The sequence below is a fragment of the Parambassis ranga genome, chromosome 5 (genome assembly GCF_900634625.1).
Source record: "Parambassis ranga chromosome 5, fParRan2.1, whole genome shotgun sequence".
Classification (NCBI taxonomy): domain Eukaryota; kingdom Metazoa; phylum Chordata; class Actinopteri; family Ambassidae; genus Parambassis; species Parambassis ranga.
The window spans coordinates 29,571,822-29,699,295 of NC_041026.1; the positions used below are offsets into that span (position 1 = coordinate 29,571,822).

At 40.5% G+C, this 127,474-nt stretch overlaps 7 protein-coding genes across 9 annotated transcripts; all 7 read right to left on the reverse strand.

Moving 5' to 3' along the window:
* Nucleotides 1-296: 296 nt before the first annotated feature.
* stmn3 (stathmin-like 3) lies at nt 297-19,511 on the reverse strand. The gene is made up of 6 exons (XM_028406531.1): nt 19,401-19,511; nt 16,017-16,073; nt 5,467-5,562; nt 3,997-4,175; nt 3,447-3,638; nt 297-549 (listed from the first exon to the last, which is right to left on the reverse strand). Exons 2-6 carry the CDS (start codon nt 16,033-16,035, stop codon nt 490-492), a joined length of 546 nt encoding a protein of 181 aa, XP_028262332.1. The 5' UTR covers nt 16,036-16,073; nt 19,401-19,511; the 3' UTR covers nt 297-489.
* Nucleotides 16,017-25,038, reverse strand: arfrp1 (ADP-ribosylation factor related protein 1). Of its 2 annotated transcripts, XM_028406530.1 has the most exons (8): nt 24,696-25,038; nt 23,603-23,690; nt 23,374-23,456; nt 22,246-22,327; nt 22,044-22,114; nt 21,858-21,958; nt 19,401-19,524; nt 16,017-16,073 (listed from the first exon to the last, which is right to left on the reverse strand). In XM_028406530.1, exons 1-7 carry the CDS (start codon nt 24,786-24,788, stop codon nt 19,437-19,439), a joined length of 606 nt encoding a protein of 201 aa, XP_028262331.1. In that variant the 5' UTR covers nt 24,789-25,038; the 3' UTR covers nt 16,017-16,073; nt 19,401-19,436. The 2 variants fall into 2 exon arrangements, with proteins under 2 accessions (XP_028262331.1, XP_028262330.1); XM_028406529.1 differs by lacking the exon at nt 16,017-16,073 and having other exon boundaries at nt 17,904-19,524.
* A 1,248-nt stretch (nt 25,039-26,286) lies between these two features.
* LOC114435945 (acidic mammalian chitinase-like) lies at nt 26,287-31,168 on the reverse strand. The gene is made up of 11 exons (XM_028405934.1): nt 31,108-31,168; nt 30,995-31,021; nt 30,711-30,915; nt 29,660-29,713; nt 29,047-29,212; nt 27,822-27,946; nt 27,650-27,752; nt 27,384-27,566; nt 27,005-27,121; nt 26,683-26,815; nt 26,287-26,300 (listed from the first exon to the last, which is right to left on the reverse strand). The coding sequence occupies exons 1-11, from the start codon at nt 31,133-31,135 to the stop codon at nt 26,287-26,289; spliced, it is 1,155 nt and encodes a 384-aa protein (XP_028261735.1). The 5' UTR covers nt 31,136-31,168.
* Nucleotides 31,169-34,275: 3,107 nt separating this feature from the next.
* On the reverse strand, nt 34,276-37,107 carry LOC114435515 (acidic mammalian chitinase-like). The gene is made up of 12 exons (XM_028405217.1): nt 37,088-37,107; nt 36,960-37,010; nt 36,845-36,871; nt 36,537-36,741; nt 36,172-36,228; nt 35,888-36,053; nt 35,675-35,799; nt 35,467-35,590; nt 35,202-35,384; nt 34,999-35,115; nt 34,777-34,909; nt 34,276-34,671 (listed from the first exon to the last, which is right to left on the reverse strand). Exons 2-12 carry the CDS (start codon nt 36,982-36,984, stop codon nt 34,424-34,426), a joined length of 1,410 nt encoding a protein of 469 aa, XP_028261018.1. The 5' UTR covers nt 36,985-37,010; nt 37,088-37,107; the 3' UTR covers nt 34,276-34,423.
* An 8,162-nt stretch (nt 37,108-45,269) lies between these two features.
* Nucleotides 45,270-48,015, reverse strand: LOC114435929 (acidic mammalian chitinase-like). The gene is made up of 11 exons (XM_028405903.1): nt 47,959-48,015; nt 47,845-47,871; nt 47,313-47,517; nt 47,151-47,207; nt 46,906-47,071; nt 46,704-46,828; nt 46,474-46,597; nt 46,176-46,358; nt 45,977-46,093; nt 45,743-45,875; nt 45,270-45,603 (listed from the first exon to the last, which is right to left on the reverse strand). Exons 1-11 carry the CDS (start codon nt 47,981-47,983, stop codon nt 45,302-45,304), a joined length of 1,464 nt encoding a protein of 487 aa, XP_028261704.1. The 5' UTR covers nt 47,984-48,015; the 3' UTR covers nt 45,270-45,301.
* Nucleotides 48,016-60,672: 12,657 nt separating this feature from the next.
* On the reverse strand, nt 60,673-64,937 carry chia.1 (chitinase, acidic.1). Its single transcript, XM_028405927.1, has 12 exons — nt 64,876-64,937; nt 64,705-64,769; nt 64,596-64,625; nt 64,308-64,512; nt 63,255-63,311; nt 62,994-63,159; nt 62,735-62,859; nt 62,528-62,651; nt 62,083-62,265; nt 61,805-61,921; nt 61,570-61,696; nt 60,673-61,025 (listed from the first exon to the last, which is right to left on the reverse strand). The coding sequence occupies exons 2-12, from the start codon at nt 64,721-64,723 to the stop codon at nt 60,817-60,819; spliced, it is 1,362 nt and encodes a 453-aa protein (XP_028261728.1). The 5' UTR covers nt 64,724-64,769; nt 64,876-64,937; the 3' UTR covers nt 60,673-60,816.
* A 4,750-nt stretch (nt 64,938-69,687) lies between these two features.
* On the reverse strand, nt 69,688-119,833 carry cntn2 (contactin 2). 2 transcript variants are annotated; one of them, XM_028405926.1, is made up of 23 exons: nt 119,683-119,833; nt 92,262-92,357; nt 89,353-89,494; nt 88,905-89,077; nt 88,699-88,794; nt 87,936-88,148; nt 87,735-87,837; nt 87,471-87,652; nt 86,206-86,342; nt 85,036-85,165; nt 84,762-84,912; nt 81,361-81,488; nt 81,032-81,207; nt 77,737-77,857; nt 76,547-76,705; nt 76,320-76,469; nt 76,071-76,141; nt 74,210-74,444; nt 72,878-72,993; nt 72,362-72,548; nt 71,184-71,296; nt 70,253-70,421; nt 69,688-69,800 (listed from the first exon to the last, which is right to left on the reverse strand). In XM_028405926.1, exons 2-23 carry the CDS (start codon nt 92,320-92,322, stop codon nt 69,688-69,690), a joined length of 3,126 nt encoding a protein of 1,041 aa, XP_028261727.1. In that variant the 5' UTR covers nt 92,323-92,357; nt 119,683-119,833. The 2 variants fall into 2 exon arrangements, with proteins under 2 accessions (XP_028261727.1, XP_028261726.1); XM_028405925.1 differs by having other exon boundaries at nt 92,262-92,363.
* Between the last annotated feature and the right edge of the window lie 7,641 nt (nt 119,834-127,474).

Below are 127,474 nucleotides of genomic sequence, written 5' to 3' on the forward strand. Positions count from 1 at the left end.
CAGGAAAGAAGAATCATGGTGACACTGTTGGACACTCCCTCTGACTGTTAAACCATCTATATCATCAGTGTCATTGTACAAGCTGACATTATGCATGGGTAAAACTGGTGGACTGTCCCAAGACAGAATCATGGAGTCATGGAATCATAAAGTCTTCAAGGGCCTAACACTGAAACTGGTTATCACAAAGATAGGAGAACAAGCAGACACGCACTCACCTTGACTTTCAAGGTAACTTAATAAGTGTTTTTAATAAAACAGATGATAAACCCAACAAAGACTTTGTTTGGCTCAGAATCTGACTTTATTTCAGCTGCATGACTTTTATCACAATATGTATCTGTGTGAGCTTGACCTAAAATGAAACATTTGAGTACTTGGTGCTGATTATGTAGAGTCCATTTTGACAGGTGAAAGGTGTGATACTGGTGAATACTGAACGTCAGGAGAACACGCAGAAGATTTTCATATTTTGTTGCCGCACACACTTCAGCCAGAGAGGTCAGCCTGACGCTCCTTGTTCCTGCGTACTTCTGCAGCGTGAACTTCCTGTGAAGTAAAAATGAAACTTATTGGCTAAAAAGATAAAGGAGAAGGGGATTCTGCAGAATATGAAACTTAAGCACACATTTATTAAGAAGTCTCTGAAGCTGATGATTAATTTACAAATTACAGTGTAAGGACACTGACACTTGCGCCTTCATGCCCTGGTTAGCATCCAGCTATTGCACTGAATCTCTGAACCCTTATTTCAGACCATAGAACAGCTACTTGTGTCAGCAGGCACATCCGATGAACCAATTTCCTGCTTCCTGAGCCATGTGGCTAAATAAGTGCTATTACATAAAATACATTTCATGAGAAATGAAAGTGAACCTTCTGTTAGGGACAGAGGCAGTGATGGAGAGAAACAGGAGGTGGTCTTATTTAGATGTTCATTAGTGGTGAAGGTGCATAAAAGCAGTTCAGGAAATCTACCCTGCTGTATTGTATTATTAAAATAATTAGAAAATTGTGAGTGTGTATACAGTAATGTTTAGAAATTGCATAAAAACGTGATAAAAAGCCAAATACAACCTCAGACAAAAACAATATATACACCTTTACAATATACCATTATTTATTTAGCAAAATGAAGCAAAAAAAACATGTTTAATACTAGGTACTACCTATGATTCACTTCCTTGTAGAGGCACTTTTAGCAGCAACAACTTGAAGCAATAGTTTCCTGTATGATTTTATCAGTCTCTCACATCATTCTGATGTAGATTAGCTGCTGTGCTTTAGACATTTTTTATGCTGTCGGACCCAGTTTCCACTAAGCTTTAACTGTCAGACAGATGTCCTCTCTAGATGTTGTCTCTAGAACATTCTGGTATACAGAGGAGTTCATGGTCCACTCAATGACTGCAAGGTGTCCAGGTCCTGTGTCTGTAAAACAAGCCCAAATCATCAGTCCACCCCTGACTGTGCTTGACAGTATGTATGAGGTGTTTCTGCTGACATGCTGTGTTTGGTTTTCAGCAGACATGGTGGTGATCATTAAGACCAAACAACTCCACTTTGGTCTCATGTGTCCATAGGACATTGTTCCACAAGTGTTGTTCTTTGTTCAGATGCAGTTTAGTGAACCTCAGTCGTGCTTCCATGTGCTTTTTAGACACAAGAGTTTTTCTCCTGGTAACCCTTCAAACAAACTGTACTTGTTCAATCCTCTTCTAATTGTGCTGTCACATTAACACTGAGCATGCTCAGTGAGGTCTGTAGACTCTGACATGTAGCTCTTTGTGTACCATATATCTCTGATCTTTGGGTGAATTAGCTGGGATGTCCACTCCTGTGAAGATTGACAGCTGAATGAGTGAGCTGAATGTTCCAGAGCCGCAAACTGTCAGAACATCTGTTTTTATAGAGTCTGTACACCTGCTGATGATCAATTCATCAAGGACTGATGATCAGCAGCACCTGCTGCAGCTCAACTAATTAAGAGGGGACGCAGTATGAGTATGAACATGTTTTTATTCTTTTTTGGTTCATTTTGATAAATAAATATTGGCACAGTGAAAAATGTTAGATGTCTGAGGTTATATTTGTGTAATACAAAGATCCACTATGATCAAATATTTTTTTATTACGGTATGTTTTTCACGCAAGAAGACTGTTATTAAAACAGGGGGTGCTCACTTTGAACGTGACATGAATTATAGGTTTTGGGATAAATGAATACCACAGCACTACCTGCATACCCACACACAGAAGACTCATAGTTAATTTCGAGTGTGAACACATTAGTACAGGGAAGAGGAAGTATAGTAATTAAATGTCACTTTTTTCAGTCAAAACCTGTCAGCACATATACTGCCAAGCCAAACAGGAAAAAACTCTTACAGGAAACAGCATGCTTATTCAAATCATGAAAGAGCATCCATGCAATAAATGCAAACCTATGCAACAGGGCATACAGCAGTCTAGCACAAACATTAGAGGCCAACCAAAGGCCACTGAATTGATGTTGAGTAAAAAGCTAGAATTTAATTTAGATATAATAAAACCTCAATTTTACATACTAAAATTATAGGCTTTTAGTATTGCACTTCCTGCACATTTACCCTTCACATATTTAAGCTCTCCAGTCCAGCTCAAATGAATCAATCAGCACTCGCCCTGTATGTGGTCTAATTACTGGCAGGTGGAATGCATGTATAGTCTGACATAGTCCACCTACAACTCTAATACAAAGGTAGCTTGTGCTAAGTCAGCACAAATGCGATGCTCATCATTTTAAGACTTTTTTTTTCTGGTTGGCCATTTTAACCTTGAGGTCTACAGGGATTGACTCACATTTGGAGCCAGCCCCTAGAGGCCATGTGGTGAACTGCACTTTTGACACTTCTGCACAGGCTTTGTTTCTTAGCCGCAGAGGTTACAGCTCAGTTCTGCCATTTGTAGCTCAACCTTTCACCCCCACCACTGCTGCCAAGTCCACTGCTATGGTGGATTTGACACTGTGTGGAAGAGGCTTAAGGCAGCAGGTTGTTGCTCTGCTAAGTTTGGCTAAGTAGTGCTAGCCCTTGTCTTTTCTCTTTATAGTCAGATTTTGCTGCTGCATTTTGCATTGTGTTAAATGACTAGCATGTGGGAAATAAAGCTTTAAAACTAGGAAAACACAAGTTATTTATTTTTTTCTTTTAGGTTTTAACATGCTATAACCTATTTATTCTTTGATGGATAATATGAAAAAAGCTTAGAATACTGTATCAACTCTAATCTAAACCTCTAAACTTGTTTTGTTGGCCCAGGCATTAAAAAAGATTAAGGTGGATAGCATTTTTGAGATGGTGAAGTGGTGATTATGTCAAAAAATGAGCAGGAGAAGCACTACTATTATGTCATTTTTGTGCACATATTGATTGATCAACTGAGAAGTAGCAGGACAGAGGACTTGCCTTCTTACGCAGCCTCTGTTTGAGAGCGTTGAGGTGGGCCTCGCGGTTTTCTTTGCTGACCTCCATCTTTTGAAAGAGCTTTTCCTCTGTCTTCTTGGAGAAGTTGTTGTTCTCCTCGCGTGCCTTGTAGAGAACCTCCTGCACATGCTCCCTCTTCTCCGCCAGCTGCTTCAGCACCAGGGCCTCCTGGGACTACATGACGGTGATCACAAAAACTATGGCTTTACCATTAACGGATTAACCCAGATTTAAAATAAATCTTTAAATAAGACTTTTAACCGCCCTGCAAGGGTTGACTAAGATGACTTTAATATCCCATAATGCAACTTTATGACATATTATTGTGAAATGCAAGCTTTCCACTAACTGGAGTTTCAACAGATCTTGAGATAAAGTCACTTTATTTTGACTGTACGTAGTTAAAACACCTGCTTTTTTACAACAGTTTGGTGGTGGTTGAATATACTTATTAAATATTGTACAGTGGCTGTTGTATAACGGCCTTTTCACTTTATGATTACCATATTACCGCATTGCAGGGTCTGTTTACCTTCCTCCTCTCTTCGGCCGCCTCCAGCCTCTTCTGGAGTTCTTCCAAAGACATGTCCTTCTTTGGGGGTGAGGACAGAAGCTGTGGTTGGTTTCTGTCCCCGGACTGATCAAAATCCTTTAGGATCAATTCAAATGCCTGTCCAGAAGCTCGCTTGTTCAAGCCCTTCACCTCCAAATCTGAAAGATTTACAGAGAAAACACAAAAAAGTTAGCTTTCTCTTTTGTGTGGTTTAAAGAAACAGAATGTTTGGAGACATGAAAATGCTGAATTCCACCGTAACCATCTGTGAAGCATGGTGATGGTAGTATCATGGCTTGAACTTGTTTTAGTGGATCTGGACTAAGATGGCTTTTGATCATTGATAGGGCAATACATTGTGAAGGCTAAAGGAAAATGTCAGGACATCTGTTTGTGAAAGACGAACTCCAACATCTCAGACTTCCTCCAAGCTGTTGTGCACGACTCATCAGCAGTTACATTTAGATGCTGCACAAGGAGGTCACAGCAGATACTGAAAGCAAAGCTCCACATACGTTTACTTCTGACATGTATGTATTAGTGGATCATTTTCCTGAATAAACACAAGACAAAATGAAATACCATAAAGGACTCCACACAATCAAGTGATTACCAAGTGATACATATTTCACACAACAAATCATACATCTGTTGCTTCTGCAGATAGCAGAAACACAGGAAATGAAACTAGCTGTAGGCTTGCACATTCATTGCTTGTCATCACATGTCATCCTAGTGTAAAGTACAACAGAAGTTCAATGGGGCAGCAGCAGGTCATTAAGGCATGTGATATACAGCTATAGTAAATGTTATTACCACAGTGTCCTCAGTACACCCACAGCATTTTAGCAGGACAAACAGACTGCTGAAAATGCTCCTGACCTTATTTTAGCTTCAAAGTGCTGGACAGTGACACAGGCCATGTGACCTGGAAACAGGAAATGATTTCTTCTTCCTATTGTGTTGTAGTCTACAGGGGCTCAACAATTATGCAGTTGCTCACGTTATTTTCCTGCTGGGTCTTATCAGTCATTATGTTTCTCCCCCTGTTTTTCCACAGCTATATCTTGTGACAATTTCCTAGAACTGATTTAAAAATGTACAATTTAAAAAGGGTTGAAGAACATGTCCTCAAGTACATCCCCACAGGTTTGAAAGAGTTTAGCTTTAAGGATTTTTTCCATCTCATGCTTGATTATTTGATTGCATCTCCCTGGAGTGACAGCAGTTTCCTTTTGACATCACACACATATCCAGCAGCCCCATATAATACTAATATGAACATAACATAGCATTAGGAGGTAGGTGGTTGTATTGATTGCCAGTGTAAGTGCCTGTTTTAGATTTATAGTAATAAAATAGGAAGAAAGGTAGTCAGACAGACAGAGGCAGACAGATTGAACACATTTAGACATAGACAGATACAGGACTGTAGGCAGACACACTTACCTCCATGCTGATAGAGGCTGTTGGGATGTGGCTGTGTGTAAAAGCAGGAACAGAGCAGAGACAACATGGACATCTCTTTGATCTTGTCTGTGTAGGCTGAGACATAAGAGGAAAAAAAGACAGAAAGCTGAGTTCTGTGGGAAAGGTAAATGCAATAAATATAACCAACATGCATCAGCGACACAACCCTCATCGGCCAATCACACTTATACTGATATGAATATAGCAATTTGTATAACAGATATAACACATCTTTTAATATAAATAATAAAATAGTTAGAATGAGTATCAATTTGAACACATATTGCATTATCACATGGCTGCTGTGAATGCTTGATGCTGATTGATATAAACACTGGATGGATCACTGTTTAAGATAAACAGATGTTAATGCTAAACAGCAAGGCATCTCTTTTTTGTTCTTTCTATATCTTGATTTCTGGAAGAATCATAAATCTTTTTCCACAGGTAAATATGGCGTGCCACAGGGCTCTTTTCTGTCACTAATTTTATCCTCTTTGTTTTTGTATTTCTCCTGTAGGGCAAATAATATTAGGACACTTTCATTTTTACACAGACGTCACCCAGCTGTACCTTCCCATTCAGGCCACTGACCCTGCCTTTGTTTGACTGTGCCAATTGTGTCTTCTATCTTTAAATTATTTTTGGCTAAATAAAAAAATTCTTATTTTTTTTAACTCATTGTGTAACATTTGCAAGATGTTCTGAGCAGACTATTGTCAACTCGATGTCTGCGTCGCCATGGTGCATCGCACGGTGCCATTGGGCTTGGACATTGGTCACAGCAACGCAGAGGGCTCTGAAGGTGCACAAATCTGGTTCAGCACTTCGACACAATTCACTAAACATGCTTATACAGAACTTGTTTGGCTCCATTTGTGTGAGCAGACTGTCTGTTATAAACTGATGTTTTAGCAATGAGCAGCTCATTTTTGTCAAAGTTCTTTGTTGTTAAACTGCCAGCTGCACACAATGTATGAGACCCGGCACTTCTCTCCCAACTAATCTTCAGTACACATCTGTTTTAAGGCAACTCATTATGTCTTTATGTCTCACTCGCATGCACTGCAAATGTATTATCTGGTGGTGTAGTGGTTAGCACTCTCTCTGGGTACTCCGGCTTCCTCCCACATTCTGAAGACTTGCTAGGTTAATTGGTGACTCTAAATTGCCCGTGGGTGTGAGTATGAGTGTGAATGGTTGTTTATAACATGCATTAATTGGACCTGATTGGTGTATTGATAGTTTATTTGTACTAAGTTTGTTTAGGTTTAGCCACAAAACACTTAAAAAAAAGTCACTATGAAAGATTAATCTGAAGGCCTTTGTTGCCGTGGTTACAATAAAAGGAAGCATGTGGACTGTTCAGGGAGTAACTTATGTTACTTCACCTGCGTCCTATTCAGACTGAAGATATTTTTGAATGTGTAAATTATAAAATGTGATTCTTCCATTGTTCTGATGTGTTGTGACTACTGCCGCTGAATCATTTCCACATCAGCCTACAGATTCCTCAGCAGAGCTTGTTTATCAGGAATGCCCAGAACAATTGACACACTGTTGATGTAGGGAATGAAAGAAATGACAGCTCTGCATGTGTTTGTATTTTAGTGACTCAACTTCCTGCTAAGAGTCAGACCAAATTGCTTTTGCTCTTTTTTCAGTTTTCAAGAGTACTGTACAAAGTGAAGGAAGACTCCATGATGTCACACCTGAGGCAGACAGAAGTGAAGGAGAAATACCAAGATCCATAAAGTCTCATCCATCCAGACATTTACCCTGGGGTTAATATCCATCCATTATCTAGTAACCCACTTTGTCCTGCAGTGCAGGGTCATGGGGCCTATCCCAGCTAACTATAGGTGAGAGGCGGGGTACACCCTGGATAGGTCACCAGTCCATCGCAGGGCAAAACACAGACAAACAACCATTCACACTGACCAATTAACCTAACAAGCATGTCTTTAGAATGTGGAAGAAAGCCGGAGTAACCGTGCCGCCTAGGTTAATATCCATTAGGGACATTTCTTCTTTAATCAAGTGTTTTTATGACCCATCATGAACTTCATGACTTAACTTGTTTTCACTTGCCCTTAGGTTTAGATATGAAAACTACATGTTAGTTTACTTGGTTAGTGTAAGACAGTTAAATTAGTTATCCAAGAGGTCTAACAGAAAGACAAACGGCAGTCAGTCACACTCACCTCACCTCAATTAACCAAACGTGCATGTTGTTAATATGCGGGAGGAAGTCATTAGTCCTATAACATTTATTCAATTTGTTTTTTATGAACTCTGTTGTTATGCCTATAATTAAACTAATCAAAAACTAATGAAACTTAAACATGTTTTTAATTTATTCCATATTATGGAATATATCCATATCCATGTATGGGATTTTGATATATATGTGATATGCAGCCTAATGTTGCAGTGGTTCACTTATTAATAACGTTCTGTCTGACTTTCTTTTAAAACTTGAATTAAAAAAAATCTGTTTATTATGTAGTATATCATATCATATATATGTGTTAAAAGGTTTACCATACTCATTAAAAACTACTCAATTAGGTTTAGTCATTTACAACTGCTTGGTTACATTTAGAGCACACACATTTTATAAGGAAAAACTGTCCCTTGGAGTGAAGTTCAGATTCCACAAGCTGCCATCTTCTCCTGTGTTTGTCTGATTAGAAGCTGTGGTGTAGTGTTATTTTTAGAATACCTGCACTATCATCTGGTCTGCTTGTATGCAAAACAACACACCTGTTGTCAGGAGGTTGTCTCAGTCAATATCACAATCAACATAATGTGCCTACCGAACTGGCTACTCCCATCTATGCTCCTTTTTTTTATTGTAGCCACAAACTAATTAACCCTGCTGAGTAAGACTGGCTCATAGCTGAAACACAATAGAGGATAATCCAGGCGCAGCCTGTATTATGTTTTTTTTTTTTTTAGAATCACGGTGATGTTTCTAATTTAAAGGGACAAAGAAGTAAACAATCATGGAGCCCCACACCTGTTTCTCTGTCAGACAATCATTTATAATCTCCAGCGTGGAACCAGTGTGACAGGTTTGGGATTTCAACACAAGTACAAAAAAAACAGCAGGATCAAAATATAACCCAGCTATTACTACTACTGTTGTAAAAAGACACAGCCAGGCAACACCCTCCAACTATCATCCATTAGTGGCCACAAACACCATACACCTTCATGTTGAATATATTTACAAATTTTTTCTTGTCTATAGATTATACAATTGCTTATTGCTTATATGAGATTAAAAACCTTCTTGGCGGTTTTATCATTGCAGAGCATAATGTAAATGTGGGATGTTTTGAAGTAAGTCTTAGACACAGACAGCTTGTAAAGGGAAAAAAATGGTTGAACCTGTTTTTACCTTCATCATAAAAAGCTGAATTCCTGAGGTTATTTTGCATTGAAGTGATCAGGAAGTATTAACAGGGAAGAAATGAGAGAAAAACATTGTCTGTTCACTTGAATGTGTTGAACATGTGATCTGATTTGCATCTTTGCACTAAACATGCTCATGTTATGTAAATATAATAATAGGGTTACATTCACTGATACAAAATATGACCATGCACAAAGTCTGTTTGGTATCATTGCGTGACTTAAACTACAGCACACCACAGTGCAAGTCAGGAAAAGGTGTTATTTTTAGAAAACTTCTAAATTATTAAAAGTCACGCAGCCTTTGGGATATTTGTGCGACGCATGCTGCAGGCTCTACATCCGTGCCTGTGAGAGTGAGCGAGTTTGAGCTTTTTCTATTACCTAATCTCACAGAATGGATTTGAATGCAGCTCACACACAACCTCCAAAATCAATATTGAGACTAATGGTAGCAGCAGTGTTGCTAACCACAGAGACGGGGATGATTTGTATGTTGTATCCATGGTGAACTAGTAAACACATAATGTGGTGTCTGACCCCTTCCTGATTTTTTTGTATGTTTGTCACATGTAAATGCTTCAGATCATCAAACAAATGTAATTAGACAAATTAGACAAAGATAACAGACGTAAACACAAAATGCAGTTTTTAAATGAAGGTGTTTGTTATTAAAGGGAATAAAATCCAAACCTACATGGCCCTGTGTGGAAAAAGTGACTGCCCCCCTGTTAAATGAACTGTGGTGTATCACATGTTTGGAAAGCTGAGTTCAATTTCTCTAGCCACACCCGGGCTTGAGTGCTGCCACGCCTTCTCTCAATAAAGAAATCACTTAAACAGAAGCTGCCTGACAAAGTAGATCAGACTAAAAGTTCCTAAAAACCAGACATCATTCTGCCATCCAAAGAAAATCCAGGAACAAATGACAAACAAAGTCATTGAGTCTATCCATCAGTCTGGAAAAGGTTATAAAGTCAGCTTTGGGACTCCAGTGAACCACAGTGAGAGCCATTATCCACAAATGGTGAAAAGATAATGAACCTTCCCAGGAGTGGTCGGCCGACCTAATTTACCCCAGGAGCGTGGCGATGACTCATCCGAGAGGTCACAAAAGACCCCAGAACAACATCCAAAGACCTGCAGGCCTCACCTGCCTCAGTTAAGGTCAGGGTTCATGACTCCACCATCAGAAAGAGACTGGGCAAAAATGGCCTGCATGGCAGAGCCCCAAGATGAAAACCACTGCAATAGGGACATAAAGACTGGTCTCAGTTTTGCCAGAAAATAACTTGATCATCCCCAAAACTTTTGGGAAAATAATATGTGGACTGACGAGACAAAGGATGATGTTTTTGGAAGGTGTGTGTCCCATTACATTTGCCGTAAACACAGATGTAATGGGACACTAGTGGCCTAGTCGAAGTTCGACCTGAATCCGATTGAGATGAGTGGGCCACAGTTCTTCCACAGCGCTGTAAAACACTCATTGCTAGTTATCTCAAACGATTGATTGCAGTTGTTGTGGCCCAACCAGTTATTAGGTTTAGGGGGCCATCACTATATCACACAGGACCATGTAGGTTTGGATTTTTTTCCATTTTATAATAACCACCATTTCAAAGTGCATTTTGTGTTTACTTGTGTCATTTATGTCTAATATTTAGATTTGTTTGATCTGAAACGTTTAAGTGTGACAAACATACAAAAAAGGAAAGAAATCATGAAGGGAGCAGACACTTTTTCACACCACTGTATGATGACAGCATAGACTTCAACAGCATGAACTGAGAGGAAGGTTATTTATAAATGCTGCCATAAGGCAAGATGATTTACAGATTTCATGCCTGTAAAGGTATAGGTAACATATTCTGTAAGATTTTCTCAACATACTTTCCATCACTATTTACCTACATTACAATTGGTTGTTTACACATGGTTACATTTATCATTTTTGTCCTAAAACACACAAATCCATAGCATAAAACACAAGCGGTCCCCTTCCATGGTCGCCATTTATTCGCAACGAGTCTCCACCTCTACTAACACACAGACATGCATCCAAGGGCTGAAAGATCAACCTAATGTAAGGTTGTTCCTAGTGAGGATGGGCTGGATTAAAAACACAGCTAAACAATCCCTCAGTATCCACCAATCAGAGAAAGAATTGACTTGAAAAACTGATTTGCTGTGGCTGTAAGAACATTAAACAGATGTAACTTTGTTGTCTGAGTTTTTTTTGTGCTTTCAGCCTTAAATAATATTAGTGATGAATGTAAACAAGATCATGTTTAAGTTTCCTCTTCTTGCCATGATAGCACTGTTTCTATTAAGGACTCTAAAGTGCAGTGACAAATGAGCTCAAACTGACTAAATTGGTAATAAATGTGGGAAATGCTCAAAACACTGATTTGTTTCTAAGGATTAATGCTCTTAAAATTACATCTGAAAAGGCAGTCTAAACAACAATATTATTATTTTACATTTATATGGTTTAAAAGATATTTAAATTAACATGTGTGTGTTTTTTATATCTTATTATTTGTATCTGAAACAGATCAAAAGATCATTGTTAGTACCTACATCTTAGCATTAGGAACAGCCAGTTTACTGCTCAACCATCAACCATCTGTTGTGTGCTCACATTTACAGCATATCCTAGGAGACTGCTCATAGGGGAATTGTCTGGCTTTTCATTAGAGCATAAGACTGAGAAACAGTTGAACCAGAAAGTTTACTTTACACATACCTCAGCTCATTCCCTAAGTTGTTGGCAGCGACTAAAAGGAGAAAATACCTCATTTACAAATCTTAAAAACCATCACATTAAACGCATGCTATGAAGACTCCAACCACTAGGGGTGCTGTAGAGCATGGTTTTATGTCAATGTCAAGTATTTATTTTTCATTAAATGCCACTATATTGGTTTCAGATAGAAGGCATCTTTAGCCTATGTTTATTGGGATAATTTAGCGGTCCTCTAACATAAAATGTGACAACTACCATTAAATCAGATTAGCCACAGTTGAAATTACAGTTGATGCAGCAGTATTTGAATCATCAGCGTGTGTGCTATTAAAAGTGAAGATATCTTGAGCCTGTTTTACCCACTGAGCTTCAGGTATGTAACTAAAACACAGACATTGAGGATGCCAACCAATGTATGGCTGGCACAATAAAGTAATCTACACAAGAAAAGCTAGTCGATGTGGATGAACCAGTCAGGTGTAAAGCCTTTATAGGTTTTGTAGCTGGGTGTTAACACCTTGTCAAGCCTTATGGGGTGATTCTAACAACCAATGGTAACCTGTGTCGGGGCATGAGCTGGAACAAGTCCTGTTAGATGACTTCATCCACACAGAACCTAAAGGATTTATTGCTGAGGTCTTGCCAGATATAATGGATGATTGTCATAATGACTCATCAGTGCACTAGATCTTAGGTCTAAATAAAAATAGTACCTTTGCCCTGTTTGTAAGCATGGCTGTATCCAAATGACTGTGCAGCTAATTTGTCCTACACCATGGCAGCAAAATGCACCACTCCCACGAGGAGGGCTCCTCCTATGTTTGTGTGCTTGGAACATCTTGTGTTGACGAGCCAGAAATAAAAGCCAGTCATGTCCCCAGTGGGTGTTGCTACTGTGACATTATGACAGTTGCATAAGTGAATATGCTACCATTTCCACAAACAGCTCACCTTGTGTTAAATAAAATAACACAGATTAGTGTCTGTGTGTGTGTGTGTGTGGATTATATTAAAAGTTACAAGAACATTAAGATTCAGACACAGATTGATCCATGCACTAGGCATTTACATTACATTTGGTGCCAAAACACGCCCCCTGCTGTTCTAAAATGCAGATGCAATTGATCACTTCCTCACTGACAGCATACAGTAGATGATAGAGATTATGGCAGATGTGTTCCAAAGTTGTATGTAGCTAAATTCCTCATTTATACAATATCAAGTGCTGGTGGCTGAATTAGACATGAATTGTTGAGGTGCCTGATTTGTTTTTCCCTTTAGTGATGTTTTTGTGAAAACAACCTTGAGTCTTAGTTGGTAGACTAAATTTAGAAACCCTTCTCTAAAGAGGAGAGTCAGTGAAGGTCCTTCCTCCCCCAAAAAACAGGAAGTTAAGTTTTATGTCCCTTCACTGACATGTCAGGAAGAGTGGGATTTGTGCACTCAGCACAAGGTCATTTATTATTGAGATGGGCCCATCAGGATTGATGCATTTGTCCCACTCAGCATCACAATCACATGTTTCCTTCTGCAATATGCCCAGCCACACAGTTTCAAGTCAAATCTAATCATTTGGAACTCTGCCAGAGCCTGTCTTAATTGTTTCAGCCATAAATGTCCATTTGCTCCATTAAAAACCAATCAGTCACAGAGCCACTAACAACACTCTCCGTTTTTAAATCCAATAAACTCTTAGAAGCCCCACAGCTAAAGGTGGGATTTAAATGCTTTTAAAAAAATCATCAGATGTAGAACTTTCTGATGGTACTTGAATGTGCCAAGTGTGACAAGAGCTCAGTTGGAAAATACAACCAAATGAATGGTGGTTTTTCCTCACAACAATAGTAGATTTAACAACATCTACTCAGATGTCAAATATTTTTTAAAAATAATCTACCCAGAAGTGTCTGTCTGAAAAGTCTGCGTGTGTATATATATATATATAGTATATATTAGTTTCCTATAAACTTTTTGAGCCCTGAGAGCACATGACATGTATACTTGTTTATTGCCTTCTGTCATTAGGGGACACATCAAAAACACTTGCTGCAGAATATATAGCTATGTGTTGACGCTTCTTTAGCATCTTTCTGCACGGTGAGTCACACTGTGAGTGGGCAGCTCTGAGAAATGTGTGGATCTGTGAAGCCCTACACAGTTTTAAGGTTAGCTTGAATTAACTGGAAATACAGCATACCATACAGTCACCTCTTAGTCATTAAAATGGCTGACCTGTGCACCAGTGCACAACAGGGTAGTATTATGGAAGTGATAAAATCTCAGTTCAGAGCAGAGCTAGTTAGCACTCATGTTGACACACTAAGCTGTGAACATGCTGCGTCTCTGCTTTTTTTCTCCCTCCAAGCAACTAGCTTTCTGCTGTACTCCTACTGTGGATGCTGCAGGTAATGAGTCATGTGCGTGCATCACAGAGACACATCAAGTGTGCACATGAAGGGATACATGGGTGAGACAAGGGTGGAGACAGAGCCAGAGAGCGTGCATTCTGCTTTTTGATGTATTATTCAGCAGTTTGGTTCAAAAAACAAGGCACAAATATCATCTTACTTCTACTATTCAATATAAGTAAGGATTTCAAAGGATTATTTAGGGGACGTTGATGAGGATCCCAGCAGGGAAATAAAGAAATCAAAATAGATGAAATATACTTTGCAATTAAGTTGGGAGATGAATGGATGACAAAAGATGAGTCACTGGAAGATGGTTATAGAATTCTGACTACATATTGGCATCAGCTCACATCCCACTTCACAACCTGAAATCATACATAAACATATAGTGAAGATCAATGGAATGATGAGAAGTGGATTAAAGTAACATATGAATCTAGGAATACTGCGTTTTGTTCCTACATATTCCTACAATTTTAAACTAACTACAGTTCTTTTTGTTACATTACCTGTTTTCTTCAGTGGTTAAACATCCTAGATCAGAGAACTACACCTTATTTGTATAACTTTGTTTGGGTTGGAAACATATTTGGATTGATTCCTGAGAAATTGGAGACTGAACTTAAACCAAAAAAAGGTAAACCAAAAAAAAAAAAATACTAATAAAAAATAAAATCGACACTTGACACAACAAAGAAGCCATTTTAAGTCCATGTGGGCTCTTGTAAGTAATTATGCTTAATTATTATTAAGTGTAAGTGAGTTTGTTATATACAATTACACCTCCTAGAAGTGTCATGGCTGTAAACATGTTCATTACTGCTGCAGTGTTGCCCTTGTTACAACAGAGGTCTATTGAAACTAACTCGCCCCCTAAAGGCTGCCAGAGGAACTGCAGTTTTTGACACTGGCTTGCTTTCTCAATCCTGGAGGATGCTGCTAGATGAAAGCATTCCCATAAGCCTCAGCTATGTATTTTATGCAGTGCTAATTAGCAAATAGTAGCATGCTACCATGTGATACCTCAGACTCCAAGCATGCAATAAAGATGACTGTGCTCCTTACTGTCCTTTACATCCCTTTTAAAAAAGGATTACAAAATTGTATTTTTTTTAATAATGTTGTGTTGATCATTTCTAAAACATTATCACTTATTTCCTTTTTTAATTTTTCACATTCATGAACACATTTTATTTTGTCTTGCCTTAAGCTCATTATAATTATTAAAGTAGCACATGGTAATACTCTCACACAAATATCAGCACCGTCATTTTGAGCCTGCTGTGCATGTTAGCCATTGTTAGTGCTGATATAACTGAGTATATGGCTCCACGTGTATGAATAATGAAACTCTCCTGGTGCAGAGACTATTAAATATTTGTTATGGATTGTTTTATAAATGTAAAGAATTGATGTGCTTCTGATGATCATGCATGTGTGATGTCATTGCATTGCTTTAAGTATAAGGGAAAATAAATAATCCTGCTTTTAGTAGTGTTTTTATTAGTGTTACTGTATTTAATTGCATTTTCTGTGACGGTGAAAATATATTTCTAGTTTTGTTTATTGTTTATTTATTACTACTAAACTATACTTTACACTGACATTTGCCCCAGAATTCATTTTATTGACCTGTAGTTAAAAGTCTTTAGAATGATACAGATAAAAACCCAAAGGTGCAGCTGCACGAGCAGTAATACACACATAAGCACTGATCCCTTATTCTTGTTGTCTTTACATGTCTGAATATAGCTTTTATACATCTGTGCCTCAGCACAATAAGAAGAAACCCTCTGTTGCCATGACAATTACACAGATGCACGCATACCCTGTCCACCATGAGCATTCTAAAATAGTCTTAAATCAACCTCTCCATTCTCCACACCTCACATAGACACACTGTAAGTGTCACAGTATTTTAACTAACCAATGAGTTGATGTGGTCTTACCTGATACAGTGCTGGTCATTGTGGCTGACAGTGGAGAACAGAGCCGGAGGATGCTGCCTGATGGAGAGGAGAGAATGTGAATTCAGAGGGAGAGAGGATGAAGAAAAAGAAGAGAGGAGGGAGAGACACAGAGAGAGAGGGAGAGAGAGAGAGAGAGAGAGAAATGGGTTGGGCGTGTGTCTGTGCCCTGAATGGTGCAGTGCACAAGTGAACAATGGGCAGCACAGGCGGGGTGAAGATGCGGTAGGAGAACAGTCACATGTCAACAAATACAAACGCTTGTGTGAACAGATTATCATCACAAATAGTACACATACACATGCAATGCACCATAAACAGTCAGGCTACTTAATTACATGATTACAGTTCACTAACGAACCTTTTGTAGCATTAACTGCATTAAACAGAGCTACAGATTTAAATCTGACTAATAAATACTTTCTTTAATGGGTGACAGGCTGAAAACGAATAAGATGCCAAAAACCAGAAGCTAAGTGTTGAAGGGGCTTTTCTTAACTGTGATTCTGTTAGTCTATAGATTAAACCATTGATCCATCATCACTTGCCAGCCGCAAAGTCCTGTGTTAGGAAATGGGTTGGGGACATTTTTAATGACCTACAATCAACCATATGTGACATTTTCCTGGTGAGGACGAGCTAAAAAAAATACTCGCTTAGGTTTAGGAAATATCACAATATAATATTTTATGGGGCAAAACTGGCGTCGTTTTGTGGCTGCCATGGTAACACACGGCGTGCAGTGGACACAGACATCACAGCACAGTGGTTGTTTGCAGGGACTAGAATTATTGACCTCATTTTCCTGGTGATGATGGCCTGTGGAGATAAAAAGCAAGCTAAAAAGTAGTCAACTTGCTTCTTTTTTATTTCATAGTAATGTGTTTGCTTGCAAATGCACCAAATTCTCAGGTTAATATACTGCCCCCGCATGGACAAAACATGCATAAAAAAGCTTTAGTTAGATTACACTAAATATTTATGTCATAATGAAAATTTATAATTACATTACAGAGAAATTTTATAGCATGGATTAATGTCTAATGAGGAACATGGATTTCATATACAAACTATCATACTTGGTTTGAATAATAAAAGTAAAAATGCATGTTATTAGCAGCCCTTCCAGAAATAATTCTGATAATTAAAGATCATGTGACCAGATGGGAAAAGTGGAGAAGTGTGCGGGATGCCTCTCTTAAGTGATAGTGTTTGTAAAAATAGGTCTACAGGGAGGGAATCGGGGGTCAGAGGTCGTGAGCGGTGACTCAGGGTTAAGTAATTTCTTGTAAGTGAATCAATGCTATATAGACTGGAATAATGCAGAGTCACTGTGATCAAGTATATGCTAACGCTCCAACAATATGAGTGAAACACTTATATACTATAACATAATAGCTGACTAAACATTTGATTCATGCTTCTTATTAATCAGTTCATGCTGAGTGACCTGCAGTTTCCTGGTTGTGATAAGAAATAATGTTGATTAATCGTACATCACAGCAGCAGGCGCTGCATTGATTTAACAGCACTCTAAGTGAAAGTAGGACAGGTGCATGTGTGGCAGAGAAGCATTAGCATTTCAAATAGATCAGTGTTTTCTGCTGGTGGTAATAATAAAGCAGCCTTCTAAATACATCTCTGTGTAATATTCAGGGGCTTTAATGAATAAAGAGGTGCTGGATGAAAATGAACTGTGCAAGAGATCCAGAGATAATTATAAAGATCTAAAAAGTAGCAAACAGATTTGTTATTTCATTATGCTAATTGCTGTCATCTACTGGATGACACAATAATACAATAAATGAAAAGGTCTAATTTTTTTGATTTTGATTTCAAATTTTGTGTGCTTCAAATGACTTGAAACGATCAGGTCAAAATGTTTTAAATTTTATTCCCTTCACAGTACTGTAAGAAGTTGTGATCAGCGACAGTATTATATATGCAGCTTTAAGTCAAACATGACAATTGGCGTTTTATGAAATGAGAAATTTATTATAATAACAAACCATAACTTTGCATGTATGTTTATTCTCCTAAAGTTTTTGTTGTACTACTTCATACATCCCGAGACAAACTGCTGGTATTCAGTGAGGTCAGCATGGTCTCTGTGTGTTTTTATGGACTTTATATGCATTTACTATTGTGTCCGTAGTGTTTCTGCAAATAATGCACGTTTAATAATGCAATGTTTCCAAAGTCAATCCAAAAAATTATGAGTGATCAAACTATGCAAGCCTTATAGAGGCCAAAGGATACTAATGAAACCACTCATACCAGTCTGTATGGAGCCTCATTGAGCTGCTGTCTGACGCATCAACAACCACCTAGTTATGCACAACTGTCACCCCTCACAAAATAGGACAAAAGGGCTCAGATGTGGATGTGCTATAATGTGATTGCTGTTTATAGTATCAGTTCATAGTTTTAACAGAGCGCTATCAATTGCTCAGTAGGACGACTACAGCATTCCCTATGTTACATGTCATGGTGCAACATGAAGCCACAGGGTTATTTGTTGGCTATGCCAGTACACTCATGTGCCACAACCAAACTCCGAATGAGCTAATACTAGCTAGCTTAGCCTTTCCACGAACGAGGAACAAACAGCACTGTGTGCATGGCAGCTGCAGACTCCATGATCAATATGTGGTTGTTCCTGTTGTACTACCTAATTTTAGCCTGTCTACAGGATTGTATGGTATTTGCTGACACACTTTTGTCTTTATTTAAATCAAGTTTCCAGCAGATTAGCTTGTTTTTTTATACAGGCTAGAATGGACCTCATTACTGTTTGGAGTCAGGGGTCGCTTTATAATTATCTGGAACACACATACCCTTGTCCCTAACAACACCAAGCCAACTAAAATATGTGGCTATATCAATATTCACATATTCTATTACAAAAAGTGGCCCCAAAAATCTATAATCAGCCAGGATTGAGGTTAAACACAAACTAAAAAAAAAACTTTTTCGAAAAATGTCAAAATGGCTGCAGTGTCATCATCAAAAAGAGGAGCATTCAAAAATTATTTATTATTATGTTGCTTAGTGCATCTGGAAGTGAAGTGTCAGTGCAGACAGTGAAGCGCCATACAGATGCTGCAGCTCTAACCCCAGCCAGCAGCACAGTCTGGGCTGGCTTCTCACACACGAAGCAGAAGAAAACGTGACACACTTTCAAAAAAATGTAACAGGCGCAAACAGACACATCTGTTCAAAGCACATCTGAAGTTATGCTAGGTGGTAAAAATACTGTCACACTCTTAGAATCAGAAATCCAAACCGCTCACAGTCACAGGAGGAGACGAGGAGACAGTGTTCCTCTCTATTGTTTATATGGAATGTCCTTGAGAAGGAACTCACAGTCCGAACTAAGAGCCAAGAGATGACGCTGACATTTTATGTGATGTCCTTTTGTCGGGGTGGCCGGTGAATGTTTCTGACCACGCACTTTACCATCCACTCGATGCCTTCGTTCACTCCATCCCTGCAATGGAACAAATGTTTTGTTACTTTCTCTTTCTTCTGCATAAATTTGGAACAGTGGTTTTGTTGGGCAAATGTTTGAGCTGGTAGTGCTAAGGGACAATAGTACAAAATAAGAGTGGTTCCTAATCACAAATTACATGAAGACAGAAGGACCATTGTAACAGAACTGCAGTCTACAGCCAGGAAACACTATGAAAAAAAAAATAAACCAGCCATGTCTGTACCACTACAACACTTAACCCTCAGGCATCATTGGGGACTTTTTTGTCCATTTGGATAATTTTTGCCTCTTTACCTGGCCACCATTTTATCTGTGTTGGTGCATATGGCACAATTTTGTGTAACAAAGACTCTCTCTAGACACATTTTAGAATTCCAATTTAAATTTTTCAAATACATCACCAGAACATGGTGAAACAAATTTACTACCCTTTTGTGTCATTAGGGGACAAAAATGTCCACTTACAAAAAACTGCTATAAAAAATTAACAGATTAATATTTTTTCTTACTTTTTTCTGCATAAATATGTTAAACAACTTCAGCCCTGCTCAAAACTACCAAACATTAAATCATTTTGAGGAATTTAACCCTTTAAATGCCAGTTTGATTACTTGATGTCACAGTAATTTCTTATGAAGAAAACTCAAAAAATGAGTTATTTTCCACAAAACAAAAGTTAGGTGGCTAAGGCATTGTTTTTAAATCTGTCATGGATATGTCAAAGATTAGCCAAAATATTGAGTTTGATGCATTATTAGTTTTTGTGTAGCAGCAGTTTAAAAAAATACTACCCTTTTGTGTCATTAGGGGACAAAAACGTCCACTTCCAACAAAGTGCTATAAAACTTAACAGATTAATATTTTTTTCTGCTTTTTTCTGCATAAATATGTTAAACAACTTCAGCCCTGCGCAAAACTACCAAACATTATATCATTTTGAGGAATTTAACCCTTTGAATGCCAGTTACATTACTTTATGTCACAGTAATTATTTATGAAGAAAACACAAAAAATGAGTTATTTTCCACTAAACAAAAGTTAGGTGGCTGAGGCATTATTTTTATATCTGTCATGGATAGGTCAAAGATTAGCCAAAATATTGAGTTTGATGCATTATTAGTTTTTGTGTAGCAGCAGTTTAAAATGGTATTTTCCCATTAACTCCGATTATAATACTACATTTTTTAATATCATAACTATAACAACATATAACCATGCATTTCTTGATGTAAGGGTTTTCTTCATAAATAATTACTGTGACATCAAGTAATCAAACTGGCATTTAAAGGGTTAAATTCCTCAAAATGATTCAATGTTTGATAGTTTTGAACAGGGCTGAAGTTGTTTAACATATTTATGCAGAAAAAGGAAGAAAAAATATTATAATCATAATTATAATTATATAATCTGTTAATTTTTTATAGCAGTTTTTTGGAAGTGGACTTTTTTGTCCCCTAATGACACAAAAGGGTAGTAAATTAAAGTGACGCCTGAGGGTTAACCCTTCAAAAGTCAATCGTTTCTCAATCATACATAAAAAATTGTTTAATCATGAGTTCCTTTTTTAACACATCATGGATTAATTTTTCATTTAGCTAATTTAGTTACAATAATAATAGTATATTGTGTCATTGCCATACAATAAGGATGAAAATTAAGTGAAAAATACATAATATTAACCAGTGTGAAACTACACTACAGACTGTCTTCCATCGGTTCAAGTACAACAAAGCAAGTTTGACAGTTGCAGGGTTTCTACTTGACTATATTAAAATATTTCACATATATCATTCTCATTCTGATGAAGTGTTTTTGTGTTTATATGAATGAACATATGGGTTCTAAGGTGCAGTGAACCAGTTGGAGAGCAGCAACTCATCAACTGATTTGCATCACTCTGTCAAAAAACTGTTCTATAAAAGGAAAAGCGCTTGAAAACAAGATGCGAATAAACGGTTTTATGTACAAAATACTTAATAAATTATTAAAGTGGGATGAACAGCACACCAAAAATACTTATAGAAATATTACAACTGCATGATGGCTAGCTAGTAAATCCACTGTTAGCTTGTGAGCTGCAGCAATTCACCCTAGAGTTAAAATGGTAGCAGACTTTTTAGCCATATTTTACAAGGACAGCTGAATGTCACTTTGAGCGATTGTACTACATCTACAGCACAGCATGACTTGATGATAGCAGTATCATTATTATGGTCTTGGTTTGTTAGCATCATCCAAACTGGTGGTAACACAGTAAATTCTAGTAATAGAAACAGAAGTACTAGAGAGCAGCAGATAAAATTCATCATTTAATACAGCAGCTCTCTTACCCTGTGAGCGCAGTACAGGGCTGGACTAAGCAATCTCTTTTGCCGATCTTCGGGGCGCAATCACTGAATGCTGTTTTAATGTCCGGTACTGACAAACAGTTCTGAGAAAATGACACAAGACATGACATCAGCAGCATCAAAATGTGTTTGTTGCTTTATATGAATATACATGGATTGTGTTTTTACCAGTACGTCTTGCTTGTTAGCTAGCACAAGGAGTGGAACACCTTCCAAGGTCTCGCTGCTGATCATTTTCTCTGGAAGAGATGAGAGCTCAATTATTGAATCAACAATAACTTAATTGAATTAAAAAAAACTGTATTTGTCCCCAGGGAGCAATTAAAGAAGAAGAACAGAGTCCCAAACTGCTAAAAAAAAACGTATTTACCAAAGGCCTCCTTTGATTCAGATAGACGCTCTTCATCAGTTGAATCTATCACATAGATAACTCCGTGGGATTCAGCATAGTACTAAAAGTCAACAAGAAGACCACAAACAACACATCAGACCAGCCTCATGATTAATACAGGAGAATCAGCATCACCAGATGTTCATCCTCATAACTCAACTCCTAATATACACAAGTCAATGAACCTCTGATAATATTACATAACTTTTCTATTCTGACGATCTAAACAATGCTGGCTGCAGACAAAGGTATACATCAGAGCAGAGATGGGTTGTGTAAGTATTAAGGCTGTTCCATACTTCGCGAGACAGAGAACAGAGAACTCGCTCCACGGGTGGTAAAAGAAAAGTTCTTTTCGGCACGGAGGTACCATACTCCGCGAGACGTGTGTGTGCAGAACTCCTCGTACGGCCCTCCTACGCAGCGCACGTCACACTAGGGTGACAATGCAGTTGTATTGTAAATTGTGAGCACAGTCGTAGTTACCTGGCCTAACGAGCTGATAATGTTCAGGGAAGAGGGCACACAGCATGACAATAGATAGAATATCAGTGTAGCTGACTGTAGCAGACCTCTGGTCTGTGTGAGTTTAATTCTGTGAACGTGTGGATGACTGTCTGCAATAATACATCCCGTCTCCCGGTGTTTAATGTGCGTCCAGCCACTGTAACACTGTGATCAATACTGGGATTAGTTTTTATATCGCCACCTTTTGGACAGACGCTCTCCTCTGTGTGCCGTGTTTCTCCTTCCAGGAGCTGTTTGCCAGCTGCTCATCTAAACTGTCCATCGTCGTTGTACTTCCTCCTTCTGTCTGTGTGTTCTGCACCTGAAGCCCTTGCGCTTCTCCACATTCATTACGCCCACAATAAATTCCGACCAATCACAGCATGGTTGCCGCACAGCCTTGAAAGAAAAAGTTCTGCCCGAACCCTGTGCACAAGAGTGCGGAACAACGGGCGGTCCGAGACAAAAAATGACGTCATTTTGTGGGTGTAACGTCTGCAGGGGGGAGGGAGTTCTCTGTTCTCGCGGAGTATGGATCCAGCTTAATGCTAGTGCAGAATTTCTTTCTGAATATTGTTAGCACAGCAATTCTGAGCTCACTTTGTCCCACAGAGACTGGAGCTCCTCCTGACCTCCCAGATCCCAAAACATTAGACGAGCCTTGCCCACATCAATTGTGCCAACTGTGAAAGAAAATGAGAGATCCAATGAGATTATGTTATGGTATTTTCATTTTATAAGGCAAAAGTATATTGTAAAGTGATGCAGTTGCAACAAGTCAATCACAATACATCAAACACAACATCAGTCTCACTTGTACTTCACTTACTGTTCAGGCCAACTGTAGTTGTGATCTTTGATAAATTCATCCCCTTATAGTTCTTACTGAACTTTGTTTTAGTCTGCTCCAGAAAGGTCTGCAGGGAGACACAGAGAGAACATTTGGTAAGCTTATACAGATAAAACAGTAGATAGTTCCACAAAGAGGTTCTAACCAATAACTGGCACCGTCCATATTTTGTTATTTATTTGGTATCCCAGCTTGTTTCTTGCACTGCTGGTATAATGGACTGTCTCAAGGGCAACAGCTCACACATTGCAGTTGTGGTAAATTGCTAGGTGCATAGAGCCTTGTTGGTTTGTTGCTTGTAGAGCTTGTAAAGTCAGAAACTCTGTATTCTCCTTCAGTACAACCATGGATGTTGTGGAACAACCCTGGCAAGACTCAGGGTTCTGGAGTTTAGGTGGAGCCATTTATGCATTGTGAAAAGATCTCCTCTTGTGGCCTTCACCACAACAAACCATACCATGTTGATAGCTTGGATTTTATTTCTGCTACAGAAATTACTGCCTGATGAGCTTTCTTCTCTTTGCCACCTCATACATTGTGAGAATGGGATTAATGAGCCACTAGATAATTTACTCCTGATATCCATAAAAATAACTTATTAGTGGCAGCGGATGGTCAACTGTACTGTGCTACCCTATTCAGAGGTCATCTCAGTGAGTGGCCCACAGCATTCTTTGAGCTCATTCAAAGAGACGTGACGGCATTATTTCTAACAGATCACGTTTAGAACCCCACTGTTGTACCGCTGTCTTCTCAACGAACCTAAAGACAATAGCAGAAAACAATAATATTACGTCAGCAAAATCATGTGACTGTTTTTTTTATTTGTGCCTCAGTTCCCCCAAATTAATGGGTATCGTCCAGGTTGTTGTTGCAAGGATATACCCAGAATAGTAGCAAAAACAGTTTAACCTGCCGTCTGAATATCACATACAAAACTAGAATGCCAAACAGTTTTATGTATGCCATCCACTCGAATTTGGAAAAGAGACTGGCAGGCGACATAGCTAACGTACAGAGGAGTGGAGGAATAAGCTAGCACTATACATTTAAAACATATCACTGCATATACCGTTTTCCCGGCGTTGTCCAGTCCCAGAATCAAAACGCAGTATTCGTCCTTCTGGAACATGTATTTATACAATCCAGATAACAAAGTATACATCTTGGAAAAAATTGTAAACAACACACGTACTTGCTAACTACCCTCGACAACGTTCGCTTGGTAATTTACCTTAGCCTATTTATGAGGCCAAAACACACACCACTGTTGCCTCATTATAATGAAACAACAACAAAAATGTCTCTAACTATGAGAGGTTAAATATCGAAAATACATAAAATTAGTCAGGTAAAGCCGTGTTTAAGTGTCTCTGAGCAGCAGCGACGCCATTGACGCTACGTGTAACCTAACCAGGAAGTGCTTCTGGAAGAATTATGGGAAATTGAGTAATCCGGATGTCATTTGACACACATTTCAAAAGGGGTGGTTTGTTAAACTTAAACTTCATTTCCCAAAAAGCATTTCGATAACGTCAACGCGTATTAAAGGAACAGTCCTCTCATAAAGAGAATTGTCGTCTCTTCTGAAAATAGGCTAGAAACTAGGCTCAAATGATTCTGCTTACAGTTATTACATAGTTATTATTATTTGCTTACCACAATTTTAACTACAGAATTTACAATAAAAAAATTCTAATCATCAGAAGTTATAACCTTGGTCTTTATTTGTTTTCATACTAATAAAGCTAAGCAATAGTCACAAATAATCTCATCTGGAATACATTAAAACTAGCTGACAGGTATGTGAAACTCACACCATATCCTTATGTTTAAGATGGAGATCCCTATACCAGGAGAGACTCAACAGGCAGACCAGTTTTACTAATATGATTAATATATGTGTAGTATGTTAGGCTATACCTCATGATGTCAAAGTAGGTCATAACCTCCAGGGTATGTTCTGTCCATGTAAACATCTTAACCAGGTATCTGCTGCTGCAACATCACACACTTGCACACAGATGATCAGAAACCTGATGGTGAATGAACCTGGATTCTCCTGTTGCACTGGATGTAAATCAAACTAGAAAAAGACACACAACCTGGATACTGGTGTGCATGTAAATACAATCATTGTAATAAACCGTTATTAACAGCTTCACACAATCTGGTTAATACACAATCAGTATAAACTGCAACCTTTTTTGATTCACAGTTTTCTTCATGTGAAAATCACCTATTGCACCACTGGAACAATGTGGCTATGACAAGACCTAAATACACAAAAGTCTTGGATTGTGTCGTTGTGACTCCGCTGCTGTGCCCTTTTCCCAGGCTGTGACACCTCATGACATACGTCTCCTTCTGCACACATTTGTACAATGCATTCGGATCATCTGCTTTTTCATACACTCCATCAGTTCTGTGTTTGCAGAAGCTGCTGCTGGGATACACAACACTGATGCTCTGGTTACAGCCTCTGCCCGGACCGGCAGTGGTGCTGACAGCTGTGGGGACCAGCTGCTGTGTGAGTTGTGTGTTTTCAGAAGATGAGGAAGAGGAAGAAGAGGAGGAAGCAGGAGTCGTGCCCTCAGTGGTCCAATCTGGAAACAAATGTTTATCTTATAACTAAACCTAATAGGCTATTACAAAAGATACAATTATCCACAATATCCTACAAAATAAATCAATCTTTAATAATTAATAAAACAACTATGTTTGTATGCTTTAAATTCATTTTTTTATGATTGTATTTTTTCATGGTCATGCTTTGTTTCACTTTCTGCACTTGCTGGCTAATATTTAAAAAATATTGAACCTCAGGATTTTAGAAAGGGGTGTTTACCATTTTGTCTAAACAAAACCGGATCATTCAAAATCTTCTTATTGTTTATGATATTTCACATTTTATTATTAAGATTTGTATATATTTTTACAAGCAGTTACAATAATTAGGTAAAAATAGGTATAAGGCACATTTTGTGATAAGTGATATTATTAAAAGCTTTACAAATATTTAGAAGTAGTAATTTTCCAGGTGTGAAGACAACCCTTACCTTCACTGAGCTCACTTTTTAGGTGTGATATCAGTGGATATTTGCCCTGTCCACAGAACTGTCCAGAGAAATCATCCATATCCAGAGTCCAGACAGCAGCTCCTCCTATCCCATTTTTCTTTAGATAATCCACCTGTATGACCAGAAGAAGAAACTATGACACATTTTCTCCAAAGATGTCCCAGTGGGGTGACCTAATTTGATTCCAGAGTCTGCAGGACATACAAACAGGGGGCGCAATATTCGGCAAAGCTGATTTTATTATTTTATATTTTATAAAAATTATTTGTTTTGGTGCATGTACATGTTTTTACAAGTTTACCTTAGCATCAATGCTCCTCTGGTTGTCAAAGCCAACCCACTGATTGAGCTTGACAGCATAGGGAACTTTCTGACTGTCAATCCACTCAACTGTGCTGCCTTGTAGGAAGAAACAAATCTGATGGAAAAACAAAAACAAAAACAACAACAAAAAAATAAAAAACGGAAAGACACATTTGCATAATTGGATTGAAATGTTTTGTATTGAATTTGGATGGTATAACTAATAGATTCATGAACCTGGATGAGCAAGGATGGGAGACTGAGTGTTATTTTTCAATGCCAAACCAACTTTGAAGGAAAAAACATGATGATGCTAATATCTGTAGCATCAAAATTTGAACTGGTTGCATTGAATTTGTAAGTGCCATGATTGTTACCTCATAATAAGACCAGAGGCCAATCTGCTGGGTGTAAGGCCCCGGGATTGCAGGGCCACTGACTGGTGCACCAAGTCCAGTCGCTGAAGTGGAGAGCGTGAAGGAACGAGCATGGGTTGGAAAACCCAGCAACAACCACTCAGGTGGAGCTCCTTGGTCCTTCAGATACTTCATAATATAATCCTGACAGGAATAACAAGAGATGTTTGTATTGTTCAAAAGACAAAAACTCAAAGTGCGATTTTACAATGAAAGTATGAGATTACTATGTTAGCATTATCATCACTGTAGAGAGGACTGTGGTGGGCCGTCGCCCCATCTTGGTCACCATGCAGATCAAACATTTTTACACTGATAAAGTCCAAGTACCTAAAACACACACAGCAAATTACAACATGCCACATCATGTGACCAGTAGTCTTACTTTATAGGTCTTACTTTGACACCTCTGAGATTTCATATCCAGTTTCAATAACATGTGGATGTGCTGCCACGGCTGCAGAGAGCATCAGTTTCCTGTTACTGCCTCCTTTACTCTCAGCTTCATAGGCTGCTGAAAGTTCCTACAAATCAATAGAAATTCATTTACACCTCAGTCAGTGGTCCATAATGAACCTTAAAACAACAAATCAAATCATCGTTAATAACTTAGCAAACAAGTTTCCATTGACTGACTTTCCTGGCAGCTAGCATTCAGTTCAGTCCATGACCCCAAAGATAATTCATTTAGACACTTGTCATTAACTGAGATTCCTGGGGTATGACTTTTGTTAAGAAATAACAGTTTCTATACATATAACAAATTTATGAGAAAAAACAAGCAGATTTTGCAAGAATAAAACACCAATTAAGGAGAAAATTCAGATTTCTTTTTAAATTTTCTGAAATTTAAAAGAATTCTTACAAATTCATTAAAGAGCTCAAAAATGCAAAAAGTTATAATACAAATTTGTGAGGAAAAAAACTCAACAACAAAAAGTTACACAAAAACTGGTCCTGTCCTCCTTAAGTAATTATTTAACTTAATTTAAACTTTCAAACTTGTAAACTTAAACTTAAAACTTTCAAACTTGTAAACGTATTGCTATGTATATATACACAAATAAACTTACCACTGAAATTATAGACTGATCATTTCTTTGTTAGTGGGCAAATTTACTATATCAGCAGGAGCTCAAATCATGTTTTCCCTAACTGTAATGTTAAAATAAACATGAAATGAACATTAAACTGTGCAATTTGCAATTTACATGAGAGAAATTACTGTGAATACCAGCTTTTCTCTGTTATCACATACCATCTAGTGTGGATTCAACCCTCTGTACAAAAAGATTACTCTTTTTTTTAATGATTCTGTAGTACATAATGACTGATAAGGCCAAGGCCTCATAACCCTCAGTCCTAGGTATAACAAAAAATACTCAATTAAATATATACTCTATAAGAAAGAAAAAAAATCTATACATACCCCTTATTGCAAGATTAAAATAATAATAATATATAGCTGAGATGGAATCATTAAGCTCCAACTCAGTTTCTTTTTTGCACCACAATATGTGTACAGATCGATCAGTTAGTTTTTCCTTTATGTGCCAAAAGTAAAATCACTGCTCAACAAGACAAGATAAAGATAAAGACAAGATAAAGCTTCCTGCCTGTGTACCATGCAAAGCAGAGTGAACCTCAGCTTGTCCTCTGGGAGACTGCCACCTGATCCAAGATTCTCCCAGTCCAGATCCAGGCCATCAAATCCATGAGTCCTCAGCACTTTGATAGTAGACTGGATGAATGTCTGACGGTTGGCTGAAGTGGATACCATCACTGAGAACCTACACAGGTGATAGACACAATATAGTCAGGTTTATATTTGGCTTCACAACTGCATTAAAGTTGTAATGAAGCACTCAAGATTTAAGACTTTCTGGGTTAGGGTTAGTTTTTATTCAAGTGTTTTGACAAAAGTGTGGCATTAACCATTCAGGGAATTATAGCCATTTTCATACACATTTAACAGAACAATGTTTTGATGTAAGTTTTGGTATCAGCATAAGAGATTTTTGCCTTTTCTCAAATACAGCATAATTAAATGGCCAAGTCAAAGGAACAAATAACAATCATAATAAAGGTGCACAAAAGTTTGGCTGCCAAGTGTAGTTTGGTAGAAAATGGATCCTACAGAAAAACAACATGAAGTAGTGAAATAATATCAGTGTGCTGGAGGCATTCTAGCATTCTGTCAGCAGGTGGAGGAGTTTCATAAGAAGTGATCAACTCACTGAGCTCCTCCACTGTCTTCTCTGACCGACAATGAAGTCTTCAGTCTGGGGTTTCTATTCATGTACACACACAGAAACATCATGTTAAAATGTACATGGGATGTAATACTGCATAATATTTACTTTCATATTCAAAGGTTAGTACCCCATCTTTTAAGTGTGTTCTGTGTGTGTCTACAAAAACAATAAAAAATCTTTAGTGGGTCCTTGCATTAGGCAAACACAACCTCAGATGAACAACAACATATAAATATTTTTCACTGTGCCATGATTTCTTTGAGCAACCCCCCCCCCCCCCCAAAAAAAAATATCATTTGTTCATACTGTGTCCCCTCTTACTGCTTCCATAGGATTGAATTGTGTGAACTGCAGCATGTGTACAGACTCTATAAAAACAGATGTTTTGACAGTTTGCTGCTCTGGAACATTCAGGTGTGTGTTAACACAATGAGAGAAAGACATAAACAATGGTGTTAGAGAAGCAACTGTTGCAGCACGTCAATCTGGAAAGACTTGTAAAACCATTTCCAACTATTTGGAGTTCAATGTTCTACAGTGAGAAAGATTATTCACAAGTGGAAACATTCAAGACAGCTGTCAATCTTCATAGGAGTGGACGTCCCAGCTAATTCACCCCAAGATCAGAGAAATACACAAAACCCAAGAGCTACATGTCAGAGCCTACAGACCTCACTGAGCATGCTCAGTGTTAATGTGACAGCACAATTAGAAGAAGACTGAACTAGTACAGTTTGTTTGAAGGGTTACCAGGAGAAAGACTCTTCTGTCTAAAAAGCACATGGAAGCAGGACTGAGGTTCAGTAAACTGCATCTGAACAAAGAACAACACTTGTTCTACTGTGTCCTATGGACACATGAGACCAAAGTGGAGTTGTTTGGACTTAATATTCACCACCATGTCTGCTAAAAACTAGATTCATTTTAGTTAAATAAATAATGGGCACAGTTAAAAAAAAGTTAGATGTTTTTTGTCTGCGGTTGTATTTGTCTAATACAAAGACCCAGTATGATCAGATGCAGCAGTTCGTACCTGTTCTTTAGCTCAGTGAATGATTTATAGAGGGTTTTCTCATTCCACTCATAATCTGTGATCTCGTTGGCATGGTTGATGATAGCGAAGGCATAAACCAGGTGAGAACACAGGAAGGGGTCCACATGTTCTGGAAGGAATTTGCCCGCACCGGTTCTGTACCGTGACCAGTTGGTAAAATAACAGACCAGTTTGGTTGTGGTTGCTAGATCATGGGGACGAGAAACAACAATAAACTGTTTTTTTTTTTCACAGTAAAAAATCATTTTTAATGTGATGCTTACCAGTCGGAATGAAGAGCTGCAGTACCACTGCAAGGTGTACAAATCAAGTTTTCTTAGGAATTAGTACTGGATTGAAATTATAGAAATGTAGAATAATATGTGGCAACTCTCACCAATTATACTCGCAATGCCTGAATTCATCTCAGCTGTAGCTGGTGCTCTCTTCCCAGTCAGTCTCCTATTGTGTGATGGCTCTCAGGTAGGAAAACACCAAATGTATAGAGGAGCTCAGCCAGTCTCAGCTCTCATATTACTGCAAGTCACATGGTGTAATATTCAAGCTCAAAATACACAACATAGCCTGAAGTAGATCATGACATACTTTGTGATGGGCATGATGCAAGTTGAAACAGTCAGGAACGGGGTGTAATCATAGTAATGCTGTATAACCATAGAGGTGGATGTAGCTACAAGATATGTCAAATATATATATATGTGTTTTTTTTTTAAAAAAAAAACATTACTCTGTTGCATAAACCAGACGCTGTTTTTTTACTGAAAGGTATTAGTCGCTCCTAAGGACTTCACTGGCTACTTATATTACATAATGTGTCATGTCGACCAGTGGATCAATTAATAGACTATACCATTCTGGATCCATTATTGTTATCCACACTAATAAAAATGAGCAAGCCAGAAAGTAAGTTTCGCGTATCTTAAATTATAGCTAAACCTAATCAATTTGACATAACTTGTGGATACATTTGCTAATGGCGATCTAGCCAATTCAGTGTTTTAAAAGCAAAAGGAGCTCAGCCAGCTAGCTATACAGTAACCAGATACACACAGACTTCAAAAATTTGTCGATTTCCTAATATCTGTTCTCTCAGATTTTTCCTGTCCTTACGTTTAGAGCAGGGGTCTCAAAGTAGCGGCCCAAATGGCCCGCGAGCCGATATTTTGTGGCCCCCCACTTGACATCAAAGTTTAGTGTTAGTGCGGCCCGCACATTTTTCTCACACACACTTATTTGCTGAGGCTCGCCCTGTGCATTTGATTTTTATTATTAATTCCCCGTCAGTATGTCTCTGATATTTAGTTTGAATTTTTTTGAGGAGTGGCAGCCTCCGTTCTGCTCGGCGTGTCGTTTCTGTCTCTGCATGCTCGCGCATTTCTCCGCTGCAGAGGAGTTCCGCCCCCCGACACACACACACACACACACACACACACAGGCGTGTGCACACACATGTGGGCGTACTGCACCAGCGGAATGAGAGCGCGCATTGTAAACTTAGTCAAGCGACGCGCTGTCTGTTGGACAGGTCTCAGCAGCCTAGCCATGCTGGTATGTTGACGGTGTGTGTTTTCAGGTGCGGCGTGATCTCAGTGCGCATGTAGCAGTGCTCCGTCAGAATATAGTCCCAGAATGGATCAAACTAGGAGACTGCCGCGTGTTAATCAGCATTTCCATTTGTGCTCGCTGTGAATACGCAGCTCACATGAAGTACTTGGAGTTTCTTTCTTTCTTTTTAATCAGGATGCTAGTTGAACTGTAAACAAGCTGTGCACACGCCTGACTCCTGACATGTGTCTGTGTGAGGAGCCAGTGAACAACTTCTTTTCATGTTAAAGCAGCTGGACATATTTTATTTAATTTCTATTCACAATAGATTTTGTTATACTAGCCTACATAAATGTCATTGTCTGTACTGTATCCCCAATGGTACAGCAAATCACTCATTAAGGAATATGACATGCAGTTTATTCAGTAAACAATGTTTAGATTTTAGTCTTAGTGAAACTGAGGGAAATTCAGGCCCAGGAAAATCACCTCTTATCAATTCGATCGATAAAGTCATTCAACTAACGATTATTGAATTAATCAATAATTTGCATCCCTATTCTGACCTGTTATTAATAAAGATTGAGACGATTGGACCAGTTGTACTTTTTTGGAATATTTGAAACCCTTTTTTTAATGCGGCCTTAATGCGGCCCAGCCTCACCCAGACTATACCCCCAGCGCCCCCCCGGGTATGTTGACTTTGAGACCCATGGTTTAGAGCCTTTAAACTGCCTAAGAAGAAAATCCTACTGATTGTACGTGTTTAAAATACTGAAAGATTAATCTGATTAGGAGGTTTGCCACCATTTTTCCTCTGTATTTCTATTCCATCAGCGAGTTCTGGATCACATGACCACTTAGAGTGACCCACTTTTTCATTTCTACCTAAAGCAATTCTTACACAAAACCCATGTTTGAAAGAGAACACCAAACCTTCCCTGCATCTTTTCTTATTTATCACTGCAATGATGATATAACGTTGCTGACAGACTTTGACACACGCTGACTATAAGGACAAAAGACATGTCACTGAGGTGTTGTGCAGCTCAGGGCTAAAACTGCTGGACAAGCAGCAAAGACAGTGAAGACACTGCTCCACTTCATCTGCCACTAAGGTGTTCTGTCAGTAGAATCTGTCTCTGCATCCTGTATGACCATGGGTTTAAATCTAATATAATGACGTCATCATGACAGGTTTTCATTCAGTTTCTGGTAGCATCTCAGTCTGGGATTCAGATTTCACAGGGTTGTATGCTTCAGTAAATCCCCTTATGTTCTTAAGTGGGTTCTTTGCTTACACAGACAGAGACGTGTGAAGTTTGGATCAGCAATAATCCTGCCAGATACCAACGTTCAGACTATTAAGGGAAATGTGGTTTACCAAATAAATAGTAGATGGTCAGCAGCTAATGAAGTGGCCTAGTTTTGCAAAACGTTGGCTTAAGGTAGAACTCAGTGTCAGTTCACCTCTCAGTCAACTCTGGGTCCAAGTTGGCATCTTTTTTCAACATGGAAGTGCCTGTAAGCCAGATAATTTGGGCTTACTTTTGTGCGATGGATAGATTCAGAGTTATGTCATCCATCTTTATATACAGTGTAACGGTCATAAAATATCTCAGAAAGTTATGATACACTGAAAAAATGAACTCTAAAATTTACTAAATTACCTGTAACATTTTCTACTTAATAATATTAAAATCAAGTAAAAACATAAATATATACACATTTTTATCATGTAACAATCGAACTGTATGAAAAGAGTAACTTATTATGTATTTGTGCATAGTATTTAACTAATTTGTATTCACTGCACATATACTATAAATATTGAGTAATCGTTACTCCAGAAGTGTAAGTAGCAGTTTAAATCCGAGCATGCTCAGTTGAATGACATTGTAACGGACACTGTTACAATTATGGATGCTTAGATCTAATTGTTCAACACAAAAGATCAGGTTAGGTTCAGGTTAGTTTCTACTCAGACTGGTGAAGAATATTCCAGTTGTTGGGTCTCATTTATTCTTCTGTTTGAAAACCATGTTACATATTTTATTTTTACAAGGAGACATTATGACAATAGCAACAGACTCACTTATGCAATTTACAGTCTGTTTATTAGCATCAGCTGTAATACACACACTGGCTCAGGGCCACACACAGCACTTGCAGCTATCATCAAAGACAGAGCCATTTCCGCACTGCCTAATGTGGGTGATGCCACCTGCGCACATGTAGAAGCTGGATTTGTCATCAGGGTTGGCGTACAGGCCGTCAGGTTTGCCGTTGCAGAAGCCTGATCCTGGGGCGTGGGTAGTGGTGGTGGTGGTGGTGGCCGCTGCGGTGGTGGTGACACCAGGTTTGGGGGTGGTGGTTGGAGGCAGTGGTGGAAGCTCTGATTAGAAGAGAGAGAAGTGTATGTTGACGATTGTTACGATAGTTGACGATGACGATAGTTCAAAAATATCAATCAATCAATACGTTTTTCCCTTGAACATACCAATGTCAAGGAGTTTGCGGAGGTGGCCCATGAGAGGGTGGTTGCCCTGACCACAGAATTGTCCAGCAAAATCATCCAAATCAAGTGCCCACACAAAGGCGCCGCCAAACTTCTGCTCCTGCAGGTAGCGAACCTAATGGGCCAAAAATAAACATGGTTCATTGGTGCCACTACCTTCTATTCTATGATTGTATGAGATGATGTGAAGTCTTTCACACCTACCTTGGTCTCATAGCTCTCCTGAGTGTCAAATCCCACCCATTCATTGTTCTTGGTGGCATATGGGACTTTCTGGTCCTCAATCCATTGGATAGTGGTGCCTTTCAGGAAGGTACAGACCTGGACCACATGCAATATGGTAAAATGTTTGCACTTTTATTTTTTACTTTTTTTTTTACAAGTTATTCAATGCACTTCAAACGTACCTCATAGTAGGACCAGAATCCAGCTTCACGTGTGAATGGACCAGCTGCAGCGGGTCCACTAGCTGGGGCTCCAACTCCAGTGTTTGATGATGTCAGACGGAAAGTACGACCATAAGCAGCGAATCCCATCCTCAGCTTCGAAGCTGGGGTGCCGTTGTCTCTCCAGTACCTCATGGCGTAGTCCTATTATAGAAGGGTTGAACTAAGAGTTCATAAACCTTCATTACTTCTTAAAAATCAGATTTTTGCTTCCCTGTCTACTTACAGTGTTGAAGTAGACAAGGTCACCGGTGTCATGTGAGCCCTTGAACAGAGGGCTGTTGTGTCCAGTGAACTGCTCCCAGGTTCCATGGAAGTCATAAGTCATTACATTGATGAAGTCAAGTTCCCTGTAGAAGATTAAAAAAAACAATAAAAAGAGAATGAGTGGCTTGCAAAAAGTTACAGTTTTCTCTCTGGTAAGGACTACGCACTTGGCAATCTCAGCAATTTCATATCCACCATCGATGGTTCCCTTTCCAGCAGACACTGCAGCAGTCAGCATGAGCTGAGGATTGCCGGTGGCCTTGGCCTCAGCTGCATAGCCAGCAACAAGTTCCTACAAATGAGGTAAGTAAAAATGAGTATGTAAGTATGAATGGGGTCCATTGTAAAGGATAACTGAACCATGAGAGTTCTGTACCCACCCTGCAGAGCAGAGTGAACCTCTGCTTGTCCTCTGGGGGACTTCCACGGGATCCAGGGTATTCCCAGTCCAGATCCAGACCGTCAAATCCATGAGTCCTCAGGAACTTGATAGAAGACTGGATGAACTTCTGACGGTTGGCTGGATTAGACACCATGATGGAGAACCTTGAAGGAAAAATAGGCAAGTAGAGGCTAATATGAGTGCCACGAGATTTTTTTTCTTATTTTGTCACAAATAAGACTATATTGAAGTTGGCAACTTCAATGCTTAAATATTACTTACTGAGTTGAACCAAAGTTCCATCCTCCAACAGCCAGCAGAGTCTTCAGGTGAGGATTCCTGGAAACAGCAGAGTATTTGGGTCAAACTTGGCTAGCAGTAGGATATTATAACAAAGGACTACTTTGTACTATGAAGTACTAGACTACTACACTGCACATATTCCCAGGGAACCCCCTTGAGACCCCCATCTGCAGCTGATGATTGATCACATGGACAGGAAGTAAGGATGTCCACATACTTTTGTCCATATATTGTATTTGTGATAGGCTAATATTGGCAGATACATATATTGATACATTGGTTGGGCTCTGCCTATGACTACTATGCAATATGATGTCATGAGCACCTCAACACTTTTCACTCACTTGGCCTTCAAGGCATTGAAAGACTTGTAGAGGACGTCATCGTTCCACTCATAGGTTACCAGCTCATTGTTGCTGTTGATGATGGAGAAGGCATAGATCAGATGGGTGCAGAGGAAAGGGTCCACGTTCTGTGGCATGTACTTCCCCTCACCGGGCCTGTACTGAGACCAGTTGGTGAAGTAGCAGGCCATCTCCATGGAAGAAGCTGTGTAGGACAGCACAAAGAGATGTTAAATTAGCATTGGCTTCTGAGATTTAAAATAAATAAATAAATAATAAAATAAAAATTCAATGATATTGCAACACACCCAACTGGCAGGCCACCAGGCATAAGCCTAAGGAAAGTACCAAAAGTAAAAGAATTAATAATGTACATTTGTGATATCAAAAGCTGCATGATAATATTTTAAATTCTGACAATACCTGCAAGAATTGTGAACTTGCTCATGTTGATTTTACAACTTCACTGGATGACTGCAAGACAAAAAGCATAGCAAGGTCTATAACTGAAGCAATATGCCAGGAGATCACACAATTACATATAGACTCACCTTAGGACCAGATGAAAGACCCAAACAGCTGCAGCAAAGCTGGACCTTTTATACACAAGAAGGAGGTGTAGCAGCCTTTGATAAATTGGGGCCAATAAATGTAATGATTATTAGGACATCTTTTTGATAAGATACTGCACCGCCATATGTAGACAATAATTTACGTATAATTTACAACATTCATTGAACTTTTGTTGCAATTTAGGTCACTTGGCACTTATTCTTATTATCATATCATATTGATGGCCTGAGAGTGGTTATGATAATAGACCTGATATTGTTACTGCTGTTAATAAAATACATGTTGTCCACATAATTTCAAAAGTGGTCAAAGTCTGAATTTGTTTATGATATAAATAATGTTATTGTTTGTTGTCATGGTATTAATACAAACATTGTACCTTAATTTATTGCTTCTGTGTTTTCATCATGGCTGTAAGAGTCTGCTGTCTAAATAAAATGCAAATATAGACAAAAGTATGTAGACACACAAGATTTGTAAAGTCTGATGAGGGGTGATGAGATCAGGTCAGGTATCGGGTGGCATTGAGGTCAGTACAAGTCAGTTCTTCCACACTAAACTAGGATTATAGTAATTATATAATATTATAATAAGATTATTTCTATGAGCTTTTGTGTTGAAACAGGAAGCCATCAAACACAGGTATCATCTAAATTTAATAAAAGAAGAATAAAAGTTTGGAACTGCAAACAGCAACAATTTTAGGACTTTTTTTTCCTACTGGTTTATATAAAAATTAACTATTTTTGATTATTAATGGACAAATCAATCAATTAATAATGCAAAAAAGCTGCCAATGTGTCACTGAATTATATATATAAATTATTATTACTACAGTTGCATAGGAGGAAAATCCCAATAATAAAGTACAATAGTGTTTTGACTACACAATACTAATACTAAAAGGATTTTTGCATATCTTTTCACAGCTTGATACGCTCCAGTCCTTGATTAATAGCTTAATAGCTTTTGATTATTTTATCTCTCCCTTTATGAACACCGACCATGACCTATGACCATCAAGATATTCCACAGTAACCCTCAGCTGACTCACAGATAAGCCGGGTGCAGCTGGATGGTACATTCTGACACTCAGTTGTGGTGTGATACCTTGACAAAAAAAAGAAAAAAAGCAGATGTTTAGTTCAGGGTTTGTGTGGAAATCATGCATTACTAATAGAAGCATTCGGGGCAGCTCTTATCTGCAGGTTACTATCTGCAGTGAGCAAAGTTTTAGGGATGGGTCTAAGTATGAGCTGTACAAGCTGAACAAGGGAATGTAATTAAAGGTGCAGTGCAATGCCTTTGTCTCCCCTTTGTGGCAATGAGAATAGTTACACAATCAATAGTGATACCATGCATCTACATTTACTGCTTTTTGTTGTGAACCGAAACATGAAGTGTTATGTTGTGTTTCTCCTAAGCCCCTACGCCAAGGGCTGAGACATAAAACCAACTTAAGTGTCTGGCTCCAAAAGACCTTCATGTTAAAATGTCCAATGGCAATAAAGACCCCAGTCTTCAAAAATGTATGTGTAAGATGACAACAAGTTCACCTATATTTATTCAGTGCCTCTGTTATGCTTAAGCAATTGTTGGTTTTATTTTTGAATAGTAAACCACATCATGTTTTTTTTCTTTTTTTGTTATTTTTCACAGCATGATGCTTCTTACTCCATCATCTTTTTTTAATAACAGGACAGACACTTAGGGACATAATAAGTCAGCAAATTGTCTGCTTTGCTACAGGTTCCAGCTTGAACACTGTATTGCTTGGAAACACGTGCAGCAGGCTCTGATGTGCTTCTTTTATTTGTGTTTAAATGGTGTGTCCAGATGTGATACCAAATCAGCAGTCATTTGTATATAATGTATATAAAAAAGGCGGTACACTTGGAAAAGTATGTTAAGCTGTTGTTCATACTGTTGCTGCAAATTGCATGTTGTTTACCTGTTATATTTGTTTAATATTGAGGTAAGTAAAAATGAGTATGTAAGTATGGTGGCGGTCCCCTCCATGGGCCGCCACCCCTCCATGGACCGCCACCCCTCCATGGACCGCCACCTTACTGTGGTGGAGGGGTTTGAGTACCCAGATGATCCTAGGAGCTATGTTGTCGGGGGCTAAATGCCCCCAGCAGGGTCTCCCAAGGCAAACAGGTCCTGGGTGATGGGCCAGACTAAGAGCGGTCCAAAAACCCCTTATGAAGAAAAGAAAAACAAGGACCGTGACGTCGCCCGGTATGGCGCAGCCGGGGCCCCACCCTGGAGCCAGGCCCGGGGTTGGGGCTCGAATGCGAGTGCCTGGTGGCCGGGCCTTTCCCCACGGGGCCCAGCCGGGCTTAGCCCGAAGGAGCGACGTGGGGCCGACCTCCAATGGGCCCACCACCGGTGGGAGGAACCGTAAGGGGCCGGTGCAGAGTGGATTGGGTGGCAGTCGAAGGCGGGGGCCTCGGCGACCTGATCACTGGACACAGAAACTGGCTCTGGGGACATGGAATGTCACCTCGCTGGGGGGGAATGAGCCTGAGCTTGTGCGGGAGGCCGAGCGGTACCGACTAGATATAGTCGGGCTCGCCTCCACACACAGCTCGGGTTCTGGAACCCAACTCCTTGAGAGGGGTTGGACTCTCTTCTATTCTGGAGTTGCCCATGGTGAGAGGCGGCGGGCTGGTGTGGGCTTGCTTATAGCCCCACAGCTTAGCTGCCATGTGTTGGAGTTTTCCCCAGTATGTGAGAGGGTCGCCTCCCTGCGCCTTCGGGTTGGGGAGAGGTCTCTCACTGTGGTTTTGGCGTATGCGCCGAACAGCAGTGTAGAGTACTTGACCTTCTTACAGTCTCTGGGAGGGGTGCTGGATGGCACCCCAACCGGGGACTCTGTCATCTTGCTGGGAGACTTCAACGCCCACGTGGGCAGTGACAGTAACACCTGGAGAGGCGTGATTGGGAGGAACGGCCTCCCCGATCTGAACCCGAGTGGTGTTTTGTTATTGGACTTCTGTGCTGGGCATGGTTTGTCCATAACGAACACCATGTTCGAGCACAAGGTTGTCCATCGGTGCACCTGGCACCAGGACACCCTAGGCCGGAGGTCAATGATCGACTTTGTAATCGTGTCAGCTGACCTTCGACCTTGTGTTTTGGACACTCGGGTGAAGAGAGGGGCTGAGCTGTCAACTGATCACAACCTGGTGGTGAGTTGGATCCGTTGGCGGGGGAAGAGGCTGGACGGGCCCGGCAGGCCCAAACGTACTGTGCGGGTCTGTTGGGAGCGTTTGGCCGAACCCTCCGCTAGGGAGATCTTCAACTCCCACCTCCGGGAGAGCTTCACCCAGATTCCGAGGGAGGTTGGAGACATTGAGTCGGAGTGGACCATGTTTTCCACCTCCATTGTCGATGCAGCTGTCCAAAGCTGCGGCCGCAAGGCCTCTGGTGCCTGTCGTGGCGGCAGTACCCGGACCCGGTGGTGGACACCGGAGGTCAGGGATGCCGTCAAGCTGAAGAAGGAGTCCTATCGGGCCTGGTTGGCTTGTGGGACTCCTGAAGCAGCTGATAGGTATCGGCAGGCCAAGCGTGCTTCAGCGAGGGCAGTTGTAGAGGCAAAAACTCGGGCCTGGGAGGAGTTCGGGGAGGCCATGGAGGAGGACTATCGGTCGCCTCAAAGAGATTCTGGCAAACTGTCCGATGCCTCAGGAGGGGGAAGCAGTACTCTGCCAACACTGTATTCAGTGGAGGTGGGGAGCTGTTGACCTCGACTGAGGGGGTGGTTGGACGGTGGAAAGAGTACTTTGAGGGTCTCCTCAATCCCACCAACACGCCTTCCATTATGGAAGCGGAGGCTGATGACTCAGTGGTGGACTCGTTCATCACCTGTGCTGAAGTTGCCGAGGTAGTCAAAAAGCTCCCTGGCGGCAAGGCACCGGGGGTGGATGAGATTCGCCCTGGGTACCTTAAGTCTCTGGATGTTGTGGGGCTGTCTTGGTTGACACGCCTCTGCAACATCGCGTGGCAATCGGGGGCAGTGCCGCTGGACTGGCAGACCGGGGTGGTGGTCCCTCTTTTTAAAAAGGGGGACCGGAGGGTGTGCTCCAACTACAGGGGGATCACACTCCTCAGCCTCCCTGGGAAAGTCTACGCCAGGGTACTGGAGAGGAGAATTATGCCTATAGTCGAACCTCGGATTAAGGAGGAGCAATGTGGTTTTCGTCCTGGCCGCGGAACGCTGGACCAGCTCTATACCCTCCGCAGGGTGCTGGAGGGTTCATGGGAGTTCGCCCAACCAGTCCACATGTGTTTTGTGGACTTGGAGAAGGCGTTCGACCGTGTCCCTCGCGGCATCTTGTGGGAGGTGCTCTGGGAGTATGGGGTCCGTGGCCCTCTGCTGAGGGCTGTTAGGTCCCTGTATGGCCGGAGCAGGAGTTTGGTTCGCATTGCCGGCAGTAAGTCAGACCTGTTCCCAGTGCATGTTGGACTCCGGCAGGGCTGCCCTTTGTCACTGGTTCTGTTCATAATTTTTATGGACAGAATTTCTAGGCGCAGCGAGGGACCGGAGGGGATCTGGTTCGGGAACCATAGGATTTCATCTCTGCTTTTTGCAGATGATGTTGTCCTGGGCCGGTTTGCAGCCGAGTGTGAAGCGGCTGGGATTAGAATCAGCACCTCCAAGTCTGAGGCCATGGTTCTCGACCGGAAAAAGGTAGTTTGTCCTCTCTGGGTGGGAGGAGAGCTCCTGCCCCAAGTGGAGGAGTTTGTGTATCTCGGGGTCTCGTTCACGAGTGAGGGAAAAATGGAGCGGGAGATTGACAGACGGATCGGTGCAGCTTCCGCAGTAATGCGGTCGCTGTACCGGTCTGTTGTGGTGAAGAAGGAGCTGAGCCGGAAGGCGAAGCTCTCGATTTACCGGTCAATCTACGTTCCTACCCTCACCTATGGTCATGAGCTTTGGGTAGTGACCGAAAGAATGAGATCGCGAATACAGGCGGCCGAAATGAGTTTCCTTCGAAGGGTGGCTGGGCGCTCCCTTAGAGATAGGGTGAGAAGCTCAGTCACCCGAGAGGAGCTCGGAGTAGAGCCGCTGCTCCTCCACATCGAGAGGAGCCAGCTGAGGTGGCTCGGGCATCTGGTTCGGATGCCTCCTGGACGCCTCCCTGGGGAGGTGTTCCGGGCATGTCCCACTGGGAGGAGGCCCCGGGGAAGACCCAGGACGCGGTGGAGAGACTATGTCTCTCGGCTGGCCTGGGAACGCCTCGGGATTCCCCCAGAGGAGCTGGAGGAAGTGTCTGGTGAGAGGGAAGTCTGGGTGTCCCTGCTTAGACTGCTGCCCCCGCGACCTGGCCCCGGATAAGTGGTGGAAGATGGATGGATGATAGATCATTTTAATGCATTTTTTATTGTTTATCGTTTTTATGTATTTGTGTAACTGCTGACTGCAAAACAGCAAAGTCACGATAAAGAACACTATAAAGCAGAAATACCAGTTACTTAAGTTTGACAACATGCCAACTATGAAACCAGGTCATTTGTCTTTTTCAGTTGTTGGACAAAACTGTGCAGAGGTGAAATTACATACACACACTGTGTGCATTTTTATCATTTGATGCTCTCAGCCTGAAGACTAAAATACTGACAAATTATTTTGTGTACAATGTAAAAGGGCGTACTGTTACACACTCACTGTACTCACTGTGAATGTATTGGGCCCAGAGAGATCTCTGTGTAACCAGCTGCAATAATGGCGCAGATAAAAATCAATGCTTAATAAATTAGCATAAAAACAGTGAAGCCTTCATCATATATCATTTTATCTGAAGGTGTTTTTGTTTCTAATTCCTGCAAGGGCAGCTGTGATGTGGTGACAGGAGATGATGAATATGATGTAACAGAGTCTGACCGGGCCTCAACTGATATACTATCTGTATTGCTGTTGGCACAAACATCATAAACAGTGCCACAAAGGTGTTGGTGCTGAAACACCTCTGAATGCTTGAATATAAATGTCTTCAGGCACAATTAGAAGAAATAATGGAAAAAGTCCCACTGTGATCGATATTAAAATATCACACAAATCCATGTAAAACTGTTGAGAAATGTCGTAGCTAATGGCTAATTAGAGAACAGGCATCCACAGGGCAGCAGATGACCAAATCATTTAAGAGCATTTCATAAGCATGCCATATCAAAGGGCTTTAAATTAACTTATAGTATTGCACTAGTCCTTTTTAGGGCCCGAGCACCGAGTGGTGCTTGGGTGGAAAATGGCGACTTTGGCGATTTACACCATTGGTATGCGGACGAACTCCTCCTAGTATAGGGATTTTGCCCGAATGACTTGATATTCGGTGGATGTGACCTAAAGGACCTGCTAATCAAAAGTTATCAAAAGCTTTTCTCTAACTTAAAGGCCTCTGTGGCTCTCCAAAGTGTGGCGACGATTCATGATTTCGCCATGAAACTTCAAATGGCTCTTACACCCGCATACTTTACCCAAACGGCTTCAAACTTTCTGCACATGGTCAGAGCTCCGCCCTGAACGTCTCTATGTTATCATGATCTGTGCCGCTCATGGCGCTCCCTTGTGGTGGAGACAGGAAGTGCACCTATCTCACTGTTTAATCCTCACCTGTCATTACAGAGCCAAATGAGGATCACAGACTTGAAGTTCCACAGAGACACCTGTGTGGTTTCCTGTATCAGGCAGCCTGTGGCGGTGGCGACTGTCAAACCTTCACCATGAAACATCAACTGCTTATAACTTCGCCGTACATTGTCTTAACGTCCTCAAATTTTTTTCATGTCATAAGGATCTGTCCCCGGACACGTCTGCATGCTCATGAGTAATCTGCACAGTGCCGCCTACAGGAAACCGAAAATAACTGATTGTTGACAATTTTCATGTATGAATCAAATGTTTTTGGAGGTTTGATGCACAGACAGGTATCCACTATTCTCATGGTGTCTTAAAGTTTGTGGCCATTTTTGGCGATCTGTGACCCTCCTACAAAACTTTTCACGCCTCACATACTTCATCGAATTGAGCTGAAATTCACTGTGTCTACTCAGGACACCATAAGGAATAGACGCATTCCAAAACTCTTACAAAAGTCTTACGGTGTGGCCGGGGCGTGGCCTCAAAGTTTGCCGATTTCACAGGAAACAGGAAGTCGCTATAACTTCTGTGTTTACTGTCCGATCTGTACCAAATGTCACATGTATGATCAGACTCTGACCCTAAATACATCTATACAACAATATTGAGGCTTTGACAGAGCGCCACCTACTGCCTACACAAACTGTTGTATTTTCATAGGTTTTTCTGCCTGCCCCCCTGGCCAGTTTGTGGCCGGTGTGTGGCCTCAAAATTTGGCGATTTTATAGGAAACAGGAAGTCGCTATAACTTTGTCTTGTAAACATGTGTCTGCTGTAAATCTCTGGAAATGAGAGGAGAGGAGAGGAGAGGAGAGGAGAGGAGAGGAGAGGAGAGGAGAGGAGAGGAGAGCATAGGAGAGGGGACTGTGATGGCCCCTCGGATCACAAGGTGTGCAAGGGCCCGCAATGCTGCTTGCAGCTTTAATTTTATGGTTGTCATTTTCTTGTGTTTTGTTTTGTGTTGTATGTATGTACTCTGTGTCATGTGACTTTGTCATGTGATCTGAAGAAAAGAGCCACAGTAAATGGCAAGAAGTCTTACAACTCTTTTTTGATTTTATTTTACAAAGAGTTTAGATTGTTGGAGAACTGTAGCTTCCACGCTGCAGTGAAGCCAACATACAGTCACGCTTTTTTTTTGTCCGCACAATTCGTTCGTATCTATCATCCATTCTCTTAACCCACTTTTTCCTCTTGTCTCAGCTGTCAGTGGGTGGGAGGCGTGGTAGACCCTGGACATTAGAGGTTTAACTCCCATAAACAGACCACATAATATACATTTGCATGAATTAATGGAGAACAATTATTATTGGTGTACTGTGTATTATTTTAAAATGGCACCATTTTGGTTTTTATTAATTTGGTTTAGAATGTATTCATCATGGTCTACTGTGATATGAGAAGCACACTGAGAAGAACTGTTTACTGAACCAATAATCAGACACACTGTCTTGTATCTTTTAGTTTTATTTTAAAAGCTAGTTTTTAAAACATCACAAAACATCATTGTCACAGTTGGATATTCAATCAGTATGATGGTCATTCTTTATGGCCACACACAGCACTTGCAGCTCTCTTCAAAGACTGTGCCGGCTCCACACTTTCTGACATAGGTTCGGCCGCCTGCACACTCATAGAAGCTGGCTTTGTCATCAGGGTTGGCGTATATGCCATCTGCCTTGTCCTTGCAGAAGTCTTTTCCTGGGATGGGGATGGTAGTCTTGGTGGATGGAGCAACAGTGGTACCACTGGGTTTGGTTGTGATAGGTTTGGGGGTTGTGGTAGTTGCTGGTCCAGCAGTGGTAACGACAGGCTTGGTGGTTGTGGTTGCTGGAGGTGGAGATATTCCTGTGATCAGAAGACAACATAAATAAATCAATTTAAAAACATGTGGCTTGAACATGCTCCCCTTTGTTTACTGAGAACTTCATAATTCTCCTCTTAGCCTGGCAAGCAGAGAAAGGTAAATGTGAGAAGCAAGACATACCACCATTGATGAGTTTGCGCAGATGGGACAGAAGAGGATGAGCTCCTTCTCCACAGAACTCTCCATTGAAGTCATCCAGGTCCAGGGCCCACACAAATGCACCACCAAACTTCATGTCGTTCATGTACTGCACCTGGGATTAAACAATAAAAAAGTTAAACGTCCATCCATCCATCTCTCCTAAAGCTAAGTTTTATCATTCATTCCTTATTTCTATGTGGATGTCTTGCCTACCTTGATCTCATAGCTTTTCCTGGAGTCAAATCCCACCCACTCATTGTTCTTGCTGGCATAGGGAACTTTCTGGTCATCAATCCACTGAACAGTGGTGCCTTTCAGGAAGGTACAGATCTGAGGAACACATTAGAGAAATGCCATTTGTACCTTGGTCCATTCCCTGCTTCTAAATGGGCATGTAAGGTTGAGTGTTTACCTCATAGTAGGACCAGAATCCAGCTTCACGTGTGTATGGACCAGCTGATGCAGCACCACTAGCTGGGGCTCCAACACCAGTGTTTGATGATGACAGACGGAAGGTACGACCATAAGAAGCAAATCCCATCCTCAGTTTCTCCACTGGAGTGCCATTGTCTCTCCAGTACTTCATGGCGTAGTCCTAAGTTTGGAATACAAAGAGAACCAAGGTTATTTCCTTAACATTCTTTACTAAAGTATAACTGCTAATATCGTCTATCAATGTGTGCACCATCTTGCGTCATTAGATCCCTAACCGTATTGAAGTAGATGAGGTCACCAGTGTCATGTGAGCCACGGTACAGAGGGCTGTTGTGTCCAGTGAATCTCTCCCAAGTTCCATGGAAGTCGTAGGTCATCACATTGATGAAGTCCAGATGCCTGGAATTATGATGAAACATTGATTGAGACTTACTACAAAGCCACCCTACCCACAACCTGGATGTTGGAATGTGAATATGAGCATTTCAAAAAATGCTTGACCTACTTGGCAATCTCAGCAATCTCATATCCGGCATCGATGGTTCCCTTTCCAGCGGACACTGCAGCGGTCAGCATGAGCTGAGGCTTGCTGGTGGCCTTGGCTTCAGCTTCATAAGCCTCAACAAGTTCCTGCAAATAGTGACAATTGATGAGACACTTTCTACAAATACTTATATCAGTACAATATATCTAGTCACTCTGACTACCTTGCAAAGCAGGCTGAATCTCTTTTTGTCCTCTGGAGGACTTCCACGGGATCCAGGGTACTCCCAGTCCAGATCCAGACCATCAAATCCATGAGTCCTCAGGAATTTGATAGAAGACTGGATGAATGTCTGACGGTTGGCTGGAGTGGACACCATGATGGAGAACCTGAGGAATGTTTAAATAGGATATCATGGTCAGTATTTGAAGTGTTTCAGGGAAGCACACATTTAGGTTTGTAACTTACTGAGTTGAGCCAAAGTTCCATCCACCAACAGCCAGCAGAGTCTTCAGACCAGGGTTCCTTTAAAAAGAAGCATTGTTTGTTTTGCTTATATGGGATCTCATTTCATTTCTAATTTCAGTTGTAGAGATTTAAACAGATATAACTATTTCACATGGTTCTTACTTGCTCTTGAGTCCATTGAAGGTCTGGTATAGGGTCTCATCGTTCCACTCGTAGGTTACCAGTTCATTCTTGTTGTTGATGATGGAAAAGGCATAGATCAGATGGGTGCACAGGAAAGGGTCCACATTCTGAGGTGTGTATTTACCAGCCCCGGGTCTGTACTGAGACCAGTTGGTGAAGTAGCAGACCATCTGGGAGGCAGTTGCTAGGAATCAGCAAGAAATTTCTGTGGTCAACTCTAAATGTAGGCCTTATGTACATTTAACTGCTTTTACATGCACATCAGTATCCAGGTTTCCTCTCTTTTCTGGTTTTGATCAAACCTAATTTGGGGTATTTACATGAAACATGACAAACCTGGTCTATCTGTATCTTCTTTTCTGAATGTTCAGAAACAAAGATAAGGTACAATAGCATGGTTTCTAAGTACTCATGCTAACACATCTGGGTTTTTCATAACTAAGGCAATGTTTACATCCACATAACCTGATCATATCATTAGCCAACATGAGTAGAAGAAATGGTAACTTACCAATCTGACACAGGACCAGGCACAAGCCTGCATAACACAGATCAAACCTGAGATAAATACTTTGTAACATTTTGTATTATTTTGTGGAGGCGGCGCTGATGTGAAGAGTTTTACCTGCTAGAATTGTAAGCTTGGTCATCTTGATGTTAAGACTCACAGTTTCAGCTTTCTTTTTCTGTAGATGATGAAAAGAATATTGTCAAGAATAAAAACAAAAACAACACAAAAAATAATGAACAGAATATGAGCTCAATCAACTGATTTCAACATGACCATCCACTGAAAGCATCTGAGCTATAAACCAAGTAGAAGTTGGCATGTGTATTGTGCTAATAGAAACTAGAGGATTTGTCTGAACTGTTTTCTTACAGATACTATGCTATATATCAAATCTAGCTTTAAACTGCATTTCCTAGGAAAGGAAATGGAATTATACATGTAAACACCACATTTCTGTAACCTGAAGTGTAATAGTTCTTCAGATGAACAGATGAATTCCCAGTGTAAACTTACCTTGGGATCTCAGAAGGAACCAGTGTGTGTGAGTTTTTCAGCTTGATATATACATTACCCCAGTCTAAGGAGGAGGGTTTTGGTTTCTACATATCTCAAAGGGGCGGTGGGCATAAGTTATTAAGCATAGATAAGTATTGAGAAATGCTGATAAGCTGCACTGTATGGTATAGTCTATATTACAATGTCCTAATTCTGCAACAGACAGGTTGTTAAATGACTATTACTCAACACACACAAATCCCAAATCAAGCTATGCTTATGTCAATAAGTGTATCTATGGATAAAGTAAAACAATAACCAATAACAATAGAATCTTCACATCAACCAACTTACTGCACAGAGAGTGTGTGTGTGTGTGTGTGTGTGTGTGTGTGTGTGTGTGTGTGTGTGTGTTTTAACACAAGTATCGGGGAAGAAGGAAACGACAAATTAAAAAAAAAGTTGAAGCATCTATAATAAGGTAACTTTAACCTAGTGGGCCAATGAAGAGGTGAAATGATACATCTTTTTAGAATGTGTCCCCAGTATACATATGTTGAGAATCCCTAACATATTCCACAAAAGAGGTGTTGGTTAGAGACAAAAAGAACACAAGCTGCATAAAAAAGGAACTTGAGGTGTGTTATCATTGTGGTTGCAACAAAAACCTAGTGCAAAGAGATTGAGGAACTCTGGGAAAAATACTACACACTAATGAGCTGACGGGGGCAGGTGAGTAGACTGAGAGATTAGGTAACTACAGAGAGCTAAATGGAGTGAGCTAAGCCAGGACCACACCTAAACACATAAACACATTGAGGGACAAACCGGGGACAATTAGGAGCACAGGACATAGATGGATGGGTCACTAGGAAAATACAAGGAAACACTAGACAATCTCCTGAGGGTACAGTCATGACCGTAGCAGCACATTCTATGAATATACAGCAGTGGTCTCTACACAGATATTTTCATCCATGTACTGATTACCAGGTACATTACATTGTGTCAAGTAGAGCTCATTCAGAACATTCATGGAAAATAGAGTCCAAGGTCATGAAGATAATTCATGATCACTGGCTCTATTGTACATAAGTCTGCTTAAGCACAATGTTTTGAGCTATTATTGAGATTGATTTGTCTCTCTTTTGTTGCCAAAAGCTAAACATGGTCATTAAAAAGCTTTTTTAACAAATATTGCTAATTGTCTGATAAGGGGCTGGAACACTAATGAATGATTAATCTCTATTGATAACATAGTTGTGTAAGTCATACATACAGTTTTGCACTCTCACGATGACCAGCCACCAAAGACTTTGACATCAGTTTGTGTAGGATGTAAGTGTAAAGATGTAGCCTTATTGCTGATGACTGCAGAAGCTGCCTTATAAACATTGCTCTAGACCACAGATGTGCAGGGGTGGAGGAAGTACCGAAGCGTGGTACTGAAAAGTAAAAATACAATTAAGCAGCAAAATATATACTTAAGTAAAAGTACAATTACCCAGAAAAACAGTAAATAGTAACAATCCTATTTAAGTAAAAGTCTTAAGCACTTAGATGCAAAAGTCTTAAATCTTAGTATTTAAAGTAAAGTAAACTCCATGAGTAAAAGTACTCATGCAGTGATTAATATCTAGGTGGTGCCATTTTGATAACAAATGCAGATATAGAACTTAAAATTAAAACATAGACTGTCATTTAACAATAATCTCAGGCAATATGAAGGGGAAAGGGAATATAAGACTTCATAGATTTCTGCAAGGCTACGTAATGCTTATGTTTTCACATGACATTGGCCTGCCATGCTGTTATCTAGTATAAGAGGATAATGGAAAGGGAACTCCTAAATTCAAAATTTTCTTCAAATCTTCTGTCATATTACTCAGAGGCAAACTGTACATACCCCACTAGACCTCTAAAGGTGGGCTGTGGTGTTCCTCAAACCGTTCGTGAACCATTGTTGCTTTGTGGCAGGGAAGGTTATCCTTCCATAAGGGAATACCGTTTCCATGAAAGAGTGGGCATGGTCTATAACAACGCCTAGGTACAACCAACACACACACAGGTCCACCAGGTCACCTTCTTCCAATGCTCCTCAGTACAACCCTGTGTCCATTGCAGTAGGAAAGGAGCCAGCATACTGGTCTGCAGACTGACTGGTCTGCAGCTACACAACAAACTTCAATGCACTGTGTATGTGTTTCTATCAGAACCAGCAGGAACCTTTCCACCCATTTGAGCTACAGAGCTCATCTATTAGATTGGACCACACTGGCCCACACTTCCCTTGTGCATCAACAGACATTGGCAATTCACAACCCTGCCTCTGGTTCATCTGTTTTCCTCCCTTGGATCACTTTTAATACATACTGACCACAAACTTCAATAGCTATGCAGTGATACATCAAAACTCATTTCAACAGAGATCACCAGCAGACAATACCCAATGTTCATCACAATGACAGAGAGAATCATGTTTTTGCAAAAATCCTTCCTCTACCCATTTTCCTGGACAGGACAAAATGTTTATTTGCTAATATATATCCCACTCATTGATAAGCGCCAGGGTAACCAGATAAATAGTGTTACTGATGTCACCTGTGTTATGGGTGATTGGTGTAAGAACAAGCTCTTGTATGGGTCCAATTCAGGGTACTGTGAGTGTAATGTCTAGTGATATCTGGCACCCTCTACAGATATGGCTGTGCACAACTCTCTCGCTCTTTGAAGTTGTGCATAGATCATTGATCATTATAATTATTGTTTGGACAGTTGATTTCAAGAAATTTTTGAGAAACATTTAAATACATATTTTTATATGACATAATAGGTGCCAGATCCAATAGTTTCCAGTCCTAAAATAATAAGTGCCAGAACATTTGCAGATAGGATCAAGTAAAATTAGAGCAAGACTCCAGATAAAGAAAGACATTTTTTAACATAGTGGCAACATGTCACTGATATATAATGGAGAACTGTTGTCATCTGACCTGCCTGAACCTGTAAAAAAATCTGTTAAAGGGATCCCACAGCCCTCCTGTAGGTACATCTGTCTGTGATTGTTCATTTTTTCGCCACCACCAGTGTATCATATTATTTATTTTTCATTACACTGAGTGAATGCAGTCTGTTGTTTCTGAAGAACAGACTGATGGTTTCTGACCCCTTGGAGTGACCCCACACAATCTGTTACAAAGGTGATGCATGCTCTGACCACCTAAAAATGTTGATGAAGATTCTCAGTCATCCAGGTCATCATACGTAGAGAAGATTGAAGCAAGGCGTCTGGACTTGTAGAGTTTTCTAGAAGACGTTTCGCTGCTCATCCAAGCAGCTTCATCAGTTCTAACTGTTTGGTGGGGAAACATGGTTTATATGTGGTTACAGACCTCAGTGGGTGGGTCTGGGTAAAACTTTAAAAAACTTACAAACAATAGTACTAAATGTTTCCATACTTCCCTGTGATGTTCTGGCTGACTGGGCCAGGTGAGTCTAACGACTGGCTAACGACTATGAAACTGCCGGAGGGGGACTGATTGACAGCCCTTTGTTCTTACTGTGATTATGTGTAAACTTCCTGGGAATGGATGGAATCACTGCATGTCTGAGGCCACCACCTCTGTTAAGGGAAGGTTTTTCCAGCTTAACATAGATGGCTTCCTTAACTCCTCTTTCATACCACCTTTCCTCCCTGTCTAAAATGTGAACGTTGTTGTCCTCAAAGGAGTGTCCTTTGTCTTTGAGGTGGAGGTGAACAGCTGAGTCTTGTCCTGAGGAGGTGGCTCTCCTGTGCTGAGCCACCACTTATTTCCAGTACAATGGGAACTTTTACAGACAGAAGCACGGCTGTGCGATGGGATCACCTGTGTCTCCTATTGTGGCCAACCTCTACATGGAAGAAGTGGAGAGAAGAGCCCTGAGTTCCTATCCTGGAACCACCCCCACCCACTGGTTTAGATATGTGGATGACACCTGGGTCAAAATCAAGACTAACGAAGTGGAACGGTTCACAGAACACATCAACGCAGTGCATAATAACATCAAGTTCACTCGCGAGGACACCAAGGACAACAATCTGGCCTTCTTGGACTGCACAGTACATATTGAGGAGGACAGGAGCCTCAATGTGGAAGTGTACAGGAAACCCACACACACGGACCAGTACCTGTTGTTTGATTCACACCACCCACTGGAACACAAACTGGGAGTCATCAGGACCCTGCAGCACAGAGCACAAACTGTACCCACCAGCTCAGAGGGGAAGAAGAAGGAGCAACACCACATCAGGAAGGCCCTGCAAACATGTGGCTACCCGAAGTGGGCACTCATCAAAGCCACAAAAACAAGACCCCCCAACAACAAGAAGAAGGACAACACCAGGCGGAGAAAGAACATCTCCATTCCATATGTGTCAGGAGTATCAGAGAAACTCCGCAGGATCTTCAACAACCATGACATCCCGGTCCATTTCAAACCTATGACAACACTGAGACAGAGACTGGTTCACCCGAAGGATAAGATTCCCAGGGAGAAACACAGCAATGTGATATATGCAGTCCAGTGCAGTGAGGAATGCTCTGATCTGTACATTGGAGAAACTAAACAACCACTCCACAGAAGAATGGCTCAGCACAGGAGAGCCACCTCCTCAGGACAAGACTCAGCTGTTCACCTCCACCTCAAAGACAAAGGACACTCCTTTGAGGACAACAACGTTCACATTTTAGACAGGGAGGAAAGGTGGTTTGAAAGAGGAGTCAAGGAAGCCATCTATGTTAAGCTGGAAAAACCTTCCCTTAACAGAGGTGGTGGCCTCAGACATGCAGTGATTCCATCCATTCCCAGGAAGTTTACACATACTCACAGTAAGAACAAAGGGCTGTCAATCAGTCCCCCTCCGGCAGTTTCATAGTCGTTAGCCAGTCGTTAGACTCACCCGGCCCAGTCAGCCAGAACATCACAGGTAAGTATGGAAACATTTAGTGCTATTGTTTTTAAGTTTTTTAAAGTTTTACCCAGACCCACCCACTGAGGTCTGTAACCACATATAAACCATGTTTCCCCACCAAACAGTTAGAACTGATGAAGCTGCTTGGATGAGCAGCGAAACGTCTTCTAGAAAACTCTACAAGTCCAGACGCCTTGCTTCAATCTTCTCTACGACCACCTAAAAAGCACTTTGGCTAAAGAAGGACAAGGTGTATCCATAAAGTTTCACTACGGATAGCTCAGCAATCACAAGTGAAAAGTTAACTTATGCTGCAGCTAATACCCAGTTAGCATAGCAGAAAATGATAGCTGTTACGGACCCCTGGTCCGTTTGGATGAGAGTGACGTGTGTGTGTGTGTGTGGGTGTGAGAGAGAGTTTGGAGGTGGGGCCCCGAGTCAATGAATGGGAGTGAATGTAGGCGGGGCCCATGCAAACTGGATCTCCTTCTTCTTCTTCACGATTGGCTGGCTACGAGACTCCTCCACCAATGTTCGTTCTGCAATCTGGGCGGCCGCTACAAAGCCTCGAAGCACTACATCTCGGCGGAGACTGCTAAAGAGAGGGTTGCCGCGCGTGTGTGTCTTTCTCCCCAGCGCAACAGAGGTGTCTGTTGCGCTGACTATGGTCGTTACGACGTGTGCTTTAACGTTGAGATTGTTTGTGTAACTTTGTGCTGCCGCTCTCAGTGAGTAAGTGACTTGTGCTGTGTTTCTTTTTGAATGGATTGTCCTCGCTCGTACGAACGAGTAGATTTATGTTACTGTGTTCCTGCCCTTTTAAAACCACCCCTACTGGCCTGTGAGTGTTTGCCAGCATTTGTTAGTCCGCTTGACTAGAAGGGGGGGTTTTTTCTGAGTTTTCCTTGTTAGCACTGCCTTGCCGTGCCTCCGCTCATAACGAGTAGATTTGTGTTTGTTTTAAAATGACCAGTTGACCTCCGTGTGTCAAACCCGCATTGAAATTGTCCTTTTTTTTGTTTGTTCTGTGGCGTGGCTGGACCTTTTGTCCCCCGCTCTTGTTTTGTAATTTTCTTGTTTAACCCAAGTAAAGAACCGTACCGCAAACCACTGACTTCCTTTCATACCTAACGCAAACAGGTTGATTGTCCACACCCCCCCCCCCCAGCCCCTAGACATCAGTGGGGAGATGTGACAAGTGGGGGCTCATCCGGGATCTATATAAACAAAAAAAAAAAAAAAATATTTTACTATCCGGTGTGTTTGCTGGCGGTATTTGATTACTTGGCGTTTACAGAGTGTAGCCACCACGGATCCTGAGCCTTACTGATTAACATGGCCGCTGGAGAGCTAGAAAGTTTTTTTGTTGCCCCTTCTGTAGAAGCGCTCCTTAAATTTAAGAAGGAGGATTTAATAAAAATTGCTGCAATCTATGAGATTGTTCATCCTAGCCAAATTAAAAAAAAGGAATTGCAAACTCTTATTGAGAACAGACTGGTGGAGTTGGGAGTTATCGTTCCAGCACAGGCAGACCCTGTGGCTGAGAGTGGCGTGCCTGGTGCACAGGGCGCCGAGGCTGGCACTGGGCGGAGGAATGGGGACGCAGTCGCTGCTGCGGCCTCGCTGTGCAGTGGAGCAGCGGGTGAGCTGAAAATCCCGTTTACAATTCCCCGCTATGATCCAACTTCTCCTGAGAGCAGTGCTAGTTCACGTCTGGATGCTCGGCTGAAAGTACGCCTGGCTAGACTACAATTGGAAGCTCAAGAGAGAGCGGAAGAACGGCACTTTGCATTGAGAAAAATGCAGATTGAGGCTGACAAAGCTGTCAGATTACGTCAACTGGAGTTGGAGGCCAAAAGCAGCACATTACAATCGGTGCCAGCCGGTGCGGTATGTGAACCTTTCTCCACCACCTTCGACATTACTAAATATATTGCTCTAGTTCCCATATTTCGGGAAGCTGAAATAGACTCATATTTCTCCGTTTTTGAACGAATGGCTAATGCACTGAAGTGGCCCAAAGAATTTTGGACATTATTGTTGCAGTGCAAGTTAAATGGTAAGGCTCAGGAAGTCGTGTCAGCACTCCCTGTGGAGGACAGCACAAAGTATGACATTGTGAAAGCTGTAATTCTGAAAGCGTATGAGTTGGTGCCTGAGGCATATAGGCAGAAGTTTAGAAACTCCAGGAAAACGTCTGCTCAAACATATGTCGAGTTTGCTCGAGACAAGAGTATTCTCTTTGATCGTTGGTGCAGTTCAGAAAAGATAAACGATCTTGCCGCAATGCGTGAATTAATGCTATTAGAAGAGTTTAAGCGTTGTTTGCCAGAGCGGATTGTGACACATATTACAGAACAAAGGATAGGCTCACTGGCTGCGGCGGCGGTGGCCGCGGATGAGTATTTCTTACACATAAAGCTTTCCCCGCTGTGATCGGTAATAAAGAGCGTTCTGCTGGGGGACCCCGTGGTTCTACCGGGCTAGTCAAATCCGGTCCCTCTAAAGAGGAGCGTGAATGTTATTATTGCCATAAAACTGGACATGTTATCGCCAATTGTTTGGCTGTCAAACGCAAAGAGAACGCCGCTCTGACCCAGCCCAAGCCTGTAAGTCTAATAAGCAGCAGAATAGTTGAAGACAAAACATCACCCGAAAATGTTGACTCCTGTTTTGAACCGTTTCTATTAGACGGCTTAGTGTCACTTGTGGGGGCCGAAACGAAACCGCAACCGATACGCATCCTACGCGATACCGGGGGATCACAGTCCTTAATCCTCGCAAACTGTTTGTCCTTCTCGGAGCAGACAGCAGCTGGCTATAGCACCGTCATTCAAGGTGTCGAGATGGGGTATGTTCCGCGTCCTATCCACTATATTCGACTGACATCTGATTTGATATCTGGGGTATTTCCTGTTGCAGTTTGTCCTGCGTTACCAGTAAGGGGAATACAAATGCTGTTATGCAATGACATAGCGGGCGGGAAAGTAACCCCTGCACTGGAAATTCTAAACCATCCTAAATCATTTAAAACGGGGAATGATGGGGTGGAACAAACTACATTTCCCACCTGTGCTATCACCCGAGCACAAGCTCGTAAGGCTCGTGAAAATAAGGAGGAGCTAGCGTTGGGTGATACGCTGTTTTCTTCAGTATTTTCAGATGATGCAGAACCTGTGAGGGAGAGTCCGGAGGAGCAGAACCCTGCAGTTCCTGCTGCGCCGGCGCCCAGGGTTTCGTCCTCTCCTCCTGGGTCTCCCCCCCCTGTTGACTGTACTACACTGTGTGCGGCCCAGAAAGCTGATCCAACACTGCGTGGGTGCTATGCTAAAGTAGTGAGTACTACTGATGTCGAGTGTGATATGCCAGTTTTCTATTTAGAGCGTGGCATTCTGATGCGCAAGTGGTGCGCCTCCCCAGATAGTAATTGGAATGTAATCCACCAAATTGTAGTGCCGACAAAATATCGAGCACAAATTCTAGCGTTAGCACACGAAGGCCCGTGGTCCGGACATTTAGGCATTACAAAAACCTATCGTTTGATCCTAAATAATTTTTTCTGGCCCGGCTTGAAAAAGGACGTTGTCCGCCATTGCACGAATTGTCATGCATGCCAAATTGTGGGGAAACCGAACCAGCCACTCCCTCCTGCTCCACTCCGTCCTATTCCTGCTGTAGGGGAACCCTTTGAGAAAGTGATCATTGATTGTGTGGGTCCACTGCCGCGCACAAAGGGTGGAAATCAATATTTACTCACTGTGATGTGCGCAGTAACTCGATTCCCAGAGGCTATTCCACTGCGAAAAATAACGGCGAAATCGATTACCAAAGCCTTGACAAAGTTTTTCACTACTTTCGGCTTACCCAAAGTGGTCCAAACTGACAAGGGTGCGAATTTCATGTCCAGGTTGTTTAAACAGGTACTTCATGCACTAAAAATTCAACATGTGTCGAGTAGCCCGTATCATCCTGAATCGCAAGGGGCTTTAGAGCGGTGGCACCAGACTTTAAAGTCCATGCTGAAGAAGTTCTGTTACGAAACCCAGAAAGATTGGGACGAGGGTATTTCATACGCCGTCTTCGCGGCACGTGAGGCTGTGCAGGAGTCTTTAGGTTTTAGTCCAGCTGAATTAGTGTTTGGACATAACCTGCGCAGCCCGCTGAAAGCCCTAAAAGAAGAATTTCTGTCGGCGCCTCGCTCACACGTCAGTGCTACGGAGTATATTGGGAAGCTTCGAACCCACCTGGCTAAAGCGCGTGCCTTAGCTCAGGAAAAGCTTCTCACCTCACAATCTAAAATGAAAAGCAGGTTTGACCGCTCCGCCGTACCGCGACATTTTGCAGTAGGAGACCAGGTGATAGTTTTATTGCCCACGCCGGGAGCTGCATTATCTGCTAAATTTACTGGACCCTACGAGGTGCTCGCACGCACCTCGGACACAAACTATGTGATTGCAACCCCTGATCGTCGAAAAGGGTCCCGAGTCTGTCACATAAATATGCTAAAGAAGTACACTCCCCGTGAGTGCAGTGACAGTGAAGTGGGCGCAACCAAAACATCTCCCGTGTGTAGTGTTACCCCGGTGGGGAGGGAGGAGTGTGTTGAGGGGTGTCCCACTGTGCGTTCGATGCCGACCAGTGCTCGGCTTACAAACTCCGCTATGATAGATAATCTACAGGACCATCTCTTACATTTAACTGAAAAACAGCGTGACGACATAGTTAGTCTCATCCACAAATTCCCGACACTGTTTAGTGATGTCCCGTCGCGCACCACCGTAGCTAAACATGACATAAATGTAGGTGATGCTGTGCCCATCAAGCAACACCCTTACCGTGTTAACCCAGCCAAACGGGAGTTGATGAGGTCTGAAACGGAGTACTTACTTAAGAATGGGTTAGCAGTACATAGTTCTAGCCCTTGGAGTTCCCCGTGTCTCCTTGCCACCAAGCCCGATGGAACCCCGCGGTTCATAACGGACTACAGAAAAGTAAACGCGCTTACCGTGCCTGATTCTTACCCGCTACCGCGCATAGACGACTGTGTTGATGCCATCGGCAATGCTGAGTTTGTGACCAAACTGGACCTATTAAAAGGGTATTGGCAAGTCCCACTGACCGAGCGCGCCGCCGAAATCTCAGCGTTTGTTACCCCCGATCACTTCCTACAGTATACGGTGATGGCTTTCGGCATGTGCAACGCTCCGGCCACGTTCCAGCGCTTAATAAATAACGTCCTGTTTGGTCTCCGAAACTGTACCGCGTATTTAGATGACCTCGTTCTCTATTCGTCGAATTGGGAAGGCCATATACAAACCTTAGAACAAGTGTTCACTCGGTTAGCTGATGCACAATTAACCCTGAACCTTGCAAAGTGTGAATTTGGGAAAGCTATGATTACCTATTTAGGTAGGGAAGTTGGCCGTGGTCAGGTTAAACCAATTAACGCAAAAATCGAGGCAATCCTAAACTTTCCCCCTCCCGCGACTAGAAAGGCTCTACGTCGGTTCTTGGGAATGGTGGGGTACTACCGGACCTTTTGTAAAAACTTTTCGGCTGTAGTACACCCGTTAACCTCGTTGCTCAGCCCCAAGAATGACTATGTGTGGAGCCCTGCTTGCAAAACTGCTTTTGAAAATGCAAAGGCATTGCTTTGCCATGCTCCTGTATTAGTAGCACCTGACCTCACGCGTCCCTTCAAACTGGAGGTGGATGCTAGTGATACAGCCGCTGGGGCAGTACTTCTTCAGGAGGACGGGGATGGAATTGACCGAGTGGTGAGTTATTTCTCCCGAAAATTCTGTAAGCACCAGCGCAACTATTCTACCATTGAAAAGGAAGCGTTAGCCCTCCTACTGGCTTTACAACACTTTGACGTATATGTTGGCTCAAGCTCCGGGCCGGTAACGGTGTATACTGACCACAACCCCCTTGTTTTCCTCAACCGTATGTCTAATCATAACCAGAGGCTTATGAGGTGGGCGGCTCTTGTGCAGGACTACAACCTGCACATACTACACAAAAAGGGCTCTGAGAATGTAATCGCTGATGCTTTGTCACGAATGTAACCTGCTACTGTCTTTTCCTGTCAACGTCACTCTTAAGGGGGGGGGTGTTACGGACCCCTGGTCCGTTTGGATGAGAGTGACGTGTGTGTGTGTGTGTGGGTGTGAGAGAGAGTTTGGAGGTGGGGCCCCGAGTCAATGAATGGGAGTGAATGTAGGCGGGGCCCATGCAAACTGGATCTCCTTCTTCTTCTTCACGATTGGCTGGCTACGAGACTCCTCCACCAATGTTCGTTCTGCAATCTGGGCGGCCGCTACAAAGCCTCGAAGCACTACATCTCGGCGGAGACTGCTAAAGAGAGGGTTGCCGTGCGTGTGTGTCTTTCTCCCCAGCGCAACAGAGGTGTCAGTTGCGCTGACTATGGTCGTTACGACGTGTGCTTTAACGTTGAGATTGTTTGTGTAACTTTGTGCTGCCGCTCTCAGTGAGTAAGTGACTTGTGCTGTGTTTCTTTTTGAATGGATTGTCCTCGCTCGTACGAACGAGTAGATTTATGTTACTGTGTTCCTGCCCTTTTAAAACCACCCCTACTGGCCTGTGAGTGTTTGCCAGCATTTGTTAGTCCGCTTGACTAGAAGGGGGGGTTTTTTCTGAGTTTTCCTTGTTAGCACTGCCTTGCCGTGCCTCCGCTCATAACGAGTAGATTTGTGTTTGTTTTAAAATGACCAGTTGACCTCCGTGTGTCAAACCCGCATTGAAATTGTCCTTTTTTTTGTTTGTTCTGTGGCGTGGCTGGACCTTTTGTCCCCCGCTCTTGTTTTGTAATTTTCTTGTTTAACCCAAGTAAAGAACCGTACCGCAAACCACTGACTTCCTTTCATACCTAACGCAAACAGGTTGATTGTCCACATCCCCCCCCCCAGCCCCTAGACATCAGTGGGGAGATGTGACAATAGCAATGATTGGAATTGCTTTGAATTGCATCTTTTAATTAATGCTGGAGAAAAACCTTTGACAGAGAGGATAAACACGCGTCACAAGTCACTGATAAAGACTAGAATCTGAACATGTTTTACCAGCTTTGAACAGCTTTTAAAGTACACAGTATTCTGTGACAGTTTTTTTGTTTGTTTTTTTGATTGGTGGGCCTATAGTTAACCTTTATTTCAAATGCCAACACCTCAGTAACTTTGAACCAGAATAAACTATACTTTATCTACAGCTTCTAATACAACAACATTATTAATGTAAATTTTCTGGAAGTTCATTGGAGTTTATTTCTTTGGCATCATTGCTTCCTTTTGGTTGCTCTGTGTGTCTTGAACTCTTGCAAACCCCTTCTGAATTGTAATTGAAAACACTGAAAAGGACTCAAATGTAATTACTCATCTATATATGATGTTTATTTTGCAAAGAGCAGTTTTGTGATTTTTTTAAACTTTTGTTTCTGTGCAAGCTGACATAACCAACAGAACAAAGCCTGCTGTCTTATACACACAGTGTGTTTATGTTTGTGTGCCTCATGGCCAGTCGCAGCACTTGCAGGAGTCCCAGTAGATGAGACCAGGCTGGCAGCGGTGCAGGTAGGTGTTTCCCTGGAAGCACTGGAAATAGGTGGTCTTGTCAGCTATGTTCTCGTACAATCCGTCAGGGCGGCCGCGACAGAAGTCAGCAATGGGGTCCCTGGTGGTTGTTGGAGCCGGGGTGGTGGTGGGCTTTGGGCCAAAGCCTGTGTAATCAGAGAAATAAAGATTATACTGTATACAAGGCTAAAATACAGAAAAAAGATTAAGGCCAATATAAAAATGTATATCATATAGTATTGAAAAGTAATTTTGAAATTCAGAATTTTTAAAAATCAGAATTTAGACCTTTTGGTCAAGGATTTCAGAGTTTGAATTCTCTTTTAAATTCTGACTAATTTCAGAAATATGTCTGCATTTCCTCAGAATTCTGATTCTTCCTTAATAATTTTGACCATTTTTAATGTTCTCTTGTTTCATAGCATTCTGATTTTAATCTCAGAATTCGGATTCTTGTTTTTGCCCAATTATTTTTGTTAATCGTAGAATTCCGACCTGTTGAAAATTTAATCTCACAATTGCCATGTTTCTCAGAATTCTGAATGTAATCTTAGAATTTAGACTTTTCTGACATTTTTTAGAATCTGTCACAAATCCTAGAATTTTGAATTTTTTTCGTACACTTGTCCTAACCCCTTTTCTGTACTAAATGACATAAAACTAATCAGTATTAAAAGCTACAGTATTTACCCATTGACATCCTGAGGTGGTTGACAAGAGGGTAATCTCCCTGTGAGCAGAAGGATCCACTAAAATCATCCATGTCCAGAGTCCACACATGAGCACCACCCAGTTTATTGGCAGTAAGCCACTGAACCTAAGGCACAACAGTAACAACAATGATTCAAACACTACAGGCTCTGTGTAACAAACTGCCTGGCAAAACAGGAGAATTTAAGGAGCGTCTAAATAGTATCATAGTTACCTTGGAAGAATAGCTGCGCTGGTCATCATAGCCCACCCAGGCACTGCCAAAGGTGGCATATGGAACGTGCTGCTCATCGATCCATTCAACTGATGCACTGTTGGTGAAGTCACACACCTGTGAACACAGAAACTGTTACATCATTTATATGCACCCTTATTTTTTATTCAGATATTTTGACTAAGCATGGTAGCTACAACACTTTTTGACAAATGTATTTATGTATGTATTTATCTTGCAGAAAAACAAATAATAGATTTCTGTGAAATGTAGACGACCTCGTAGAAGGCCCAGAAACCGGCAGTACGGGTGTAGGGTCCAGCTTCTGCGGGGCCATTCGCTGGGGCTCCGAGGCCAGATGCGCCGGTGGTGAGGCGGTAGGTGCGCCCGTAGGTGGGGAAACCCAGCAGCAGCTTCGGAGCTGGTGCTCCCAGAGACAGCCATTGGGATATGGAAGAATTCTAAGAAAAAAAAGGTGACAGTTTAGACAGTAAAGTGGTAGTACAGTTTAAAACGCCATGGGACATTGAATCACATCTGCCATGGTCTACCAGCACTGCTAATCAAACAGCTACTTCTACAAAATTCTGTATATGTCAAGAAACCTAATGACTCAACTCCAATGGGATGCAAGTACACAATGAAATACAATGTACATTCTTGTTGTTGGTTATGAGAAATAAGAAACTTAAAAGCGTGTAGTGCATGTGTAGGCGTTCTCACAATGTTGTGATACATGTGTGAGCCGGTGTCCTTAGAACTGCGGTACAGTGGGCTGTTGTGTCCAGTAGCTGCCTCCCAGGATCCGTGGAAGTCGTAGGTCATGACGTTGAGGAAGTCGAGGTAACTATTGAGTTTGAACATTAGATAAACAGCAGAACATTGTTGTGTCTTGCACTTAATGAAGACGCACAATGAATTCAAACTTACTATGCAATCTTGTTGACCTCATAGGCTCTGTCAATAGTTTGGAGGATTCCGGCGACATTGGCTGTCAGCAGCAGTTGGGTCTTCCTGTTTTCTTTGGCCTCGTCCTCAAAGGCTTTGGACATTTCCTGGAGGCACAACACACATATGTATGAATAATGTATGCCTCTGCAGTAATTTATTAGTACTGACCAGCCAATGAGATTTTACATAAGGTCAAATAGAGGTTTGAAATGAAAGGACAAACAAAGCCAATGCTTACTGAGACCAGCAGAGTGAATCTCTCTTTGTCGCTCGCTGGGCTACCGTTGTGTCCAGGATATTCCCAGGCCAGGTTCAGACCATCAAAGTTATGGGTGCGCAGGTAGCTGATGGCAAACTTGATGAAGGCAGCACGGCTCTCTGGTTTGGCAACCATGGCGATGAATCTACAACAGAGAAAAAAACAACAACAAATGTGGTGACTTCCCAATAGAGGGTTGGTACTACAGAGCTGTGGTGATAATGTCAATCTGGGACTTACGGACTAATTCCATTGACTGTGCCTCCAACAGATAGCAGGGTCTTCAGTGCAGGATTTCTAAATGAACAAAACGCTCAAACATTGAATAAACATTCACATTCTCTGTTGTAGAGACATTTATTTATTTATATTTGCTTATAACTACATACAAAGTTAAGAGCCACTGCAAATTTTTTCTCAGAATTGTTGTGAAAATTAAAAAAAAAAATCAATGATGAGATTTAAGTCTGTCAAAATTCTCTAAAAAAATTTGAATTCTAAGTTTATGAATACGTATTTAATGTCAGAATTCTTAGATCCAAGATGGAGTTCTAAGAATAAAGTCAGAATTTGCAGTACATTCTAAGTTTATATACATATGTAATGTTAACATTTTGAAATCAAAGATTCTGAGATTAAAGTCAGAATATTTTACTTTAAATTGGAATTTTGAGAGAACAAAATACTTCTGAGATAAAAAAACCCCATCTTCAGAGAAAATACTTGGTATTGTGAGATTAAAGTCAGAACTCTGAGACAATTCTAGGTTTATATATATATATATATATATATATATATATATATATATATATATATATATATATATATATATATATATATATATATATATATATAAACCTAGACATTAAAGACATTAAATATCTTCTAAGATCAAAGATCACTGATACACCTTCTAAAGCCATTGGCAGCATCACATGGCCAGATCCCTCTGATGCTCTTTCTCTGGGCTTGCTAACCAATAGCAGGGTGCAGAAGGATGATTTATATATACCAAGGAAACAGCTCGTAAAGAGTCTTAGATATAGATATTCATCTTGGCAGGCTGAAAGCTGTGCACCTATCAGCATCCTGTATGGAAGTAGTAGCAGATGTGGGTTTGTTTTAGGGCCTGATGATAGGCATGACAGGTGACCTACACTTTACCTGCCAAGTGGTTTTTAAGGATGGTTTTCTGAGTGTTTCAAGCTATCTAGACCTAATATGAGGAAACACTAGTATAGTTTCTGCTTGCCCAACAAACATAAATGTGCAATAGTTAACACAATGACTCACGCATTCTTGAGAATGTTGAGCCTGACGAACTGCTGCTCATCGTTCCACTCGATGGGGGTGATCTGGTTGAAGCTGTTGATGGTGGCCAGGGCGTAGACGACATGGGTGCACAGGAAGGGGTCGATGTTGTCAGGGGTAAATTTAGCAGCACCCGGTCTGTACTGAGCCCAGTTAGTCATGTGACACACCAGCAAATTGGATGAAACTGAGGGCGGAGACAGAGGAGAAAAGACACATTTTAGCTGTGTATCTTTACTGTTGTTGGTGTGATTTGGAGCAGGTACTCACCGAGGTGCAGGACAAACAGAACCCCCAGAGCTGCCAGCAAAAATGAAGACAATACAAATTATGTACCACAAAGATGCTGCTTAGTATGAGTGAATGAATCAATGTTTACCTATGATGACTTTTGCCATGTTGACTCTTAATATCCACCAGTGTCCTACTGCAGAAATGAACCCCCTGAAAGAGCATAAAGCCAATCAATATAAAGTGTAATACTGATTATTGTAGTCCTAAGCTACATGCTAACTGTGCTGCCCCAAGACTGAGCTGATGATCTCATTACCTTTCTTCTGGAGGAACAGAAGCAGAGTCCAGAACAAACTGGAGTGGAGTCAGATTTATATTTTACTCATTAATGACTAATAGATGGTAGCAAAGTGCAGCTGATAAGGCCTGACCACAGTGGGCGTCCAGCTGACAAGCAGATTCAAGTGCAGATTGTAAACAATTGCTGGGAAATCAGAATCAGATACGCTTGCAGCGATAAGTGTAATCATAGAGAGTATTTCTATGAATTGATGACAGCAAGTGATGTGTAGTAGTATTACTCTGCAGTTTGTTTGGTTAGCGTGTGTGCTTCGGTTGGTTACATAATTTTATCTTGGGGGTCCCATTGTGACGTCCCCCAACACTCAGCAAAAAATGATTGACATGATTAAGAATTTCCCCTCAGGGATAAATAAAATAATTCTGATTCTGATTAAATATTACCATCATTAAACCATTATTATTATTATTATTATTATTTACTTACAGGCATTTTTTTGTATACTTTAATTCCATTTATTTCAGCAACTGTACGTGATTCACAATAGGTGCGTATTCAGTCGTTACCATTATTACAGATGTAAAGGAATTTATAAAAATGCATAAAAGTGTACATCATTGAGAAGAGATGCTATTCAACATGTTCACATCAAATGTTCACAACAAACTCTGACCCCAAGTTGGGAATCATGGTTTAGTCTAGCTTAGCACAAAAACTGGAAGCAGGAAGAAAGTCTTAGCCTAGCTCAGTCAAAGAGTTCACCCATCCATCCATCCATCCATCCATCCATTATCTGAACCCGCTTCCTCCTGCAGTGCAGGGTCACGGGGGTAAAAGAGTTCAATACTGTGTAAATTGATTTATGGCACAGAATCTAGAGACTGTAAAACTAGAAGAGTGCGTGTACATGTTCTGATGGAGAACTGGCCATCCCTGTTTACCAAAACTCTCAGTGTGGATATGTTGGCTGGAACCTGCCATTAGAAACAAGACTAAGGTGCCATGTATTTGTAAAATGTCATTGTGTTTTCTCTGAAATGTTGTTGTGTTTTCTCTGAAATGTTGTGTTTTGTGAAATGTTGTAATTTGTGAAATGTTGTTGTGTTTTCACCTTCAGGTGTCACATTTTACAGATGAGGAACTGTTCTCCTGTTTCTGTTTGGTTTTGTGTCCATTTTCAATGAATAGTTTGACAGCAGGAAGAGACATCAAGCACTGGGGTGGAGAGAAGAGGATGACACAGCAAATGGGCTGAAGGATGGAACTATGCAAGGGCTGCACTGATTTAGGACTATATAGCTTCAGTTTCTAGCTTCAGTTTCTATATAATGGATTAAAAAAAGAAAAGAAAACAGACACATAGATATAGCAGATTAAATACTGAAATGGAAGAGGTTGATACAGAATAAAACATATTACTGTCTATCATACACACACACACACACATAGATGTGATAAAAGCACACAAATAGAATTCCAATGTGTTTATTTTAAATCATATTTACAAGTACACCCCCCCCCCACACATTTCCATTCCATCCAATGGCCCAGCATCATCCAGCACATTCCAATAACATGACCCCACAGACTCTATAAGCCATAAGAGCAACCAGTCCACCAGGAAGCCTGACTGAGATCCAGCAACACGGCTCTGCAGTGAACACTAAAGGCATTCAGAGGACACTTTGCAATGAGTAAAGTACAAAAACACTAACCAATCAGTGACTCTGACAGTGCAGAGATGGAGCAGTTGTGCGACAGTGACAGATGCATAAATTTAGGTTTAGACTCATCATAACTGGTCTAACTCCAAATTTAAACTCCCTAAGTACACGTGAGCAATCATAACAACTATCCACTGCTATCAGCCTACAGAGTGACTGTCAGGATTAGACATTTGTGAGATTTGGATTTCCACACTACATATTTCCTGTGATTTAGCTACACTCTAAGTCAAATGACAAATTAAGAGCACTGGGTTACATTTTCTTTAGAAAATAAAGCCCAACTTCGTAAAAATCAAGTGGTCTATCATTCAACCACCTGCAACATATAAAGAATAATACTGACAAAATATTTTAGGTTGTCCAGACCATTCCCATAATTCATAGCAACAAAATAAAGCTTTACAATATAAATAATAAACAGTACAAAGTCTAAAGTAAAATTGTAATCTGTTGTTTCTCTGGCACTCTAGACCTTTTTTGCATGAGTGTATGAAATAAACAATAATAAAAAAAGCAGACAAGGCAACATGGTTATGGTGTATGAATGTGTATGAATATTCAATTCTGATTTCTACCTTGTGATGCATTGGTTTTAAAAAAGTCTAAGATACAATCATTTGGGACATGATTGACATTTTGTTTCAGATAAAAACAGCGAATGAATGTGAAAACTTGGCAACATGTGTCAACAATGTTGACAGTTAACCTCAGAGCACACACTCTGGACAACCTAAATGGAACAGACAGGAAAGGACTTGTAACCTGACTTTAAATTACTGCCCGTCAAAGCTCAGGTCTCCTCCACTTCAGCTGGGAGTTTAGGGTTTACCATTTTTTTGCATAACTAACTAATTGATTGTGGTCATTTGGCACTAGATGAGCTATATCCATCCAAGTAAAACATTAAATAGGGAACCACAGATGCCAATTACCTTTCAGTCTACACTGACAATGTTTGGTGAGCATAATAATACAAATATAAAAAAAAAATCATGAAAATGTGATCCCTATCATATATCCCATTTGCTCCTGACTCTTAGCCAACAACTGAAACCCAAAACATAATTTACCATTCAACCCTTTGAACATCAATCTGCAAACAGAAAACTGTACAAAATAAATAAAAACAAAATTAAGGCAACAACAACAAAAGGACAAACTGCTGTACACTGTACCTTTGGTACATGTTAACTGACACAAATCAGTCTACCAGAGGTCACGCCATTCCTGTTATATGTTACATAAGAGCTGATAGACTGACAGGATTACAATGAGGACGATATATGACACTCTGATAACTTTGGTGGCCAGCTCTCTTTCATCCATGAGCCATGAGTGATTCACCCCCCCCCCCCCCCCCTCACATGCCCAGACCATTTCAATGCTTGTGTTCAACAATAACCACTGAACACAAGCATTTTCTTTCTTTTTTGTTTTTGTTGTTGTACAGTGCTGGCAGAATTTTTCAAAGCAGGCATAAAAAATGTAAACAAAGAATTTCATCCAGTGTCACCTTCTTGAAAATAATAATAATAAAAACACATAGAAAATGTAAACATTCATTTGGACCAGTGACAATAGTTCTGAAGTATCATCACAGCTGAGACAAAAAAATGACCAAACAAGCATACAGACATTAGCAGGAGCTGGAAATCAATAACCTGCCTCGTGTTACTGTGTGACTGTGTTCACACTGGGAGCTAAAAGAACAACAACACATACTAAGGACAGAAAACAAAATAACACAAAAATTTGATCTGAATGCTACATCAATATTTGGTTCAGGCAAACCCAAGCTTTGCTAAGATACTGTTAAAAACAAGACTGTAGATGCAAATGTACAATGATCTTGTCCTGGAGTACACTAATCTTCATGCAACCTAGCTTGCCATTAGTAACTTAGAATTAAAAATTAGTTACAACAAAGTGAAAAAAATCAATGCTGTGCAGCTTAGATACAGCTAGCTGGCTAACCACCCATCCCATGCCAGGCAGGATGGCAGAAGACCTACAGTGTCTTGAAAAAGGATTTATACCCCTTGAACTTTTCAGACTTGTCAGATTTTTATTTGCCTAAACTTTTGAAAACCATTTTGTTCCACTTCACAATTATGTGCTGCTTTGTGTGTCAAATCTTAATAAAATACATGTAGGTTTATGGTTGTAAGGTAACCAAATGTGGAAAAGTTAAAGGGGTATGGAAGTGCCTTACACAAGTTTGGATCACATTAGCTTGTAAAAAAAATGACTGTTTTGATTTAGGGTTGTTAATCAATCATAAAGCTAGCTAATTTAGCAATAAGATATAGCTGCTCTCCCCTCTCATACAGCTTGCTAATGCAGCAAGTTAAGCTTTGCCAGCTAATGGGATGTGTCCACAGGATCTGTCATTTAGATAGCTCCAATTTGTTTTCTATGTGTGTGCAGCCATAAAATGTGTTCTGCTAATGTCACATTGTGCTCAGAGAGACAGGGTAACAAGTGGTTCACTTGCAGCTGACAAGTACACAAATGCAAGCCAGTCAGGGCCGAGCATAAATGTCACAGACTGGATTTTAGGTCACATTACAGTAAGTTTAACCTTTAAACCTCAAGTCTAACTTTAGTAAACCATATGTGACATGTGCAGACAGATGCACATCTGTATGCTGTATGCTATTATCTCTTTTTAAAACTAAGGTCAACTGCTCACAAAGAGACCCATAAGTCAAGCTCCCAGTGTGAACACACAGACCTCCATCACAGCTGCACTGTATATACACAGGTTACATTTACAGACCATTGATACTATGAATAATTTACACCTGAAGCCTGTGTCTCACCGGCTACTGTTTAAAGGACACGTCAGCCACAGATGTGATGGTCCCTATAAGGCATGGTATATACTGAAAGCGGTACACAAATACAATACACCCCCTACCCACCCACCACCCACACTTCAACCCATGACATGTTTTTTATTTATTTTTTTTTAGAAAGACCCTCTTTGCTACAAAAAAAAAACAACCCCCTCCCTCTTTTGATCCCAGCGCTCAAACCTGGCCCCATAACCCAGTCACAGACACAGGAGAGCTTTAAAAAGTCCACAGACTGACTGAGGTCACAGGCCTGACAGTGATGGAAGAGAGAGGAGAAAGGAGCCGGAGAGGAAGAGGAGGAGAGGGTGATAGGAGATGGAGGAGGAGGCATCCTTCTGTACCATCATACCAGTTCCTGTGAGACAGACAGATTTGATGATATGATTGATATGAGTACTCCTGCATAAAGAGTTTACAGTTATCACAAATATATATATGTATATGTGTGTATATATATTTTACAGTACAAACAAAGGAAAAGAAAAACAAACGGCTTGCTAGTTGTCTGTTGTTCCAAACTACAAACACACCTTAACATGTCACCTTCCTATTATAACAATTGGACCTAAATAAAACTTCTGTGCCCTGCCCTGTCTTAGATATCACTGACATGTTTATGATCAACATAACAAATATCCTAATATCCCTATCTCTAAGATAAGACTTAAAAGTCTTTCTTAACAACAATAGTACCGCCCCTTAATTGCATTGTTCTTATAAAGCAGACCATTTTATCATATGGTCTTTTTATATCAAATGCCAAACAGAAAATTATATAACTATGCAAAATATGTCTTAGGTTCTCACCTGAGTCTCGGGACACGATGATCTCATGTGCCGGCCCGTCTCCGCCCTCCCCCCAGGACCGAATCTCCATAACAACGTAACCGTTGTCCGAGGGCAGTGGCAGACTCAGTGATGTCTTTGACTTGTCCACAAACTTCAACATTGCCTGGTCTTCTTGTTTGTAGAGAACCTGATGCACAGATTACAGCAGATTAGGATTTCAACATTAACTGTGAATGTGCTGGATAACTGTGTTAAGAATCAACTAACTTTTTTCTCATGTATATATATACAAAATAAAAAAAAATTCCAACAGATTACTGGGTGAGTTAGATCTTGTTGCTTTTGCTCTCAATTGTAGCCACTGTCTAAATGAGTAAGTAAGAAAGAGGTTATTACCATAATGATTTTGTTTTCCTCGTACAGCTGGTACCAAGCTCAGAAACATGATCTTTGGTTTTGTTATATAGCCTTTTTATTGCTTCTTATATCTGCCATTGTGAGTGTATTATGAAAGCAAAACAGCAGCCGGCAACATAAAGCCAAAGTAAAGGTGGTTATTAATCATCAATAAAGTTACGTGTCCTTGTAAATTGATATGGATCATGGGTCATACAAGGCACTTAAATGGCTTTTTTTTTAATTGTTTACACTATTTTTATAGTATGTACTGTTATGGTTTTGATGATTATTCATACCATGGTTAGGATTTATATTATTGCTAAGGACCTCAAGCATTTTTAGAACTTCTCTACACAAGACAGCCTGCAGATCAGCCACCTGTTTTATGAATTTTTGTCAGAAACATGGCTTCTTAGTTGTGCTGAGTGCAACATGTTTAGTTTTTTACAGAATCTCATTACTCAGTTATATACCTGACATAAATGCAACCTTCAACTCATGAATGAAGAAAATTGTGCAATGCATAATATGTGTGTATACTTGGACTTACTTTATACCCTAGCACAGCTGACTCGTTGTGCTTTGCTGTCACAGCGTCCCACCTCACCATTACCGATTGGCCGTTGGTCTTCCATGAGACGTTGCCTGGGGGACGATTGGGAGCTGCAATGGAAACAGACATTTATCTCAGAGGTGGGTAAAAATCAGCAGCTTTCCTCATGTAATGCACACTGAAGCAATTATGTGTACTGATACATGGGGTGGATGCTGAGAGCTCCACATGAAGGCGTTGCTCCAGGCAGAGGAGTAAACTGCTGCTCTAAAAGAGAGATTGTATGACTAATCTTTCTGTTGAATACATGCACAGCTCAGAAAGTACCTATTCTCCTTCCTGTGAAGAGCTACAGCTGATAAAGGATAATCCCTTTCTGCCAGGAGGAGAGGGCGAAAAGGGGCCTACGTGGGTCATTTAACCGAGGTATGTTAGGAGATGACTGGTGGGTGTGTCTTTAAAATTATTCTACAAATGAAACACAACTTTTAAGTTGCCTTTGGCAAAACGACAACAAAAGTTGCCAGCCTAAATGAAGGTGTGTGTCTGCATGAGACAAGACATTGTGAGATGTGCAAGCAAAGCAAGAACCTCACTTTTGGAAGCAACTGAAAGGTATGTGCATGTGCAATAAGCAGCCCACAGAAGTTAATTAGAAAGTGATGCTTCAAGTGAGAGACTGCCAATCTTTTTGTCAAGCCTAGACTGTAAATAAATATAGATGACATGACAGCACTGCACAAGTTCAAGTGTTCATTTTTTGTATTGAAATAGTTATAGTGGGCTAAAAAAGGAGGATAGGATGTCACAATCAGCGTCCAATGTATCAGCCAGGCTACCCAAAAAAGAGGAGTGCGCTGAATGCTAATTGAGGCTTCACCTCTGCACCTCTACTGGGTTTCAAGGTGGTGTCTCTTTCAAACATGGCAGCACCTGTATGCAAGAGGGATGTAAAAACTACTTTTTTTGCCAGACAAGTCAAGGATGGTGGAAAATGGTTCGACACAACACAGCCTCTCATCTCAGGAGGTTAAAGGACTCCCACCACTGAAAAAAGGTTTTCATAGGAGACATGAAGCTACAGCAACAACCATGGTTACTAAACCTGCTAAAACCATGAGTTATCTGTTATGTAAGGTGCTTGTTGAGTGATCACGATGTGTGTGTGGCCGTACGGGGTTTCCTGGTGGTGACGGTGGTGCGGGGTGAGGGCGGCCCGGTGCCGGCGCTGTTGTAGGCCAGAACAGCAACGTGGTATCGGGTGCTGGGCCGGAGTCCAGATACCCTGGCTGTTGGCTGCAGCCCCGCTGTCCTCACTCTGTCTGCTGCTGCTTCCCGCTCGTGCTGCCTCCAGTACCGGATCTATGAAGTCCAAAGAAACACAGTTACAGACATGAAACCCCTGCATATAAAGTGGCACATGCCTAATGCATGTCTTATAAGGCCATCCAGATGTACCAACAGGTAATGAGCCTACACAGCAATCTGATATCAGGGATTTTAAAATTAATAAATAACTGATGAAGTGAGAGTTTGGACTATGTACAAATAAAATGACTCTAAACATGATTACAACCATAATATATAAGATCAAAGATTAAGACTGAAACTAAAGCAACTGTAAGATAAGTGATAAACTGACAATAAATATGACTGGTAATATCAGTATGTGTATCTGTGCTGCTCGTCACCTCATATCCTCTGAGGATGCCATTAGCACTGAGGTGCTGGACGGGCTCCCAGGACACCTGGATCTCGAAGGCAGACAGTGCTGTGGCATTGACGCTGGAAGGTCCCACTGTGGGTTCTGTGAGGAGTCAGTCAGAGAGAGGGGCAAGGGTCAGAATGTGAGACAATCTTCTGGCCTTTCACCATGTGTGATAAGTCTGTGATCAGTCAGCTGTAAGCTGTTGTTGCCCTCTAGTGGACAACTACTACTGCTGTGGATATGCTGGCTGTAAACATGCACAGTATGCTGTAAGATCTACATGAGAGACATGCATTAATAGTGTAATGTAAGGACTCATGAAAGATAACACATGATGGATAGATGAAAAACAACAATGAAAAAAATATTTTCCTGTAACAAACTTTATAAATAAATAAACTGTCTCCATCAATTCTCTATGCAATATGCAAGGCATAATGCGGGACCATAACGGGACATTATTGCAAATGACCTGACTTATTAACACCTTATTGCATAAATAACTATTAAAGAAATCAATTAATTTAAAAGTGGTGATGAGTGAACTGGATGTGATTCTTCCCAGTAATCAGGACCATATCCAATGTAATGAGTCCTGCACACAGGTGCGGAATAATAAACCCTAACAATAACCGCATCCCTTTACTCTACTAGTGAGGTATAGTTAGGTAGAGTTGGTTGGTGTAACAGACCCCTTAAAACTGGCCCCAAAGATACAGTTTAACTCAGTATTGGAATTCTGAGTATCTTTAAATTCCATGTTTTTTGTGTAAAAACATGATAAAAATCATCTTAGTAGGTCTTAGAATAAGTGCAACCTCAGACCAACAACATTTTTTCACTGTCATTGTTTATCCAGCAAGAAGAAAGGGTTACAAACTTGAAGGTATAGCATGATTGGTCAGTTTCTGCAGTTACGGATCTCCTGGGCAAGAGTTTACTCTGAGTGGTGCAATAAATGCACTTCTGCAGATAAAAACCAACATCAACCAAGGTGAACATATACTATTACATATTATATATATATAATAACACTTACTAGAGCTGTGCTGAGCAGAACTGCAAAGTACCACATCAAATTCCACTCGTGTCAGCCAACAACAGAAACCTGAGACTTGCAGTAGGATAAAACTGCACAGTCGCCTGATGAGGGACTCAGACTGTGGCATCAACAGTCCAGGCTGCAGCTGCTTTTCCTGCTGCTGCAATCTCTTGTCACTTTTTCCCATACACTGCTAGCATCTCACTTAGATTTTATGGACCTGACACTGAGCTCAGAATCAGAATATCAGGTGTAACAGCTACAACGACTGACCTTCCTCTGCAGAGTGGACCATAGCGATCTGGCTGAAGGGACCCTCTCCTCTGCGGTTGTAAGCTTTGATCTTCACATCGAACGGACTGTACGGCGTCAGGCTGGTGTTGTAGTAGACATAGCGAGATGATTCCACATGGGGGATTCGCACCTCTGTCCATGCTGATGTGTCTTTCTTCCTGAATGCCAAAATGTAGCCGAAGCCATCACCATTTTGGTACTCTCTGGCCATGGGCTGAAGGATCAAGGACAAATAACATGTTAAATAAGGACTGGAACATAAGAAAAGTTCTGTTTACATTTCAATTAATATTTATACAGTGCATCTTATTTTAATCATGGCAGCTTTAAGGTTTTTATCACTGTGTCACATGTGTGTAAATGTGCACAGCTCTGTCTCTCAGTGTGTTTCAAAGCCTGTGCTACAAAACTACACAGTCTACATACCTTTACAGTGGAGACACAATTTAATATCCCTTTATACAATAGACTAGTGTAATGTCCTGACAGCTAGTTTTTTGCGTTTAGTCAAGTAATCACACTTGAGATTATAATGCTTGAGGATGAAGATTTTTTTCTTTATATATTAGGCAGTTAGTGTTTCCACTTAACTCCATAAAAATCGCAGTGTTCATGTTTTTTTACAGAGGACTTATTTTATTTCATTTTTCCAACTTCCAAGTGGCCTATAGCCTACATTAGTCATAAATAAATTATGGTAAAACATGTATAAATTACTCATTTTTGACAAAAGGCAAAACAGCTGTGTGCGTGCGCACATTTGAATAATGTCAGGCTGTAAATGGGTTCATCTTCATTTACACTACCTGTACACTATGGGTAGTTTAAATCTGTAAAAATGACATATAAAAGTGTGGGGTCAGTCTGTATTAAACTTTGGACATGAAGTTGTGGGTAAGATATAGGGAGGTGGTGGGCTCCACCTCCATTTATTAGCTTTGCATTTGTCAATAAATGTCAAAATGTAATCTGTAATAATATGTGTGATTGCTCAAGAGAATATTGTACACTGACATGACATTCAGTGATGAAGTGATAATGAAATTAAATTTTGTCTGTGGGAAAAAAAGGATGAAGACCCAAATAAAAACCAAGTTGCTTTATATACTATTGGATCAAAACAATGTTTTATATATATATATATATATATATATATATATATATATATATATATATATATATATATATATATATATATATATATATATATATATATATAAAACACATTATGCATGTTGAAAGGTGTCTGGTTTCCATGTTTGTTTTTGTTAGCTAGACCTCCTTAGCAAACTAGCAGACAATACTAACAGGTCAATCTGCAGTAATAGCAGTTAACTACTTTGCCAGGCACAAGTTACTACTTTTGAATTTCTAGCATTGAATAATACAGATTTTAAAAACAATTCCTTTATGTAATCTACTGCATTTATAAATGAAACTGTAGGACTGTCACTTATTTTAATTCTAACTGTAAATAATAACTCAGAATTGAAATGATTGATTCAGTCTTAAGACTACTTATATGACATTGCTTTAGCTACCTTAATTAGAGTTTAGCATTTTTAATTATAATATTACAAAAGACTGGATGTGAAGATCTGATGAAATTGAAACAAAAAGCAGAGTGTAAGATTACAGGACTATTGATCCATAATGGTAACTTATAGCTTTGATACTTGAACTTTGCTGCTTTCATTTTGAGCATTCTTTATAAACTGCTGATTTTACAGAACAGTGATTCTAATTCCTACTGGTGCTGCAAAAGTACAAAAGCAAAAAATGACTTTATGCAGTGTGCTATGATAATGTAAACATAGACCACGCTGAGACATCCACCCACCGTCCAGGTAACAATGAGTTCGTTTCGGTCTCCACCTCCTCCTCCGAGTCCACTGGGAGCCACTGTAGGAGCTAAGGACCAGAGATGCAATGCATGAAAATGAAAACTACTGAACTGATGTAAAAATCCACTTTCACACACTGCTACAAGACTGATGTAACTCAAGGTCGGATACGTTAGATTGGCGATAGAGCTGCATTGTGGGTATTGTAGGTTGTAGGAAAGACGGACGCAGCTGTGGCACCTCACCTGCTTGCTGTGTGCGGATGATGTGGGAGGGCATGCTGGGTTCTCCACTGCCCAGGATGTTGCTAGCGATGACCTGGAATTCATAATCCATCCAGGGCATCAGTCCCATCACACGAGCCGACTCTGCGTTACCTTCGATGTTTGCTGGTTCTGGTGTGCATGGAGAAAGCGGTCAATGACACCTTTAGTTTTCAAAAACATAAACTGGTCCTCACAGACACACACACCTGTCCTCATTTTCTTCCATTCTGATGACAGGGAGGATCGACCCTTGATGACATATCTGCCGATGGGACTGTGGTTGTCGTAGCCGCGGCTCCACCTCAGCTCCACCGACGTCTCAGCTACATTTTTTACCAGTAAACCTCCAGGAGGTCCTGGGGGGCCTGTAAAGGAAAGTAAAATACAGTAAAATTATTGTAAAGTAAAAGATTCATATCCAAGTGTTTATCCTCTAACAACAGTACAGCTCATAATATTTCAGTTTATAAGCACTAGAAAAATTCATGCACATAGCTAATCCTTGCATTAACAGCAGGAAACAACAGTGAACTAAACAGTTCTCCTAACACTGAATTACTCAGTGTTAACAGAATATATATTTAGGGCCCGAGCACCAAGGATCACTGCAAAGCCCTATTGGAACCCCTAGAATTATGGCTCAACAACTCACCAAACTGTATCACCCCAAGATGCACAAAAAAGTCTCTTGGACCCCCCCTCCAAAGCCAAGAGGAAGTCCACCATTTTGAATTTAGTGGTCATTTGTGACCCTCCTACAAAACTTTTCACGCCTCACATACTTCATCCAATTGAGCTGAAATTCTCCACACCATAGGGAATAGACGCATTCCAAAACTCTTTAAGTATTTAAGTATTACGGTGTGGCCGGAGCATCCCCTCAAAGTTGACCCATTGCTATGATACAGTCATAGTGCCACCAACTGGCAGCAGGAAATGTCTCTTGTACACATGTTTTTTGGTGTACGTATCTGGAAATGAGAGGAGATGAGAGCATAGAAGAGGAGACTGTGGTGGCCCCTGAGTACCGCAAGTGGTGCGAGGGTCCTGTAATGCTGCTTGCAGCTTTAATTATAAATACAATTTAGATATATTTACTTCTAATTTCTCAGTTTACCCTAAAACATCCAGACTTGCAGATGGGTTTAGAATAGATCAAAAAGATACACAACTACACCATTTCGCCAATAAATTTACCAGAATTATTGGACTTCTGATGGTCCTTGAATGCATCATGTGTTCAGTTATGTTTTTTTTTTTCAGAAATAAACTCTTTGTACTAATAACATGTGTGAGTTCTCAGTTATTGCAGCTGTAATTGTGGACTTTAGGTTGCAGTGAACAAAGAGCCTAAACTAAATAAAATTTGGCAGCAGTGGACATACTGAATACTCACCTCGAACCACTAGCTTAGCTGAAGCGAAGGCGCTATCCACCACAGTCTGAGCCGTGCAGGTGTACATCCCCGCCTGGCTCAGCTGAGCGTTCACAATCAACAGGTCCCCGATGTTTTCCTTCTGGATAGAGATAGATAGAGTAAAAGAAATCAAACAGTGATTATGTTTACATGCATACCATGATTAAGGTCCTTGTTTTGAATAAGGTAATATTCTAAATAAGGTGTTTTCATGCACAGCAGCTACAGGAATATTGCTGTTCATGCAGATATACAGTGCCTTGCGAAAGTATTTGGCCCCCTTGAACTTTGTGACCTTTTGCCACATTTCAGGCTTCAAACATAAAGATATAAAACTGTAAGTTTTTGTGAAGAATCAACAACAAGTGGGACACAATCATGAAGTGGAACGAAATTTATTGGATATTTCAAACTTTTTTAACAAATAAAAAACAGAAAAATTGGGCGTGCAAAATTATTCAGCCCCCTTAAGTTAATACTTTGTAGCGCCACCTTTTGCTGCGATTACAGCTGTAAGTCGCTTTGGGTATGTCTCTATCAGTCTTGCACATCGAGAAACTGGAATTTTTGCCCATTCCTCCTTGCAAAACAGCTCGAGCTCAGTGAGGTTGGATGGAGAGCGTTTGTGAACAGCAGTTTTCAGATCTTTCCACAGATTCTCGATTGGATTCAGGTCTGGACTTTGACTTGGCCATTCTAACACCTGGATATGTTTATTTGTGAACCATTCCATTGTAGATTTTGCTTTATGTTTTGGATCATTGTCTTGTTGGAAGACAAATCTCCGTCCCAGTCTCAGGTCTTTTGCAGACTCCATCAGGTTTTCTTCCAGAATGGTCCTGTATTTGGCTCCATCCATCTTCCCATCAATTTTAACCATCTTCCCTGTCCCTGCTGAAGAAAAGCAGGCCCAAACCATGATGCTGCCACCGCCATGTTTGACAGTGGGGATGGTGTGTTGAGGGTGATGAGCTGTGTTGCTTTTACGCCAAACATAACGTTTTGCATTGTTGCCAAAAAGTTCGATTTTGGTTTCATCTGACCAGAGCACCTTTTTCCACATATTTGGTGTGTCTCCCAGGTGGCTTGTGGCAAACTTTAAACGACACTTTTTATGGATATCTTTAAGAAATGGCTTTCTTCTTGCCACTCTTCCATAAAGGCCAGATTTGTGCAGTACACAACTGATTGTTGTCCTATGGACAGAGTCTCCCACCTCAGCTGTGGATCTTTGCAGTTCATCCAGAGTGATCATGGGCCTCTTGGCTGCATCTCTGATCAGTCTTCTCCTTGTATGAGCTGAAAGTTTAGTGGGACGGCCAGGTCTTGGTAGATTTGCAGTGGTCTGATACTCCTTCCATTTCAATATTATCGCTTGTACAGTGCTCCTTGGGATGTTTAAAGCTTGGGAAATCTTTTTGTATCCAAATCCAGCTTTAAACTTCTCCACAACAGTATCTCGGACCTGCCTGGTGTGTTCCTTGTTCTTCATGACGCTCTCTGTGCTTTAAACGGACCTCTGAGACTATCACAGTGCAGGTGCATTTATAAGGAGACTTGATTACACACAGGTGGATTCCATTTATCATCATTAGTCATTTAGGTCAACATTGGATCATTCAGAGATCCTCACTGAACTTCTGGAGAGAGTTTGCTGCACTGAAAGTAAAGGGGCTGAATAATTTTGCACGCCCAACTTTTCTGTTTTTTATTTGTTAAAAAAGTTTGAAATATCCAATAAATTTTGTTCCACTTCATGATTGTGTCCCACTTGTTGTTGATTCTTCACAAATAATTACAGTTTTATATCTTTATGTTTGAAGCCTGAAATGTGGCAAAAGGTCACAAAGTTCAAGGGGGCCAAATACTTTCGCAAGGCACTGTATGTACGAGTAAACACCAGAAGTAACACAAAGGAAATATCTCAATAACAGTGAATTCAATAATAACTTCAAAAACTGCAGCTACAGATGCTGCAGCTTCAAAGTGACAATAACTAGCTCTGGTGCACATTACAAAAGCCAATTTTCAGCTGGACCCACAACAAAATGCAGCGTCTTATCACATCAACACTAATTAACATTTCAATATAAAGACCATGAAATGGATCAGGTTTAGCAGAGGTTTATTCCTTCCAGGCTTTGTGTTCAGGTACCATGAAATGTTTAACTTGCTCCCCTGAAATGAACTAATTCTAGTTCAATATACACCACAGAGGTGGGCACAGAATATGCTGCTGTCTGCAATGGTAATGTCTCTCCAATGTAGCGTGTGTCAGGATTTAGAGCTGGTTTGCATTTTAATGAAGAGCACTGGTGAACACAGGTGTCTCTACAACGCTGACTTTGTGACGCTGGATCTCAATCATCAGTGCCTAAGACTGAATCAGTAGCTTTTTAACTTTGGAGCTCAGGTACCCTGTGCACCCTGTGTGCTATGAACCTGCTGCTAAGCTACACAGTCATAGACAGGATAACTATACAATTATGTATTATGTAATTATCAGTGTTTAATATCCATCTAATACTTTAATACTACATTACTATAACGAGGTGAAAATATTTGATTTTCAAAGCATTCCAAAAAGCTCAACATTTAACATTATTTGTGATACCATATGTTCAGATGCAGATGTATGAAATCGTGTGTCCTCGGATTTGGTTGCACAGCCTGTACGATTAGATTAGCTTAATCAGTCTTTGAGTACCACTCAGGTAAAAAGCACTACAGAAAACAGACCCTTTACCATTCATATATATTCTATTCTATCATACACCTTAAAATGATTCAAAACATAACACAAGTTGATTCATTATCAGGAACATACACATACACAGCATTCATCTACCACGCACTATCGTGCTGCCCTGCCCTACATACTTACTAACTTACTTACTAACGTGCTCAAAATAGTACCAACAAAGTGTGTTTGCTAACAGGGAACAGCAGGTTTAAGTCATTACTGAGACACACGGCCAGCAGCTGTATATACTGTATATGTACACACACACACAGTAAGATGAACATTACCACACAGTCAGTAATGACAAATCTTTGTGCTGAACTGAACAAAAGAGGAAAAAGCCTCCTTCTGTGGAACACTAACTTGTTTTCAGAACAAATAAGCAAATGGAGATAAAAACACACAAATCATCAGTGTTTATCTTCTGCAGACTGAAAGCCTCGGATGAAAGGGAGACCTCAAAGCTAAAACATGTGCTGCTAATCTCCAAAAAAAGACAACAAATCACCCAGTTCTTTTTGCGAGACTCACCCCCTCCACTCGGTGGTATGGCCCTGCGAAGTTCTCCAGGTCCAGCAGGACCCCGTTGAGGGCCCATGTGAAAGTTAGGTCCATAGTGGGATCATGGGAGGCGTGACACTGCAGAGTCACATTCTCTCCTTGGTTGATGTCTGCATTGGAGGGGGCCAGTGTGATCTTTGTGGCATCTGTAAAAAATGCATAACATGAGACATTATATGGTAAAATGAAGTAAAGAGTGGGCAGCCACAGTTGCTTCTCTAACACCATTGTGGATGACTTTAACATGACTGTATTTCCAGCCATCTGTTTAGCCTCAATGGGTGTGTGTGTGTGTATACCTCTGACAGACAGGTGTCCGGTGCTGTTGGCTTTCCCCAGGTAGTTTTCAGCAAAGCAGGTGTACTTCCCTTCATCTGCCCTGCTGATGTTGTAGATCCATAAGATGCCGTCTGGCGTTACTGTGACTCTGAGGAGACAGAAGAATGCAGGAGGTGAAGAGCACCCACGGTACTGCTACAAGCACACATAACACATTCAAGAAAAATGAAGCTCTCAAGCTGTGCTGCAGAAGTATTAAGGTAAATGCTCTTCTGTAAATATTCTGTATGCTGCCAACTGTGTCCCACGGCACATATCGTTCTCTCCATATGAAGTTAATGTTTACCTCCTGCCCACATATTCCCAGCTGTTTCAGCCACACGCCCATTGCACTATCCTACAGACAGCTGCTGGAATAATACCCACCTCTGCTAAACCAATGCCTTGGAGGAGAATTCTACTTATTTACAAGTTAGACTTTAATTTGTTTTTAATCATTGCCATTGTCTCTCAGTGTACTGTTATTGCTTGAACGTTTCGTTGCAGTCAGCAATTGTTAGTCACAGTTGACCAACACTTGCACTGTCCAAAGTTCACATTTAAATGTTTAGGTATAATTTAGGATTCAATTTCGTTATTGACAGCAACCCATCCCAGCCAAAACTATGTTACTTCCACCAACATGCTTCACAGATGGGATAAGGCATTTCCCATTTAGGCCACATAATTCTATTCTGGTCCCATCTATTTACAAAATATTTTTCCCAGCAGCCCTCTGGTTTGTCCACTTGATTTTTATCAAACTGCAGACAGGCAGCACGCACACCATGGTTGTTCAGTGTTCTTCTGATGGTGGATTCATGAACATTAACATTAGCCAATGTGAGAGAGGTCTCCAGCTGCTTAGACGTGGGTCAGAAACACAGAAAATTCTAAAAGGCTCAAAAACTTTCAAGCACCACTGTACATTATGGAAATGCAGACAAGCAAATGAAACAAACCCATCCCGCAATTTACAGGTCATAGGTTAGAGTCAGAACCTATAATACAGTACATGCAATGAAAGCAGAAGTATATAGGGGATGGTAGGCAATAAATTACAACACAGCAGATGTTTCCACACAGGTCACAGTTGTTCACACGGAGGTTGTTCATCACATCAAATGTTTGATCCTCTTATTAACACAGGTGTGCAGATTAAGGTTTGAATAAACCATAAGGAGCATTTACATAGAACTTTAACAGGTGGTGTTTTTGATATGTAGAGCACATAAAATCAACAAGGTGGAGTTAGAAATAAGTAGAGTAATCTGCCCTAACCAGCAGGCTGTTTTAGTTATGTTCATATCATTGGCATTAATTCACCCAGACAGATTCAGCCCTCACAGATAGGGGTGAATTGTTTATTGTTGTTTTTTTTACAGCTATGATTGCACTAGCATCCTGCTAATGGTATTCCTCGTTAGAAGCCAGAGTCCATTATCTGCCTTGTGCTGTGTGACATCATGAGTGTTAATTAACTAATATAATTAGTTTAAAAACCTCTTCTGTCATAAAATGTGAATAAAAAGAAAAGATATTTAACCTGGTAAAATGTACAGTTTTGGGCTTCAGCTCAATAGGACTCTATTGAGGACTCTATTGAGTTAGCACCCCCTAGGACATTCATTTCCTTCATGCATATGTGGCATTTGTACCTACACTACAAAAGCCATTAGTGTAAGGCCATATGAACACCCGTGGAGTATTCTGGAGCAACATGTTAGACAGAATTTTGCCACACTATCAGTCCAGTCTGTGACACTAGCACTGATGCTAACAGGCTTTACTTTGTATTTACTCTCAGCTCTTTGGAGGATGGTGACTTGTACTGTCTGCCTAAAGTGGATTTACAGTCTTTGCACACATGCTGCTTCAATCAGAACTCTTAGCATCACTGCTAAAGAGCTAGCTCAGATACCTGGGCCAAATCTGAAACTTTTATTTTTAAAACTGTTGGAAGCTGTGAGACAAAATGTTAGGACATTATCACAGTACACAACTACATACAGTATCTGCTGGCTAAACAAATATATAGTATTTGTACCCTGGGATTACTGTGCCTCACATTCTGACATTCTCTTTCATCTGAGGTGTATGTCTAGCTTAAATTTTGATGTGTTCCCCATCTGAAAACCAATGACACACAGACATGCAGACAGCGGTGACAGAATCTCGTGAAATCAAAGGTAATAAATCCTGTGATATAAACACACAACAGCGTGGCAAGTCACTTTTGATCTCACCTTTATGTAAAAGCTGTTAAATGTTTCAACAGCTGTGATGTTGTAATGTGTTTTTTTGTGATTTTGAAGCAGGAAGATGGTGAGATGTTTGAATTTGTTATTTACCTGAATACAATGATGCCATAACATCAGTATTAACAGAATATATACATTCTGATAGAAGGATGTGACTGCTGGTCAGATGGACACAGCTTTGCTGCCCTGACCATTTGAACTGTAAATTAGTCAAAGTCAGTGGGACAGCTGCTGCTCATAATGTCTGTTTGTCATTGGCATTAAAATATAACAGTGAGTGCAGTGAGTGCAAATGGCTGTGTTATGTGACAGAGAAGAAATAGTTCTAACTTCCTCTTTGAGTGATGATTTGTATTATAACTGTATTCAAATTTACATAACAACTGCCGTCTATAACTTATGTGTATGAGAGGTTCATTAGATGAAGTCTTGGTTATGAAAAAATAACATATTTAAAAACACAGCTTGAAATAAATACTAGGAAAATGATGCAGTTAGGCTGGGGACACACTACACGACTGGCATCAGCAGATTTTTTTATGATGATGGGGGTCACACACTTAACAACTGCTCCTAATGAGGGATCACAGACTACAGAATTTATCAAAGCAACTAAAGCCAACTGAATGACAATGACACAGACAAAAACGAGTTGCTGGTCAAAATTATACCAAAAGTGTCATCTTTGTCCAAAAATACTAGATCACTAAGCTGTATGACAATGGTTTTGGCTCAGCTCATATTTCCAGTTAAATAGTGCTCATTTGAATACTGTTTTGACAGGTTTTTAGAAGACTTTAGAAGACAGCTCCTGAACTCCCTGCCTCTGTCACTTCAGGTTGTTTTCTCTGTACACTTACACTAAAAGCAGCTGTACTCTCTATGCCTGCTGCTTGTTTGATTGGTTTAGCCTCCTGGTTCAGGGATTAACATGCAAAGGTAAGAACAAGGTAATTCCTCTAATACCTGCACCCACATGCTGACGCTGTTTGAACACTACCCAGTCCTTCCTGACCTGCTATTTTTTATTTAAGTTTATGTTATGATAAATTCAAATTGCCAGTTTTAAAAGGCCTGTACGTGCATATATCTTTGTAACATATATGTGGTTCCTTGATTACCTGCTGCTGTTGGTGAGCAGCTCTGTTCCACGGCTCCAGAACAGGCTGGGCTTCGGGGCAGCCCGAGGGCGACACTCGATCATCACCTGGCCTCCTCTGGCTGCTGGGATCAGCCTCCTTATTGGATTCAATCTGAAATCTGGAGCCTGGACTGGAAAGGAGGGAAACAACAACATGTTGAATATTTCTTTAAATAAATGAGGGTAAAAAAAATCTCTTTCTTCAAATGTCTAAATAAAATAAGCAGTAAATGAAGAGTTCCCTCTCTTTCTACCTTGGACTCTGAGCTCGGCAGAAGAGTACACAGCACCATGTTTGTTTTCAGCCACACACTGATACATCCCAGAATCCTCCAGGGCCAGGTTACTGATTTTAAGATGAGCTCCATTCACTTCTACCCGGTCCTAAAAATAAAAAAAATAATAAAAAAAAAAAAAAAATATGTGACATGACATGAAGCACTTTGTACTATACTGTATATAGCTGATAGCTGGAGCTCTATTCAGCTGTATTCAACAAGGTGCTAAAAACATTTAACCCTCATGCATTGTTCGCAAACACTACCCTAATGTGTTGTTCGGGGACACAAACGTCCCCTAACTTTAACGGTTTTAAAAATATATTAGATAAATATTTTTTTGAAATTTTTTTGCATAGACCTTTTAATTAACTTCAGTTCTAATCAACAGTAGTGAAAAAATCATTTTCCCCCAGGATTTTAACCCTTTAATCACCAATTTTATAAGGGGTGGTGCTGAAAATTGAAAAAAAAAAAACACAAAACGGCTCATTTTTAATAGAAAAGGTGAATGTGGACTGGATTCTTTTTAACCTTTATTACAGTCTTGGTCATGTCAAACATCAGTAAAAAATTGACTTTATTGCATTATTAGTTTTTGCACAGCACTGGATTTTCTTTTTTTTCTCCCATTTTGTCCCATAGACTTACATTATAACCACACTTTTTTTGACTGCACAGCCATGGCTCTACATAATCATGCATTCTTGATTGTTGGTGGTTTACCCTGTTGGTAGGAGGTAAAATTTGTGATTTTTACAGTTAACAACTTAATTACCATATTAACCCTTTACCTGCAGGCCTGTGCTCATGTACTGTAGTTTCTGGCTTGTATATGGAGTTATAGGGAGTATTTTAGCACATAATTGTGTGTCTACACACTGTGTGTGTATGTTAGAGCTCAACTAACGAAACAGTAAAAAAGACATCACTCTTTATCACCCTTTTAACTCTATAGGAATAAAATCCTAATCTGTTGTACATGCAGGTGATTAGTCTCCCCTGTATGTTGTGGTAGAACTGCAAGGTCATTACATAAATCAGCTCAGCTTTATACTTATATAGACAAATTGTAAATTGTAAAAAATTAGGCTAATAAAGCACCATCCACTGTGTAATATCTGCAGTACTGTTTGCACGTGTTACCTGTGAGCTGAGGGGTTGCCCATTGCGTAGCCAGCGTACAGAGGGTCGTGGTTTTCCAGCAGCCACACAACTCCAGTGAAGCTCTGAGCTGATCTCCACCTCTGAGTCGCTCATCACCTGCAACCAGTCCGGCTGTGCTGTAAGATCCAAGAGGGGAAAATAATTAAACTGAAATAATAAAAAAAGTTCATAAATCAACAATCCTAAAACAGAGCTGTCCAATGGCCCTTGAATGGATTGTGTAGGGACTAGTCGTGACAAAAAAAAATATAAATCTACATGTCCTGATTAAAGAACTCAAAAAAGAGCATTTGTGCTAACTAGATTCTGTAAAAACAAAAAAATCCTGCACTCTTTGGGGAGCTAAGAGCTGATCTGCAGGGTTCTCATGCCTCTGTTAAACATTAGAACCTAAAACCCACCAGCAGGTTTAAACTGCATAAAAAACGGTCAGATACAGCATTCCTCAGTTCTGCCAGACCCAATCAGTAAGAATCACTGGGCTTTCTTTTGAATGCATCAAGAATATGGTTCAATGGAATGGAATAACAGACAGCAACAATTAGACCAAAACTTTCTTCCTCAAACATTCCATCTGGCGTTTTGCTAGAGGGCAAAAACAGCTTTTAAGTTTTTAACCGTAGTTTACGTCTCACCACTAACAGCCCCAGAGTGTATTGTGTGTCTGCAGAGACTGAGCGCATGTGACTGCACATTCCACTACTCTGGTAGAGCTTGTTAACTTCATCAAATCTACACCAGATCGACATCTATCATTCCATCACATCTGTGCATTATTTCAGTGCTGCTGCCCAGTGGACAACAGGAAAAAAGGCTCTTCTAAAATGCTGAATCTTTGCACCCCCACTGTCTGAAACAACAGATCATGAAATTTTAATCAAGGCCATGGACAGCCTGGACAGCAAAACCACAAACACACACAGCAATGACTACAAATCCAGAATAATGAATATACTTAGCAGAAACCATGCTGCTATTAGCAGGACGCAGAAGGCATTTCCCTAGAAAGCTAAAAAATAAAAAATTCACAAAAAACTTGCAAAACAAACCTTTACACTAACAAGAATCTGTAAAGACACAAACAAAAACAAAATGTGGCTTTCTGAGGGCTACTAGGAGCCATAATTGACAGACATGTGACCAGCAGTAATGTGACAATGTGTTTTATGATGCACAAAAATATGTGGCATGGTCAAAAAACCTTTGCTGCGACGCAAACAGTCACCCCACTGTCTTTCACTCACCTTGCACATTGATGCGACCCTGGTACGTGTCACTTCCTTCTGAGTTGTAGGCTTCACACTCATAAATACCCTCGTCATCGAAGGAAAGCTCAGGCAGGGTGAGTGTGGGGCTGTCTACAGAGGAGGTGGCCTTAGCTGGCATCAAACCGTCCACCTTCCTCCATTGTATTTTAGGGACTGGACTGTGAAATGAAAGGTAATAGATGTAAATCAGCAGTTTGACAATCAGTCATTTATAATGCATTGATTTTTGTGCAAACTTACTTTCCATAGGCAAAGCACTCTAATTGAGCTGTGTGTCCAGCTAAGGCGTAGGTGTCTGCCAGGAAGCGCACTTTAATTGTTGGAGCTGACTTCCTGGGATTGGCTGAAATAAAGAAGTATCAGAATGAAGCAGTTTTTCTTAAAAAGGACGACTTTTGTACTGCTGTAATGTATTTGGTTTTGCTGTAAAAGCTTCCATACCATCCGTCAGCACAGTGAGCTGGTTAGGTTTGCTAAACGTGCTCTTGGTGCTGATGTCCATGTTGATGGTGGTAAAGCAGAAGTAGTTCCCAGTGTCGTTTGGCTCTGCTCTGGCCACATACAGGTTCCCCGTGAGCTGAGACACAAACCAGCGGCCGTCATCCTTCTTGATGAAATTTGGAAACTCGTTGATTAACCAGCGATAGGACAGAGCTGGACAGGAGGAAATAAAGGTATAGTCACATTATTTCCATTATAAAGACGTGATTGAAAGTTTGTGACTGTCTATGCTTCTTCATAAATATGATGCAAAACATCAGCAGAAGTCCCGGAAGTTGACAAAGGGAACCCAGTGAAACAAATGAGCCAGACTATACCAGGAAAATGATCCAATATATACATTACATATGTTAAAGTGGCAAAAATGTGTAATGGTGGTGGTTGCATCATGCATTGAGCATATTTTGCTGCATCTGGGCCGGGACAGCTTGCCATCAGTAATGGAACAATGAATTCCGAATTATGACAGGAAAGAATTTGCTGGATGTCAAGAGCCACTTGCGTGTATGTGATATTGGATCATTTTCTTGAATAAATAAATGGCAAGTGAAATATTTTCATTTCCTTTGTTTGATTGAGTTCTCTTTTTCTGATTCTAGGGTGACAATCAGCTGAAAATTGGGTCATATTTAAGCAGAAACATAGAAATGTCTCTATCACCACTATACAAAACTGTTCTATTTTCGATGATGTGTAGGAATACCTGGGTAATGTGCAGGGGGCTGGCAGGCTAGGAAAGTTCCCACACCCTCATATGCTGTCTGAGGACTCCGGCTGTCCGGAGGAAAGTCATGGAGGTCTGCAGAGAAATGTGAATAACTACATTAGTAAAAGGAATGCTAAAAAAGATAATCATCACACGAAAAGGCAGCAATAATATGAAGTGATGCCTCTAGGTTTCTCACTTACAGCCAAATTTGAGATTTGCTGCTCTGCTGATGATGGTGCCACAACGGTTGATGGCCAAACACTGGTACGACCCTGCATCTCGACTCGGCTCAGGGTGGCTGATCACTAGCGTGCCCGCCACCAACGTGTATCTGTCTAAACCTAACGGGACCTCAGTGCCATTCAAAAGCCACCTACAAGACAAAAGGCAGGGTAAAGTCCAATACAGCAAACAAGAGGCTATAAACAAACAGCTGATTTGTTTTTTTAATGGTAGGATTATTAGAACAGTGAGAGACAGAGCCGTAAAAAACTAATTCAGAAGAATGCATTTCAAAGTATTTCATACTAATTTTTTAACGTTAATTTAAACAGTGCCCTCATCATTGGTGGGATCACAGACATCTTTATACTACCTTTTTTAACACAATGTTAATGTTTTGTGTGTGTGTGTGTGTGTGTTACCCACCTGTAGGAGGCAGCTGGACTGGCTCTGGCCTGACAGCTGAGGGTCACCTTGCCTTCAACCAGGCCCTCTGGGTAAATCAAACTGCTTGGCTGTTCTTCAAACACTGGTCCACTGTCATGGCCGGACACACACACATCTCCACCTTAAACAAAAAAGTACACAAGGTTATCCTCTACTGACACATCTCTGCATGATTCACAGTGCCTAATCTGCCTGGAAGAACAGTCACTACATGCAAGTGCTGTTTTCTCACTCACCATTTTATGCAGGTCGTCTGACCTTCGTAGAAGAATTTACATTTTACGTGTTTATATTTGTTAATGCGACACAAAGAATCTTCATGTTCATCTTCAAATGTCACTATGAAAACAATATTTTAAATTAGTTTGATTGTTATGATATGGCCATATTTGGTTCTACTTCCTTTTTATTGATCAAAAGCAGTTTTCATTATAATATTTCAATGATATTTTTTTCCTTATCCATCCATCCATCTTCTTAACCCACTTATCCTGTACAGGGTCTGGAGCATCTTACAGCTAATATTTTGTCTTGTTAAAACTGTAAATATTGAATCATTATATATATGTATTCTTGATTTTTAGTATGCCTTTTTTGTGTGTTTGTTATATTGTTTGTGTGTATGGAGTGTCTACATAACAGCCAACAATAACCCAAGTAGACAACAGACAGTAATCTAGCAAAAATCTTTGCATACTTGTATGACTTTTTAAGTATGAGGTTACACTGTTATACATTAACTTTAACAAAAAACAGGCTAATATTAACACTGGTTTAATTATTTTAACCAATTGTAAAAAGTGTTGACCCAAAACCTTCAACTACAATGGGGCAAAAAAAATGATGTGCTGACTAAATATCGGTCGAGGGAGATTATCAATTGTATGTCTTCCACAATAATTGCTCCCACAGTTGATTTATTCACACCAAGCTGCTTGCCTATTGTAGTTTCCCTCTTTCCTGCCATGTGCAGGTCTACAATTTTGTTCCTCCTGGTTCCTTCGACAGCTCTTTGGTCTTTCGAGTGTGACTGTTTTAGGATGTGGTCAGTTGTCTTTTATACAGATAACGAGTTCAAACAGGTGCCATTAATACAGGTAATAAGTGGAGGACAGAAGAGCTTCTTAAAGCTCTCAGTTAAATTGTGCCTATGATGAAAATTACAGACCTCTGTCATCATTTTAAGCGGGAGAACTTGCACATCGGTGGTTGACAAACATTTTTTTTGCCCCATTGTACAAGCTTACATCACTTCACAAACATAAACCACAATGTTTTTAAATATAACTGATGTTAACTGATGTTTTTCAGGGAGCTTTTACATCACATAGTGTTAGCTATAATGTGTATTGATTTTAACACAATTGGAGAGAAACTTTCTTCAATCAACAAAACCATCTTTTTTGTCTACAGAAAATGCTTAACTTTGTTGAATCAGTAATCCATTTACCTCATGCGTTATTAGTTTACAGATGGAGTTTAAATGGAGAAAATATCAGTGAGATTAGAAGACTGTTCACGTCTCACCATTTAATGAACAGCCCTGCTTTTTTTTCTTTAGAGTGTATTGTGTGTCCGCAGAGACTGAGCACGTGTGACTGCACATTCCACTACACTGGTAGAGCTTGTTAATTCTAACATGTGCTACACACGATCGACATCTATCATTCATCATATCTGTGTATTGTTTTAGTGCTGCTGCCTGGTGGAAACCAGGAAAAAGGCTCTTCTAAGACATTGAATCTCTGCCATCTGCTGTCTGAAACAAAAATCATGAAACTTTAATCACGGTCCTGAAGACCCCTGCAAGAGCAGCGCCCACATTTAACTTGCTGCCTCTGGCTTACATTTTTCTGTTAACAAACAAAAAACACATCATTGCTAATTGAGCTAATGTTGTTAAGTAAAATGTAGAATACTAAGTGAATATGGATTATATATATTATATACTGTATATATTTGTGTGCTCTCTCAGCCACTGCCTAAAATCTGATTTTTGCCATAACCAGATGGACTTTAACCTGGACAGCAAAACCAGGTCAAGACACACAGCAATGACTCCTGTTACTAGCAGGATGCTACACGTCACTAAAATAAATTCATTTAAATCTTTATCATCAGCATAGCTAGATGGTCACTGCTGCCCCATGGCAACCCTTTGGTTTAATCTGATCACTTGCACAGTCTGTGCTGAAGACATGCTTAGCGCACAGGCAAAACAAAACACTACACAGAAAATATTAGAATCCACTTTCAAATTATGTTTGTCAGAGAGACAGTAAATGAGAGATTGCTCTTAGATATTGAAGGTAATAGAATAGAGACTAGACCAGACATGATATCATTATACAGATTAGAGCTGAGAGGCTCCAGTCCTGAGTTATCTTTGACCTTTCACATTTACTTAGCAAACACAAAACCCATTTTATAATTTATTATTTATATATCATCTTTGAAAACTAGCACCGCATGAAACAACACAGAATGACACACGTTGAGACGACATTTTCACAAGACAGAGAGTTAGAAGATTGATACAGTCTGACACTACAAGAAGATGATTTAAAAAGTCAATTAATTGAAATTGCATATATAAAAAAACAGACATGGAAAGAAACTGAGTTTGGGGTGATGTGATGTTGCCTAATGAAACCAGTAAGAATCCGAGCCCAGCATTCTGAGCATTTCTCAAGATTGTGTCTGAAATTGAATAACTGTGTGTCATCTGTGTAGCAGTGGAAGGTGACATTGTGTCCTAGGTGGAACATATACATACAGAATAAAATAGTACTTAAATTTGAGCACCGTAGTACACCACATGTTATCTGTGTTGTCAATTATCAGCACAACAACATCGTAATCCAGCCAGGTGTTAAAGAGGAACTTACCCATGACCTCCTTCAGGGCTGCTGAGCTGAGAACCAGCAGACACAGTAGCAGCTCCATCATCTGGATCACAAGCAGACCTGGAGCAGAGAGGAAACCTGTACCTGAATAAAACAAAACAAGAAGAAGCAAAGGCTTCATTTTGTCACAAGAGTAGTTTTCTGCCAACATACAGCACAGCCACTGGGTCTGTGGAACAGGCTATTTAGTTCATTTATCACAGACGAAATTCCCCACTGAATCTATAACATTGCCCCAAAAACAAAATTAGACCACTAACTGCCTGCATATACAGTATAAGCCGTCTGTTCCCCTTCCTATTGTAACCTGTGATCCTCACTATGAGAGTGAAGTAAACAAAGCAGAGATGTTTTTGAAAATTACACTGAACACAATTATACTTTATTGTAGCACACAGACAGTCTGGGAGGTGTGACCAACATATTTATTCCTCTCAGGACTGCAGCTAAGTCTCATTCCATCAAGTCCAAAACCCAACATTTCCAAGGATGCCACTTCACAGGGAATAAAACTTTGTTTGTTTTTAATGCTTCAATAAGATACGGTGGTTCCAAGCTCTATACTGATATTGCATGATGTAGGTCAACAGGTCACTGTGTACTAACAGAGCTCCTGTCTGAGTCTGTGTGCCCATACATCAGCAGTCCCAGTGGAACCAGGTGTACTAAATGGAGGGGGTGTTCTGTTTCTGAGGCGAGGCAGACTGTCTCCAATGAGACCTCTTATCACACATAAACTCTCAAGAGCTAGTTTATATAGCTTGTCATCCTCAGCCTGTGTATGTGTCTGCACAATACAGTCTATGCTCTGCAGTCACATTGTCTGTGACAGAGTGGTGTCAAACAGATTCTTCATCCGTGCTCTGTTCTTAAAACTGTACACATCACTAACCAAAGCTTATCAACTGGGAGGAGGTGGGGTTTATAACCTGTACAGCAGCCAGCCACCAGGGGGCAATTAACATGTTTTGGTCTCACTTGTGCAGAGCTGTCATGTCATCCATCTTTATATACAGTCTATATATTAATTTATCAGATACAGATTTAACAGTCTTAACTTTAATCAAAGGTATTACATTCAAAACATAAAGTATTCAGCATCTGCTGATGAAAAACAAAACTAGTTGTTAATTAGCATGTATTAAATGAGGAAATAAAACTGGTAGTTAGCATAATTTCAAAAGCATCAGAGTAGCTGGCATTAGCTTACCAGCAGTGACAGCTTTGACAAAGGCAACTAAGCTAAAAGTGATGCAGGGTAGGTCCCTTTTTCTACCACTGGATGTGGTTATTTTGTATCTTAAGTTGCTTGAGAGCCCTCCTGTTAGCTATAATGGTAGCGTCTCATGTAATAAAGAGTCTGACATGGCTACTTGTGTGTTTGACTTTCCCTTTTACAAGACCAGGTTTAAATAGCGTCTAACTTTAAAAGAATATTGTCAAGTATAGAGCTTGCCATCATCCTGCTCTGCTGACCTGTTTACTTACTGGTGCACCACTGCTAATTTGCAAATAGCAAATTGAGTCAGATAGTAGGTACACCAAGTCTTAAGAGTTAAAGTCAAACACAGTCATGTCAGTGTTTCATTTCCTCTTTATCATGGACTTATGATCATTTGGACATATTGAGATGACTTCATTATTTCTAACCAAAAGACGCCTCAGGGCCTATTATTTAACTGTACACAAACAGTTAAACCTTCGAGGAGACAAACACCACTTTATCAGCTTTGATTCAGTCCATGTAAAAAAAAGAAAAAAAGATTACAATACTCCCTGCACCACCACATCTGACTGACTTCACACACTGTTAGTCGTGCACAAGCTGCTGCAAATTAAAGGGAGGATGCAATCCAGGGTAACAGCAGGACTAAGAGACCCATGAAGGGAAAATAAATAACATGGAGGAAAGAGTGCATGAGTAAGACAGACAGAGATAAGCTGTGAAATCGGTTTACTTTTAAATTGGAGTAGGAAGGAGAGAGCGGTGTATCACATAGCTCCAAATGCATCACCTAGTACGCAGTTTAGTGCTCATCTTGAAACCCCTGCACCGCTATATGCTGATTGTTTTGTGTTTCCAGCAAAATTCTGACATCTGTTATCATAAACAAGCATGTGTACTATAAAGGCACATTTACAATAACAAAATGCTGTGACTGTTTTGTTTTTAGTTTGACGAGGAGGTAAATAACAAGTGCCACTATTTGACATAGAGACAGAATGCAACACATTATACTAAACTATGCCCACTGGGAGGGAAACAATGTCACTTTGTACTGCAGGGACGGGCCTCCTTATTGGGTCTTCTAGACAAAAAATTACAAATGCACATCTGCGCCACCAAATGCACATCAATTGATCATTACCTAGTGTAGCAATCATCCACATTTTGGCTGCTTTTTAGCTAACATTCCAGTCAATAATGCTAAATAAATGTGATGTGTGTTTTTGCATACAAATACAAAGCAAATATGTATAATGATTACTTTGGCCAGTGGCTCTGTGCACAATACTCTTAGCTAATCATTTGCAAGCAAAAAGCTAAACACTTTATCAACCAGATCAGCACCAGTTGTGCTTGTAAAAATGTTAGCAAGGTAACAAGCTAAGCTCAGCCACCTAGCTGTAATTTAGAATAGTTTTTTGAATAGTAAAGAATAGAATAACAAAAGAGTATTGAAATTCTTATGTATAGAACCTCTAAGATACCTTAAAATATGATGAAGTAAAATGTAAACATCTAGAACAAAAACAAGAGCAAAAAGGATTTTACCGTTTTTACCTTTTTTGTGTGTGCTAGAAATGAATTCCACTTTAGGTCAGTTTTTTATCTGCACTGTCTTGCTGAAGACAAATCAAAAGCGGAACCTTCTCCCTCCTGAATTCCTGTCAATGTGTCATTCCTTTTGGCTCTGAAAATTCACTTCTGATGGCAGACTAAAGCTCTGTGGTCATCCCTGTAGGGTCTGCGTAAGCCTGGCTCAGGCGGACTGATTTTCTGTCCTCTCTTGGTGACCACGCGTCACTTTTGTCAGCTTGTGTCTAATAGGAGGCAGAAGCCCATCCTGGGATAAGGCAGAAAGAGAATAAGATGCTGTCTCTGAGGAAGAAATCTGCCCCAGGCCTTCATTTAAATCCTGTTTGGCACCAGCTACTGAAACTTAGCAATACATAACAATACCTTCATTAGGCTAAAACAGTCACACGGTGGTTGCTTCTTTGTCCTTACAGACGGGAGGAAGTGGCCTGAAACATATTCTGCTCTCTCTGGGTGCAAGATCCTAGATGTTAATGGTCAGTGTTCAGTAAGGATGTCAACCAATCAGAAGCAGCCATTTAGAAAACAGTTACAAAAAAACTCTGAAAAGCAGAAGTACAACTGCAGAGTAAATTTAGCGTCTTTAGGAGAAAGCAAAGAGCACTAGAATGCAAAATAAAATAACTAGAAAGCTGTTCAAACCGTATGGCCTGCCAACTTCTTCTCTGCCGTTTGTGATGCATGTTGTCGTCCGCAGATCAGTGCAATAGCATAAAACTATTAACTAGGTGTAGAAGTATATAGTCACAAAAAGTCTAAAACTCTAAGACATAAGTGAATACAGGCCCATTAGATCAGTATATAGCAGTGATGCCTCAAAGCCTTGAGAGATGTGCAGTTCATTCATCTGAAGGAGCTGCCTTTACTCCTCATCCCTCTATTTTCTACTTTAAAGCTGAAGGGTACTCAAAGGCAGTGTTGTTAAAATGGCTTCTCAAATCCACAATTAAACTGCAGGACACACACACCTCTGTCCTTCACAACAATGTGCCTCTCTCTCTTTCACCTTCATGCTCCTTAGAGGAGTTTTGACCACCCAAGGACAGGAAGCTTACAGGGCTGTGGACATCTGCTGTAGGGACACACATACACTGCCCCACACAGGCCACACACATTGCATTACAACAAACAATATTGTTCAAACAGAGCTAAAGGAAATTGTGATGAGTGATACAGTGCACCGTTGTATCACCAAAAGGTGCATGAATAGTCATTTTGCATGTTTGTATGCACTTTTAGAGTTTCATGTTTCATTTCACACTACTATTCCACCACAGTTTGCACTGATGTGCTGATGCAGTGGCAGAAGGAGATGATTTTACGACCCCCACCCTACCTCCTTACATGGACTTTCTTGTCACTCTATCATACCATGATTGGGTGACCAATGTTCTGTCTGATCAAACACAGCATGGAAACACACAACTAGCTCATAATGCAAATTGGTGCATGCCAATGCATAATAATAATAATAATAATAATAATAATAATAAAATGCATAATTACTGCAACCAAAATAAGATTAAATATTGTGAGTTTTTCATACATCCTGGCACAACATCACGTTGTTTAGGGACGACTAAAACGTGATGAAAGGTCAAAGTATTCTACGTGTCTAAGTGTCAACGACTGCAGTTTCTTCTGTAGCCTTTAGGGAGGTGATCCCTATGGAAGATGTTAAAATGGCTAACTCTACAGAAACAAAACATGCTTCTATTCTGGTACAAAAAACATTTTCTCTGTTAAAAGTTCCTTTTTGTGACTTTTTGTTTAATACTTACAATTATGGGTGTGACCACAGCACAAGCTACTTGCTTCTGTGGCTTCTCACCAACCTCTGCTACACTTGCACTTTGCCTGTATTGGGAGTCAAGGTGGACTTTGACACTGTCCCCGTGGCAATGGTATCTCTCTCTCTAAAACAAAAAAACCTTTATTCATTGTTATATATGTTAAATCTAGCTTTTCAGGACATTGGCCTTTTTTGCTCTCAGCTATGTATTTCACAGACAACAAAAGTCACAAACACACCCTCAGGTCAAACTGCATGTCAGAGGAAGAAGCACAGAAATCTGGCTTACTGCTTTGCATCAGAGCAGGACACAGTCAGTGAGGCACAGGCTCATGATTCAGTCACTAACAGAGAGCCTGAGAACAGGAAGCAGCTCATGCTTTGATATAACTTCATCAGTAAGATGAGGCCGCTGTCGTGACTGAAATCGACACACTCAAGTATTCTCAGTCTCTTTCTATCACACTGTGTTAAAAGCATCATTACTACGCTCATTTAGCCAAGCGAAAGACTGCAAAGCACAATTTCACAGAAACAGGACAAAAAATGCCCCATGGTGGTGTGCTGGGTAGAACTGTAGCAATCCTATTGTATCTGATCTCATTTCACAGCCCTCACAAAATAAGATTTCCTCCCAACTTCTGCAAATGATAAACATCAAGATGTGAAGGAAAACTTTAAGAGAATTGTCATGAGGATGAGGAGGTGAGGCATATAAGCAGCTTTACTAAAACTGCAAATAAACAATACTCTACTCATTCTTATTACCTACATTGCTTTTAATTTAAACAGACGTGAAAACGGGTCAGGAGTGAAAAAGGTGAGAAGGGTGCATGAAATATATGAGCGGGCTAAAATGATCACATATCATATAAAAATTCATTTGGATCGTGTTTAATGAACACAATTAAATTAAAACATTTATCAAATGTACAAAAGTATGGGCAAACTAGTCAAGTCTGAACATAGAAAATTTTTAACTTCCTAGATGCCTTTTCCTGCATTCTGATGGATTTTAACAGGTCGTTAAACACCTATTTTACCTACAGTTGTAAACCCTTAGTTTACCGTCTTTGTGAGAAATCTCCTTAGTTGTGATTTAAGCTGGGAGCACACAAACACAAACAAAGAACTTTCTTCTCGCTCTCTGAGCGCCTGTTTGGCAGCTCTCGCAGCCTGTTCTAAACACATGGCCCGGGCAGAACTTTTTCTCTCAGTGCTGTGCGAGAACAATTGTGTGATTGGTCGGAATTTAGTGGGCGTGATAAATGTGGTGAAGCGCACGAGCTTCTTCAGGTGCAGAACACAGACAAAAGGAGGAAGTACAACGACGATGGACAGTTTAGATGAGCAGCTGGCAAACAGCTCCTGGAAGGAGAAACACGGCACACAGAGGAGAGTGTCTGTCCAAAAGGTGGCGATAAAAATTAATCCCAGTTTTGATCACAGCGTTACAGTGGCTCGATGCACACATTAAACACCGGGAGACGGAATGTATTATTGCAGACAGTCATCCACACGTTCACAGAATTAAATTCACACAGATACACTAATCAGATACACTAATCTTCTATCGTCAGCTAAATGAGAGACAGAGGTCTGACTCCGTGTGGCGGTTCACGTCCGTAATAAACAAAGATCTTTAACAGTAAAAGGTCTCAGTCCTGCGATCTTGCACGTGGGACGTTGGCATTATAGAAGATCTTTGCAGCTCCAAAGCAGTCAAGCACAGTAATCACAGAACGTGACTTTTTAAGCACCTCTCCTTAAAAACATATCGCCTGTTTTTGCATTTTTTAATAATTAAGGCTATATTGGGCATTGTGACCACTTTAAGTGAGACTGTTCTTCTTGTTTCCAAGGATTTTTTTGGATTCTTTTGAGAATACAGCTGAGAAAAAAACTGCATCAAAGCTAGCTAATTTATCAGATCTATTTACCAGATCAAGCCTGGAAGTCTGTGAAGCATTGAAAGCTAGCAAGTTGCATTTTGCATCTTTGTTACCATATTTATAGATGCCTTATTAGTCTTTGTAAGGAAAATATGCAAATATGAGCCAAATTATCACTTCTTTCCACACCTAAAACAAAACACTAGAACCTCCCTACAGGACACTGATTGGTCTAAACCACCATTGGTTTTACTACAAACACATACCATACATAAAGCCTTGCAAGATGTAGTCTGTAGGAATCCGTAGAAGTTCTTGTGATCTTGTGTATGTTGTGAAAATTCAAGCCGCTGCGCAAAAAAACAAAACATTAGGTGGTTAGATGGTTAGAAAGCTAAAGCTGAGCTTTGCATACTGAGACAAACAGATCTATTCACAGATGGTGATATTCAAACATTCAAATTTAAGAAAGACTCATAGACATGCGATCAGTTATTTTTTCTTGGCATTGTTAGTTGGACCAGCTGTCTAGCTTGTCTTTGTCTGGCAGCTATGACGCTAGGCAGCAAGCAGACCACAACCCTACATCCTCCATCTTTTATATCATGCAGATGGTCAGCAAGATGCTTAGTTGTGTTTGTCTGAGACACACTTGACATTATGCATGCACAGATGAGTGTGTCTCTGTTTAGGGAGTTGTGTGTTGAGGTACCAGAATTAAGCCCCTCCTGTCAAGCACTGCTGTGCAAAGTCGCCCCTTGAAAAGCAGCAAAAATACTTGACCTTTGATGATGACAAGTAAAATGATTATTTTGCATTCAATCCAAATGTCTTTCTGACTGTAAACTATGTATGTGACCCCACCTTGGGCTTTCTGTCATTGTTAGAATACTTAAATTCACAGTCTAAAACAGCAGGTAGGGACTTGAATCAAAATGTCAGTTCAGTGATTGTGAGCCTTTGCAAAAGTCTTTATGATCAGAGGAGAGCAGGGAAAAACGCATTCACACACGTTTTCCCCTGCTCTCCTCTGATCATGATTTATGTATGTGTTCGTTTAGAGGCTGACCTTCACAGTAGGGGCCGCTCTGTGGATTTTAAGAATCTAACATAACTGTCTCAATCTGGAGTCATGCATACTTTGGTGTAGAAAAACAAAAACAATGGCTTGTGTTCAGGAAAACTCAATTTTAGGAATGTTCTAAGGGCTTAGAATATAGCATGAACAACAACAGTGTTTTCCCTATTGTGATATTTACTAAGGGAGAAGCTATTTCGCTGTCAATCCAGAAGGCATGCTACAACATTGTAACTACAATGAAAATGGCTTTTTTAAAACAAGCAGAGAATGTGTTTTTTTCTAAGAAGTCCAGCAGCAAGGACAAAGAAGAGACAGTAAAGAGAAACTGATGCCAGATTCAGGGTATGCCTAGAAGGAGCCTAGCTATGCACATCAGGTACATATTTCTGTGTTATTTGTGTGCTTCTTTCTATGGGTTTTTCTCAAAGTTGCATGCATGGGTATCAATAGGTACACCTATCAATTGATCCAATACCTTCTATAAGATCAACAAATTGCATGTATTTTCCTAGCTGGTGGCTGATGCTATTTTACCAGAGACCACTTCTTCTTTGGTGATCTAAAACCTGGCACTGTCTTTTTGTTCCATCTCCAGCCTGACCTCAAGTCCTACTAGGACTATCTGAGCACCGCCTGTCCAACTGGATTTGTGAAAGATTACAAGTTTAACCAAAAGTTTCAAGATAGCTCAATGTAACACAGTAGACATGTTAATAATCATTTAAAAAACATACGAATAACAGACTTCTTCGTTGTCAAATGCTTGATCTGAACTATACTTGCTGTTCAGTGCATTAATGGTTTGGTTTCTGCACCTTTTTATTTTTTCCTTATCCTTATTAAAAAAAGATGTATCTTGCAAATAAAATGCTGTGCTGTTCTACTTAAAAATTAACCCCTCCGTAGTCAAAACCTAAAAAAGGGCCCTCTGGGCTACTGGTGTACTTGTGACCTTTCTGAGACTGTGTGTATGTTAAGTGAGCAGATTTAGGGTTATTCTGCACAGTGCAGCCAGGTCATGGCAAAAACCCACCCGGTGGGACAGAGGGTTAGAAATCCAGTATGGAAATCAGTATTGAAAAGAAAAACCAGTATCGAAACATCTTTATGTACGTTTTCCTTTTGCCTTGTCTTGCTGACAGTGACTGTCCAATTTGTCCAATTCGATCCATGTCATAAATCTTATGTTTTTTTTCTAAATTATTGTAAAAGAAAAGTGCTTATATGTCTCATTAGCTTTAAGTGGAAAGTCGGTAAGTCAGGTGCAAAAAATAAATAAATCAGGAAATGGCAATTTATTCCCCTGAAGTATAAGGACAAAGGCCAAAACTTTCAGGATACAGAATAACTACTTTAAAAGTACTATCCAGTTCTCTGAAGGTGAAAGTGTATGTTTAGAAGACACCACAGAAAGCCAATATAAATGGAGTACACTTTTGATTTCTCCTGGAAGGTTTTTATGATCGCACCCTGAATGAAATTTGATAGAAGTAGAAAAAAAGAGAAATTTTGAGAGACTTTCTGACCTTCAAAACCACTGCAAGAAGTAGGTGTTGATGTGTGACTATCATTTTGGTGAAAAAAGTTTTAAAAATGTAATTTTGCTTGAGACTTTTAGACCCTGTGGAACCAGGGCGCCAAAAAGAAGTCTTTCTTGTTAACACAAATGTCACTAGACCTTGAAAATAGTGGCCACTTCATTAAGTACACCAGTTCAGCTACTGATTAGTGCACATTCTTATCAGCTTACCATGGTGGAAACACCATTTAGTCATTTAGACAGGTGGAAGATGATCTGCTGAGGTTCAAAGTGAGCATCAGAATAGGGAAGAAGGGGGAATGAAGCGACTTTAAACGTGGCATGGTGGTAGGTCCACGTGGTAAAAACTGCTCATGTACTGGCTTATTCAGTGTTTCTAAAGAATCTCTTGTTGATCACACATTCCTTTTTATTAGACTTTACAAAATGGTTGGGCTCACCTTTTAATTTAAAATAATTGTATGCTACCCCTGATGGCTCAGGACCCACTAATGAAATCCTTTTTGCAGCTTAACCAGGACAAAAACTACTATCAAAGTGCCATCTAGCTTTCTGAAGGTAAAAAAGTTATACAATCTTTCATTATTAAATCTGTAAAGCCAATGGCATACAGCAGCAGAACAGCACACCAAGTCCCACTCCTGTCACCTAAGAATGGGCAACTAAGTCTACACTTCACACGGATTCATACAGACTTCCACCGTCACCAGATTTAAGTCCAGTAGAGCATCTTTTGGGATCCACAACAGCAACTGTCTGATGTCATCATATCATCAATATAGAGCAAGATCTCTGAGGAATGTTTCTAACATCTTGTTAAATTTCACCAATAATGAGGGCAGTCCAGAAGGCTAAAGGGACCCAACCTGGTACTAGCAAGGTGTACATAAAATAGTTGTATAAACAGCAAGAGTGAAATCAAAAGAAATAGGACATTGTCACCAATTATGACCTATCACCTACAAGGTATTCCTGTACTCAGCATCCTGATCCTCAACGCTTTGATTAATTGACTGTGCTTCCAAACCACTAACATGCAGGCAAGTGCTGCGGCCTGTCAATTAAAAGAAGTAACAACAAACACCTTTAAAGCTGCACATGGTTTAAGTTAATTAACAAGAAGACTAAAACCAAATAAAACAAAAATGTTTTATTAAATAACTTTAGTTCAAAAAGAGATCATGCACCTAACATGCACTCTGGGGAGGACTCTAGTTGACACAAATTCATGCACGTTAAATAGGCATGAACTGCCTATCTTCACACCGTTGAAAAGAGAGTTACTTTGCATTTAAGTTGAAAAAAAGTAGTCATATTGGACTATTCTGATATGGATGAATCCACCAACAAGAGGAGTGTGGTGGCTGGGAGAAGTATGACTTCATGCACACTGTGGCTGACTTCATCAGGACTCGGAGAAACACATCTATTATCTGTGTGTTTGTGTCCGATCATTAGGGAACAATAGTGGGTTTTCAAGTCCCCTTTGCCAGTTAAACAGAGAACCATTTTTCTAAAGTGCAGTCAACACACACACACACAACTACTGTATCATTACAGTAGCACACAACCCACTCAAATCACTCGACATGAGGTGAGAGCAGAGCTGTGCTGACAAATACTTTTGAGAGCAGGTTCTTTGTATGCTCCGCCTTCGAAGTAAAAGCTTCCCAGCAGACTGCGGAAGGAGTCAAGTCAACTGCCATGATTTATTTAAGCATAAAGTTACAAGAATGTCAGACTGACCAAATGAATTGCAAGTGAAGGACCCTGTTCCTCTGTGTCCTATAAATGTATGATCAAACCCATGGGCATAAATTAAGAATAAATGAGAACAAAGAATGACCTTTCATTGGAGTGACAGCTAAGTTCCTTACACGCATTTGTAGACCGACTGTGTCACAGCAATGCAGGACGGCTGTCCCATTTTTAAGGCTCCTGCAATTGCAGCTGAAAAAATGTGTCCTTTTCCCTGGTATTGAGTGATGCATCAGGTGGATCCTACACAGCTCACATCCCAGGATCTCAAGCGCCACACCATGATATCAAAGCCTATCTGGTCAGCCTGGATTCAGTCAGGTCTTAGACACTCATGTGTACAATACATGTAGGCTTGAGCTAAGTACAGCAAATAAAAGTTGGACCTGAAAAGTTAATCAAACCATTAGCTGATTGACTATCTACAATTATAACACAATGGATTAGTTATTTCAATCATTTTGTATCTTGCTTGTTTGTTCTATCAAGTGTTAGGATTAGATAATCATTAGTCATTAATGGTATTTAACTGATGGCTTAGAGAGAAAAACAATTGATCAATTAGTCAGGAACAGAACAGACTGAGTAGCCCAGCATGAAATATAATATTCAGGAACGGCCTGCACCTGGTTCAGCTCAGGAAAGAGCTGTACTGATAGCACCATGGTGCTTAAACTGATGCATTTGCTGGATATAGGCAAATATAAGATTATGATTTAAAAATAACAATATGCAGAATAAACTAAATCATCAACACAAAGCAGCACATGTGCTATTCTGCCTCAGTCTTGTTGGTCTGTGTGTGTGTCTGCCTTAGTGCTGCCTCTCAATAGCCATCAGCAGCCCCTCTGACTTCCTGTCCTGGCTGCTGAGAGGACTGACATAGCTGACCTCAGCCTGTTCCCTGGGTGGAATAAGGTCACTGGGGCACACCCCTTGGGCCAGTAGATAGACAGCCATGCCATTGAGTATGTATGTGGTTGTATATGTATTTCAACCAATACAATCTTAGAGGGCACTCTAAGATTCTAAGCCAAATAAACTCGATCAAACTTCAGAAACCCTCATCAATATAGCTGATCTATGGACCTACTGCAGGACGCTTAACTCTAAAATGCACTGTTGACATCAGGTTCAAAATAACACTAAGAAAAGTGCTAAGAAAAGAAATACAAGCCAGGAGAGGGAAAATACATTTAAATCACATTACAAATTATTATTTTTTTTTATTATTAACTAATCAAAAATCATGACTGCCACTAAAATACACAATGTTCTACAATACTTGCAGGATTCTTGTGACTTTCCGTGTGTACTGCGGCATAAATATCAAATGAATCAAACACAGGCACTTCTAGTGTTTCAATTTTGTACTGAAAAGAGCTGATTTGCAGCTCCAAAGTGGATTTTCTAAACTACTTTACTGTAATGCTGCCAGATACAACCCTGTTTGTCTCTGTGCACACACAGCATTGAACAAGTCAACAATAAAATAGATAAGTTCATGCATCCATTCTATTTGGATGAGCCCAGGGCTCTCCTGAGACCCCAACCCAGACGGCGTGACCTGTGAGTCAGGCATCAGTGGATCCTGGTACCTGGATCCTGTGTACCCACAGGTATCTACTGATCCCTGTGGGTACCACGCTTCATATGTCACAACACACACATCCAGTAAATGACAGACAAACACTAAAATGTGAAATATAGGGTTACCTTAATGCATGAGGCACATATCGTCTTTTCAGGACAATTCTCATACTAAATCTGCCCAGTTTAGCCAACCATGATGGACTTGTGCTCATTGTTATTTTATATTTTATATTTTATTTTACTATTATTTATTATTTTACACAATAACGATTCTGTTAAATGCAGAAATTGCTGCATACCATTTCATTCTGCCATTCCTCTAATTTACAGCAATCCAGTAAAATTTATGTTATTCTAAACCTTTAAAGTTAAGACACACACAACACATAAGGACTTTAAATTTTATCTATTTAGCCACTCTTCGACAGGGTATGTAGGAGCTGGAGCCTCTCCCAGATTTCACTGCCCACGAGACAGGGTACGTCCTATGTAGGCAAATTTGAAATTAATTAAATTTGAGAAATTTGGGATTTGATACTTAAATTAGTTTGAATAGTTTTGTTCAGTAAAATTATATTCATAACTTCTGTGTAGTAGTTAATTATTGAACAGCAGCTGACAATGACATTTTAGCCTATGAGTCACATCTCTGAATTATTTTTACCGGTAATCAAAGTATTGTTTGAAGGTTAATGGTGAGGACATCGTGGTAATAGCTACAATTGATGACATGAAGTCATAAAGAAAAATGTATGACCACTGTTACGTGTAGTATGCTGCAAAGGTCATGGCATAACATAACTTGTACTAACTTTAAAATGTCAAATGGCCCTATGGGGAGGATGGGGAGTGGAGGGTCTTGTGCCCCCATGGACGGGGTTACTCACTAGATTGGTTAGCCAGGAATACCAGAGGGATTTAACATGGAAGCTGCTAGGCACAATAAAACCACAGAGCTAATCACTTTTTGCAAACAATTTTAGAAATCCAATGACTACTCAAATTGACTTTCTTCATACTAGAGACAGCCTAGAACATCACATCAGCCACTACTATAACCACAGGGATATGTCAAGCAACACACCCTAATGAGACGGATGCCCCAAAAGACCTCTTCAACTGACACAAGTCATCTACAGATGACTAATCACAGGCAGTGTAACATACTAAGACAATATGACTTAAAAGACCTTTGCATTGATTATTAAATTAAAAATAAAATGATGATTTAGTTTTGTTTAACCAACAACCACATAAATGATTCAACAAGCTCCGGGTAAAGCTTTCGTAGTTCACCAGATGTTTACGAACAGCTTTTGTACGCGACCCAGATACTGTCCCCTAAAACCAGAAGTATGAAGTTGCTAGCAGGATAGCAGCATTTGCATTCCCACCTGAGCTGGATATTAGCTGAATATATGGATATTACTGAATATTACTCCAGATATGGCCCAAATCCTGTTCTAGCCAGATTGATTACACAAGTGTGAACGGGGTCTTAAGAATCTTGATCATGTGGCATACTCTAATAGCATTTCTCATGTACCTCAACTCTTTTTAGCAGCAAAATAACAATAAGACAATAAAATGTACTACGGTTGTGGGGAATTTTTGTTAGGATTTAAAATGCAAAGAAAACCCTCACACACACATTTTGGTTCCTCGTTCTGACTCGTAGTGTGTGTGGAATGGCTCACCACCTGGCTGCTGGTGTGTAGGCGGATATATTTACATAAAGCGCACTTATTAAAGATTTCAGGTCAGACAATATTAATGCTCAGTGAGACATTCAGCATTTGTGCAAGTACCAAATGTTAAGAATGGGAAATTGCAGCTTATATCTAGCGAATGAAGCACCAGACTTTGTGACTACATTAAGAAATATAGAGAATATGGACCGTGGACAGTATGTGACAAAGTATATGCAGACTCAAAGATGCAGTGTGGATATCTGAGCCTTGATGCACCCAATTAAGTGTCACGTGATGACTCTAGAAAGATACCAGGCCATAAGAGTCAGATTATTTGAAAAAGACAGAAATGGATGTTTGGGTTATTTTATCACCCCCCAGGACTGATTCTGCATCCTGTCTGTGCTCACATTACCCTTACTCTGTGGTAAAGTGAGACTTTTGTGTCAGGATCCTAAAACTGCTAAAATCACTTTCAGTTTGAATTTAACACCTTATCACCCAGTTAAAAATAGACTATATGCAATGCTTTTATTAAAATAATAAGATTATAAAACGTGAAATAGAGCAGAATAGTGGTGCAGTGTCACCTCACAGGATTTTATCTGGTTTGGACCTGTATATGTGGAGTTTCCATGTTCTCCCTGTGGCTGTGTGGGTTTTCTCTCAGAAATGGATGGGGAGATTTACCGTCAGGATGGTAGACTGTGGCAGAAGTAAAGCATCTACAGATCTCAGAGAGGAGTGCAGAAGAGAAGCATCATGGAACTTTTTAACAAGAAATCCACCAATGCAGATGAAAGAGCAGTCATCCAACCACCACCCCCACATTTAAAAAACACTTGTTTGGTCTGGCAGTGGAACTGCTACCTTAACTTTGTGCAATCAGTGTGTGTGTGGGCAAGCGCGCCATATTGGCATGAACTTGGGGCTGTGCGTGATAGGGAGCAGGAAAGCCTAACAGTGCAATTTAACCTACAGTTACGTATATTTTGTAAGCAGGATGGAGCTCTACACTTAGGAACAACTCCTCACTGGTTAATGTGTTCTCAGAGGGTTACCTGTGCAGCTCTGGTACATTATCAGTGTAATAGCTCTGTGCTGCCGTCCTGCTATTAGTAGTCTGCAGCGTTCTTCCGCACAGCGCTTGACTGAGTTTTAATTTGGACTCAGGCTGTTGGATGGCTTCTATCTACAGCCTTAACACATAACACATCCCTTAACACATCCCAGACACCAGGAGCCTTCCGGCCAGTCATCTCCACAAATTCATACAGGGGAACACACAGGGAACATAATGTGGGGCTTCACATTAATACACAATTCTATAGCAAAAAAAGTATATTACCAATGATGGAAGCATGTTTGCCAGGTTATAAGCAGTATGCTGCTTTAGCATTGCTTTAGTCTGTAAAGCAGCACTATGTATGTTAGTGTGTCTGGTTTTTAATGACCGGTGACTGAATTCCCAGTGCTTTGCACACTATCCAGCCGGTGATCCTGAAGGACAAACTGGAGCAGACAGGGGTGGACCACCTGCTGTCAGAGTGGATCAGGGACTACCTCACAAACCGACCAGTTTGTGAGAGCCCAGATCTGTGTGTCTGACCTGCTCACCTGTAGGACGGGTGCCCCTCAGGGGACTGTCCTGGCCCCCTTCCTCTTCGCCCTCTACACGTCAGACTTCAGACACAACACTGACGGCTGTCAGTTTCCCCATTGTGGGACTAATAAAGATATACTTAATCTTAATTCTTAATTTGCAGCAGACTCAGTCATTGTGTGCACAGGTGCTATATGAGACTCTAAATCTAATAAATTTCAGAAACCCACATCCTCCTTGTTCCATTTAAAGTGAGCCGTCACCCACCGTAACTTTGTACTAATAATGACTCTGCACTATTTAGTAGACTGACGACAAACCTCATATAGTTTTAATTAATTTGATGTGTGTGTCCACACATATCCACATAAAAAAACTGAAAACTCTGTAGTATATATCACAGGCCTGTTAGAGGTGCTGCAAGGTTACCACAGAAATGCGACAAAAACAGAAAAGGATACATGAGGCATGCATACAAATCTCACGCCGCCATTGTCGGAGTGAACACATTGAATAAGGTAACTATTTAAGGGAAAATAGCATTTTGAAATCTATTCACTCTGGGACCCAGTTTCCAAAATATTGTGTATGCCTAAAACACTAAATTTAGGTCAGGTTAAGCAGCAAAACAGCCTCAAACCAAGATACCACACCATGTTTCACAGATGGGAACGCAGTGTTTTCTTAGATTTTTGGAGAGCTCTGACTTTCTCTTTGCATTTCCGCCATGCAATGTTCTCCTGATGGATTCATGAACATTAAGATTAGTCAATATGTGAAATAATTTCTAGGTCATATTTATACAGAAATAGAAAAAATGTACCACATAGTATGTAGTGGATTACTGTGTGTGTGTTTGTGGGAAAAGGGCAGTAAGTGAATGAGGCAACAGACAAGGCTTTTAAGCATTCAGCCAGTACAAAAACAAGTACCTCATAATAGTGTACACTCTTGAAAACCCACTAAACACTGGCTGAATGATGTTTTACAGGGGTTATTTAAAGGTTATTTCATTATAAAAGCAGTGAATTAGATGTTAGTTCATTCAAGGTTCTTTTCATTCCTCAAGAGTTCTGAGTGTGATTACTGGTGCCCATGTACATATTATTTTTTGAATTCTCCTCATGCACAATGGGCCTGCTTCACCTTGCCAGCTATTGATTTAAAAATCTAAAGGAGAAGAAAAATGCAGTGAGCATAGTTCAGCTTCCTCTACTTTCTCTTACTCTCCATCTCATAAAATATTACAGGCTAGTTTCTTCAATTCTAAGCTCTTGTCTTGATCATTCTGTTTACATTTTTTTGATATACCACAATTATATGATGTATATATATATATATATATATATATGATATAATGATCATAAATTGTTTTGTATCTTCTATAAAACAACATAAAAACAACTGTATCTCATGAAATGTTATGTTTGCATGTACATATATCCTTTTCTCCACACACGGGGGTAGGTGGGACGTATACTTGACGGTTCATGTTTCACTGCAATCTCTCCATCCTGCCGCCACGATTTCGAGCTCTTTGTTGAAAATCTATACCTCGTTGGAAAGCCACTGCCCTAAGCTATTGATTGCCGGCTTGTTTGACCATACAAAAGGATCGAGGGCCTGTCCAGAGCCAAAAGAAACCAATGAGCGACTATATCAAATGAAGCACCTCCCCCTACTCGTACACTTGTATTTTCAGCCCATTATATTTGATGCTGAATCTGATGCAATGGATGTATAGCCAATAAAACTTCTGTCATGGGGATGTCCCACATGAAGGGGTTGTGGCAGGAGGGTGGGCTACACACCTACGCATAAACATGAACAATGGATGCTGGCTGTCCGTGCGTACACGCGTAACACTGAGAGTGAGCGTATATATCTACATATTGTGGTAACTCCAGCGACCAGAGAAATGGCGAAATGCACACAAAAGAAGAACTACACCGTTGAAGAAGTTATCGATGAGTGGACAAGAAGGGAAAGCGACTTTTCTGACGAGGACGTGTCGGACGCAGAAAGTTATGTGTCGTCTGTTGACTCGGTGGAAGAAGATATGTTCATTGAAGGAGGAGATATAGTCCTTAACAAGTAAGTGTAACTTTTATACATGTTGCAGTTTTATAAACAGAATGTAGACGTTTCGAAGAATTAGTGTGTGGGGGAGGTTTGCACTTTTACTATTCCTCTACAACAGGGGTGTCCAAACTACGGCCCGCGGGTCGGATTTTCTATGGCCCGTGGCTTCTATCTTAAAATGTGTTATTTTTGGCCAACAGGCAATTCTTATTTTTGTTTTTAACTCATTGTGTAACGTTTGCATCATGATTCTCTGAGCAGAACATTATCCCTCTCTCTCTGCATCGTGGTGCGTCACGCGGTGCTGCAGGGCTTGGTTGTTGGTTCCAGCTACGCAGAGGGCTCCGAAGGTGCAAAACACCGGTTCAGAACTTCGACACAATTCACTGCGAGACTAAACATGCTTCTGCATACAACCTGCTATCGGAGAGCGTCTGTACAAGGGACGTTCTCCAAAACTACGGAGCCCCTCTGTGACATGGTAAAAGAAATAAATTGTGGCCACGAATAACGTGCGCACTAAATATTGTTATTATTAGTTGTAGTATAGTAGCCCTATTAGAGCGTCCCTCTCTGGGGAACGTGCCGGAGTACTGGGGGGCTCCAGGAGCGCAGGGGAGTGGAGCGGAGCGTCCCTCTCCTTGTCCATCGTGTCGCTCCCTGCTGCCCGGTGCGGGCAGGAGCGGGCAGCAGGGAGCGATGCTGGAGCCATTAGAGAAGTTAAAGCGACATGATGGAGAGGGAGAGGGACGCTTGTTGCTCCCTGCTGCCCGGGGAGGCTGCGTCCTGTCCGGCAGCCTGCTCGGGCCTTTTTACCGGCGGCTGGATACAAGCAACTCCCCAGAAATGAGAACATGCGACTTAGTTTGTGTCGTGTGAGCAGACTGTTATAAACTGTAATGTTTTACATCGCCGGACATCTCACGCTGTTGCAGGCACCCTCTCTGTATAATGCCCTCTTGCCATGGCACAAGTCCTTGTGGTGTGTTAAAAAACTCAGTAAAGTCTTTCCTTATAGTTTAGTGGGCGGGCCGTATGAGGAGTTCTGCACACACGCGTCTCGCGGAGTATGGTACCTCAGTGCGGAAAAGACCTTTTTTTGTATCTCTTACCACCCGTGGAGCGCGTTCTCCGCTCTTTGTCTCGCGGAGTATGGAAAAGCCTTGACTCCGTCATTCAGTACACATCTGTCGTAAGGCACGTCATCACGTTTTTACGTCTCGTTGCCATGCACTGCAAACCTGTGTAAACATTAAATTACAGACCCTTTGAGATCAGCACTAAATGACTCCCACCTGGTCTACCTGACATTTTACTGATGTCTGCTGCTCCTAAACCAGACCTGCCACATATGATCAGATCTCACCTTCACAGTAGAGTCAATAACTTGCCTGTTGCTCTGTTATCACAACCACACAGTTTCTGAAAGTTTTAAATTTATGCTGTGTATTCATATACATTTTCTGATCTGTTCATCTGAATGCTAAGATGTTATTTTGTTTGTTGTGTAAGATATAACATATTACAAAACAGCATACACAGTTTTTATTGTTTAAAATAATGACATCGGGGACTGTTGGCCCTCGGAGAGTTTCGCATTATCGAATCTGGCCCTCCCCGAAAAAAGTTTGGCCACCCCTGCTCTACAAGTAGTTGTGGAGGACTGATTTGTGCGGTGATCCAGTTGTTCTGTGAATGAATATCTGATATATACATACAGACATACATATGTCTATAGTTATTTTGTGTTATATATTTTTTTTTGCATTTTTAGGCAAACACTGTTCTATTTTGTTTACCTGTGTGGGTCCTTTGTTCTGTTTTGTTTACCTGTGTGGGGGAGGTGTGCACTTTTACTATTCCTCCACAAGTAGTTGGAGTAGTGGAGGACTGATTCGTGAGGTGAACAATGAATGCAGATACAGTTGTTCTGTGAATAAAAACCTTATTTTTTGCATTTTAGGCAAACTCATTCAGATACAGAGTGGGAGCCAAGCACCAGAGCCATAGCAACCTCATACTCCCAGTGTACCACATCACATACCAGTCTACATCTCTGGTGACAGTAAGATGTCTGTATGTTGAAGCATTCCAGAGTTATGCACTTTGGTGCCAAAGTGTCCATTTGGAGACTCCAAATGTCACTTTTTGGAGAGCGCCTGGGAATACCTGTTCAAAATGGTCATTTCTTGTCCAATTATTATCTACTTTTAACTGAGAATAGGTAAGACTTCAGCCTGTGTCACTGTATTGTCATTTAATCAACATCTCCATGCTCCAGTTGTCAAGCAGCCTTTTTTTACAAGCGAGCTACAAAATCTTTTCATTTCTCTGTGTTTAGACTTCTCTCACAGTTTACCATTGCAATGCATGCAATTACAGTAAATCACACAGCTAAAATACACACAATTCACCTCCACAATGAGACCAAGCTTTTGCATATACTCCTAAGGGCTCACAAACAGCTTGTAGTTTAATTTGGGTATGCCTTTGACAGGCATTTGTCAAATATTGAGGGTAAATCAAAAGGGATATGTCTCTCTAAAACAAGCTAGCAGTAGAGATTTCTTTTCGTAACGTTGTCTAGAATCTGAAAATATCCAAATCGTGTGGAAATTTGGCAAAATATGGCATGAGTGTTAGGATTCTGTGTTTCTTGATTTGTTTTTTGTTTGGTTTTCATTCCTGCCCTGAGTCTGTGATCTGTGTGTTTGCAGTTGTGTCTTGTGTTTCCTGTTTTATTTTGAAAGTCCATGTTTCCCCTTGTGTTCCTGTGTGTTTTACTTCCTTGTGTTTCCCGCCTAGGATTGCTTGCCCCGCCCTGACGTGTCTCACCTGTGTCTTGTTACCCTTCTGTATTTAAGTCCTGTGCTCTCCTTTGTTCTTGTTAGTCCGTCCGTTTATCCATGCCGTGTTCCTGTGTGTGTTTCCATCCTCCTTTTTGGATCTCTGTTAGGTTTGGTTTGTTTTTTACTAGTTTGTTGTTGTTGGATTAGTTAGTTGCTTTTTACACTTTTGATTTGTACTTTGCATTCTGGATTTTATGTTTTTTTTTTTACCTTTTTGGCTTTATTAAAAGCTCACTAAAGGTTAACCTCAGCCTTTGTGGCATTTGGGTCCAAACATCCCCATAACACAACAATTAGTTCCTTTCGGAAATACAGAAAATGTCATTTGAACCAAGTTACTGAATAAAATGTTCTTTATTTTAAACACATTTTCATAAATGTATTTCTCACACAGAAAAGTATCATTTAGAAAGGTAGGGTCATTTTGTTTTTGTGAACTATTCTTCCAAAAAGAGAGAAAAAAAAGAAAAAAAAAAATCAATGGAATCTGACAAGTGCAATTTGAGCACATGCCATTTCCTTTTGCCAATGTGCTCCTGTATCAGCTCATTGTGATGACTTGGAACAGAACAAAAAATTCTCCTCCCTACGAACTCCCTATCTGACCATCCATCTGACACTTTGGAGGTTCAGCAGTCTTGACAGGGAGAGGACTGAGGCTAATATCTCTCTGAGATGGAGGGATTGACCTTTTTGGTCTCAGTCCTTATTAGAGCACAAAGCGCTGTTGAGTAAGCTGGGCGCACTCACATGAATCTTCTATTAGAGAGAAAAGTTTAAGTCAAGGCTTTACTGTTCCACTGCCACCATATAGAGACTCAATGCAGCTAATGGGTCAATAGAAGCCTTTATGAAGAAATGAAAAGGCACATAAAGCAGATAGCATTCATATTCCTTTTAAAGACTGTAATCTCAACATCAGTAGGCCTATTTACCCTAAATTTCCTTTCCTCTGACATCAAGACTCATAAATGGTACTTTAATTGGGCATATTGGCTCATATATTAAAATATATACTATATAATAATATACTCTAAAATATATAACTATAATTATAAGATATAACTCTGTTTCTAGAAATGAGGGCAGCTGATGGCTGAAAATGAGCAGATTTTTCCCCTTCATCTTATCAAATATAACAGATGATACAGGGCTCTAGACTAACTTTTTGCAGTGGTTGCACTGGTGCGCCTAACTTTTTTTCTTAGGTGCACCAGCACGATATTTAGGTGCACCACATCACACTTAACACCACAGTTTGTGAATTTAAAAAATGATTTAAATTATATACACCATTATGTATTTAATAGCTGTGATTGAGATATATTTTGTTTTCTTCAACACCTTTTTAATGTAGCTACTCGTAGTGTAGTTCTTGTCAAGTCAAGTCAAGTCAAGTCAGCTTTATTGTCAACTCTGCTATATGTGCTGAACATACAGAGAATCGAAATTGCGTTACTCTTCACTCCGCAACATATAACATGTAACTAAAAACTAAAGATAAATATAAAGTGTAAAAAAATGTACCTACAATGAGGCACACACAAAATACAAGGCACATAATGAAGGCACAATGCAGTAAGAGTGCAAAAGATGTATAGTGCAAGTCAGTGCAGTTGGCATAATATAAACAGGAATGGTTTAACTTATAACAGCTTATTGAGACTGGTATGAGAGTGCAAAAGATGCAATGGTGCAAGTCAGTGCAGTTGGCATAATATAAACAGGAATGGTTTAACTTATAACAGCTTATTGAGACTGGTATGAGAGTGCAAAAGATGCAATGGTGCAAGTCAGTGCAGTTGGCATAATGTAACAGTCCAGGAATAGATTAAGTTATAGCAGCTTATATGAGACTGGTGTGACATGACAGGGTAAAAAGTGACTGGTGCACAGAGTTCCTTTGGTAAAGTGGCTGGTACAAAGAGTTCCTATCTTGGGTGGTGGTAGGGGTGAGGGGATGGTGGTAGGGGTAGGGGGTGGGGGGTGGTGTCAGGGAAGGGGGAGAAAGTGGGGCGCAGCAGGGAGAGAGTTCAGCTTCCTGACAGCCTGGTGGATGAAGCTGTCCCTCAGTCTGCTGGTCCTGGCCCGGAGGCTGCGCAGTCTCTTTCCTTATGGAGTATGGAACAAGCTTTAGCACACAGCATCAGCTCTGCGCAGCATATGTCCGTGTTCTTCTTCTTCTTTCCTGTGGTCTCGGTCTGACTGCAGCAGACGCGTTTTCAAACACACACACACACACGGAGGTCCCGCCCTTCACCGTCTCTGATTGGTTTAGACCACGATATGAGCCTAATGTGTGTCTGTTGTTGGACCACATGGAGACTTTTAAGAGTCGCGGATAATGTATCTCCCTCTAACAGCTGGTCGCACAGGTGCGACTTCGGATATTTTTTGGTTGCACCATTGAGATATTAGGTTGCATGTGCGACCAAAATGAAAAAAAAAATTAAATAAAATTATTAATAAAATAAAGATTATGGACAGAGCTTACGTGACATCACCTGTTTGTTTCTGAAGAGCTGTTTTGAGGTTACTATTGATTTTAGTGGGCTGTCTGCAGGTAAGACTGGTTGTTACTTGGCCTTATGAGGTCATGTGTCAGCTGAGTAATTAAGACTAGTTGTAGTTTTGATGAAGTATCTTTATTTTAGGAAAATGTATAACACACATGTTGCATTCAGTGACCATCAGAAAGTGTCTGGCTATGATGATTTGTGCATAACATGAATAAAAAGTTAAGGGATCCTAGTAAGCTGATATATTTTTACATCCTCAAATTGATGATAACAAATTACCCCAAAACATCCCACTGCTCGTATAGGTCATATACAGTTTTATAGTCTTTATATCAATGTTACTACATAATAGCATTGGCCACAAACATACAATATTGTTTAATCATGAAGTCATTAATCTCTGTTAGAAGGCTCCCAGAGGAGCTTGAGAGGAGAATGATGCACCATGTTATTGTTACTACCACCATCTGTAACATTTAAACAACTCTGTTCAGAGATAACAACCTAATGCAATCACAATATCCCTATAAATGGGACTGATCACCACAGATGCTTTCAGCGTCTGCACTCACTTATTAGTAAACATGAGATTACAGTCACTGTAACATAAGCTGAAATATTTACCCACTCTGTCAATGACACATGACAAATTGTCATTTTCTGACACACTCAGGATAATCTGGTTTTAGCAGCAGAAAATATCTGCACTTAATATCAATTCCGGTCACTATAAAATAAACCATACAATAAGGACCCCTCAAAGATCATGTGAACCTATTTTAATAAAGCCACTGCACATTCCTGAAGTTCGTTGAGTGGCCACTTGAGGGTGATTTCATGTCCATGTCAAAATGTAAAACTTTACAGCAGAATTAAACATGTTTATGGCTAGGACAGTTAGTTTCTATGATGCTAAAGTAGCTGCTAGCTGTAAAGATGTAAAGATCTTATTTCAGGAAAAAACAAAATACAGTAGGCAAATAAATACCATAGATAGAAGAGACATTAACACCATTTCATAAAATTATTCTCACTGCAAATAATGTGTAAGAGTTACCTTGCTGTGCAGCTATTAATGCTGCTACTTATATCACAGCCATATCACTGTGTCCATGGAAACACAGACACTCACACAGCTTTATGCCTCTACAGTATATAATGCACATAATATTAAATGTTCACATTGTCTAAATTACAGTTCTGAGCTCATAACATTTCTCTGTATATTTTCCTTCAGTTTTGCATATACACAAATCAAAAAATGTGAAGAATTTCCAGCCAGCTAGTGTGGAGATCTAAATTAGATTCTGATACTGGATTTTTGAGGCCGATAACATCATTTTATTTTAATGCTCAAATATTTTTGTTTAAAATTTTTGCTTACTTTATCTTTGTATTTATTATCAGCATGAGAGGAACATTGTTATGTATGTTGACAAGGAGAACTGGTATTGACCTCCTCTGCATACATTTGGCATAAATTAGGAAACAACTCACACCACTCAGCAAGTGAAAAGTTACCAGTCTTCCCAGTTTTTATTGAAATTCGTAAAATCAAAAATATGCCTCTGGAAATGTTCTCTCAATTTTGTATTGACTTTTTTCTACAATTAAATAAAAACTATTAAACTGGGTAATTAAACTGGTGATGAAGAAATACCAACACAGAGCAACTATGCTAACACACAGCAACAGGTTAGCTTTCTGACACTTTAAAAAAACATCCACATTATACTAACTGACATCATTTGCAACCACTGTGGACACAGTCAGTGCCAACTCTGCCAATATCCACATCTGATTAGACTGATCAGGAAGGCCAGCTCCATCTTGGGTTGTCTCCTGTGCAGAGGATGTGTGAGAAAGGTATCATCCCTGATGCTAAATGTATCCCATGCACAGCACTGAGCAGCTCCCTCACTACTGCTGCAACACTAAGAATTTTCCCCACTGTGGGACTAAAGGGATTTTTATCGGCCGATGGCTGATATTTCACTTAGGCTGATATTGATGTTTTTCCAGATGCGCAGCCCTGAGTATGCTAAAATTTAGAACATTTCCACACACATTTTTTAATCTTGGATAATTTCAGGACTTAAAAAAGCAGCTTAGTTTCCATCTTCTCTCCATTCCATTGTAAAACAGACTTTTCCGATTAAAAATGAAAATCTGTTGTCTGCAAGTACAATGGCCTCAAACTTATTAGCAACTTATCGCCAATACATTTGATCAGGCTCTACATGAGAGGTCTCAGAACTAACCAGACTAACCAACCTGTACATATTAAACACCATGTACACTTCTATCAATAAATATCTGTAATACTGGCTTATAATATTGGTGCTTGATAGATCCATCAATCTCTAGTCTAAATGTCTATAAAAATGCATAAACTGTTATCCTTCCTAAAATCCCACTGACACTCTTTAACATTTAAAAAATGGCAGTGCGTTCCTGCCAGCCAGATAACAGATGCACAGCTTTGCATAAAAAGTGTTTTTAATAGCTTATATTAGAAGGCTGGTCATAAATTTCTTGAATAAATCAAGCAATTTACCTTCTCACTTGATTTATTGCCTCAGTGATAATTTTATCTCAAAAATCACAAGATTACACAGTGTAGTTATTGTACTAAATAAATATGGGTACAGTTCTGATGTTACACAAACTCTCACCAGGCACCTTGCTCAGTGAACATTTTGAGATTGAAACATGAGATTATGGTTTCATGTTTCAAGAAAGTTTTAGTTAATAATGTTCCTTATCATGTATTAATAACAATCCACTGAAATCAGAATTTTAAGATTAAAGTTTAAAAAATATAATATAAAATAAGTCAGAATTTAGTCAGATTTTTTTTCAATTATGACATTTTCTGAAGACTTTTGAGATTACAGTCAGAACTCACAGTTTCTCTGAGAAAAAGAAATCTGAGATCGAAGTCAAACATTTTAGATAAAGTCAGAATAGAACTTCACAGATCTGTTTTGAGATTAAAGACGGAATTCTGATTGTTTCAGAAAAATACATTGAGTCAGACCTAAAAAAAAAAGTCTGAATTGGTCTTTGGCGACGGATGCCAATACAACAAGGAACAACGTAGGGTGTGGCGACCTGGTGACTGACAAGACGCAATAGTGTAGGCACGCATTGTGTGTCTGCAGTACAGCCTTTCTGGTTCACCTTCTCATCATAACATGGTTATCTCTGGCTTCAGAAAACAACATTGATAATCTACCAAAACACAAGTCCAACAGGCAAGAGAGATGGAAGCTAGATATCCACTTTTATGGTGTAAGGCAGGCTAATGACCTGAACTCACTGCATGACACATTCTTGTGCCACAAAAGTCCATAATCTATTTTTAATCTGCTCCATAAGGTGGATAATGACACTTGAACATGAGACTTGTAATTAGTCAATGATTGTGAGGGTGAGATCCAAAATGATTATGGCCATATTAGCATTTTCTCATTTGATATGTGTTAAATATTTAAAACCACTGTCCAGATTAAAAACGAGCAGTTCATCAGTCAGTTGTCCATTTGTTCAGCACCTCCAGGAAACGCTGCCCTCACAGACCCTGCTCCAGTGCCCCTGCCCAAACCAGAAGCAGCCACCCCCACTGAAGGTTGCAACCTACAGCACAGTATCCTCAAATACTCCCAAGCTGCCCGAGAGCATGTCTCCTGTAAGGATGTCCCACCAAGCTAACCAAGAAAAAGAAAATCCAGCTAAACAACACCTAATTACATAGACGGTCACCTAAATCACACGTTAAAGGCATTTCAGGTTGAATCATACATGCATTCATCATACATTCAACCCATCCACACACTACAGCAAATATTCCAAGTCACCTTATTCAGTGAGGGTGTTTGCCGGGATGCGGACGGATATTAAATTGCCGGATTTTTGAATGAAGTCTGGTCCAGCGTTCAGCCGCGTGAAAACACGTTTTGCCACTGCTCTGTCCGAGACACACTTGTGCTATTGCGTCAAAAATACTAATAATTGGGATACACGTTATTGTTGCAGAGTGAAACAACCCAGACCAGCTTACAACAACATCCCCAAAAACCCGCATTAGCTGCTGGGTTTCAGCGCTGCTTGTGCAGAACAGCGCGGCGGTGTAATAATAAGAGGGAAGGTGTTAAAAGAGAGAGGTGTCGGTTTGTTTACCTTGCTGAGATGCGGATTCTCCTCGGGCAGCAGTGATGCGGTGCCACGGATGGTGCGCAGGAGGTGAGGTGCCGCTGCTCGCTAACGTCGGAGTGTCCTTAACGCCGTGTTTAAGTGAGATGCTTGGAAGCGACCCGGGCTCGTTTCACACTCCTCCTCTGTGCTCCTTCGGGACGCCCTGTCCTCTCCTCTCCTTCTCTCCGTTATGAAATCTTAGTGGAGCTGAATGCAGGGACGGACCAGCCTCTCTACGCCCTCCCACCCCATCCACATCCCTCCTTTCTTTCGATCACCTTCTGGTCTCCTCTCACGAGCGTCAAGAGACGGAGATGCATCAGCAGCACTTCCGGTATGCAGATAACAAAATAAAGTTCTAAATTATTTAGTATCAAAATAAAATTATATAGAGGCCAACCCGTGAGCATAGCATGACAGATAATCGTACGAGAAGTAGCTAAGATTCGAAGTTGTATTTATCTTTCTAAAAAAACAAAACAAACAAAAAACAACCAGAACATCAGTAGCCTACTGGTATTAAAGGTGGTGGTATTAAATGCTACAAGAACCTCAATCATGGTGTTAAATTAATTTGACATGCCTCCAAACACTAACCATTTAAATTAATATATATAAAATATATATTTTAATTATGTAGTACCATTTGCATTGATTTGTCTGTGCTTTCATAATAGGCTAGATGTATATCAATTTTAGACCTAAAAGTATAATTTGAGGTTTAGAATTAGGTGCATTTTTTACTATTTTTCAGGTTCTATAAAACAGTATGTTCAAATACCAAACTGGTGATTTATGTTATATGTGTATGTCGCTATTGGAGATAAAACCATCCGGCCAAAGGCAACACATTTACTGGGGGATTTTCTTTTATTTTAACGGTAAATTTAACCAACTTCCGGTACTGTCCTCACCGTCCACGGTGTACTTGACTTATCCTGTCCTGCCTTTCACATAGAGCGGCGGCAGTTTGCATCCTCCTTTCATTGTGGTTCGCTCGGCTGCCTGGAAGTGAAGCACAGAGGCGGCAGGTGCTGACTCCCTCCCTCCCTCCACACCCCTGCTCCCCGGGGACCAACAGGGAGAAAGAGAGCCCTCCAATTAAGCTCTGCATGTTGATAGATTGGGCTGAAATCAGACTCATAGCCTAAATGTCTTTCAGCATACATTCTTTTTTTTCATACATGTTTTCTATCATATTTCATTTAATTAAACAAAAACTGCCATTGTTATTTTGACAGTTAAGCTGTGATAAAATTAGAGAGGGTTTTATTTATCCCTGGAAGGGAAATAATATGAAGTAAAAACAAATAGAAACATATAATAACTATAACTATATTTAGGACTAATGTAATTTAATTTATTGACCCCTTTAGTTAATTACAGGTGTCCAGTAGCTCACACAGTTAGAAAAAAAACTATTTAAACATGTCCAGTGGAATCTCCTTGTCATATTAAAAACACTGGAAGCCATCAGGACCATGCAGGTTAAATTTCTTCCACTTTTTAGTGTCCCATGTTTGATCCTCCTTTGCAAAGTCTAAACAGGCCAGTTTGTGGTGTGGGAGGAGCCGTGGTCTCTTTGTTCTGGAAGCCCTTCTCTCTCAGATGCTGTCTTATGGTTACTGGGCTGCAGTCAGCATCAGTGTGGGATTTTGATCAGCCTGTTTCTTCACTGACAGCTCGTTAGATCCTCCTGCTCAGTGCAGGTGAAATTTTCTTGGGTCTACCTCTTGATGTTTTTGTTCCGTGACCCTCAGGATTTGTTAAGAAATTACTTACTGCATCCATCCTCAGCAGCGATGGCTCGTTGGGAGAGGCCTTGCTTGTGCAGCTCAACAATCTTGCCACGTTCAAAGACAGAAAGCCTTTTTGCTTTTGCCATCAGGAGGTCTTGACAGTGTGAATGCCTGACAGATAATGACATGAAAGCCAGATTTTGAAGGCTGTGGTCTTTCAGTTTCAATGAAATAAAAAATACATTGTCTATTAAAAAATCTGTTGGCTCTTTCTGCTGTTTCTTCCTTTTGCATTTTGAAGCTCTACTTACAACCTGGTCTTGATCCACCAGAGCAAAAATCAAATACTTGTAATTTTTGCTCCTAAGATTTTGATCAGTAGTGTACATGTGTCTATTTAACAATACACTGTTACGTGCAATGTATACATGAGGAATACACACTCTAACACACAAATGATAAATATACGTAGAAGTATACATTCTAAGAAATGAATATCGAATGCCATATAGGTATATATGTACAATGTATACACTTTAATATCTAAAAACACACAATACACATAAATACAATTGTGTAGTATTGTGCACGTTTAAGTGGTAAATTTTCCCACATCTGTTTGCAAATTCTGATGAGTCTGACACAAAATAAAAATGTCACCACATGATCTGCAGCTGATAATGTGAGTTCATGTGTCTAGAAATCTGACGTGCATGAAAGGAGATGCAGGTAAAAGCCTTAAACAGCAGGCTTTCTGAAACAATGACGGACCAATCAAAGACAGACAAGGATGTTACAGCTTCTAGGCTGGTTTGATTTTTTTCAAATGTCCAAATGTGTCAAAAAGCCAAATTTTAAATCCATTTTAAAACGAATTCTGCATCAGCAAAATCCACTCTGCTTTAAAAAACACTTTATTAGGCTGAAATTTTTTTTGGCACTAAAACCGAACACAATTCAGAGTAATTACAATAATAACAAACAACAGCTAATCATTTCCAGCCCGGAGTTAATTAGCATAAATTTAATTTTAAGGCAACAATCAACACAGGAAAACAAAACACAAAACAAGGATCGTCAACAATGATTGTAAAAAAAAAACAAGAGTGGAGCGACAGTACTAGACGATTGTGTGAGTAACGAGCTCTCATCCAGTTATACACATTTCAGGTCATTAGAGCTGAACATACAACATACAAAGTCGCACCAATTAGGTGGGCTGGGTCAGAGAGGCAGACAGCATGCAGAGCTAGCATGAGCAGGTCTCTGCTAATTAGAAATTAGTCATATCATTGTGCCTGGAGGAGGTCTTGTGTGTGCTTAATTAATCAGCTATAATTGACACTCTTGTTTTACCTGGTGCATAACAAGCCTACTTCCTGTATCCACTGAGATAGAAATTAAATAAGAAATAAGAGAACTGAGTGTCTGACTGTCTCAAGAGGGACAGTTAACACATGGTTTGGTGTCAAAGAACAGATAAGGTTCTTTGCCGATGGAAAAATTTGACCTCCCCCCCAAAAAATAAACTCTTGTCTGGAGCAATCATAGACCTGTTAATAGACCCCAAGGGTGTAGTTTTTGCTAGGTCGGAGGTGATGCGTCCCCACCAATGTCCAGTCATTTTCGTTCTTTTCTGGCATCCTACCAATGGATATCCTCCCGTCATTGATCACTCTGGTCCTACCCAAAGCCCTTGGTATTCTGATTCTGACTGGGTTATATCAAGGGCTCTGGTCCTACTGTAACACATATGGCACCTATGGAATAAGCATACATGTTTATTTCAAGGACTGAAATAGCAACCTAATAATTATAATTATATTTTCTTATTGAGCACAGACTGTAAGCACTGCTTAAGATGCAGATCAGTGAAGGCATGAAGGACATCAAAGGTACTCTTATTTAAGTTAATGCTTAGCTTCTGGAGCTTCTGCTCCTCCTGCTTCTTCGGCCAATGCCAGGTACTGTCAGACTTCCACACCAACCAACCCAGTCACTATCTAAGATGGAACTATGTATGCTGGGAAAGAAGATCACATGCGCCCCCTCCAACAAAGCCACAAGTAGAGTACATAATGTAAATATATCTTATGTACATCATGTGCGTGTCCTTGAGTCAAATTGAAGAAGAAGGCCACAGTCCTATTTCTGGAAGGTGGCCATATTTATAAGCTAATGTCTGCAGTCCCCACTGCTGGTGGGGTGAAGGGATGTGGAGGGGGAGGTGGGTGGCAGGCCACTCTAAGTAGACATGAGTCATCATATTTCCAGGAAATAACATACTCCCTATAAAATGCTTTTTTTTTGGGTCAATGACAGTGTGACCCCTGTAAGATAATAAAGATACACAAAATCCTTGGGGGGAGTTATTAGTAAAAAAAATCCATCCTTTGGCAACAGTACATTGGTTTTTAGATATGTTCTGATAAAATTTCAAATAAGCAGGTTAGCATTTCAGCACTATTTTCACTCAGGTGCCATCCTGTCTGTCAAACATAAAGGTGTAGTAGCCATTGATAACTGTCTGTGTTTAATCTCCTCTACACTTGGGTAGAGTTCCACAGGGTTCAGTCCTTGGATCCATCCTGTTCTTATTCTATATACTACTGTTATCATTGGCAACATAGCCAATCAGTTCAGTTGCATCTATCTCTAAATGATGACATGCAGCATTACGTTTCTAAATAAGCTAAGCTAAGCTAAAGTCAGACAAAACCAAGAATATATTTATTGCTCCTTGTAAGTTAGAGTCTAATGTGACACTGTGTATTGGCCACCAGTGTTAAAATCTCTATAAATAAAATCAGAGCTTGTGAGCTTGTTTTTTTTACACCTTGGTTACTGCAATGTTTCTCTTTCTTTTGTTTCAGGCAAGCTGTCCTGTCTGTCTCACATCTTGTGGCAGTCAGGCTGCTAATCAACAGCAACTGTGGCTCCACACAGCACAGCAATCCAGTTTTCCTTCCATGCATTAATTGTAATGGATCTATATTTATTAAAACATGGGTTATTTAATAGTGGTTTATATGTATGTATGTGTATGTCTGTTTTACTTGTAACTTTATTTTAAAAAAAATGTATTTATTTACCTGGCAAAAATGGATATAAATATAGGTATAGTATATCTATATAAAACTCACTTGTCTTGTGACCATCCCTTACCTACACATATGTATTTTTAATCCAAATAATGGATATGTTAATATAAATGTCCCCTCCTTTGTGTATTTGGTTACCCCAGACAGGCTCACCCCATCACCCTTGTCAAGCAATTCAACCCCCAACTGTCCCCCCCACCTCTCAACTTCCCAAACCCCACTCCAGTGTCTGCCCTCTGTGCTCCCTGTCGTCCTATTCATTTTCATTTGGGCTCTGCATGCACACAAATCATCCACCAACTGTCAAATGTCATCTTCCCCGGGTTGGCTGTATAATATGTGTGTGTGCTGGTAGTGTCAGATATATCAAATGAGGTTTACAGAGAGTGATGTGAACCAAGAGCAAATGAAATGAATGTGTCGCCTAATGAAATACCACGGTGACAAATGTATCAAGTGGCCATGATGAAATGAACTTTCAGAGGATGTCTGTGGGTGTGACAGCATGCAGAAATGCCATTTGCTTTATGTCTTTTTTGGGCCAGTTGCATACTAGCAACAACAGTAGCAACGCTACTAAGTCATGTGGCCCAATGGAATTTTGATTTTTATTGTATATGCTGTCAAGAAAAGTAAGAAACGAAAGCACAAACACACATAATACGTGTTCAAACAATATTTCAGATCTTTTCCGCTGTCTCCACTAGCAGTATGTACTGATTTGGACAGAATGGGCCAAGAACTAGCTACTGTGGCACCCAAAAACCTGCTGTGTCTGCCAGCACAGTCACAAGAACATGGATGGGATAGCAGGAGGAGCTGAAGAACTGGGGAGCCACAAAAGAGCATCCACCTATCACTAGGACTGGGGCCTGCCAGGCATAAATGTGTCTGGTGATGCTGTGCTAAACGTTATGCTGCCTTTAACATCATCCGCGTGAATCCCAAAGGGTCTGGGGTGGCATATATGTCCCTGGAGGGGAATGCACAGACCTGCCAGTCTTAGCCAACTGTACTCTGGCTAGTAATAGGAGCTGGGACTAAATCCTCAGAGTTTACATTGGAAGGAAAAATAGATTCTAAGAAGATTTTACCTGCTGATTGATGTGCTGTATGGATCCTCAGTTGTTTGTAGATTGGTCCTGAGGTCCTCCTGGTGGAACCAGGAACGAGTTACATAATGTGACATCATGGGGCCACAGTATGTAACCACTGGGCAATACACAACTGTCAGAAAAAAAATGGGTTTATCTTGGTGACCTGGGGCATAATAATAATAATTGTATTTTAAAATAAATAAAATAAAATAAAATCTGGAGTTATTATGCTGATCAATACCTAATGTGGAAATTGAGCAAGTTTCAAAATTTTCAGAGCATTATGACTATTATAGTGGTTCTCTCCATCATTAAGCCATGCCATGAACTGGGCTACTGGACTGGAATGTCTTTTTAAGGTTATTGTTTTGTGTGCATGTCAAAATGTCCTCTCTTTTTATCCCTGTAACAAGGAAAAGACATCTGTCCACATTGCTTCTTCTAGGCATCTGAAAGTCATTCTCACATTCAACAGTGACACTCATCTCCATCATTAGCACTGCATTGATTAGCCCAGTCCAGCAGTAGTCATGTTTTACAGTACATCAAACTCCCAAGTGGTGAATGACAGCGAGGCCAGACTCAGCTTTCCCTTAAGGCTGCGTCCATCTGTTGGTCAGAGCAGCACGATCAATACTCCTGATGTTAATGACAGCATAAAAGCCTGCTGAGAAACTTGAGAGGCTCTTGGAGCCCAGAGCCAGAACTGTCATCCTGCTGTGTTATCAGTCCTCAGGCTGTTCCAGGGAAGAAGATTCTGCTTGCCCACAGTGGGTTAATGATGGGATATCAACAATATGTGGGACTAAGCTACAGACTGTGCCTAATGTAGAGTCATCATATACACAGGCAGCGGCTTGGTTTGAAGTTTGAAGTCGAGACATTCCACAAAATCACTATGATATGTTATGATAATAGGGGAGTGAAATAGTCTGGGGCTAATATGTTCCGTTTTACTGTTCCGAGTTGTATAATCTTACTGTAACAGTCTCTCTGCTGGGCTGTTTACAGTTGGATACAAAATGATTTGGCCTCCTTATGAATGTTATTCTTTTTCAATTATTTCCCCCATTTTATTAAATACTACTATACTATTTAAACACATGTTCAAGCATTCTAGGTTTATTTAGGAAGCTTACAGTTTTCAACAAGTTTGAGACACATATCCACCTCAGCTTATTCTGTCCTGTCATGAAAGTAGTCTATTCCTGTGCAGGACTCTACTGACTCTAAGTCAGGGGTGTCCAAACTACGGCCATAGAAAATTGCCCGCGGCTTCTATCTTAAAATGTGTTATTTTTGGCCCGCCAGCCAAACAGAGTAAATCATACAAAATTAACAGGTAATTTTTGTTTTTGTTTTTAACTCATTGTGTAACGTGTTTGAAGGTGTTTACTGCGAGACTAAACATGCTTCTGCATACAACCTGCTATCAGAGAGCGTCTGTACAAGTGAAGTTCTCCAAAACTACGGAGCCCCTCTGTGACATGGTCAAAAAGAAACAAATCGTGGCCACGAATTATGTATAACGTGCGCACGAAATACTGTTACTATTAGTTGTAGTATAGTAGCCCTATTAGAATTCTTGGACGGGGCGCATGGGAGCGGGCTGCCCGGCCAGAGAGCAACCTAACCCGTGCAGCAATGAGCGTCCCTCTCTGGGGAATGTGCCGGAGTACTGGGGGCTCCAGGAGCGCAGGGGAGTGGAGCGGAGCGTCCCTCTCCCTGTCCATCGTGTCGCTCCCTGCTGCCCGCTCCTGCCCGCGCCGGGCAGCAGGGAGCGATGCTGGAGCCGTTAGAGAAGTTAAAGCGACATGATGGAGAGAGAGAGAGGGACGCT

Coding starts and splice junctions, on each gene's coding strand:
- LOC114435515 (XM_028405217.1), bottom strand. CDS start 36,984: ATGAGCAAGTTCACAATTCTTGCAG. Junction 36,872..36,959: donor CAAGTTCACAATTCTTGCAG/GTATTGTCAGAA, acceptor TACTTTCCTTAG/GCTTATGCCTGGTGGCCTGC. Junction 36,229..36,536: donor TTCAATGCCTTGAAGGCCAA/GTGAGTGAAAAG, acceptor TGCTGTTTCCAG/GAATCCTCACCTGAAGACTC.
- cntn2 (XM_028405926.1), bottom strand. CDS start 92,322: ATGATGGAGCTGCTACTGTGTCTGCTGGTTCTCAGCTCAGCAGCCCTG. Junction 89,078..89,352: donor AGTCCAGCTGCCTCCTACAG/GTGGGTAACACA, acceptor TTTGTCTTGTAG/GTGGCTTTTGAATGGCACTG. Junction 76,706..77,736: donor AGCTAAGCTAGTGGTTCGAG/GTGAGTATTCAG, acceptor TTTCCTTTACAG/GCCCCCCAGGACCTCCTGGA.
- stmn3 (XM_028406531.1), bottom strand. Junction 4,176..5,466: donor CAGCCTCTATCAGCATGGAG/GTAAGTGTGTCT, acceptor TAAATCTTTCAG/ATTTGGAGGTGAAGGGCTTG. Junction 550..3,446: donor AACAGAGGCTGCGTAAGAAG/GCAAGTCCTCTG, acceptor TTTACTTCACAG/GAAGTTCACGCTGCAGAAGT.
- LOC114435945 (XM_028405934.1), bottom strand. CDS start 31,135: ATGAATTCAGGCATTGCGAGTATAATTG. Junction 29,213..29,659: donor GAAGACAGTGGAGGAGCTCA/GTGAGTTGATCA, acceptor TCACCTGTGTAG/GTTCTCAGTGATGGTATCCA. Junction 27,567..27,649: donor GTGATGATAATGCTAACATA/GTAATCTCATAC, acceptor TATTCCTGTCAG/GATTATATTATGAAGTATCT.
- LOC114435929 (XM_028405903.1), bottom strand. CDS start 47,983: ATGACCAAGCTTACAATTCTAGCAG. Junction 47,872..47,958: donor CAAGCTTACAATTCTAGCAG/GTAAAACTCTTC, acceptor TGTGTTATGCAG/GCTTGTGCCTGGTCCTGTGT. Junction 46,829..46,905: donor GATTCAGCCTGCTTTGCAAG/GTAGTCAGAGTG, acceptor CACTATTTGCAG/GAACTTGTTGAGGCTTATGA.
- chia.1 (XM_028405927.1), bottom strand. Junction 63,160..63,254: donor ACAGTCAATGGAATTAGTCC/GTAAGTCCCAGA, acceptor TCTCTGTTGTAG/ATTCATCGCCATGGTTGCCA. Junction 61,026..61,569: donor CCACCTCAGGATGTCAATGG/GTAAATACTGTA, acceptor CTGATTACACAG/GCTTTGGCCCAAAGCCCACC.
- arfrp1 (XM_028406530.1), bottom strand. CDS start 24,788: ATGTATACTTTGTTATCTGGATTGTATAAATACATGTTCCAGAAGGAC. Junction 22,328..23,373: donor TCCAGTCTCTGTGGGACAAA/GTGAGCTCAGAA, acceptor GTTGACTTTTAG/TACTATGCTGAATCCCACGG. Junction 22,115..22,245: donor TGAATCAAAGGAGGCCTTTG/GTAAATACGTTT, acceptor CATCTCTTCCAG/AGAAAATGATCAGCAGCGAG.